Genomic DNA, 121,896 nt, shown 5'->3' with positions numbered 1-121,896 from the left:
AGGCGCGCGGGTCAACTACGCCCTTTTGCTTTGTTACGTATTCCAAATGTACCCGCCTGCCCGGTTTTTTGGCTTAACTATTATATCGCAGCTTGTGGGTCGTTGGGTGTCCCTCTTCTCGGTGAGTATTTCTTTAGATCTTCGGAACATAAGAAATTTATATCACATCGCCCGTTTGGAGGGTCAGCGGTATCTGCACGACTTCACAAGTATCTTAAGGCCGCGGGCATCGATGACGGTGAGACCCCTCTCAGCTTCCGGGTAGGGATTTCTTACACCCTCAAAGGCTTGGGTTGTACTCCAGAGCAGATTGCCCAGTACGTGGGTTGGCGAAGCACAGAAATGGCCCTGTATTACACGCGCCATTCTAATGTTTCCACTTCGTTGCAGTTGCTAGAACGGGTAACATTTAACCTTACTTCAAAGGGCTCTCAGCCTGCTCCGGACCTCTCTGACCAGGGAAATTTGCAAAGAATTTTGTAAGGTTAAACTGTAGCATTCCTTGACTTAGAGTTTTTCTCGCCAGTGCGCTTTATTTTGTTATTTTCTGTTTTGTTCATTCATTGTTAGTTAATAAATCTTTAAGTTTTGGAGTGTTGGGTGTTGAGTATTGAGTATTGGGTGTTTTTAGTATTTGGGTATTGAAGGTTATGAAGTCGATGTACGTTTCAGGGAAGCCGGAGGCCTGGGTTATAGCAGACTGCCTCAGGGAATTACAAGGAGCGGATCTCTCTCCCATAACTTAGTTTCTTGATGTGTTAAGTAGTAGACAGTGAGGATATAATACTATTCTCACTGAATAATTAATTAACGCATCATGAAACAACTATTTAAATACTCCGCGGTCCCTAGGGATGCATTGCTGCATTGCGGGCTCCCCGTATAAGTAGAATAGACCGCGTGGCTTTGATTTCACTGTGTCACAGCGACCGCCGAGCTAGACGACGGATCAAGGTTCGCCCCACCCTCCTCCCCTGGTGTTGGTTGACAACTCCTCACGTCCCTATGGCCATCCTCGCTGTCTACCTCTTTACACAACAATCCGCGGATCTCTCTCCCATAACTTAGTTTCTTGATGTGTTAAGTAGTAGACAGTGAGGATATAATACTAAAGGCGTCTGAAACGGTGGTAATTTGATTCACTCTCTCAGCTTTTCTGCGATGGCGCTTCTCTTTCCTCTCTGATCTTAGCTTCTTCAGATATGTACAATCAACCCCGCCTTGCGGACACCTCGCTATTACGGACACCCCGTTATTACGGACAGGAGTTGAAGTCCCGGCGAACAAGAATTGCTGAAAATAACTCCCGGTACTACGGACTATCACTATTACGAACAGCAAATTGTGGTCCCGAAAGTGTCCGTTATAGTGAGAGTTGACTGTAAACACATCCTTTAATTTTGCGCTTTTCAACATTTACTGTTTATAGTGTATGCTTCCTTAAGGGTGCCAGAAATTTATTTTCCATACCCAGGAGCTGTTCTCTAGTGAGATGTCAGTTATCTGCTCACTCAACCCAAATTCTTCACGAAAGAGGTGCAATAATTCTGTCCCATGGTTAAGCACATTTTTTTCTGAAGTCATAAACGCTTAAATATTGGCGCAATCTATGTTGGCGGAAATTTACTAGCAATTATGACGTCATTTCTCGTCAGATGACGTCATATTGATAACTGCTTTTAAGATGGTTTCCGCCCAACATTCGAGCAATACAGGCAAAAATAAAGTTACCAAAGAGATCTCATAGCATTGCATGGTAACAGTTTAAGTACAGCTAACAAAAACCTGCCAAAACTTTAGCACTCAAGCTGACCCCGCGAGAGAAAAATGGATTTGAAATTATCTATATTTCAGTTCAAACGGACGTTTCACGCCAGTTCAAAACAAAATGGCGCGCGTTTTAAACATTTTTACGAGGTTTGACTTTGATTTCTCGAGAATGCTTTAGAATTTTATTACGGGCTCACTAAGGCAAATAAATTTTAGAAAGATCTTTTAAATAGTATACAAAATGTTGCCGTGCCATGAGCAGATTTTTTGTACTTAATTTTTGCACTCATTGCTCGAACTTCAAGCGGAATCCGTCTTTATATAAACACTTATGTTGGAATGCTCAACACAACAAACCCGTTGAACAAGGTTAAACGTAAGTTTTTTGTGCGTGTGGTATGTCCTCCTGGATCTCAATCAGCGGTAACTCCCCATGAAGCAATTCTTGAGGCACAGCTTTCTGTTCTTCCGTCACAGTCAACCTAATCTCGTCCAGGCCTTGCCAATCTATGTCGGTCTCAGGATCAATCTTTTTGGCCAATCCCTTCAACAGTGTAAGCTGAGCCTCATTGGCTCTTACCAGCGTTTTGAGGCGCTTTTTGGTTTTGTCGAGCTGCTTTCTAACCTCAGTGTACTCAGATAAATGAAATTGTTCTTCCTCAGCAGGAAGTCCAAAGTCCAGGCTAAACATGTTCCTCATTCCCAGAAGAGCAATCAACCTGGTGAAGGTAATACGTAAATCGGGTTAAGCTGTTAAAGGGACCTGTGTCATGGATTTTAGCCAACCTTAGTCATAGGAAATATAATATTTAAACAACACACCAAATGCAAAAGAAGATACGGATGGCCAACAGTGTCGAAGACTGAAACGGATTGCGATATGGGTTTTTGACTGAATATGGTCCGGCGGAACAGTTTTCAAAGTTAATTTTGTCTGCTTGAAACGTAAAATTATGACGCCCGGGAGACACATTAGGCTTCAATGAAGCTATATTTTTGTCATTGAGAATCATAGAATTAATTTCTTTGCAAACATTTAGTTTCATAGCGAATATTTGACACAATTTATTAACATAAAACTAACTTGGCCGTGACACAGTCCCCTTAATTACAGCTATTTTCAGGTTTTTCCGTTAGAAATTAAACGATGCACGCAAAATCGAAGAAAAGTAAAGCATATATATGACGAATGAGCCTTTCCATCGTAGCTACGAAGTATTTTTATGATTTATGCAACTTTGAAAAAACTAGCTAATTCGAAGTTAAGAGAAAACGTAGAATAACTAGAACTGTGCACTTTTGCTGTAGCATGTGTACATACTTTCTCCAGCGTGTGGGACAGTTAGGTCTGAAAACATGTGTTGGTTGGTAAACTCCCCGCGTGATGAATCTTGGGTATCTGTCCTCTACCTCCGCTACAAACTCGACTTGCATGGCCAGTCTCTTGAGCGTAGCATTCTGACGTATCGCATCAATGTCTCCAACAGCAAGACCAACCTATACGTCAGTAGAATTTTAAATCGTGATCAATTCATGTCACAATAAAATACCTTGATCAAAATAAGGAAATACCTCAACATTTTCTTTATTATTCAAAACGCTAAACGCTCATCCATATCGAACTACAAAACCAAAAACTCGCAGTTTTTAAACATTCCTCTTTTTAGAACTGCAGCTGGACAAAGAACCTTTTATTATAGAATAGTATCGATCTGGAACGCCCTGCCACAAAATCTAAAGTTATGCCAATCATTAGCGCAACTCAGGAACAAGTTGAGGAAGACACTTTTAATGAACTGTAATAAGCTTAATTTAGTTTAACTTTAGGAATTTAACTTTTGTAATTAATTTTGAATATTTATTATTTACCTATTTATTTATTTATTTATTTATTTATTTATTCATTCACTCACTTATTTTAATTTTTTCATTAATTTTATTTTGTTTTATGTAAATATTTCACTGTAAAGCCCCATGGGGACGTGGAATTTATGTATGTATGTATTGGATAAAGCCTTTCAAGATTTTGATTGGCTTAGCTATCAGCCATTAGGGACAGACCACTTTTTTGGAGGGGAGGTGTGAAAAAAATTTTTCTGCAAACTTTTCTTTTAGTTTTTGCACCTCTGCAAACATTTTCTTTCAAAATGCTGACTACTTTTTGTCATACACATCGTGTTTGCAAACAATTTATTTTGTCTTTCTAGGCCCTGCAATCAATTTTGTTCAATATTTTTTATACCCCCCTCCCTCCATAAAAATAATGGTTCGTCCCTTAATCCATGCCATACAACTTAACAAGAATAAAAAAAGCAAGATTTATCGATATCTCTTGTGGTTTTAATTAGAAACCAAATTTTGTGCTTATTGGGCATGAGATGATCACAAAACGATGTATTATCTTATATCCAATGCACAATCGCACAATAATTTATGTGATACATAAATACACCAATTGAAAGCGATAATAATATGCCAAAACAAAACAAAGGTTGTTAAGAAAACAAATTGCGAATGCGCTATACTAAATTAAGGCGAGTGTAGCCATTGATTTAATTAGAATGGACAGATCAGGTCTTCTGGCTACATGAGAACAGAACCGTGTCTTGCTACTTACCAGTAGGTTCATCAGTATTATGGACATGAACAACAGAAAGAAGCCAACGAAGATAAACGACGCTTCTGGAAACGGGTTGAGTGGATTGCCAGTTGATGTGTTATTCTTGCCAATCGTGTCTATAAAGACGTTGTTAAAGTCAACCTCTCCAACAGTCATCACCATCACCTTGATCAAGGACCGTCCAAGACTCTTAAATGCAAGCTGTGGGAAAACCAGGGAAAGTCGTTAGGACACTGGAACAGTTTAACCAGCCTATGCGAGGTGCGGCGGCCTATGTAGTGAGCGTGCTGGATCCCGGATTGAGCAGATCGTGGATTTGTAAAAGTCTGCTCGACTCAGTTTTTTCAGCTTGTACCTCAGTTATGAATCTCATGTTATAACGAAGCGATTGATTTCTGCGCGCTATAATTGGACAAAACACATCACGTGGCACAAAATCAAGCAAACGGAAGTGGAACTGACTGCTACCAAAGACGAATGCTTCTAAACTTATTTGTAACAGCTGTTTGGAGAAAGGTTGTCGGAAAAAAGCACAAAAGTGCACGCGAGTATCGGTAGTATTGGTTGAAACACATGACAAACGCGAATTTGATTCTTTTCTTTCTCTTCGGACATGTGGAAACAAGGCACTTTTAGGCACGCTGAATTTAAGAAAAAGGAAAGTTTTCAAAACCAAAGACATGCGACAGCCAGAGTAAAGCTACAGAACAAGGCCTCCTGAGAGAAAAAACAAATTCTACACGAGCAAATATACAAACTTAAACATTTCTTCCAGGCCAATATGCAAAATTCCAGTGAATACCCAGACCACCTGTCGGTCTTATTTTGTGCACCTTTGTGCTTTTTTCCAACAACATTTCTCGAGACAGCTGTACACGCAAACCTTGGTTCAATTCATAGGTAGTCCACTTTGTGTAAAAATCACCTTGGCTCATTGACGCACGACTTTAAGACTTATTTGACTCGTAAAACAGGGAACCACACACACGCACGGACACTTATTCGTTTATAACTTACCTGCTCTTTAAAAAGGACAAAGAAAACAATAGAAAAGCCAACGATGAAGACAAGGAAGACCAACAAAACCCTCAAAACCGTCTGAGTGACCTCTAGAAACATGGTGACATAAATACCAAACAGACGAAATCGGCGGAGAAACAAAACCAAGTTTACGTAACACAGGGATATTGATGTCACACCCAACATCCAGAGGGGGTTAAGATTTTTATTTATTTCCTTGACTTGGTGGTCGGTGGAGACAAATGGTATCATGAAAGCAAACGCAGTACCATAAAGCGCCCATTCCAGTAAATTGCTGATTTTCGTGAAGTACTTAAACCGCTCGATCGATATTTGTAAAATTTCCTTGGATAGATGAAAAACTGTAAAGATAAATACTACGTATGTCAATCCTTTGCGGGGATATGTTTGGCTCTCGCTTGAAGGCATATACCTCCCGGAAACAAACGCTTTGCTCAAACTGATGATAAAAGCTGAATAGAGACTAACAAAAACCAAGTACCACAGGAAGTTGAAGTAGTGAACGAACCGCCCAAAGGTCGACCACTTTAGATTCAACAACACCTGAGTCAGTGGGTGAAGTAGCAGTTCTTTTCGCTTGTATTTCACCATGGTGCTGGGTCCGAAGAAACGCTGTCCGAGTAGAAAGGCTGGGTCGTCAGGACCTGGATCGAGAAGGTGGAAGTCGTACGTAATGGTGAACTGTGGATCGTTCGGGTTTGTCATATCTGATCGCTTAACACAACGGTCCATCAACAGCTCGGCGCTTTCAGGAAAGTGTTTTATTAGCAGCTTCATGGGTGTGTGCCCCTGCATGTCCTTCTGTTCCATTATTTCGGGCCATCTGTTGAGTCAAAAAGATCAGTGGAATACAAATGTTACTTTACCTATTCTGTTCAGGTGTATAGCGTCTATGAAGTTGTTGAATGTCTATTTTAATTATTTTTATTATCTATTCTAATTACCCTACAACTACGTCCACAATGAGCACCAGTTTTTCAAAATAAAGAAGTAAAACAAGGAAGTCTTACATAGTTTCTCTTCAGGCTTCCTCAGGACATCCTACACTGTAAACGTCCCCTTTAAATATTTTTGTTTTGAACTTCATGTCCTCTTGGCACAAGTCTCCTGTGGCTCAGTTGTAAAGCATCTGACCGATGTGCAGAAGGTTATAGGCTCGACTTATGTTGCCTAGGATTTCTTGATTTTTCTGAGTAGCTTGTGCCGACCCTGCTGACTACATCCTTCTCATCGATAATTCCACCACCTTTACAGACATCATCATTGTTTTCACAACTGTTTGTTGTGTTCCGAAGTAGAACATTGTACCTACTGTCCCAAATTTAACAAACTAAGGCTAACAAAAGTACTCAAGTACTAATACAACTGACTTTACCTTGGATGTTTAACCATAGCCAGAGCTACTTCGCCGTTCCCTGCCTGAGCTGCTGTCTCCAAACACGTGAGACTCTGCACGTTACGAAAATTCAAACTTGCCCCATTTGTCAACAGCAAGTTCACAATGCCCACGTGACCCTGCCGACATGCAACATGCAACGCGGTATCCCCGTCCATATTGACGTCATCCGCCGATGCATGGACATTCAGTAATTCTTGACACGCCTTCTCTCGACCCAGTTTTGACGCCCACATTAGCGCTGTCCAGTGGTTGTTATCCTTGCTGCTTGAGTCAGCACCGAGTTTCAGTAAAATGTAGCAAGCTTTCCTAAGTGTAGAAGTATGTTTCAGTAAGTGTTGATATACATTTTTATTAACTTTAAACGCAGATACTTTGTCAAGGGTTGAAAATACATGGCCGACGGTTCTTGAAGGTTTTTCCGATTTTGGTAATGCACATGTGTCTTTTCTTATTCCGAACCTTCCTGATCATTCCTGGCTGTTAAACTAGGTTTCAAACACGTACCCGCCTTTACACACATCCGGGTGCCCAATTTTTTGGAGACTACCATTACATCATCATCATCATCGTTGTTGCAGCACCTCCTGTAATTTGCTATTATCTGTTCAAAGTTTTAAAGTAAGCTTTTAACCAGTTATATTCCGGTGTTAAGTCTTCTGCTTATTCCTCGTGAGGACAGCACAAGAAGAATATGTGTGCTCGTGCTCGTGCTCGTGCTCGTGCTCGTGCTCGTGCTCGTGCTCGTGCTCGTGCTCGTGCTCGTGCTCGTGCTCGTGCTCGTGCTCGTGCTCGTGCTCGTGCTCGTGCTCGTGCTCGTGCTCGTGCTCGTGCTCGTGCTCGTGCTCGTGCTCGTGCTCGTGCTCGTGCTCGTGCTCGTGCTCGTGCTCGTGCTCGTGCTCGTGCTCGTGCTCGTGCTCGTGCTCGTGCTCGTGCACATGCACATGCCCATACTCATGCTCATGCCCATACCTATGCTCATACTCAAGTATATGAACATGCACATGCACATGCTCAACACTCTCCAACTTGTGTGCTTGTGCTGATGGCCAGTGAAAAACGGTTAGTTTTGGAGGATACACGCTTACCTGTTTCCATTCATGACTGCATTGTGAAGTGGGGTTTGTCCTTGCTCATCTCGTTCATTCAGTCCACAGGCCACTCGTCGCGCCAGTGCCTCCACCTGTTCGTACATTCCATGCTGGGCAGCAAGATGCAGAGGAGTTTGTTGTGTCTCATCATGGAATGTGGATCGTGTATGTTTCTCCAACAATGCTTTCATTATCTGGATGAAGTAAAATATGAAAAGTAAGAAGGGCTCACAAATAGGTCTGTTCTTCCATTTCGCATGGTCTGGGAAAATCAGACTTAATGAAACTATTTTCAAGCTTCCGTCCACCTTCTTCAGTTCTTTATTAAAGATGTTACACTTTTCGCTTGAATCTCAATATGTCGAAGGTTTCGTATTTCCTTTGGTTTCGCATTACGAAGCTAAGTGATTGTTTAAAAAAACTCGCGCCATTCAGACGACTTAAATCAGACGTTAACCCAAAACCAATCGTGACTCTCTCGCACCGTTTTCCAGCGCTTCACCTCTGTAAAATGTATTTGTTCCGTGTTTTGACTGGATCACTAGATTATTTGTGTCTTTGTGATTGGCCAGAGTGTTTACCTTTTTACTTTGGTTTTGATTTTAAGATAATAATTTGAAAACCACTCTATATAAATTTTGCAACAATACGAGTTTAATTGGTGCAATTTGATTTGAAGAAATCGCAAGATATTTTTAAACACAACATCTGTTTTTGAACTCTTCTGGTTTCAAATATCAGCACGCAATAAGACCCCAGTAAGAAGATGACCGGCTTGTGTATCAGAATGTGGCTTGAACTGGAAACAGAAACGTACCCTAACATCTTTAGCCATGGCGGCATAATGTAAAGGGACCCTCTCTTTGACATCAGGTCTATACAGGTTCCTCAAAACAGGCTTCAGTTTCAGAAGCATACACAGTGTCTCCAGATGCTCGTTTTCAACTGCGATGTGAATGCAGTTCTTCATGTGAATATCACTCGCTTTGATATCAGCTCCTTTCTGGAGGAGAACTCGAGCAGATTTAGTCTGGCCAGCGGCTACAGCTTCTAAGAAAGGTGTGCGTCTCTGTGCATCACGTGTGTCAATATGTACGCCGTGATCAAGGAGAAACGAGATGATGTCATCCCGGTTAAACAGAGCTGCCCTGGAACAGAAGCATACGAGGGATACTGTCTTAACTATTGTTCTTTTGTACTGCAAAAGAGGGTTTGTCCTTGGCCCCCAACCCCACCGTGCAAGGGAAAACCAAAAGTACTGTCTCATTTCAAATCTTTAGACCGGTAAGGACATTTTTTGAGGTTCATGAGATCGCCGGGATTTGTGTTGTATACTCTCTCTCCTCCCCCCCAAAAAAAAAAATCTAGGTGAGACTCAACCCCACCCCAATTGGGTGAGACTCTTCGCTGCACGTGCTATTCCAAACGAAATCAACAATATCATTTCGAAACGCAATTTTCTTTTTGATATTCGGTAAATTTAAGTGAACAAAAGATTAAATACTACCTATGAAGGACAGATTTAGAGTCTGCGTTCTTCACATTCACGGCAGCTCCTTTCTGGACCAAGAACTTAACCATCTGCATGTTTCCTTTCATTATTGCCACGTACAGTGGCGTATTTTTGTCAGCATTAAGCGCGTTTACGTCCGCACCGTACTGAAGACACACTTTTGCCGTGTCCAGATCGTTTGTTTGTGCTGCCAGATGAAGAACTGTGTTGTTATCCGCGTCTCGGTCGACAAAGAGCTCTGTTATATCCTTCCTTGCCTCAGCGGCTAAAAGCACGAAGTAAAAAATGGTGGGTGAGTGGTTGCTGCTTGATGCGTCTTGTGTGAGATTTTGGCCCCGGATAAGACCATTTTAGCTTGCTATAGTGCGTTGGACTCCGGATCGAGCGGTCCGGGTTCGAACCCTGGCCGGGGTCACTGCATTGTGTTCCTGTGCAAGACACTTTACTTTCATAGTTTCTCTCCCCACCAAGGTGTACTAGTAAAAAATGGGTACCGACGAATTTAATGCTGTGGGTAACCCTGCGATGGACAAGCCTCCCATCCAGAGGGGAATAGAAATAATCCTTGTCGCTTTGTGCTACGGAAACTGAGATAAGCTCCGGCCTATAGCTAATGGACAACTAGACTCAAACGCGGACTTTACGTTCCTACTATGTCACGTCTATAAATTTTCTATTTGCTAGTGTGGTGTTCAGAACATGCCACCTACCCGCTCGCAGAATCAATGCAGCGACTTCGATGTTCCCATTATATACAGCAATATGAAGGGGAGTCATGAGCTCTTTGGATTTAGCGTTTATGTCAGCTCCTTGTTCAAGGAGCATCTTTGTAATCGCTGCATTTCCACTGACACAGGCCAGATGTAGTGCAGTCATGTGGGCAGAGTCCTTCGAGTTGACGTCAACTTTGGCATGGTGCACAAGAAGTTCCGCCACTTGGTCATTCCCTCGGCGGACCGCAAAGTGCAATGCCGTGCTGCCATTGGTTGATTCCAAGGCAGGGTCTGCACCCGTCTGGATAAGCAACTTGGCGGTTTCCACGCAGTTGAATCTAAAAGAAAACCCAACGTTTAGATGTTTTACGAAAAGAACATATAATCTTCAAGGTTTTCATTGTTTTTGATAAAAAAAAATATCTGTCGGCTTAGCATATTTATAACTTTGAAAGTAAAATGGGCCGTTTGCAGCTAACTGTCACATAGCATGGCGATGTCTGTTAGAAAATTGCACAAAATATATCATGGTAATGTTTAAAAGCATCAAGCGGCCAAATAAGTTTGAAGTAATCGTCAAAAACTGAGGAAATTCGGATATCAAAGAATACACTCAATTAATTCAATGAACATCAAGCAACCTAAAGCCCTGAGTCACCTGCTAATTTGAAGTTGTCCACCTGCTAATTTGGCAAGTTGAAAAGATAGTCGTTCAATATTGTTCTGAAACTTGGCTGTCAGCCCAGTAAAATGAGGGTAAGTTAACCATAACTTCGCAAAAAAAAAAAAAACAGCCAACAGAGAACAGTGAAGAGATAAGCATTCCATCCCATTTTTTTGCCCCTTTTTCTTTTTAAACCACCTTAGCTTTTTATTTTTTTTTTCCTCTTTTCTGTATAGTACATGAGAATTTCCTTCAGTGATATCATTTCTTCAAACAAACAGATTAAGCAAACAAATTTCAAAGCGAACTTAGGCATATATACTAACACAATGATCTCAAATGCTACTCTATAACGATTAATTTTAATAAAAGAGAAAACTATTTTTATTTTCTAATTTTTACAGGTTTTCGCTCAGGGCTTTTGCTGCGACATCCTCTTCACAATTTTAAATGCTTTAAATCTGGATTGGCCTGTTTTAGAAATCTTGATACTTGGATAGTTTGTTTATCGTTTATACTTTGTTTTGTTAAACAACTCTGTATTCATCGATGATTCGGGATAGTTTTATTTCCCTTCTTCGCTTAATCGCAACTGAGCATCCCAAAAAACGACGTATGACTAACTTAGCATACGATGCAAAAGCGTAAAGAGGTCACTATCACAATCTCGCGTGACAAATTAACTAACCTTGCAGCGATGTGTAGCGGTGTGAGGTTATCTTCTCTCGTTCGCGCGTCAATTTCTGCACCTTGATCTAACAGAGCTCTAACAGCGTCAGTTCGGTCATACTGCGCCGCCTGATGAAGCAATGCGAGCCCAGACTCATCTAGCGTGTCCACACTTTTCGTGCTATTCTTTACCCCAAGTGTTTCGTTCACAAGGTTCACTATGCCGTCTCGCACAACTGAGAACACGCCAGTGGGGCGACGAAGTTTCTGTTTTTCAACTTCGCTCATTTTCAAGTCTAGTATTTCTTCCTTTGCGTTGTCACTGAATTCGTCCTCCATCATTGTAATGTTGGAGAAGTTTTCGCTCAACGGCGATGCTTCGATTTTGTCACCGGGCCCAAGGATAAATGAAGTATCAACTTGTGAAAAGCGCAATACAGTATTCTTTCATCTTGCGGATTAAACTGGTCAACTTTGCACGTTATGCGTTCAACCCTTCTATTAAAAATGCCCCGCCTATAGACCTCAAACTTCCCGTTAAATCGGGACTTCCTGTAGTCGATGACGTTTTCCAACTCCGCACGTAAAAAAATTGAAATAATAATGAGCAGGTTATGCAGCAAGAATGACAGCTAACAGGTGGGTGATAAAATTTTGACAAACTGAACGATGCTTTTAAAATACATATTTCAGATTACACAGCATGCTCATTGTTTTCTCACATTAACTAACAGTAGACGAAGCATCCTAGGCCTGTCATAGTTGCCTGTTATTATTCGAATGAGCGTGAACTAGTTGAATTTCATTTTATACTTCGCATAAGCGCGTGCTACTTTGCAGGAAATTAAGCTTCCTAATTATCTTGAATTGAGTTAAAGGGGCGGGCCCTTAACCTACTGTTCCGCCTTTTGTATTATCAATTAGTACCCGCAGTTGCGAGTACTCCAGCGTGCTTACTGCTCAAACAGCGCTTTTAGTTCGGAAAACTACAATGTGCGTAAGGCTGTCCCAAAAATACTCGAAATTTCCCAAAAAGTTGCTCGAAAGTTGCTCCAAAAACTCCAAAACGTTGCTTTTTATCAATGAAAAGTTCTCCAAATATCTGTTAATTTCCCTTTAAGGAAAGAGTTCTATAAGTTCTATGCAATTTCACTGCAACAGAAGTATCTAAATACCATTTTAAGGCTAAAATTTGCTGAATTACGATTCCTTTCACTGCAAAAAATCGTAAAAATAGCAATGACGTCATGTTTGCTAACAAGTTTCTAATGTTTTAATGCTGAATGCGCCGACAGTTGAAACATCTTCGAATCTACCTCGGAATCTTCGGCAAACTTCGTTAATCTTCTGAGAAGTTCAAAATTGTGCGAAAACGCTCGTATGGCCTTCGGAACCTTCGGTCTAGAAATTGCTCAGAATGCAAAAAGTTGCTCGAAAGGAAAAAAGTTGATCAAGGTGGTAAAAGTTGCTCGGAATATGAAAAGTTGTCATGTTCGGAATTATTTGCGTCCCTCCTTTTTGCTCTCCCATCTCATCATCGTTGTCGAACTCCTCACTCTCTCTTCGGGCGACCTCTGTGAAAAGTCGCCGTCCATGTAAGTGTGCGAAGTGCAGCTAGAATAGGGCAACAGTGTACAGCCGAGGTGGAAGGCGGAAAGAATAAAAGGTTGCAAAACTGTTGCCAGGCAACTTGTGGACAGCCCTAGACTTACGGTCTACTTGACTTTACAATGATAACATACAAAATACGGTACCGCAAGGGTCACATAATGTTGACCAAAAAATCATTATCATGTTATGGCGTTACATTTTCCACTGAAGACGGGGCAGAGCCTCGAAACGTCTGGAAAAACTTCAATCATCGGCGCATTAACATTACATTAACATTTCTATGAACTATGTTGATGATCCTCGTTATAAAGACATTCCAGTGTTGGTTTTTGTGGGGAGCGGGAAAACTGGAGGACCCGGAGGAAAAAAAACCGTCCGAGCAAGGAAGAGAACCAACAACAAACTAAATGTAGACCCACGTATAATAATGGCGCCGGGTGCAGGGTTTGAACGCAGGCCGCATTGGTAGAAGGCGAGCGCTCTCATCACTGCACCAGCCTTGGTCCCCTCTCTTGCTTCAGCCAATAGTGTAGACTTATATCGTGAATAATGCAAAGAAAAGTGCACGACGTGTAAAAAAAATAATCCCATCACCTTTATTTATTCAAAACCAAAAACACCACCAGTCCAATAAACATTACATTTTAAAGGGGCCACGATTACTAATTATATCGAGTGGATTTCGGTTTCCACAAAGGTGAGCGTTAACTATCCGAAAATAGGATCACTCTCAGAGATTAACTGAGGTATCACAATTAACGGCATTATAGCTGTAGAAGATTTACTCACTATAAAGAAACACAGAAACGGCCAAAAAGTTGGGTATGGATGGGCAATAATTAGATCGCTAAAACGGAATTGAACGTACTCGGGTAAACTTGAAAAACGTTGGCCTGACTAAAAGAACATAGTTACTCACGTTTATCTTCAAAAGTGTCATTTACAATGCTCAAAACTTCATCCCTGTTAATGTTATGTGGCTGTGATTTTGCCAATAAATGACTTTTCACTCTGCTACTATTGAAGTTTACAAAAATAAAAAGAATTTCAACAAATACCGTGAATGTAGCCCTTTTAAACCACGATTACTTGTATATTGAGTTGAAATAGTTCAGCTTCCAGCAAAGGTGCGCTAAAGTTAACTATCCGAAAATAGCGATCGGGTCGTTCACTTCGAAACACTGAGGTTGCTGGACGCAGAACTGATCATATAAGCCCTTGGTAGCAGTGCTTGCAATCGATACCCGCTCTTAGCCTCTCTTACTTGATGATACATGTACGTAGAGATTCCCGGAGAAAGAAACTAACTACCTGTAATGCTTATACGTCTCGTACGCTGATGAATTGTTACGTGCGTCATCTGTAATGACAAGAATCGCATCGCATAACTTGGTGATAATCACTCAACTGGTTGTACACGTGTGCTGAGATTCTAGTGTGCAGTTTCCCCTGTATTAACTTGACAGGGACCTCAATACTGTACTCGTAGTGCAGCTTCGCTTGTACCATTTCCGCGTGAGCTTTAACAGCTTCCTCCTTTCCGCCCTGCGTGACGCAGTCCAGCAGCACTTCAGGCAGACGAATCAACACCATCGGCCCAAACATGTCGGCATGAGACAGAAGGCCCGTGTTCCATCTTTCTGCCAACATGGTCGCTGCCTTGTTGGCTAGGGTGTTGTTGTATTTGCGAATTCGTTCAGGGTCCATGGCCTCCCAGAAATCTAAAACTGAGGACAAAAGGCTGAATAAGCAAACTGCGAGCTTAAACCACTCCTTCAAATTTTCTCTCTTTTTTAACCAAAAATGTATTCCCAGGCTACGTTATCAGTGACTCGCTCTTAAATTATCAGAGAACACGCTCCATTCGGACACCGAATTAAAATACATGTGCTATCTGTGTCGGCCCACGATGTCCGTATTAAGGGTATTTTGTATTGATTGGTGTGCGAAAACTCAATACGAGGAACAACCAATGTGAGGTGCTAAACGGATGTCTGTAGGCTTAAGAGAAAAAAAATTTCCTTTGTTTCAGATTATGATCATCAATATGAGACAAAAGACATTAAACCACCCTGGTATGAAAAATTGCAAACCAAAACAAAATTAAGTCACAGTATACATGTATCACTGACATAACTGTAGTCTCACCAGTGTTCAAAGCCAAGTATGGACTGTAGTCTCTCAGGCCTGTAGGAAATGTAATAAAAGAAACTGATTAAATTGCAATTAAAGTGAAACTAATATGTGGCAGGTCTGATGCACCCTAGATGATGAAGCTGTTTGGGTTTCAGTGCTGGCTGGGGTTGTTGAATTGTATAATGGGTAAGACACTTTGCTATTAAACAGGGGTTCTTCTCTCTGCTAAGGGCGAAATGACAAAATACCGGGGTGAGGAGGTGGGTGGGGTTAACCCGCAAGGGACTATCATGCGATCCTGTGAGGCAGTGAGAGAAGCAATACCGTAAAATTCCGGTTATAGCCCCCCGCTTATAGCCCCCCGATATAGGCCCATCAACCTGGAAACAAAGAAATACTTTCGGTGCCCCCCCCCAGATTGCCCCTCTCTGCCGGATCACTGTACTGAACAGGGCTAATGTTGCTTTATTATGCGTTTTTACCTTAAAACGTATTTCGTCAACACTCCGTGGCTCGTTTCGAAACGTTTTTTTTCCCTTTTCCCCCCGTGCCCCCCCTACCGGATCACAGTACTGACAGGGCTAAATGTTGCTTTTTTGTGCGTTTTTCTTAAACGTATTTCGATCCACTCCCGAGGCTCGTTTCGAAATGTTTTTTTCCTTCCCTTAGCCCTCCCAATTGCCCCTCCGCTTATAAGCCCACCCAAAACCTACGAGTTGTATAAGCCCAGGGCCTATAACCGGAATTCTACGGTATGCCTAGTGGCTTTATGCTACAGCCAGCTTGACCCTAAGAAGTGTATTTCATTAGTATAGTAAAATGACCATAAACCAAGAGATGGCCTATTTCTGCTGGCTCGCACCTTGCACTCTTTTTACTGATTGAAAGGTGGGGCCTGACTGTTTGCAGCCTATATTAAAGACGTTGAGGGAGGTTAAGGTCTTGCACTAAATCCAACATTACTGAAAAGGATTTCAGGTCAATGAGAGCCAGATAAACACACACACCCATGAAAAATGTTTTACAACCACTAACTTACTGAACACTGAATCAAATGTTACATGCTAAACCATCAGACTACAGTCTGCACCTCTAACAGAACCCAGGCTTAATTTTATTCTATCAGTAATATATGACCAGCACGAATATCACAGGGCACTTACCTGTCCATATAAACTGTGAGTTAAATCCTGCGCCAAAACCACTTGACACAACAAGGGGCTTAATCATTGACTGGTGCTCTTTGGAGACATGCAGGAAGGCGCAGCCCTGTAGATACATCAAACAGTAGCATATAATTGAATGACTTAGTCATAAACTATGCTAAGTGTGACATGTATGCTGTTGTGGCAAGTTGACATTGAGGTGTTTGAAATAATGCCTAAATTACGATATTTTTACTGGACAAGGGAGAAAAAGCATTTAATTATAACCATAATTAATAGAAAAGATTAGACTGAAAAGATTATCACTTTTAAATTTTTTAAATCTCTTAATTTCTCATGTGGCACCATTTTGGAATTTAATAATGTTCAATGCCTTGCTCAATTGTTTTACACAAAAAACCTCTGCTTCCTAACAATAGCAGCAATTTATTGACATCATAAAATCCAGATGGTGATGTAATCTTTTCCATTTATTATTATAATTAAATGTTATTTCTCGCTTGTCTGGCAAAAGGTTTAATTTAGGCATTATTTTAAACAACTCAATGTCAACTTGCTTGAGCAGAGGTTCCCTTTAAGTGACACATCTTTTGCCATGATTTGTTCCAGGCATTCAAATTCCAATTACTATAAAGTTTTGAAACACTTCATTCTGCAGCTGTATTTTTTTAGAAAGGGCAATTATGAAACACCATTGCATACCATACCTTGGGGCATGCAAGCCATTTGTGTGCATTGGCTACATAATAATCAGCCTTGAGAGATCCCAAATTTAATGGCAAGCTCCCTAACGCATGAGCTCCATCAATCAAAACTGGCACACCTTTGCTGTGGCAAAGTTCCACCATCTCTTCTACTGGCATGATAACAGGATAGTTACTAGGAATGTGGCCAAACAATGCCAGTCTTGTGCCTTCCTCCAAGGTGTTCTTTATTCTTTCAAGAATTTCTTCCTTATTTGCAGGAAAAGTTATTGTTGTTTCCCTCAGAATTACACCTAAAAGAAAATCAATGCTTTAAGTTGGCATGGTCATAGGTAAGCAATGCATACAGAGAGCCATGTTGGTTTGCGCAAAGTGGGGATACTTTTCTAGTTCATGATATGTGACCCTCCATATGAAAAGGGGGCTTAACGTAATTTCTCTCAAACGCGTTTAAACGCAGCGTTTGAAACGCATTTGAAACGGGTTTCAAACAGTTTCAAACAGATTTCAAACGCGTTTCAAACACCTTTTGAATTTAGAGCGTTTCAAACGCAGAAAACGCATTTTATAGGGTTTGAAACGCCAAATTATTTGAGCATAATTATTACTGAACGTAGGAGGTAGACAGCATTGTTTATGATAGTTTCCCAATAGTAATTTTTGGAACGGTTTCACAGAACATCCCGGTAACAAATCGAAACAAAATATGACGTCTACCAGTGGTAGGTCGTGTTGGAAGCTCGGCGGAAAGGTTGTTTTTGACTGGACTGGAAGCCTTTCTGCGGCCCCTTTTGCTTTCAAATGGCAGACATTCTGCAGAATTTAGCGAAAACTGTAGACTAGCACCAATTTAACTGCACAAAATAATTTTCCGCGGCAGCCATTTGGCAGCCATTTTACTGTTGAATTACTGCAGTTGGGCTGCATGTGCAGTCAACTCAAACATAGTGCAGAAGTTTTGATAAGCTGTCTTAATTTTCGAACTGTTAATCTGTTGAACTGTTAAAGCCAGCTGGTTGATATTATTTCTCACTAACAGGAGTATAAAATTAAATCAATTGCGGCTCGCGTACTCAGTGGCGACTGTATTTTCATTTGACAGAATGCGACTCACCGAAAACGTGTCATCTGGCATCCCAAAGTGAATTTTTCATCGATCAATCGATACAATTTCTAATATTTATATTGCAGTGTGTTTACAGGGAACATAAATTTGCAGTTTTCTTTTCTCCTGTGTGCGTTGCCATTCTCCATTCATGAAACCTCGGAAACTTCAAATGATCGCTGTTGAACGTACAAAGCGCCCCGCTTGTGGTTTGAAGCATCAGGTTTCACGAGTTCGCACGTGATTAAATCGTGGAATTTATTCATTCCAACTTCTTGACTTTACACGCAACAGTTTCAAATGTAACTAAACTGTTCATACATTAGTTTTTCGTTTTACAATCTATAGTTTCGTGAAATATATCGCTTATTTGCCGAAATTATCTCGATAAAATGTGATTTATTTCAAGACTTCAGAAAACAACCTGATGTGTGAGACGTGACAATGCACACGATCTGTATAAAACCTGATACTTTGTTTACTTTATTTGGCGGTCAAGATTTGAAAGTTAAAACGATCGGTTAACCGAACGGACAGTTTAAATGTGTTGTTCAGTTTGGTTTTTCAAGTTACAAGGGAATTAACAAGCGACAAGATGGTCCAAAAGCAAGAAACATGCTTCAGGATGTGTGGTGATATAGTTTTCGTGTAGCGAATGTGTTTGTTTACCGTACGCGTTGCATATTTTCAACACGCCTCAGACACAAAGCGATGTGTGGATTAAATATACGATGTAAGTATATTTTATACACTGTACAACTGTATACAATGCAATATTCACAGACAAGCTCTTGCAATTAACACAAGTTTGCATCACGCTGATTTATTGATGAGGAGAAAATGTTACTCAAATCAAAAAGCTTTCCTGCTGCAACATCATCATTCTCTGATTTCCTCAGCTACTGTAGACACTGTATAATTTGAACTGAAATCGTTGTCACATTTTGAATAAATTATGCTTCAACAGTAATAATAATCTAAGCATGGCGTTTCAAACACATACAAACGCGTTTCACCATGTTTCAAACGCCAACTGTTTGAAACGCGTTTCAAACAGTTTGAAACGAATTTCAAATGCATTTGAAACGGGTTTCAAACGCGTTTCAAACAAAAACGCTCTTGAAACGCTGTTATGATAAGCCCCCTTTTCATATGGAGGGTCACATATAGAAACCAGAGTTAAAGGCTGCTTCAATCTCAGTGGGAAGCTGGTGAAACATGCAATAGAACATACTGTTTTTCTAGACTATATGATACAAGTACCTTATTTACCCTTGAATCTAAAGAGTAACTTCATCATAGCTAATATCTCTGGCCATTACCCACCCCAACCTTGACAGAACAACAGGCAAGGGCTAGATCACAACACCTGGAACACATTGGTGCCCTACACTTTGCAATAAGTGTGTGGGTTCTTTAACAGTGAAGATTTCGTTCTTATCTGAGAAGACAAGAACATCTTACCATTTGCAGATGTCATTGCAAAGGTAGCACATTCTCCTTAAGAGGCCAAGTGTTCCTCCGGTCTGGGCTCAAACCGGAGACCTCCCGCACAGTAGTCAGGCACTCTACCAAATGACCTAACCAGTCTGCATTAGCCTGGGAACAGAATCCCAAGTCAGGTCTTCCTGCCCAGACTATGCTCGGTGCTGTTCACTGGGGAGCCTGTTTTGCGGGCTAATCTGGTGTGGGATGTGCATGCAGAGCACCCTGTGTGGAGCGATTGCAGAATACCCTGCCACTTCATTTACATGTGTCGGAATGCTTTGAGAACGAGGTATAACACAATAGGCACTTTTGTTATTCAATGACATGCAAAAAGTGGCGGGGTGTTCTGCAATCTAGGCCCCTGTGTGAAAGCTATACAATAGGGTTAAGTGCACTAGGTGCTTACCATGTTCACTGCTGATATGTCTGAATAATTTCTTTACAGTATAATAACAAGTGTTCAAAAAATAGACGATATCTCCTGGACGCCAGTCTATCGACTTAATCACGGTATTGATGGCAGCAGTAGCATTCGGCAGAAGAACCATGTCACTGGATTCGGCACCAACAAACTTTGCCAGTCGCCGGTTCACATGAGCCAGAAGCGGCAACATTTCTCTGTCCACGAAGCGCACTGGCTGTCGCTCCACGTAACACTGCCATTTGTACGCTGTTTCCAGTGCATCTTTGAGCACGCAACCGAAAGCACCGTGATTTAAAAACGTCCAATTCTCGAGATCAAGAAAAAAGTGCTTTCTCATTTCTACTCCAAACGTAGTCGATGAGCCATCAAATTTGGGAAGTTCAAAAGGAAACTTCGGTGGCACATATTTCTCATCAGACAAACTCACAAAATTTTCAACCGTTTTAAACGCCATAATTCCCTGGTACTTGGGCTTTTCGAGCGATGTTTGCTCGAGAGTTTCGCGCACATTTTCTGTCAATTTGTCCGCCATATTGGAAATTCAAGCACTTTCCCTGCGGTCAAAGCAAAAGTACGTATGCGTACGCGCATAAGTCGGGAATCGCCGCTGTGTGCAGGCTCAAGTCAAGATTGATCGCTGTCACGTTTGTGAAAGTTGATGTCGTTACGTTTTTGGTAGATAAAATTAGATAAATCATTTAATTACTGTACAGAATCAAGGATGAAAAAGTCAGAAACCTTTAGCTTTGGACCTTGGAAAATAACAACTACTAAAGGGGCCATTCTTAAAGCTAATGATGTGGAGAGGTAAGGATGATACTGTAAAGTGCAAATCTTATCTTGTGAATATAATAAGCTGGCATAACTACAGAATACAGGGCCACTATTGAAGACGGATAAATCTGGTGGCTCGTTTGGCTCAGTAGTCACTGCCGAGCCAAACGAGCCACTAAATCTTTACACCGAATACTTCCACTGCTGAGCCAAACGAGACAGTAACTTTAAAATTATAGTATAAGTAAAGTTTTGATTCAACTTTATTGTTTATTGTACTGAAAGAAATTTAATGCACCTATCAATGTTAAGCCCAAAGGGGGGGGGGGGGGTCAGGCATGGGGTGGGGATTTTGACATTTTCTTTAAAAAAATGGTCAAAATCCCCACCTGGTAGGAAGAGAAGGTGGTCAGATGTCCTTCAAACCTTGTTGCAGGGGATCCCGGGGGGGCACTCAAAAAAGTTTTATACGGGGAGGCTCCGCCCCAAGCTCTTACCCCTTACCCTTTTATATACCACTTTCACAGAAATTGTACCCCTTTCGTATACCCTTTACTGAAAAAAGGTACCCCTTTCATATACCTAAAAGACTTGGCATAGACTTAGAACAGAACGTTTTCTTGTCATTTTCATGTTGCGCTTTATAAATTAAAATAATACAGCCATAAAGTGCGTCTGTTCGAAATATTTTAATTCAAGGCCCTTAAAAAACCTAAATGACGGATTTACATACCCTTTCATATACCTAAACTTGTGAAATCCCTACCCTTTTATATACCTGAAGCCTGAAAAAGGTACCCCTTTCGGGTGGAGCCTCCCCGTATAGGCCACTATATGGAGTACCCCCCCCCCCCTGGGCAGGGGATCACATACGACCAAAATCCCTTACCTGGGGACATCACATATGATCAAAATACCTACCCTGAGGGCCGACCTTACGATCAAATTCCCGTGGTTAGCAAGACCCCCCCCCCTCGGGCTTAACATTGATAGGTGCATAAGCATTTCTAGTGATTTGAATAAAATTCCAGTTTGAGGGAATACCCCACCTAGCCCTCCCCCAAACATGTTATGGTTGATAGTTTCAATCACTGTAATCAATCCTTGATTGACAATCAATTAATCCATGACAATACGTTTGAGCAGACAGAACAGCCAGGGTGCATTCCATGTACACACCATGCCAAAGATACGCCAAGGCTTTTTATAAAAGTCTACATACAACACTTTATACGGACAACCAAGTCCTCAGCAGGGCAACCAAACTCAGGGGTTAGGTTGTCCGGCATTTACCATAAAGACAACCTGGATTTTTTTCTAATTTCAAGCACTGTCCACGCCAAAGATCTTTGGCATGACCTACATAGGATGCAGCATGGTAGAACAGACAGCACACAAACCATTACACTACAACACTGCTCTTGCTCTTTAATTTGATTGGTGTTGTAAGATAGCTCTAGAAGGTTCAATTAAACTCAACTCAGAGATATTCATAAATACTGTAAACACAATGTCCAACATAAGTCAACTTACATGTCCACAAGTTGTGGGGCAGCCCACAAAAAGTCAGGGACTCTGCAGAGGGGTCCCCACAAATTACCATTAAACACGTAGAGGGGTCCTCGCAAGTTCATATTAAAACAATATCTGAAAGCTTAACTGCAGAATACCCTGCCACTCTGAAGCTATACTTCTAAAACAGTGACTATGTGACTACTAACCTCATTCCCAGGGTCTACTGTATGAGAAGAGAGACCCTGGCAATGTTGCTGTGTGGTTATGTGGCTAGGCGGTACACAGTGAGAAAAACATTAATTGGCATGTGAATACAACATGTGTACCTTGTTCTTTAATCTGTGAGCCATATAACCACGTAGCCGCTGTTTCTGAGGTATTCCTTTTAAGATGCACTCTGGGTATGGCTCAAGCTTTTCTTGACCCCTAGAAGATACAAAAAAAACTAAAAGTTGAATTTATATTTGTCTATTTCTTCGTGTGTAATGAGCTCCTGTTCATGTGTAACCCTAAATGAGACCATTAAAAATATTGGCGTTTTGCTCGGAACACCCTAAGCGAGACCAAAATCCGAAATTTACACCCCTAAGCGAGACGACGAGCATCCCCGTCACTTTCATATACGAGTTCTCCCCCCGGGGATGCAGAGTAGTCTGCAGTTATTTCAATCTGAAACTGAATTGTTCTTGTGGTTCCTCAGAATCTCTTCTGAACTGAAGCTTCCATCTCTTCCTGAAATGGTTTTTGGCGAGAATATTTTACAGATCGATCATGCTGCAGGGTTTGGGATTCAATTTAATGCACTGGATGCACTCAAACGTGTTGATAACAAGCATGACCTTATGAAAGTAGCAGTGGCAGAAGAATGGCAAAGCAAGAGGTAAAATATTACCCCTAGTTTTATTTTATTGTCATATCAGATATCACCTACATGTTGCTGTTTTAATCCACACGAACCTGGGACTAAATGTGGCTAAATGGAATTTTGGCTAAGTTAAATGCAAGCAGTCTTCCTCAGGATCAGTGTGCTGGGTGGCTAGGGGTTTTGTGCAGGGGCCCATTTGTGTTTACAGCTCGACTTCAGATGTCAAGTCATTCTGCAATGGTGTGTTTTCGTTTCCAGACAGTTTTCTCCCATTTAGACTTTTCCTCCCTCCCCCACTTACTGCCCCTGGGTCTCCGAGGACTGAGTGCAGGGCTGCAAATAACAGTCGGTCATCGGACATTGGCCAACCAGAATTTGCTCATGTCTGACAAAACCCCAAGTGTGGTCAGACATGATGTCCGGATAATTTTTTTATCATAAATCATTTTATGGCAACAATGAATAAAATTCAACCTTTTGTTTTTGGTGATGTCCAACTACAATTTTGTTTTGTCCGACCAAGATGGTGTCTTAGTAGGACATATGTCCTTTCAAGTGAAAAAAATTATTTGCAGCCCTGGAGTGTTTCCAAAAATTAATACTTATTACATGTACATGTAATTAGGACCTAATCTACATTGTGTGCCATCACATCAACTGCATGTAAATTGATATCCCACTTTGGTGAAAGTAATTCTTGACTACATAGTTTGATAATTATAATAGTTATTATTTATTTATTTAAAATGACTACTAAACTGTGATACCAAAGCCGTTTGTACCATTATTTATCTGGTATAAAAACCATTTTGCAGGCAAGATTCAGAATATATTAAAGAAGTGATTAAACCTTTTGACTGGACATTCACAACAGATTACAAGGGTACACTAACAGGAAAAGATGAAATTGTTATGAAGGTAAAACTTTATCTATTTGAATCTGGGCTACACAAGCAGGTTCTTTGCTTGCTAAGGCAACCCAACTTTTGGAGGGAAAATGTGTTGAACAGTTTGTTACCAATATTATTAAAAATCACTTTTTACCGTTTAATACTGGGCACTTACATGTATTAAATTTTCGGACCTTGAGAGTGGTGCTAATTCGAGGTGGGCGCTTAATTAATTTTCACTGTTTTCACTCAACGTAAAAGGCATCACCATCTCTCTCTACTCTCCCATTCTTTCTCAACTGGTCCTTCATTTCTCCATGTGCTATAATAATTCAATTTACCTCTGTAAATTGGAACACTATTCTTGCCATTTTCAGGTTGAATCCACTAAAGAGCGAATAGATCTAGAGCAGCTGAAAGTTAAAGAGAAGATTTTTTTCTACGAGGATGTTATATTATATGAGGATGAACTGGCAGATAATGGAATAGCAAAATTAAATGTCAAAATGGTAATTACTGAAAGTTTCTTGTTTTCAAATACTGTACATGTATACAGTAAAAACACGCAAGTGAGAACCTAATATTTAAGAACCAGTTAGGCTAAAATCTACCATTTTTATAAGAACCTATTTAACCTCAAATTTGGAAACAGGTTCTTCTTTTCTAAAAGTTTGATTAAAAATGTTTACTTTTGGGAAATAAGTTTCGACAAAGCATTACTGTGCATGAATATCATGTCATATAATTATTTTTAAATGATTGGTGCTTCATTTCTACATAAGGTCAGTGTAAGGTCCATAAGCACTTATGTATGTACTGTGGTATGCAAATTTTATACAAGGAATAGGCTGAATACCAAACAATATTGAATTTTTTCCTCCAGAAATTAAGAACCTATTAAGAACCAAATTAGCCTAAATTTGTGTTAATAACCCTTTATGTAACAACCTGTTTAGGCTAACCTGAAAAATTACAGGTTCTTACTCGCAGGTGTTTACTGTATATACTGGTTTTACAATGAACTTGTAACAATTCAGTCCTGCCAAGACTTTCCTGGTTCAATTGGTGGACTTCTGGTTTTGACCAACAGTCCCCAGTAGTATGGAGCCTAAATTTCAGCTGTCTTCTCTGGTCGCTTACTCCTGAGAAAGACATTCAGGAGTAAGCAACCAGAGAAGACAGGTAAAATTCAGGCTACAATAGCATGTGGCATTCTTACAACAAATAATTTGTGATGTGCAATTATTGCACATCACATATTTAGTGGCAAATTTTCTATGATTTGTTGCAATATCTGGTGAATCTCCAAACAGAGATCTTTATGTATAATTTGATGTTTTTTTTTATTTCCAGTCGTCTAGTTCCTACAGGTTGGCAGATCTGGATGCTTTGAGTCAATATTATTAATTATGTACATGTAGTCAGTGATAAGCCAGAAGGCCCTCACAACTCTAAAGGTTACATTTTCATTTTGATTTCAGCGTGTCATGCAAGGCGGCTTCTTTTTACTTTTGAGATTTTTCCTCAGAGTCGATGGAGTCCTTGTTAGGATCAATGACACAAGAATATATCACAAGGTAAAGATTTATTGCATTAACTGACCATTACTAATATTTAGCTTCTTGGGGGTGATAAGAGTGATGGATGTGGGGTCTGAAACTGGGTCATAGACTTGATGTTTTAGTTTGAAATGTAGGGCAACTATATAACAAGTGTCATAACAGAAGTTATTTATCTCTTTTAACGGTCTTTCAAAGTTTGAATGCAAAAGAGAGAAAGAGATTCAATTCAGAACGTATCATTTGACAGTGAGGCGTTGTTTACTGTTCTGGATACTCCACCAGACAGTCTGAAAATGGTTTTGAAGAAAAAAGTTGTATATTTTGTATTGTATTTTGGTCGGAAAAAGGGTTGGAATTTGAAGAATTTAATTATCATTTTAATACTCTGGCAGCTATGTCGAAGCTATGCATGCTCACTAGATTGTCAGCTAGTTCCATTGCTTTTTATCGTTTAAATGTCTGTCTCCTTTTAATTATTTTCCCTCCGGCTGAGTGTATATTGTCTCTTAACTAGGCTGGTACTTCATATATGTTACGGGAGTATTCCTCGAAAGAAAGAAAAGTAGAAGAACTCTTGGAGTTAAAGGTTCGTCTATTTTATAGTACCGTTTTTTTTTTTGTTTTTTTTTTTATTGATTGCACAATTATAAATTACAAACAACATAAAAAATCAGTTATACAATACAAAAATAAATGAATAGATAAATAAATAAATGAATAAATCACATTCAACTGAATTACATAATATTACATTCGATTACAATTACGATAACTAAAATCAAATTAACCTAATCTACATAAACTTCATTACAAGTTGTGCCATACAAAACAAACAACAAAGAGTGGTCTCTACGCTACTTATACAGGAAGCTTTTTCTGTTGATGTTCCTTTGTAAAAAAAAGGAGGACCTGGGAAAACTCCTTCCATATGATATTGAGGGGGATATTCGTCCGAAATTTCTGTAAAGGCCGGTTTACATGTTACGATTTGTCGGCCCCATTTGGCCCAGACTTGGTAAGAAAATGATTGCGCATTTAAAAATCTGCCCGATTTCTTAAAAATCTGTTGCAGTGTCACAGTTTTTAGAAATTGGGCCGATTTTCATCCTTTCAATTTAGAAAAGCTGGCCGACGAATCGCAGCGTGGAAATTTGCTTGGAACAAATCTGGCCGACAAATCGTAACGCGTAAACCGGCTCTTGGCCTTTTCAGCCTTTTGTACGCTATTCACCTGCCGATGTTTTTTAGGAGAATCCCTGCTTCCCCAATATCTCAATATGCAGATTATGGTGACTGATTTTAATAGAGATTCTGTTCGATTTGATCTCCAGGTTCCTATCACCGATCCCCCGCAGTTAGCTGAACACTTGTTTCTACAGCACGAAACATTTGAGAAGCTTTCATTTCCTGATGGCATTGATGAAAAACTTGGCGTGGAACCTTCCGTCAGCTGAGAGTGAATTCTGACACTCCACTCAACAACAACAACAACAATACGTGCGAAACAAACAACGAGCTGGCTTGGGTTTGATATCGCGGAATGAGGAAGCGTCTTGCTTTTATCACCAAGCTAAGCACTTCCTTGAGAAAAACTGAAAGATTTTCGACATTCCAGAAAGACAAGATTGCCCTTTCGAGTGGTGCATTACGGTTTAGCCTATGTGCAATGCATAATGGCTATACTGACAATTCAAAAACAAACACCTTTGCGTTTAGTCGCGGCCCTGAATAAAAAAAACAACTCCAATAACACCAATATAAACGTAGCAACTATGCAAAGAGCTGTAATCTTAGGAGTTGATAATACTGTAGCTACAGGTATAGCCTTTTACTTCGTCGTGATACCTTGATATTTCTGACTGAACTAGCATTTCTGAAAAAAAAAATGTAAGATTGGTGTTGTACAGCTCGACATTGGCGACGGTAGGTTTTACGACGTAGGGGAGCAGTGGACTCTTGCTTAGCTTCCTACTATACCCCTTCTATGCCAGAGAGTAGCAAGAAAGTACCCTGCAAAATGGAGCACTTTTGCTTGTTATGAACAGCAGAATTTCCAGGCGCCAAAGAATACGTTCAGTCACGTCGGGGAGCCGGAAAAGAAGATTTAGTTTTTAATAAAACCCATGCAAAAAGTATTCCAAAGGGGTTGGCGTTGTGCTGCATTGTATTCTTGTCATTAGAGCCCATCGTGTCTCTAAGCCCCCCGGGGGGGGGGGGTACTCCCATAAATTTCGGATAGGGGTGTGCCGCCAAGGTTCTTAAACCCTGACCCTATTTAAGGATAAAGAAAGCGAAAATTGATACCCTTTTTAAGGTCCAAAACCGAAAAATGACACCCTATTTAAGGGGAGGAGAAACGTTCCGTGACGACCCAAATAACGGCAAACCGCGCACGACAAGACACAAATCTTTATAAAATCGCTTTTCTAATACCTGAACTGAAAATTCAGTTTTCAGATATCTTTTTCTCGTTTAGCTGGGCGTTTATTTTAGCTAATAGAATTTAGGTACCCTATCTAAGGATCACAGCGGGAACACATTGCCAAAAGTAGCAAAAATGATACCCTATTTAGGGACTGAGAACCTCAAAAACCATACCCTATCGGGCGGCACATACCTATATAGGCCACATATGGGAGTACCCCCCCCCCCCCCCGGGCTCTAAGCCAGCGCAGCGTAAACACGCAAAACAAAATGCCAGACTTAAGCTTTATTAATAGTCTCTTGATAAAATTCCTGGTCCATAAAGCAAAACCGTGTCCCTGAACACCGTGTTTTATTGTAGCGTAATGGAAACTTGTTTCAGAGTCATTCGCTTCAATGTTTCTCCTTGAAATGTTTAAACTGCAACTCGATTCAGATCAAAATGCAGTGGCTTCACGCGTCAGACACGTGCCCCAAATTTTACAATTGCTGAATCGATACGTGAAACATGCATCCAGATTATATCTGGATTGGGGCACGTGTCTGTCGCGTGAAGCCACTGCGTTTTGAAATCTGGATGCATGTTCCACGTGACTGACTTGCGGGTTGAATACAGGTAGAATGGAACTAAAGCGAAACCTAGCCTGCGTCGCAGACGAACTAAATCCCGACTCTATCGGAATTTAGTTCGTCTGCAACGCAGGCTAAGCGAAACCTCCATTATTATGTTTTAGTTAAATGTTTTAATTAAAATTACCCTTCAGACTTTATTTGGGAGTTCAAATACTTTTTTGTACATGCTGACGAGGCTTTGAGAGCAGATTAGCATGAACATGACTTGCGATAAGGCGTTCTTTTTTTTCGCAGCGGGAGGAAAGAGAAAAAAACGCTGATCGCAGGTAAGCATGAACACAAAAGAACTGAGGCAAATTAGCACATGGCTGACCAAACCTTTTATCTGTCAAGCTTTAGCTGTCTGTAAAGAAGTCCCCGGAAAAATGTTTTCTGTTGCCCATGTCGCTGAATACTGTAACAAGGGGCTGGTGGAGAGACAAGGGGGTGGGGGGAAGGGGGGTGGAATGTACTACCCGCTTGATCCCGTACCTTTTACTTCACGCCCCTACATTAGTGGCTCTTAAATTGTTGTGTTAGTTATGTTGCAATTAGCCTGCGTGGCCGGCGTTCAAAGGGGAAGGAGAAGGGGAGTTCGAGCGCGAAACGCGAGGTTCGCGCTCTCTCCTCGCACCTCGCGCTCGAACTCCCCTTCTCCTTCCCCTTTGAACGCCGGCCACGCAGGCTATGTTGCAATATTGTTCGAAATGTTGCGAAGTTTATCTCAATTTCTCCTGGTTCCCGTCACTTTGAGAATCTTGCTCCCCTCCCTCTCTTCTCTCGCCTCCCCTATCCACCACCTCCTATTCTTCCATGCCCCACCCGCCCCCCCCCCCCCCCCTTCTCTCTTCACGTAACTGTTCGTCCAGGCATCACGGCAGGAGATAACAACATATAAAATTGGGTATTGTTAGTTGTTTGACATGTCGCGTCGAGACAAAGACTTTTTAATTAAGCCCGGGTCGTACTTGAGACAAAATCGGGACACAATGGGGAACGATTTTGTCTAAACGTTTAGTTGGCACGGAAGGCTAAATAAACTTACTTAACTTCTGTCAGTTATAGTTTATGTCTGTCTATTCATCTACATTCATCTAAATAGTCACTATTTTTTCGCAAGAGTTGTTAAAATTTAAAGATTTCACAAGTACAAACGATTACTGTATATCACGTGTGTTTCCTGTCAAACTTCTGACTGACATTTTTGACAGAAATGATCGTATATAAGAGCCTTGAAATCTATTTCTTTCTCTCCAGCTAGCTCGGACCAAGGCAACACCATCTTTTAGCCTATATTAACCTTTACCATCCCTAACCTAGTCTTTGGTCTCTGACAAATACAACGCAATTTACAATGGACAGCAAGAGTGTTATACAATCACTTTCCCAGGTAAGGTGATTACCTTTTAGTTCTAAAATCGAAGTTAATAAAGCATCGAAGGCCGTTTGTGCAGAGTTCATTATCCGGTGCGGTTGAAATACATGGTACTGAAACAGATGTTCTATCTTGTGTCAGATTTGTTTGATGGCTATGGATTGGAAACGAAAAAAACACTGAATCTACTTTAGTTCACATTAATTGGCATCCACTTTTAGGTCTTTTAGCAGAGACGGTCAAAGCAAATTTTCTTTCCTTACGAAATAGTCAGTCTTATTAATCTTTAACCATGTTGACGTGGCGGTGCAAAGTCGGTTTGCTTCAGCACCTTCACTGTTCTGGATCACATGACTGAAATTGCTCGTCGATTCACCCACGTAGCGATACTCCTCGTGCGATTAAGCAGCAAGACCGAAAATGGTGAAAAAGACGTTAGATCTGAGCCTGTTTCAGGGGAACAAGCACAGAGCTTCGAATATTTTTAGTTTGCTTTTATCGGCAGTCTAGTTGTGCAGGCTTCTCGCAGAGGCCTCTTTCGTGGGGGAAGGCGAAAACACGAAAAATGACACATAGGGGAAGCGCGGGGGACCCTATTTCCCAGCTACTATGACCAAAATTTTTGTTTTTCTTTTCGTCTTTTTCTAAAGTCAATTTGTTCAATAAGTCTATATTTAACTAGCGCGCTAGAATTTAGAACGTTGCGAGCAATATAAGCCTTGAAATAGCTTGCCAAAAATCGTGGAAAACCCGTCCGCCATTACTCGGACGTCTAAAGTGAGCCAGCGACTGTACTGAAAAGCGGATTTACGCATGAGTTGGTCCGTGACGTCATATGCGCATCGTCGCTTCGAGCTTCGAGTGTTCCAAAAGAGAATATACGTACTGAGAATTAACAGGGTTATAAAAGATATTTCTTCGACAAATTCTTCGTCTACTTTGCCCGGTGGCGAAACCCAAGAGAGCCGCAACGAAGAGACATTGCAATTTAGCGGTATCGTTTCTTATAATGTGAATTTAAAGCCGTTTGACGTCGGTCTAAAGGGCAATGTTTGTATGCAAATACTCCAATATTTATTTCATTCGATGCTGCCGTCTTCTTGTCCAATCGAAGCACCGATCGAAGAAGCCTCGAAGAACGATGAGGAACGGCGATTCATGGACTACATACGTTTGAATACATGGTATGATGTGAACGACATTGAATAGTGTCTGCAATGTTTGAATTAATAGAGAGCTCTGCATATATATAGTTACATGTTGGTTGCTATTTTCCGTTTGCGAAGGATTGAAATGATCTTTACTGTTGTTTTCATTCTTGTATTCTATCATACACGCCATGGGCATAAAATCTATCTCAGCTGTTTATTCCGAAAAAAGCTTTATAAACATGAAATAATGTAAAATTTATACAGAAAAATTAAAGTCAACAAGATGGTGCAGGTGATCAATGGATTTAGCTCCTTGAGTTTTATACAGTTTTACCTTCCTTGACTACAATACAGGTAATAAACCTTTTTAAAACTAAGTGTTTTAATAGGTAATAACACTTCAGACATCTAGCTTCAGCCAGCATTCAGTATTCCTGTTTCTTAAAATAAGAAAACCATTTGAATGCTGTATAGAGTCCTTCACTCTATTTACTGATAATGTTATGAAACTGTCTTACAAGTAGCAGCAAAACTGGGTAGGAGTAGTTTTTCTTATTCATTTCACCCATTTTTTTTTCCTCTTGGCCCCGTGATTTTTTGATGATAAAAATAACTGAAAAAATATATGCACAACATGGGAACAAGTAAAATAATATTAAGGGTATAAAGTTTTAAGTTCATAAACGGGAACACCTGGACCTCAAACAAACACTGGGACCTTGATCAAACGTTTCCAGTTTTGAACCGGCATTTAAATTAAGCCTGCGGTGAGTCGGGGTCTGGCATCTACTCAAGAAAATATTTTTTTATGGTATCATATGCAATATGACAGTGGCTCTTTCTAGAGAATACCACTGGCAGTACATTGTGCATCTGCAGTATGTGTATGTAATTGAGAGTTCAATTTTGGGACTAATCTTGTGTCAACTTAACGTGACTGTAAACAAGCCAGCTCCGTGTACCACCCTAAATAAATTGCTCCCTTGATGCAAAAAGGCAAAGTCTGCATGCAAGCCTGCTTGCCCATCAGGCCAAAGCATATCTTGGTTTAAGTAGGATTAAGCAACCTGGATGAGATGGAAGTACAATTTCATCACAGGTTTAACCTCTCCACTCCCCCCACATACATGTACCGCTAATGACACTGGTCTGGGCTCACACCTGAACAGCTTGATTCAGAGTCTTGCGCTCTGACCATTAGGTCACCGCACCTAAATCAAAACAACTACCCCATTGCTATGCAACATTTTTATTTATGGTACAGGTTTGACTCTATTTGTTGTCGGCTTCGCAGTTCGTGTATACTCAATAAATACATATATAATGGTTGCAAGGGTCCTGTGTGACCTCAAAATTGCCCCCTTTTTACAAAAAGGCAAGGTCTGCATGCAAGTCTAGTTGCCCACCAAGCAACTAGACTTGCATGCCCTCGTCACCCCATCAATTTGCCAGTTCCCATTCTACACTTGGAGAGGAGGCACCATGAGAGTAGTCTTGCCCAAGAACACAGCACAATGACACCAGTAAGAGTCCACACCTGAACCGCTTGATCCGGAGTCCGACAACTTACACTTAGGCCACCTCACCTCAATCAATACAACATTATTTATGGTACAGATTTGACTGTACTTGTGTTAGAAATTATGATGGATCAGCAGCTCAGGAGTTCTCTGGCACATTCACATGATTTATTGTTGGCTACTTAACATTCTCAACTTATGAACAAAAAGAGCATGCCAAAAATAAATATATTGCAAACTTAAAATAAAGAGTAGCTAGGATTTCAACGGTGCTCTTTTGCACACAGCATGAGTGATTGGCACAGGTCATAATTATAGCTCATGGCCCCTAGCTGTTGTACTTAAATATAATAAAGATATACTGAGTAAAATCCGGATAGCATGTATGTCTCTGAGACAGGCTAACACTGTTCTATCCTGAGATTACTTCTCAAAAAATGTTTATGAATACTAAAAGTGCACAATGAAGTACAGTCCTACTGTAGTGTTTTATATTGCATGGCAGAAATAAACAAGTGACCAACACTGAAGACGTGCTGGTGAGTTTATTAAGACTACAGTGTATACAGAGGACTACAATGAAAACATTTTCAGTACATAATCAGTAAAAAGATATTGCTAAGCTCAAAGCATTGCATCCTCTGTATGTACTTTCACATAATGTACCGCCTCGTGCGAATTTATTTAAGTTTATTTGTACAATAGAGGATATAATTCAGGAACATACAGGCCGATTTGCCCAAAAATTACCTTTTTGACATGAAGTATTTACAATAAATTTAAAAATGACTATTCTAGAACACGAGAGCTTGAGCAACAGAAGTAAATTACGCCACTCACCCAATGTTTTGCTTCTAAAAAGGAGCGAATACAGTAAACTCACTGTAGATAATTCGAAGCGTTCTATTCTATTCACTTCCCTTGAACAGTTGAAGAAGTTAACCTCACAAAGGTTGCAGGGAGAAATATCTATAAAGCATTTCCAAGAGTACAAGTCTCCCTCAAAGTTATCAGACGATCTATTATTCATCTTGCGTGGTTCGGGCGAGTTAAAAATTCCGCCTCTTGAAATGTTTTCTGCCACTATGTTGTGTAAAAGTGACCTGGAGATGCCCTGAAGTATGTTTAAAAAACATTTGCGCAGTAGATACGGCTTCTACATCACTGCAGATTAAAAAGAAAACCAATGTTTTTCCAGATCGGTCACTCCAGCCTTCGAAGAAGCCATTTTGTTGATGCGCATATGACGTCAGCAAGCTCTCGCCCCAACTAGTTCCAGATCTCTATTTGGTCCTCGGACATTTTTGAATCGAGTAATGGCGGCAAGCCAAAGCCGAAGTTTACGCCTGAAATAAGTGGTCTTCCAATTCGAATTTGAACTTAAAATTTGGCAAGGTTACTATTTAATGTAAGTACTTTCAAAAACCGAAGAGAAAAGGGAAGGTAAAATTTTGATCATAGTACCACTTTATAAACGAGAATTGAGTCAAGCGATATTAAACCGATATTGAGTCAAACGTCATATCGAATCTGACTTATAATTGTCTAATATAATGTTCTGTTCGTAAAAAATACATTTTGAATTTAAAAAGTTCTAGAAATATTCATGTTTTTGCGTTCGGTTTTGGCTGTCTGGTTTTCTATCGAACTTGAGGCTTCAAAACGCACCAAATGCTGTCTCCCGTACCTGCATGTTCACGCCTCAGGTGCCCGCTAAAAAGAGCGCCTGCAGGGTTGTAATACAACCCCTTCCCCTCCACACAAAAACATTGGCTACGGGCCAAAACTCACTTTTATTAATTTATCAATTATTTTAAATTTAAACATGCAAGCCTAGGTACATGTTTTCCTTTGGTGTTGTCTTTTAATGTTTTCTCCTTTTTTATACGACACGTACTTACTGTTCTTGTTGGTATTTTCAGTTTGTAAATGCTGTAGAAGAAATGGAGCAGGCCATTTTAGTCCCACATAGCTTACAGGACATGTCGCTATCTAATAACGGTTCCGCTGTCCCCTCAGGCAATGGTGTCGTTTTGGAGAAAAGTCTTTTTGAAGCATTTACAGTTCTAAGGAACATTAAAAATGTCGTTCTTACAGGTGAGAATACAATTTGTGCCGTTTTAAGATGGTTTTCGCCGAACATTCGAGCAATACAGGCAAAAATAAAGTTACCACAGAGATCTCATAGCATGGCAACAGTTTGAGTATAGCTAACAAAAACCTGCCAAAACTATAGCTCTCAAGCTGACCCTGCCAGAAAAAAAGATTAAAATTAACTACATTTCAGTTAAAACGGACTTTTCACGCCAGTTTAAAACAAAATGGCGCGCGTTTTAAACAGTTTTACGAGGTTTGACTTTAATTTTCTCGAGAATTCCAATGCTTTATAATTTAATCACGGGGTGACTAAGACAAATCGAATTTCAGTGAAATGTTTAAAATAATATATTAAATGTTACCGTACGATGAGTAGGTTTTTGGTACTTAATTTTGCACTCACTGCTCGAACCTTCAGCAGAACCCGTCTCAATACCTAGTTTTAATATCTGGCCCTGCAGACTCCACGATTCTTCGCCTAAACTAGAACAGAGAGGGCCGGCCGGGGTGTCTAAACTTCCACCTTGGTACCTTTACTTCCGGTCCATAACCTATACCCCGTCCATCGATGCTTAGTGGTCCATTCTCGTTGCCATTTTTCTCTTGAGGAATATTGCGCGATGCTGTGAATGTTCCTTTTTTCCCGGCTCCTTACACTAAGGAATCCTCGATTTCTACGGGTACAACGAAACACGGGTACAAAAGCTTTGTTTCTGATATTTTAGGGAACAAGGATCTCATGTATCACAATAATTTGGCAAAATACTTTTAAGGAACAAGGGAACATAAGATAAATTCTGTTGGGAACAAGGTGACATGGACACCCTCTGGGAGGGGCTCCTCCCACTACGCTTCTCCCTCCCCAGGACCATATGTGCGACGTTTCTAATGATTTCTTTGTTGTGTTTCTTCTCCATATTTAAAAGGTCACGCTTTAGATGACAAAAGCGAGGGTAACCCAATCAGTGATGAATTGCTGTCTCTGATGAAAACCTTAGGAAACATGACCGGACTGGCGAAAAATCTCACAGATGAATACAAGACAAAATTCAATCTGCTTTTTTAAAAGTTCACACGGAAAGTCGAGGTGTTTGTTATATTAACAAGTTAAAATGTTAGGCGTCGACTTAAACGCTATACCGACGAAATGGACAGAGTCAAAAAGAAAGAAAACCCTTAGACGCAAAAAAATGTATAAAATTAAGAAAAACTATAAAAGAAAATAAAGGATCTATTTAAAATCAGTTTAGGCACAGCCAAAAGAGCTCAGGTTCAAATTTACATGAGTGCACAGGTATAGACATTGACAGATTTTGGTATATTTAGGAAAAGGGCCAATAGGGCTGAAACTGCACGGGCCAAACGCCATAGAACATTTCTTCTCCTACTCCAAGCGTAGTCCCATCTTAACTTTATTCTGGGCCCTTCACTATTTTAGCACATCTAGACCTGTTACCACACACTGCTAACTCATTTTACATATACCTTGGTTCAAGATCGATTGAGTCGAAATAACCTGCGCACTGGTCTTCTACCTGGAGATTGTATGTCGTGTACGGCCATCGCTCTCTTTCTCTTCGCCCTCACGAGACTGTTCACAGCCCTTTATTTTTTCGATCGATGAGCGCGAGAAAATAACGGAGAGAAAACTGGACGCCAGCGCAAAATGGTAGGCTATGGCTGTGTCTACTCCCTCACCCCTATTATTTTCTTCCTCGAGCTGCAGGAACTGCTAACAAGCTAAGTTGAGGTGCCTCATCCCTGCAATATCACTCGCTAATCGCTCAAACTCGATTGAGATGGAAAGAAAAAAAAAAAGAAAAAACGTCTGTAGTACGTGAATCTTCAAATATAAAGGCGGCTTTTCCAGAATAAAGAGACAACAAGAGTTTCACATATTGTTCCAATCAATAAATTTATTTATATTAAAATTGTGACAACTAGGTAAGGGTTTGAAAATCGTGGTAAAAAAGTTATTATTGATGCTTCACATTTATAGCTATTAAGTCTGTTTGCAGACAATTGTAGATGAAAATTCACCGTTAGCTTTCAATAATGGCACACGCGACATATAGCAGAGAAAATTATGATGTCCCGTTGTCTAAAATTGCAACCAAATTTACATGGTTCGATAGGGGAGTGAAACTATGATTTTTAACAATAATTCAAGCTAGTCTATCCGGTATAGGATTTGTGGGTTTTAATACTTGATCCTTTATCGTGGTATTAGCGTACACTCCAGTCTCATCATGCCACGTGTTCAAGCCGTGTCGCCTGTAGTCATCCACATCCGTAAACTGGGAGTGGCACTTCCGCCATAGAGCGGACTGGTCAGGTTCTGGGGGAGGGGTCTGTGGGGAAAACAAAATACCAAACATCAGCCAACGTGTTTTCCCGCGAATGGCAAAAATCATTCCGAGTAAGGAGTTTGCGGAAAATCGAGAATGACACTGGGTAGTTTCACGTTTGTTGCGAAGGTGGATGATTAATGTGTTAGAAATGAGAAGATATTTGAATTACGAGACCCGTTTGAAATCTAAATTTGCTCTTTATGAAAGATTACCGTACCCAAATTCGCAAGTAGCCAATCAGAAGCGCGATCTACTGTCCTGATATCCTACGATATCAAGTCACTGGCCGTTTTTATACTAGAGACGAGTTACCCGTCTAGACGAGCTTCGGCAAAATTTTGTGGCTCGTCTGGTTATGGGTCTCTAGTAGAGAGGGGGGCACAAGACGCGTTACGCGTCTAGACGAGCATCCTTTCGTTATCCGTCTTTCAAGACGCATTTCGAAAAGTAGCTCGTCTAGACGGGTAACTCGTCTTGTGCCCGTCTTTATACTAGAGACGCATAACCAGACGAGCAACAAGGTTTTTGCCGAAGCTCGTCTAGACGGGTAGCTCGTCTCTAGTACTAAAAACGGCCAATTCACACTGAAACAATGGAGTCGGAGTTTCCAAATTTTTCGCTAAATTTGGATTTTGAAAATTTAGGGAATGAAACTCCAAACAAACGAGTAAAAAAATGTGAGAAGAGGACTTAATAAAAGTGTTGCAGGACTAAAAAAGTATCCATACAAGCAGGTCAACACATTTCGCACTACGTGTCTGGTCAAGCATGGCTTCAACAGAGCAAATAATATCACCGGATTTTTGGCTAAATTTCATTTTGGGTACGGTAAATGCCTAATAGTACCATTTTGGTACGCTTCGCGGACATATCAGGCTCGTTTGGTCTCGCCACGGGTATTTTGGCTCGACTGCGTCTCGCCAAAATACGAACCATGGCTCGACGAAACTCGCCTGATATGCCGCCGAAGCGTACCAAAAGTACGATTAGGTATAAGTATCGCTTTGCATTTCCTTACACAGCCTTTGTACCACAGCACCCCTTGTGAAGTGCGTGTGAATGTAAGTAAACTATAGTCTATACATCCAAACAATCTACACTGGCACGCTGTGCTAATAAATACTGTTGATCTGTATGTCTCCTGAAGCCTGAAGGTGACCCAAAAACGAGGAACGGCGACAAAATCACCTAAAATCCTTAAAGACGGAACGGCGGAAAATCAACCTAAACCGTTTCTCCGTTGCTCATTTCGTTTGCGCGGTCGTTCGCTGACCAGGTATTTCTTTTATTTCCTCTCTCTAACTATAAGCCAGTGGAAAGGACACTTCGCTTGCTATACAACTTATACAACCGCACCCCTGGAAAAGGCTAACAAAACTGATTTTATCAGGAGCCAATGCGCTGCGATTGATCAGGTGCCAAACAGCGGCGCGCGCGTTACATTTTCTTTTGCGCGCGCAGTTATACGTTTGGCGGGAAGATGATACAATCATTCAATGTTCATTGACTTTATTCAAACCGCAGCAAGCAAGAAACATACCTTTTGTTGTTCATATGGATACGGAGGATCATAATCCACTCTGTAAGTTGTGTCAAGGTACCTATGGAGTATTTAAAAATTATTATTTGGTGTTTTTAACATATAAAAAAAAAACAAGAGACATGTCCCGCAAATACATTAAGAACCGATTCTCGACGCATACACCGTTTTTTGAAGCCATTCAAAAGGCTCTTGAGTCTTGACCAAAAGATCAGAGTGAGATGTATTTGCCCATATAAAATTGTTTGGGCGTTTTGATAATAAGAGATACAGTTTCAAGTCACAGTTTTGAGCACCGCAACCAGACTGTATTAAACCTGAGACCACCCTCCCTCCCTTCTACATATGCTTGCGGGGGATTGGGGAATTTCCAAATTCTTATTTTCTCAACATTGCTATTGGTTTTAATTTGACAATTTGTGCATGCTGTGGTTGGTCACTTCAAATTCATTACAGCTACATATACATGTATATAAAGCATGTGGCCTACTACATGGCCAGCAGTTATAATCTACATGGCTACATGTACTGGTGATGTAGATTATCTAAATTTCCTGAACATGAGGAAAATAGCAAACTTCCTTGTCATGATTGTTGAGTTGTAGAAGCAATTGAGTTATTAAAACACTTGAGAAGTGAGAGAAGCACTCTGCAGTTGTGCCTTATTATTGTGCTTCCTAATGTACTTTTCTTGTGTTCATGCAAAAAAAATCTCTTGCATGCTGACTGTTCTCATAACAAATAGCCTGCGTAGTGTACATTTTTTTAACGCGTTTAAGAGTGCGCGATCGCAAGAAGGCAGCATGAGGAAACGTCGATTTTTTCTTTGCGTGGCCCCCTCGCGCCTTTCGTGTTTCCCATACGCACGCTCGAGACTACGGTGCCTGCTACGCAGGCTACCTAACAAATGATAACTTATTCCTTTATAGTGGTGTATAAGGTGTGGTGTATAATTTATTGGGCTGAAAAAAATAGTTTGCAATCCCAGGACAGAAATTTTCAAATATGGAGACAACAAATATATAAAATGTACACTGTAAACAGTACCTCTTTCCGTGATCTTGTGGATGCCTGGGTAGAACACTACCAAAACCTCTGTCTGGCGCTCCAGTATCTCTATTAAAACACAATATTACATGTATATCATATTAACAAATTATTTTTTACCTCTATTACAAAATAGACAAAAAAAGGAATTGAGGCCTGTCTTATATAGCCTGGGGCGCGGTGGCCTTGTGCGCGCTCCTCCGTCGCGGCCCGGGTTCGGCCTGGCCGGCTGCGTGTGTTCTGGCGCCTTTCTCTCCGTGCCTCTCTCCCCCGGTGTTTGGTCCCCTCTGGGTCCCTCTCTGGCTCCCATCCGGCCTGGGGGTGTTCTCCTGTCCTCTCGCGGTGCTCCGCTCCCCTGCCCCCTCCATAGCCTTGCTGCTTGAAAACTCAGAGCATTGCTTTTACATGTAAACAAGACAACATTTCCACATCTACAACATACAACAAGAAATTATAGAGGCAGGCTTTTAGCCAGGTGGGAGTCCAGGAGTCCTATGGACGGCCACTTTTCAGAGAAAATTAATTATGAATAATTATATTTTTTTTTTTTTAATTTGTAATTTTAATATTTTTTTTTTTTTAAAAAAAAAAAAAATTTGTATTTTCCTGGGCCCTTTAGGGGAAAAAAGAGCTAAAAAATTTTTAAATCCCACTTTTTAAATCCTGAATAAAACCGAAAAGAGGGATAATATATATTCTTCTTTTTGGTTAATATGCATTGTACCCACATAAAAGAATGCCTGAAGTATAGTTTGAATGCCCATAACAGAACTTTGTTACATGTAAATACCGGTACTTTACCTTTGGAAGTTAACGCTATTAAATGTGGTCATGTCCACCATCTGTCGTCTAGTGTCTCTTGTTTCAAAATCACTTTTGAGTTTCACTGCTTGTTCCATTTGGTCATGACTGGTTGTATCTGGTAAAGACTGAGGAGGAAGAAATTAGGAACACTTAGAAAACTTGCATACTGCTGCTTCTCTTCTTAAAAGTTTTACAGCTATCAAGTTGATAAAAAGCTTTACATGTAAGTTAAGCGCCTTCCAACATTCTGTGCACCACCAGTGCCATTCTTAGGAGACATGTGTAGCCTAACTGGTTTGTGCACTCAACTCCAACAGTATTTTAGGCTATTCGTAGCCCTGACGGGTCGTCACTGTGTTGTATTCTTGAGCAAGACTCTTTATTTCCAGGGGGGTGAGGGGGTGCACTGCCATATATGAGCTATATAGGTATGTGTCGCTGTGAAGGGTATAGTTTTCAAGCAGTTTAGTCTGGGATAGAGGTATAGAAATCAGAGAGTTTTTGTGTCTAGCAATAGGGTGTCATTTGCCGGGAAACTGATCGGTGTATGATGACATTATATCCAGAATATAGGGTGAGGGTTTCAAATTCCTAGTGGCACACCCCCACCCAAAAATATGTAGGGTGCCCCGACCCCCCCCCCCCCCGGCTCTTTACTCTCGCAGTGCCTCTCTCCACCCAGGAGTATAAATGGGTACTGAGTGGAATAATCTGCATTGTTGGACGACTGGCATCCCATCCAGGGGGAGTAACAATACTGCTAGCCACTTTAAGTGCCAAGAGCTAAGATCCAGTTGAGCTTAAAGGCCTTTTCTTTTTAGTTCCTGAACTTCTAGCTTACCGTAAGAAGACCAGTGACAGACAGGAACAGAGGCCCTTTGACCCTGCCATTGTCACCACTCAGTATATTGGGCAGTACGGGTAAGTTAAAGGTTTTAGTACAAATTTTGGTTGGATTACTTTGAACTCACCCCGTCTGTAACATTTCCAATGCGATGGTATGTAGAATTGTGGAGATTTCTCTTTTGTGGTTGATAATCTTTGATGTCATAATTCTTGGGTTCTGCTTCCCTAGCTTGATGCCTACAAAAAAAATTGTTAAGAGGTTGATTTTTTAACCAGTTGTAGTATTTGTAGGTTGTAAGTCAGGGCAGCAGCTCGCTTTGCTTGCCCTTCACAGATCCTTTCGCTCGCCAATTTCTTTTTCACCCTGCTCCACTTGGGAGCCCGTTTACAGGCTACTAGGTAGGTTCCAGTGATAGCTAGTGATGGTAATATGTTCCTACAGTTTAGATTTTGGAATTTATTCTCAACTATGAGCATGCTTCATGTGTTACTCAAACATCTAACATGTGTAACCTATAAGTGTACATGTATGTAGTGCAAATGAATATTAAGACAACAGAGTGTATAAACTGCCTAGTTTCTTAGTTCCACAATTAAATGACTTGCACGAGAGAATGCCGGGTTTATTTCCTGCGAATAATGAGCGTATGTTTGAGTTCACTGAAGTACCGCGTCAAAAACAACAAGATCTCAAGATATCGTAGTTTTTCAACGAAATTAAATCAAGAAAATGAAACACTGTATAATTTTAACCTCTTTCTCAATGATAAGAATAATGTTTATTACCAAAAGACAATAGTATATAAAATGGCAACAGCGTGTCGCCGGAGTCGATCGAACGAGACCACATTTTCTGTACTTACCAATTCGACACAAGAGTCGGTCTGGCATAATCCATGTGATCGGATCGTAAGAAAAGAGAGCCTTTTCTTTCCACATAATCGGGAATAAAAGCAAGAGGATTCGGATGGGACGCCGCCATGACCGCACACTGTAAATGCTTCCTTTGTTTACACGAGTTTGAAACAATGTGGAATCATTTCAGAGTTTATACAATATCCATGGAAACCGCAGCAGTGCCATTTAGCCTCGCTTTCATGAGCTGAGCCCGCAGTACATTGTCCTTCGGAAAAAGAAAATGGCGGCAATTTCGTGCTTCTTTTCTTGTCATTTTTTTAGGAAAAAAACTTTCGTTTGTGGCCAGTTGACATAGGAGCAGGGTATTTTTAAAGCACAAAGAAGTTTCTTAGCGTTGAAATGCAAGCGAACTCGCGTTATTTTCAGCATTTTCAGGCTGCCAAAAACTGTCTAAGACGCGAACAGTACGGAGATGCGTTAGCGCATTTTGTTTTCCTCGCTAATGTGGAACCTTCCTCAAAGGAGGTATTTGAAGAAGACTTCATCATTGCTTTGCGCCACTGGACCGATGTACTTGAACGTCATGGCGAGCTGGATAAACTAGTGGTTTGCTTTCAAGAAGCTTTGAAGCTCTATCCAAAAAGCGAGGTCATCCTTGTCAACACAGGAGCAAATCTTCTTAAGTTAGGATTCACTGACGAGGCTGCTTCATGCTTTAGACGGGCGTTGCAAGTCAATCCTGGGAGTATCAGAGCGAAAGAAAATCTTGAAAATGTTTCCAATCTGTTGGTGGAGAGATGGCATTTTAGGATGTTAAATGACAAGAAACGGAACTTAGCTTACAAGCAGGCCATCTCTAAGGCAATAGGTCAAGGGCATGATGTCGTTCTAGACATTGGAAGCGGCACTGGTATTCTAAGCATGTTTGCTGTTCAAAGTGGGGCAAGAAAGGTCTACGCTTGTGAAATGTCTAAGACCATGTTTGAAATGGGTCAGGATGCTTTGAAAGCTAATAAAATGGAAAAGTTAGTTCACACTATACACAAGAAATCAACTGAGATCAAGGTAGGTGAGGATATTCCAGAGCGGGTTTCTCTTGTTGTTACTGAGACATTAGACTGTGGGCTCCTCGGCGAAGGGATTCTTACCACCATGGAACATGCCTGGGCTGACCTGCTTATACCGTCTACTGATGACATACAACACTCAAACACAAAGTCTAGGTCAAAGGTCATCCCTGCTGGTGCTGTTGTTTACGCTATGGCCATCATGTGCAATGACATCAGAAATCAAACCAGAAGCAAACCCACAATTAGCGGAATTAACATGTTTCCTGAGTGTAGCATAGGAGGGGAACTAATGGAACAAAAGTCAGAAGCATCGTCCTCTGGAGGTACATGTATATACGATCGGCTGGAACCATATAGTACAGAATGCTTGAACAGGCTTAGAGGCGGATTCACACCTCTTTCACATTCATTCAAAGTTACTGAGTTTGACTTTAATGATCCAAGCAGTTTGACTAAGGACAGAAACTTAAGTTTTGAAGTCTCAGCAATGTGTGATGGTCGAGTAGATGCCATTGCGGCTTGGTTTGATTTGCAGCTGGACGAAGAAATAACTCTTTGCACCGGTCCCAATGATGATTCTCTGTGTTGGGAGCAGGCAGTTTTCTCTGTTTATTCATGTGATGAATTGCCTGAGAAACAGGAAGTTTCAAAGGGTGACTTGCTGTCTATTCATGGAGAGCTCTCCCAAGAATGTTTGAGGTTACATTTTTGTGGAGTGAAAACAAAAGAGACTGTACAAGACTGTGTTAAATTGCCATCCAAGGAAAGAATTGTTTCCACAAGAAACACCTCTTTGACTGAGAAGAATGAATATAATGGTGTAACGATCATCCCACCGTCATACATGCGACGACTGAATGACAGTACCTTTAACAAACTGTATGATGAAGTCATCTCAGAAGCTGTAAAGTCCACCAAACCTAATGTACATGCATGTCTTTATAATGATGATCCCAGCAGGAAAATTGCATGTAATGTTCTTGATATCACCTATGGTCCTGCACTGTTTTCTCTTTTTGCTTCTAAAGGAAATGCAGATCATGTGCTGGTATTAAATCCTTACAATGCTGCATGGATAGAACACATTTTACATGGAAACAATCTACCACCTGTTGTTGAAAATAGTTCAAGAAAACTTGAAGAAATTGCCAAGGAAGGCCGGAAATGGAATGTTCTTGTCAGTGACATCGTGGAACCATCAGGAATCATTCGCCAACAAGTTGTTGAAGATATCGTGTTTGCTCGAGGATGTTTACTGAAACCTCAGAGTTTTCAAATTGTTCCAATGGGATTCACTTTGTACTGCATGTGTATTGAATCACCCTTCTTGTTTGCTAATTGTCGCATCGTAAGCCAAGACAATACGCTTGGACTTGACATTGGGCAGTTTGTCAATGAGTTTCAAGTGACAACCCAGATAGATGTAGACCTTACAACCCTTCCTTTCTCAGCAGTTACTGACCATGTTGAACTTTTCAGTTTGAATTTCATGGAACAGTTTGATGATGAAACCAAGGTGCTTTCATTGCTCGAAACTCACTCTGAGCAAAGGATTAAAGTAACAAAATCTGGAAAGATACAAGCTATTCCATACTGGTTTATGTTACATGTTGACAGTCATCACTCACTGTCGACACATAGTGGTGCTTATGCTGAATCACATTGGAGACAAGCTGCCATTGTGTTGAAAGAGGAAGTAACAGTAGAAGCTGGGCAAGAACTTCTCATTTCAGCATCGTGTGTCAATAGTAGTGTTTCCATAAACGTGAATGCAATCAAGAATTGACTAATATATGGAACAGATCAAACTATAGGGCACATGTACACTGTATGTAAGATTTTAACATAAAGACTACTCACTACTGTTGTAATCAGTTAATAACTCATCCACGGTTACGGTTACATGTACGTCCAAAACGATAAGGATCAACACGGCGATAAACTCAGTTACACGTTCCAAACTTTAATCTCACGATTCGACTTCTACGGTAATACAAGCGATCTCGACACAATACGATGTTCTAATCCTAATGTTCGAAGTACATTACATCTTAAATGACAGGTTATTACTATTTAGTTAATAGCGAGTAACGCAAACATGTCACGCTACGTACGGTCACTAAAACTCTCTTCAACACTACCATTATTTTTATAATCTGTGTACATGTAGTTTTAAAATAATGGGTTTTTTTTGTTTTGTTGATGTCAAGACATTTTTTAGTCATTTTTCTGATGTACAAATTAAACAATTTGTTAACTTTCAAGTTGAAGGTGGCCTTGGTTTTCTAATTTTTTCTAAGAATTATTTATTAATAAACCAAAAATAAACAAAGATGGTCATAACTGAAGAAAATTAATATGGTTCATGAATTACAAACTTGAAAAAAATGCCCAATTTTGTTAGCGTGCCACATGCAGCTGGCAACCGGCTATTGTACCTTTTTCTCTAAACAAGGTTTATTGGATCAGTATGCATTGATGTACTACATGTGCATGCATGGAAAGCTAGTTTAACTTGTGTTAGGAAAATGTACATTGTGGCAGTGATGCTATAGTGACTGTGTACAGTTTAAATTTTAAGGACAACATATAAGTTCTTTAAATGATGCCATCCACCCTTGAACTGTATTAAGAAAGTAATAAGGGATGGATGATTATTTTTTGGAGGGGTCGGGGGGGGGGGGGGGACTAAAAATCCTGAAAAGAAAAGCAAAAAGCCCAAATAAATTGTTTATAGACATCAAAAAACATTGTACAGCCGGAAAAAATTGTTTGCACAGACAAGGTCAGTGAAAAAATTGTTTGTCTTGAAAAAATGTTGGTTCCCCCCTCCAAAAAAATAATGGTCCATCCCTAATACACTGAGAAGAAGGAAAGTTGGGCAGAATCCAGCCCTCTCCCCACCTCCCCCCAGTCCAGTTGACATTAGGCACATGTTAGGTAGATGATCAATGTCCATAAAAACTTCTCAATATACATTCATGGAGAAAACTCCTGGTACATTGAAACTGCTTAATTTACACTTTGGTCTTGAGAAGATGAATGAGCCATGAAATTCCTAAAACTAATGTTAAAAAAATATGTGAGAGAATATTTTTAAAACAAAAAATTTCAACTTAAAGATAAGGATTTATTTTGCTGTGAAATTCAAAGGCAGAGTTCCATAAAAGGAAACATTGTCTCAAGTGCATTCAAGCAAGTGACCTATTCAACCTGATTAACTTGAAAATAAAAAAAAAACTTTATCAGGACAATTTTGCAATAATTTTATAGTATTGAACCAGTTTTGTCATGTATTGTAGCCAAGTGTGGACCACAAAAATGCTAAAAAACATTCATGCTCACCACTGTTAAATGTAAATGAATGTTATAGCTTGAGTTGTAAAAAAAAAAAATTGTAAAAAAAGGTTGTTGTCTCACATCCAGTGGTTGTGCATTTAAGTTATGTTTAGTTTTCCTGTACTCTTTGGGAGTGAGACCAATGTCCATGAAATCAAATCACTGTGTTTCCTGTCAGGAGTCAGTTAATACATACGTGCGATCACAAATATATGCCACTTATAAATGCGTAAATCACTGCAGCTTAATGACCTGGCTTGTTTTAATTCCTGTCTTATCTTTTGATTAGTGCCTCCTAATACAGCTGACTCAAGGAAACACGTCACGCGAGGATGCAGAAACTGCACGGTCATTCACAGGAAAGACGTAATGACTCAAATCTGCTAAAATTCTCCAAACCAGATTTAAAAGAAACGTGTGAAAAAGAAGTGAGGAGAATTTGGTGGTGATCGTGGATTGATTTGACGTGCGTAATGGCTCAAGAGGCGGAACCACATGATGCAGTGAAATGCGTGAGAGAATTTAATACGGAAAGATAAGTCAAGTTTCATTTCCTCTTTTGCATTCACTGCTTTCAAATCCATTGACTCTATTAGCCCAATATTGGTCAATGTTCCATTTATGTCGTAAGCGCTGTTTCGCTTCACCGATCTCGTCGCTCGATCGCTGTCTACGAATTGTTAAATTCAATTTGTATTTTTACATTGAAAAACTTTGCTTTAAGTCTCAATATTTAGTCTGAAATTCACAGTGAATTGTTTGCTGGTTTTTCTGCTAGAAGCAACACGACTCGGGAACGTCGAAAGCAGGAAATAAATTATTCGTGCGTTGAAACACACCTCCATACACGCCCACGACCGCTATTATGATGTAATCAATGTCAAAGTCCACGCGTTTGTTCGCGGCGAAAGTTTCGTTCACAATCGCGCCACAAACTTTCTCGCCACACTTTAAAAAGCCCTCGATTTTCTATTATTAACTGCTTTGGATATTAAACAACGCTTGTTTGAAGCGAAGATGAAAAATATCCTCGAAGCTTGTACGTGACAACTCCCCATTTTAAAACTCGCTCGTCAGGTTTGTTATGATGCAAAGTGGCCTTTGTTGCCCTTTTGATCACGTGTCATTCTGTTTATAAACAGTCCAACCGGTATTTTCGCTATTTGAATACTACTATTTGCAGTTGTACACGTAGAGCGAAGTACAGTATAAGATTTACGGGAAAAAAAATGAGCGTTTCGAAATTTTCTCGACTTCTCGGAGTTGCTGCCCGTGCGCCTCTCCGATTCGAAGTGAGGGCGCTTTCCACAACCACAGCCAAGTTAGCTGAATGGAAGGTAAAAGTTCCCCCGCCAGAACAGTTGCTTGTGCCTCTGACAGTACCCACGAAACTTCTTTTTGGGCCTGGCCCGTCGAATCCGTCGATGAGGATCTATAATGCTTCTGCCATGTCGCTTCTGGGCCATCTGCAGAGCGATTTTCATCACATAATGGACGAGACAAAGGCAGGTCTGAAGTACGTGTTTCAGACCAATAACGATTACACCCTAGCTATCACTGGAGCGGGGCATGCGGCGATGGAAGCTTCGATCATGAACCTTGTCGAGCGAGGAGAACGCATTTTAGTGTGTGTAAATGGAATGTGGGGTTCCAGAGCACGCGAAATTGCCGAACGGCAAGGTGAGGGTCAGAAATGATTATTAACAAAAGTTTTCATTTTATCGTGAATTCATCCATGTCATCCTGAAGTCCTTGCATATTTCTTCTTCTTAATTTTAAAGACTGTACATTAATGTCTGTCAACATGCAAAATTACGTAGTGTCTACTTTTTTCCAAATCCGCGTTCTCAGATTTTCCAAGTTTTATAACCCGCACGCGATCACCCGTGGCTCGCATATTTTTGTGCACGATTAGGTGCAAATTATTATTTTTCCCTCTTGTACATAACCGCTCATTTTCAGGGTCTTTTGTTGCAGGTTTCGTAGACTGAAAACTCTAAAATTGTTTCCAATAACATTTTCTACTGTTTCTAATGTTCCTACTTGTCGCTCGACGCTCGCGTGCGATTTCGCCACACGTGCCAAGGGCGCATCCACCACCCATGAGAGTCATGATTTATAAACAGTTTCAGTTCATTTAATAACCCTGTGGAAGTACAGCACTAAAAAATCGATTACGCTTCTCCGCACCCCTCTATACTGGCAGGGGGGATGGGGGATTTTCTCTGAGTTTCTATGGCAACATTGACGATTTCTCAAAAGCACTTTCGAGAATGTTTCTATCACTCCATGGAGTGCATGGAAACATTATTATCAAAAAATAGCAAACAAGTAATTTTTTAAAAAAATATTTAAACTACCTGTTTGCCAGAACCATTATACGTAAGTGATTCCTTTTAGAGTTGTTTTCAATTAAGGGTGGACTGACCATACATCATGATAATAAGAAGAGGTCATTACTGTCTGACTGAGAGCAAAATTGAGATACTAATCATATACAGTGAGCGGCCAAAATATAAACACCATGTTTCTGTTTGTTTGGGATCTTTTGACTTTGCAAATATATTATAACAAAATTTAATTGAAAAGTGGCACATTAAAAAAAATGAAGAGAGAATCTGTCAGAAATTATGTCAAAACCTCTTTTTAATTTATTCTTTTAGTACAAGTTTCCCAGGTCTTGGTATATTTACTTGTAATGTAAATTAATAGTAGATGTGTTTGATTTTCTATGTACGTGTGTTTACTTCAAAAGGATGTGATGTGCGAGTTCTTGAAAAGTCACCAGGAGAATACTACACTCCTGAAGATATTGAACAGGTAAAATTAATTTTCATTATTATTTTTATTCTTCACACTTGGTCTAGAGAAACTACAACCACACATATCTGGTTAGATAAACATGCAGTCTGCATTTTTTTTCTCACTAGAACAAACTTGTGACATGAGGCTTGTTTATGTCATTGTAACTTGTTGGGGGGGGGGGGTATGGAAAAGACATGAAAGGGACAGAATTTTATTATTGCTGGTTAATCACGGGGGGAGTTGCAAAAAAAAAAATTTTTTTATTTTTTTTCTTTTTTACCCCCACACCACAAAAAAATAAATTCCCCCCACAAAAACAAAAAAAACCCAACAACGACGAGATCCCAGTCACTTACAATTGACATTCATGATTCTGGGCAGCTGGTGCATTTTTCGTCTGGATGGTTCCAGACATTGGTCATTTTTAATAGCAGCCTTTTTTCCATCACAGAAAAATAATTAACTTCTATTGGTTGTATAAGGATGTTCAGTTCAGACTTAAAGATATTTATGCCTTACGTCTAACTGATGAACACAAAAGAAAGAACTTGGTTCCGGGGGCTTCTCCCCCGCCCCCAAGACCCTGGGAACGAGGTTGAGAACTTGGTCAATATTTCTACATATAATTGACCTCCTGCTCAGTCAATAACAGCTATATATTATAATATAAAATTTTCATTATAAAATTCTGTATGACATTGTTTCATTTTTGCTGTTTCTTCTTTTATTGAAAACTGAAGCTGGCCTGTTCTAGCATATTTTTTATTTAATGGTTTTCTTGAGTTTTAATTTTTTTAATTTTATTGATTGAATATATTTTTACTGTATTTAATTTATTTTTTGAAATTTTAAGGGTCTCAAAGAACACAAGCCTTCAGTGCTGTTCATTGTCCACAGCGAGTCTTCTTCAGGAATATGTCAGCCAATGGATGGCATTGGGGCTTTATGCCACAAGTGAGTAAAGACAAGAGAAAGGCAAATAAAAAGGGGACTTTAATTTGTGGGCTTTGAAATAATTCAGAAATCAGGGAGAGAAGTGCAGGCTGCTGCTTAGGAAATCCTTTAAAATATATGTTATTGAGTTCTTACCTAGCCTGCGTAGCAGGCGCCGTATAGTTTCTAGCGCGCACATGGGAGAAACGCGAAAGGCGCGAGGGGGCATGCGCGATTGCGCACTCTTATAAACGCACTAAAAACTACACAGACGACTGCAAGGCAGGCTAGCTCTAACCAAGTTAAGATGAAAGCCTATTGAAGTTAGAAATGAGAAGTCATACATGTATGTCGGTTAGTCATATTATTTTGTGTTTTTAAAAGTCTAATTTTTCACTGACTTGACATTGTAATTATGTTTTCAGGCATAATTGCTTTAGTAATTGTGGACACAGTGGCTTCTCTTGGTGGAACACCTTTCTTAACTGATGACTGGGACCTAGACTGTGTTTATTCAGGTTCTCAGAAGTGTCTTGGTGTACCTCCTGGAATCGCACCAATTACATTCAGCCCCAGAGCCATGTAAGTGATCGTCAAAATGTTCAAGCAGAAATCAAGACTTTTATTCTTATAGGAGGGTTGCGTAAGGGTTTGCAGCGTGTTTGCAGGTTGGATATTATTCAAGTAAAGTGTGTCTTAAACTTTTGTTTGGTGCTTCAATACTTATCAGGGCAAAGATAAACAGCAGAAAAACCAAAGTGCCATCATTTTACTTTGACATTAAAGAACTGGGGAACTACTGGGGTTGTGATGAAGACACAAGAAGGTAACTGACATTTGCACAGTTTTGTATTCATGTTATGTTCATTTTCTTGTTTCCTCATTTTTCTTTGGGATTTTGCAGTCGTGGCATATCCACAGAGTGGCTACTCATCTACTGTTCCCGATCAAAATAGAATTTTAAAGTGATGGTTTTCGTGAAGGGAGGAAAACCAGAGGACCTAGAGAAAAACCCTTGGAGCAAGAATGAGAACCAACAAAAAACTCAACCCACACATGTACATGCAGAGATGCCAACCTAAAAAATCGAGATCCGGAGACCACCAATTTTCAGAGAACCTCTTCTCTGTCAAACGGCACAAAAAAGGCTTCGCCAAGTGATCCACAAAAATGCATCAAAAATTTTAAAATTTTTCCCAGATTTGGCAAAATAGCGTGACGCATTTTTAGAACTTTCCTTCGTTCCGGGAGATTTGACGACCCGTACGGGAGCGGGAGATTCGGCCTGTATTCGGGAGACTCCCAGATAATCCGGGAGAGTTGGCATAGATGCACATGATGCTGGGTCCAGGAATTGAACCCACTGGGCACATTGATGGGAGGCGATCAAGCACTCTCGCCACTGTGCCAGCCCTGCTCCCCATGTTCATGATTTTGACTTCCCATTTCCTTGAGAAAAAGGCATTATACTTATACATTCTTTCTGTCTTTGTTTAGGTACCACCACACAGCAGCAATAAATCTGGTTTACGCACTAAGAGAAAGCCTGGCTATGCTTGCAGAAGAGGTACATGTTGATTCTACTCACAGTTACACCCTGTGGCTAGAGAATACTGTGCATTTCAGTTACATGCGAACTCTGTTCAGTACAAAGCCCAACTAGGTTGCGTTTTTTCGCTGCCTTCGATCATAATTATGGCGACAGCCAATGAACCTTGAAAAACACTGAAACATAAACAGAATGAATCAAAATCTGCTACTGGTAATAACAACCAAGAGTTGTGACCTTTTGAACCAGTTTAAGTGAACTTCTGTTTGCTGATGCCAGTGCAAAGTGTAACTGTTGACTTAGACAGAGTTCACTGTATTAATTTGAAAATATCATGCACAGAAATACAAATGATAAGTTATAAGTACAGTAGATATTCTAAGGATTTAGATTGGACAATTGCAGTCTGTGAAATAACCATTGATTTCAAACAAGTCATTAAGACGTTCAATGTTTATGCACATATGATCATGATAAGTTCTTTATCTTCTCATCAGGGACTTGAGAATTCATGGAAAAGACATCATGACACCATTGAACATTTTTGGGCTGGACTTGAGAAAATGGGCCTGGAAATGTTTGTTAAAGATAAGGTAAAGTTTTCATTATTTTATTTCTTTTCATAGCTGCAACTTGTAATCGTATTTCAATTTTCTTTTTTAAATTTTGATTAATTGATTAATACATTGATTGATTGATTGATTGATTGATTGATTGATTGATTGATTGATTAAATTGTTATCAAATCCTTATTTTATAGGCTCATCGACTCCCGACAGTTACAAGTATTAAAATCCCTGAAGGATTCCCAGATTGGAAAGCTGTCCCAGATTATCTTATGAAAAAGTGAGTGAGAGAAAAAAGGAAATGCGTATACGTCCCTCGAGCCGCATGTTCCTCTCACTGCCGGCAAGGCCTGTGCACAAGAAACAAGTGGGTCTGGGGACACATGACTTGATTGGCTAGATTTTAACAAAGGGAATTTCAAATCTAGCCAATCAAATCAACCGTTTTAAAGTCTTGTATAACAAAAATAGTTCATTTGATTGGCTGTTTCTTTTGTTAAAATCTAGTCAATTGGTCCCAGAGCCACTTGTTTCTCATGCATAGGCTTTGCCAGCTAGCAGCTCTGGGGACGAGAATGGAGATGATAGAGACAATGCAATGTATTTTAATGTATTTATTTTACACAGAGCAAATTTGCAAAACTCTTATATTAGTATAAAGTACATTTTACTTTGATTGTTTAATGGGGGGGGGGGGGGGGGGGGGCGGGGTTTTTTAGCCCCCCCCCCCCCCCAAATCTATTTATACCACACAAAATAACCTCCCCGGGGGGCTACCCCCTCCCCCCCCCCCCCATCCTGGGGCAAACCATTGATAGGTGCACAGTTTTAATCTTAAACTCTAAGTAGAAGTGTTTCTTTTGGTTCTGAAATTTCTGCATTTTGACTATCAAAGTATCCAATATGTGAAGCAGTGGTGAAACATGCAGTTCTTAGACAGGGCTGTCTAACTGGATTTTCAACAGTTTTATAACTATTTCAGATTGCAGAATCACTATTTCACAAAAAAGCAAATACAACTCACCAAGAATATTGATCTGTTCTTCACACCTCGCTTGCCACTGCAATCGATCCAGAGCCCACGTTTCTTTCGGTCAGCACCAAGAACACCGACTCTGCCGAGGCCCAGTCCGTTGTTTTAGCATGAACAGAGTGTTCATTTTTGATTGTCAGCCAATTAAATTCAAGCAGAAACGACCGGTAGTCCGTACATCGCGGACATTCTAATAGGAGTTGGCCAGAGTCCGCATTCTTGTTGCTAACCAAGTCTAGAGAACTCCATTATATTTTTTAAAACCTACCGTACTATTACTATTTTTGGATTGAACTTAGTCCTTGTTAAAAAGTCTTTTTTTCCCTTTTTTCCATTTACTTTTTAGGTACAAGTTAGAAATTGTTGGTGGTATGGGCCCTACAGTTGGAAAAGTAAGTAACTTTCGTATAGTTCTTTACTTTTTCTAGGCACGCTTTCACCACACATTCTCTTAACGGCTGTCCACACTACTACTTTTTCGCGGATGCATTTTCGCCCCTTGTCCACACTAATTCAACTGGGCCCCGTTTTAAATGTCTCTACTCTGGGCAGCGTTCTTGATAAAAAAAAAAAGACGAGCTTATTCGTTCGTTTTAGTGTGGACGACAGGCAAAAACGCATCAACGAAAACGTATTGAGTATGGATATGGGGCTTAGTTTTTCTAAAAATTCCGAGGCTCTGACGCTCTCACAAAGTGCTCAAATCGCCAACCAATTTACTCACGGCATTTTTTCCTAATTTTGTCAATTTTTCAATCACGCAAGTCGTCGATCGTTTACATGCGACTTCCAGTGTTGGGTAAAATTTGGCTTTACTTGGAGGCCATGAAGATAATAGTTCTAGGACCGGTTGTTCAAAGTATGGATAATGCTATCCACTGGATAAATTAATATCCTGACCCAATCGTTCGCAAAACAAACTGACACTAGGTTTTGCACTGGATAACGATTTATTTGGTAGATAGCGTTGTCTAGCCTTCGAGCAACCGGAACCTGGTCACACACACACAAAAAAAAAACATCTCTCTAAACGTCCACCAAGCACAAGCTCACAATAATGGCCCTATCTGGCTTTCTAATATGATTTTGGTAGAAAGTTGACTATTTCCCAAAAGTTCCCGGATTTTTGTCTGCACCATCATGGCAACTATCGTAGATAAGGGATTATTTAAAGCAACTTAAACACCTCCTAGCTTTGTACTTTTGTCTACCACTTGATTTGGGCAGGGGTTTTTTTTTTTTCAAGTGGGAAAAGCCGGACTTTAATCAACAGGTCAAACACATCAATTTGACGCTTTCCCTATAGCTGCACGCGCGCGCGCTTCTTTTTAATTCCGTTAACTTCGAAAATTATCTAGCGTATTGGTTTTTTAACGCAATGTAACATATTTGTAACAGGCACGTGTTAAATCACTGCAAACTTTCATAACCGTCACACTGACGATGACGGATGTACCGTCGAAACATGTTTGTGAAAATTGAAAAGGTCGTATTATTTTTCAAAACTTTCTCTTTAAATTATACTAGAGGTATTTAATTTTTACTAACGCACTTCGTGGTATTCTTTAGGTATGGCGTGTGGGATTCATGGGACATAACTCCTACATAGAAAATGTGGACCAGTTCTTGCGACTTTTCAAAGAAGCAATAGAACATGTGAAAAGCCGCTCTTAAAGACCTGGCTCTGAAAATGTAACTGAATCTACAGTGATGTAAAATAGAACCTGTAAGGAATATATATAGCGATAGATTGGGTAATTTTTAATAAGTAGCGTAGAAATTTTTACTTCAACTAATTGATTGACTGTAGGGAACATAATAATATTGAATAAAGGTAACGTGAAACGTAGATAGGTGATTTTTCAATTAAATTTCAACGTTTTTGAAAATACGGATAGATTTAGAAAATTTTAACGTTTTTTCCTTGTAGTGTTTCTTGTAATTCCTTGGAACAAAGTATTTAAAATAGCCAAGGGTTAAGGTATATTAAGTTAAGTTTTGTATAATATTACAGCTATAGCACAACAAGAGGGGGATTCTACTTATACAAAAGACCAAGCGACTTGCCAAGGGTGAAAAATTTGTTCTTAGCCGTTTTCGAAGTGGTACTGGTATTAAGGCCGATTCTTCAAAAGCACTTGGTTTGTTGAAGGTTAAAATTGAATTTCTATCGTTCCTCGTAGGGTCTTTAAAATGAAGTCATGTTTTAAACAATTGTAAACTAGTACTAAGTGTTTTTAATACCGTACAAGACGGTTTTAGCTTTAATTTGTGGATGAAATCTTTAATCCTGTTACCGTTCAAGTTTAAACTATTGAGGTGTTCATTTAGTACTTTTTTGTGATATTGTACAGGGTGGTCTGGTACTGTTTGTTAAGCAGAGTAAGGTGGTTCTATGCTAGCATGCGCTGTTGAGCAGCACAGCCACTTTCAATATTGTTTGTTGTTCAATATTTTAAAATGTTTTCAATTTTGAATATGCTATCCTAGGCGTAACCTCTCCTATTTATAAGTTATTTCGTGTAGCTCATTGCCTCGCCAGATAATCTTTTGGTAACAAGGTGTAGTTTACTGTATTATCTTGGAAAACATTACACTTTTTTAGGAAATATTATTCATATTTAAATATAAACTCGGCATGTTCACTTTGGAAATGTTCTAAGAGTGTTTTTAAGTTGCAAATAAAGTTTGAACGGTTGCTGTAATGTCTCTTTTACTTTTCACTTTATATTTCAGCTTTAATTTTATTTTTGATCTTTTCCCGGTAATGGAGGGTTTATTCTGTCAGTACAAAACTACACTTCGAATTAGTAATTAATTCGTCAGGAAAAGAGTAAAAGTCCGTTGTTCGTTGTGGTACTTAAACCCTCTGCTGTTTGTGTTACGGTATTTTACTGGACTTTGGTTTGTTTTACTTTGAAAATTTAATATGTACCACACTCCTGGTTCGTTCTTTTACGTTCGCATGTGTTACATCCCAAGTAGGGTTGTAGCAAAGATGCTCTGCAACTTTTGCCTTTTTAGGGCCTCTTTACATAGAAGCCGAGTTGAGTTCATCCCTGGATGAATTTCGTCCCGGGATGAAAAAAATTTCATTTAACATGAGCATGCTCATCCCGGGATGCTGGGACGTAAGTTGTCCCGCCCGAGTTGAATTCATCTCGCCCGTGCTTTCATTACTTTATATTTCATCCCGGGATGACATTTCAACTCGGTGTTTCATCCCGGGATGAAATCGTCCCGGGATGAGTTCATCCCGGGACAAAATCATGTATAATCATGTAAACAGCAACAAGAAAATGACCCGACACCGAGATGAATTCATCCCGGGACGAAAACTCTCATGTAAAGAGGCCCTTACGGCCTCTTCATATGATCCCGGTTGACCGGGCTGGCCCAGTTACCGAGATCTCGGCTCACTCATATTTTCTTGTAAAATTTTGGATGTGTTCATATGAGAAGGTGGGCTAGCCCGGTTACCGATATCTCGGTTTCTGCAACCGAGATCTCGACAACCGGGAAGAATATTTTCCCATATGAACGCTCCAGCCCGGTCGCCGGGACGCAACTTTTTTTGAGAAAATAGCTTCCCTTTCGTAATTGGGCGGTCCAAATGGTTTAATTTTGCCTTGAATCTATTTCCACTTCAGAAATATGCGAATTAGCTTTATTAATAAAGTTACATGGGTCAATAAAGCTACGATAGTCGCGAAAATGCAACTTTATGTGTCGCCATTTTGCCTTCGTTTCTAGAATTTTATCCCCGTCAACCGGGCTAAAATTTTCCATATGAACAGACGTCAAAATTCGTCCTGGTAACTGAGACAGCCCGTAAACCGGGCTTATGTGAAGAGGCCCTTAGTGTCGTCCGCTAAACTTCTAAAGCGCTAAAGCACTATGTAAACTTTAATAGCCAATTAATATTCAATTAATTATTCCTGTGGAGGGTTGGGGGTGAGGAGCACCTGACCGTACGTCCCAAGTAAAACGTGGAGCATATCTACTTTACTTTCATAATATTTATGAAGATTTTAAAGGTATATATTTGTTTCAGAAAACCCTTTGCTCTCCTTTTGGTACTACTCTTTCTAAAGCAAAGTACTTTGCGTCAAACGCATGCGCAAATTAGTCTACGTTATGTTCTCAGAAACATTGCATGTATCACGTGTTTGCAGTAGGATTCCTGCAGACTCCATGGCGCCAAGTAAAAACCGCAAAATTAATTAAATTCCATTTTGAGACTTTCACAGTGCTTTCGTCATTAAGCATGCAAAAACTTAGACCGAGGGTTTCGGCGCGAAACTCCTAATAACCAGAAAACAAATATCCTAGCTGAACCGCGTTTTTTTCATTTACGAGCAACCTTTTGTAATTACTAGACCGAGTTTTATTCGAAAGCCATACGAACGTTTCCGAGCATTTTTGAAGTTTTCCGAAGATTTCCGAGGAAGTTCAGAATTCAAGACGTAACGTCATCAGTATCTTCACGATTGATCTTTATTTAGACATTTCTATTGCAGTAAAATTGCTTGAAAATGCTTAGAAATCTTACCTTTAAGGCAAAATAGTATATATATTTTGATAGTTTTCATGCATGACTATAATAAGTACATACAGTATTGCAAAAGAATAAAACTTTACTAAAGCGAAAGTTAAAACAATCATAATCATGCTAAATAAGAAATAAATGGCACGCGATGCATGTAGAAGCGATGACGTTTCACAAGGGGTCTTACATAATTTTGAGGAAAAAACTTAAAGTAAATAAAAGTAGCTAACACTTTGTGTGTGAAAAAACTGTTATCCAACTGCAGCTTACATTTTTTAAACATAAGAAGCTTGTTAGTGATAATATGTATTTCTGGTAATATTTGGAAGTAAATGATGTAGGGTTCTGGGAAAGGGTTATTTGATAAGTAAGATGACTTGCGCATCGAGTGCACGCGATGGATTGGATTCAGGCGTTTTCATCCCAGAGGCGGCTCGAATTCCATCCATGGATGATCCAGACCGATGCAGACAGTTCCAAAGGTCCCGCCAGCAAAGCTGGAGAACGCGGAAGAATGGGGAGGAGGAGAGTCCCATTCCTCCTCGTTTTACGCCGGTCTTACGCAATCGTCGTCCCCAGGGCCTTCTCGCGCGAAATTTAGCCAAGATGGCGGAGTTGAAGACAAAAGTACCGGTACCACAACAGTTGCTTGTACCCCTAACTGTACCAAATGTGCATCTTTTTGGGCCTGGCCCAGCAAATCCATCGATGAGAACTTATAACGCTTCTGCAATGCCACTGCTGGGGCATCTGCACCCAGAATTTTGTAAGATAATGGACGAGACTAGAGCCGGTCTGAAGTATGTGTTTCAGACCAATAACGATTACACTCTGGCTATCACTGGTGCCGGACATGCGGCGATGGAAGCTTCGATCATGAACCTTGTCGAACGAGGAGAACGCATTTTAGTGTGTGTAAATGGTTTGTGGGGTTCCAGAGCACGCGAAATTGCCGGACGGCAAGGTGAGAATTGATAATTAATAAATAACCCGGGGAATAAAAAAAATCGATCGTAACGAATTGAATTATGACACGTGCTCGAAAAGACCTAAAGTAAGGGTGAATAGTCATAATTATGGTCATTATAATTTTTGTTCGATGTCAAAAGAATTCTTATTTTCATAACAAACAGTAATTTCATCGATCAATGTTATTTTGTAATAGCATTATTACGATTATAAATTTATTTTTTGTTCCCTATAAAGTAATAAGACTGTCAAGAGGGACCTGAAGGGGTAAAATGGGGACTGGGATTTGGGCAAACTTTTACTTGGAAAATGGAATTTGGGTCACTGGGACTGGGAATTATAAACAAATGAAACAAAAGAACTGGGACTGGGATTTGAAAAATCATCAGAACAATAGGTTGGTTGGGCCAAATTTGGATTGGGAGATGGGATTTTATCCATCCCCCCCCCCCTCCCCCCTCCTTCAAGACCCTCTAATAATAATATGTTATTATAGCAAAATGAAAAGGCCTTGTGGTGATACCAGTGAAAAGGTGTTTGATAAAAAGGGTGTATGAATGGTTTTGCAATGAGCTTATTACTTAATATTAAACTTATCATGGTTAATAGACCCTTCCACGGTTTCTGCTGCCATCTTGGTTGGGGGGCAAACATGGCAAAAATTACAGTAAATTTATGGGAAAAGCAAGGAGTTCGATGCCCAATAACATAAAGAAAATTAACATTCTGCAATTCCAATGAATTACAAGGTAAAGATACCTAGCAAAAGATTTTATTGATGAAATTTGAAGGGCACAGCTACACTGGGAAGGGAGAAATCGCATTTTTAGTTTATTCATACAAATGCTTATATTTTTCCGCGCAAATGGCGGCTCGGATTTCAGACAAATGTGTGTAAAAATGAAAAAATATTTGCGGCTTTCATTGCTAGACTACATTCCCCAAATTTGATCAATAAACTCGTTTACCCGGTATCTTGAGTTTGTAACTCAAAAATATTTCGGAATTAGAATTTTCCATTAATTACTCGACATTAGATTTTTCATTTTTCCCATACATTTACTGTAATTTTTCCGTGTTTGCTCCCCAACCAAGATGGCGGCAGAAACCATGGAAGGGTCTATTACATCACTGACTTGTTATATTTTTCTGTAAAAGGTTGTGATGTAAGAGTTATTGAAAAGTCACCTGGTGGATATCATACCTATGCAGAAATTGAAAAGGTTAGAGAGTGCATAACTATGAATTTTTGTCCATTTTTTATTATTATTCTGTTGATTCATTTAACTTAATTATTTAATTTTTATGTGACAATTCACAGGGTCTTAGCTAGTAACAGGCAAACCAGTCTTGGTAAAAATCTTGACTTAATCCTAGTTCACCTTCCTACTTCAATAAACATTATTTTGTGAGTTCTGAAACTGCTTTAATAATTCATTTTATTTACTTTTTTATAGGGACTCAAATTGCACAAGCCTTCAGTTCTGTTTATTGCACACAGTGAATCTTCCTCTGGAATATGTCAACCGCTAGATGGCATTGGAGCTTTATGCCACCGGTGAGTTTAAAGAAGAAAATTTCTATGATACTAACTACCCAATATGTTTACTGGTCTGTTCTGTGAAATCAATACTATTTGAACAGTAGAGTGTGTTTGTTGAGGGACTATCGGCTGACAGAAATTTGATGTTCTTGAAACAAATATAATTCTGAGAAGCAAACCTTCAAGGGCTAATATGCTAATCTTAAGAATCGTCAGACCGATAGTTCCAAGAAAAAAAACACTGTCGTTACATGCTCACCACTAAATTTTCTTCCTCTCACCAATTCAAAAATGAACATGTGAATTACTCTTTTTATTTTTAGGACAAAAGACTTAATTGAAAGCCTAAATCATAAAAGAAAGGAAACCAGATCTAGACAAGAAACCCACTAAATATATGTAGTGAATTATTTTAGTGGCTTTTTCTGTCTGTATGCCTGTTTCTTTACAAAAAAAAATTCACAGAAGAGAACTATCTGTCTGGGTATTTTTCTCAGGCAGGCACTACATGGCTGATAGTGCCCTCCGCGAATGAACACTGATGCGTCATGTGATCAATTAAAACCAATCAGAACCAGACAAAATTTAGTAGTGAACTATAAAGCTTGATGTACACAGTACATGTACATGTTTCTTGATTTCAGGCATAATTGCTTAATAATTGTGGACACAGTGGCTTCCCTTGGTGGAACACCTTTCTTAACTGATGACTGGGACCTGGACTGTGTTTATTCAGGTTCTCAGAAGTGCCTTGGCGCACCTCCTGGAATTGCACCAATTACATTTAGCCCCAGAGCCATGTAAGTGTTCATCTACTGTTAAATGGAAATTTAATTAAGGCCTCAGGGTCATGGGTCTGGTGTTCCTTATCTTGACCCCCACCCCCACCCCATCCCCCCTCATCAATTTATCCAAATCAGAACAAGAATTTTAGTGAATTTATTAACTTTTCTTAAATTCTGAACTCTGGTTGGGAATGTCCATCACCTGCAAGATGTAAACAGAAAATACAACAATAAGCTAACGAATACGCTTTTGCGGCATAAAACAGAAGAAATTGCATTAATATAATAACCTTCTCTCCAGACAAGCATCCATGATTCTGCAATCACTTTAGCGGGAAAATCTCACATTGCTGTGAGGAACTAGGAACTACATCTCTCTAATTCATCACTATTTGTCACTATTCTTCACTACTTGTACTATTTGCTATTCGTGACAACTCGCTATTCACTGTTTAGGTTTTCTAGACACCCAATAATAGCGATTTGGCATTGCACAGTTGTTTCAAGACATATTGTACTCTACATCTTTTAAAGATTGGTACACAAAATGTACTTGATCTAAGTTATATTTTGCTGCATTCAGGGCAAAGATATTTGGCCGGAAAACCAAAGTGCCATCATTTTACTTGGACATTAAAGAACTGGGAAACTACTGGGGTTGTGATAGTGGTCCACGAAGGTAAATATTCTTTTTTCTGGTTTTTCAACTTTATTTATTGATGATGTTTATGATAAACGTTTTGTTTAAAAAAATAAGAGTCTTACAAATGTGCAAGGCAGCAAGGTGTGTGAGGCATGCAAAGTGCCTGTGCGAGGCAAGGCAGCGAGGCATGCAAAGGAGGCAAGCTATCTAAGCTAACTGTAGGATAGCTAATCGGAGTGATATTTACATAAGGCTAACTTCAGTGCCATTTAGGTTAACAGAAGTGCTATGTAGGCCACCCAGAGTGGATCGCTTGCCTTGCTGCCTCGCACTTTGTGATGACCCTTGAATAAACTCTTTTAGAATTCAACTCAAATTTGCTTTTAGTTTTACGACAATGCTGTTGTTATTAATACCGGTAGAACTAGTCTGAGGAACTAAATTTATTAAAATGTTTTTATTGTTTGGTGAATCAATATGCATGATTTCTTAATTCAAAGAATTAAATATTAATGATGTGTTTTTAATTTTGTATACAGGTTACATGCGTTAGGTTTAATTGCTTTTTGTGTTTAGGTATCACCACACAGGAGCAGTAAGTCTGGTTTATGCTTTGAGAGAAAGTCTGGCACAGATAGCAGAAGAGGTAATTAAAAGTATTATATGTGCATAAGACATGCAAAGGGCTTTAGTTGCCTTTCTTTATGCACGCATTGCTTGCCTATGTTGGTGATAAACACAGCATTATAGGTATGAAATGTGTGCAAAAAAAGACCAACCCCTTACATTCTTATTAATTTATTTTGTGAAGAGATCCACTTTATCAGTATTATATTTACTTAATAGTCAGAAGAGTTCATCAATTCTTTGATAGTTTCTGTTGTGGATGTATGCCAAATATTAGGCAAGTGTAGGTCAATTTGATTAAAGAAGGTTTCGCTTTTCTACACTGATAGAGAAAATGAATTTCTTATTCAATATTGAGCTGGTCATAATACCAGATCAAGTCATGAGGTTGAATGCAATTAATTTACATGGTGCCTTGTTTCCTAGAAAGATCAAGAGGCTAATGTCATGCAGAAACTAACAATCCCTTTATGGCTGAGTACAAACTAATAACAAAACTTGTTGTGTAGTTCCATAAATTATCCATACCTCCCCCATGGAAGGGATTTTTCTGTATGACCCCCCACCCCTCTGGAAATTCGAAATTAAGCTTAATACATTTCCTTAAAGTTTTTTACCTTTGAGACCCCTCCCATGCCACCCCCAGGAACTTCCAACCCCTTCTGTAGGAGTATGGACATGTGAAACCACACGTTATATAATAACCTTTAAGTCCTGGCTAAACTAGGAAACATTGTTGCAGAAACATTGTTCCTTGTCACGTTTCCTAGGTGGCTAAATTAGCTGTAAGCAAGGAAAATGTTTTGCTTCCCGGTAGGCTAAACTAAGAAAAATGGTGCGGAACAAACTGTCACGCATGGGCATAAACTATTCAACATTGTTTCCAGGGTGGCTAAACTGGGCAACATATGTTTCGGAAGCAAAATTTGTGTCCGGGAAGCAAAAATGTTTTTGACTTGAGGCTAAAACATTTTTTGTTTCCGTGAAGCAAAATTTGTTTCTGCAACATATATTTCCTGCGTGGCTAAACCGGGAAACATTTGCGTCCACAACAATGTTTCCCGCTTAAGCCAGGCCTTAAGTGTGTACAACTGTTTTAATAAATTTCTGTTCACCAGGGACTTGAGAATTCATGGAGAAGGCATCGTAATACCATTGAACATCTCTGGACTGGACTTGAAAGGATGGGGCTACGAATGTTTGTTAAAGATAAGGTGAGGTTATTGTATTATTTTTTTTTAAATATGTACATATTAACTTCCCCCCCCCCGCTGCGCCCGCGGGGCCCGGCGAACGAGAAAATATACTACTGTTACCATTTGGTCCATAAAGAACTAAAAACACCATTGCCTCTCAAACTATAACACCTTTGTATTTTCTCTTTTGGTGTGATATAGGCCCTACGTCTTCCGACAGTCACAAGTATTCTCATTCCTGAAGGATTTCCAGATTGGAAAGCTGTGACAGAATACCTTATGAAAAGGTGAGCAATATTAATAACAAGTACGCACACAGCAAATGCATGCATAAACTGGCATATAAGGCTGTGAGTTTTCCCTTTTGCAAGCAGTGCTCTATTTAGGGTATTTGAGGGGTAGAAGCTTCCCCCCCCCCCCAAAAAAAAAAAAAAAAAAAAATAGTGCCCAGCAAAATATTGTTATCATTACAATATATAAGTAACTATATAGGAAAATTCATCCAGATGCGACAAGGTCAGTACACATAAAGCAAGTATTCCCTGTCTAAGGACACTATATTACAAGGAACATGGTAACATTTCTCAAAATTGTGTCTCAGAATGCACCAGATTGCATCTAAGTGCATATTCATTTCAAAACTTTCCGAGGCCGGGTCATGCCACTGGACCAACCCCCAGGAAGCTCGCGGCCCTCGCCCACTCGGGACCTCTCCCCCAAACGATAAATCCTAGATAGAACCCTGGTAAGCATATGATTTTGCAACAGATAGAACTAGCAAATTATTTATCTGGCTTTCAAAATAACAAACAACTTGTCAGGCGAAAACATGTTTCATGCTTGTTTTCTTGAAAGCGATGCTTTGAAGAGAATAACGTAGACATTTAAAACTACAGTTGAGCTGAGAACTTCTTTTAAAAAGCGGGATTGGAGACCGATTATTTTTACAGGGAACTAAAAGCTACTTCAAAGACTTTTTACTGTAGATCTATGCAGTAGAAAGTGATTATCGGGTAAAAAGTGTTATCACGCCCAATTAACTGTAGACTGTCCACAGCCTCTCGATTTTTCAACGCAAAAAAGCAGACGAAGTTAGCGCGAAGCGCGAGCGCGCGGGGGAGGGGAGCGGGAAGCAAGCGAAGGAAAAATAGAGAGGCCCTCTATTTTTTTCGCTCCCCCCCCCCCCCCAACCCTCTTGCTTCTTCCGTTTTGCGCTGGCGTCCAGTTCTCTCGCCGTTCTCACCGCGCGCTCATCGATCGAAAAACACGAAAAAATAGAGGGCTGTGGACAGTCTAAATTAACTGCTGCGAAGGAATCTAACCATGTACCAGTCTTCAAATTTTCCAAATTACGCTGACACGCGTATTAACTTATTCGGTTTGTTACGCGTTACGCGTTTGTTTGTTATTGCTTTTAATTTTTGCTCAAGGCAGGACGGTTTTTCTCAGATTATTTCATTGCTTCAGCCTTTGTAAAAAGAGTCGTGTTTTCGTTCTCTTTCTAGGCACAAGGTTGAACTTGTAGCTGGTATTGGCCCAACAGTTGGAAAGGTTAGTTCTCGATGAATGTATGGTGGAGTTCTAAAAACAGTCCGAGGGACCATACCGTATTTATTCGATTAAGCGCCTTGGAAGGTTATTAAATTTTTGGACCTTGAGAGTGGGCGCTTATTTGTGGTCGGCGCTTATTAGAGGCTTGGCGCTTATTAAATTTTCACTATTTTTAGCGAGTAATGCGCTTATTTTGCAAGAAAACAGTAAATAACAACAAAACGTGAAGATGAACCATAGCTGAATTTTGACTGTTCATTGAAAGTTTCTGTTAATTACTAAGAAAGCTCGGTCTTCGGGATAGTTGCTCGTTAGTACTTAGTCAATTTCACTCCTCTCATTTTATTCCTCTCGTGCACTTTACGGGGTAGTGGTGGGCGCTTATTCGTGGTTGGGCGCTTGTTAACTTTTCCGGGTTTACCTCGGTGTAAAAACCTGTGATATTTTTCTTTGTTTTGGAGCTTTTGTTTTCCTGCTGCTCTGTATTGTTTTTGACGCTCTTTGTTGCTTTGTTCGTTCTTTGTTTTACGTCACCGGTGAGTTTCACAGGTTCTTACACCGAGGATGAGCCACTTTTCCTACCTACAGGGTGGGCGCTTATTCGAGGTTTGGCGCTTTATCGAATAAATACGGTATTTAAATATCATGAAAAATGCTGTGGTAAATTATTACGCGCGATACCTTGGTATCACACATATCTTTTTTAATCATCAAGTAAACGCACTTTGTCATATTCTTTAGGTGTGGCGTGTAGGATTCATGGGTCATAACTCGAACACAGAAAATGTGGACATGTTCTTGCGACTTTTCAAAGAAGCTTTAGAAGTCGTGAAAGGCCGTCACAAGTCGCATCTTTGACCATGATAACTATGGAAGACTGAATTTCCATTGGTGTAAAGGAGAATGCGAGAAAATATTTTAGATGGAAATAAAATTAGGAATTTTGAATTATTTAATATACACCTCGCTGAAAAATGTTCACCTAATTAAGAGATGAAATATATTCGTTAAAACCTGGACTTCTTTTGCATTTATTGGTTTGCACAGTCATATAATATAGTGTGATTTAGTTGGGAAAGCAGATCGTTGAGTGTGGCTGAAAAGGGCTAAAATTTAAGAAAAAAACTTTCCAGATCCTGAAAAGGTTCGATAACAAAAGAAAAAAATCACCTTTCTCCTGAAAAAAGTCCTCAAATTTTTACCAGCAGTCTTGGAATTTTATTGAGAAGTCATTGACTCCTTGAGACTGCACAAAAAGTTGTTTTAATAACTTCTATAACGTAATACCGTAAAATTCCCCTAAGAAGGCCTGGGCTTGTACAACTTCGATGAGGGCTTATATCGGGGGGGGGGGGGGGTGGGCTTATAAGCGGAATTAAAAAAAAATCGTAATGAGCTACAGCAGCTTTGATCCAAATACATTTGTCATTAACTGGTTTTAAATTAAGCTATAAAAACTCACAATAATCTGGGGGTATTATAATCGAATGTTTTTTTTGTGTGTTCAGGTAGATGGGCCTATAACCAGGGGGTCTTAACAGCGTAATTTTGCGTATATACCGTATTTACTCGAATAAGCGCCGCGGCGCTTATTAAATTTTTCCCCCCCGCGCCTCAAGTGCGGCGCTTATTCGAGGGCGGCGCCCCCCATTATTTGAGGGCGGCGCTTATTTAAACATTGGACGCCACAAACAATCTTATATAGACGAAACGTTAACAGCGTACTACGTATTGTAAGAATTTTGGATAGAAAAAATAATGGGAGAGCGGTAAAATATAATAACTTTGAGCTGCGGGCCCCACCAACAAAAGAGTACAACATTGCTTTTGACGAAAAGGCATTTCCAAGGCTGTTTTAGAGTTGCTTTGTAGTGCTATTTTCAGTTACACGGAATTCCCCGAATAAGCGCCTCGTCGTGACTGCGGCGCTTATTCGGGGGCGGCGCTTATTCCAACTTCTTGGTCCCAAATGCGGCGCTTATTCGATGGGGGCGGCGCTTATTCGAGTAAATACGGTAGTTGTTATTCTAACCTCATGTATGCTGTCTTTACACAGCTCACCATATCCAAACATGATTTCCAGAGCAGAAAAAGGAAAATCAGTTTGTTTGTTTTTTAACTGCTCAAACATTGCTTTTGACATTGCTTTTGTCAGCTGAGTTCAAAAGAAGCCCGATCTTTAAGAAGACCTGGGAGAATTAGGAATTGATGACGTAGAGGGGATGTTTGCCTTGTTACGTCAAAATTTTCTTGCAGGAAATGTTAACCTCGTTCCCAGGCCCTTAAAGGAGAGTGGCTCTGGGAACGAGGTTGAGCAACCTTGTTTCCAGGGCTTTTCCCTTGGCGATTTGGCAAAGGGAAAAGCCCTGGGAACGAGGTTGGAGGTTGAGGAAAATTTTCGTTGTGTGGCCATTAAAGCTATCGTTTCTTGTCTTACAAATCTCGAGCAACAAAGAGAATGTTTCTTCCTCGGCCTCTGGAGATAGCGAGGATGCTTCGGACCAATCTAACCAGCATTTTGTAAACCTTTTTTAGATATGATCGCTTTGCATGGCCTCGCGTCAAATTTGATCAGTTTTTCGCGAGACGAACAAAACGTTGAGCTAAGAAAAACAGTTTTTCGCATCTTTTGACACTTAAAACCTGTTCGCTTACATCACACATGATGGAGCCTACAATATATATATCCCAAATAAAATATATAAATACCATATATCGAAAAAAATCGTTTTATTGTTGAGTTATAAATACTCAATATTTATCTTCGCTTACGTTACTGCAGTGATTTCTCCCAATTAACGTATTTTCTTGATGACGGATGAGATTTTAAATGATTTTTTCAAGATTTCGCGAAAACAACAGTGCTCGGAGTCACGTAGTACGCTTTTATGACTAGTGTTCTATTGTTTCTCGTCGCCTAATCATTACAAATTCTAATAGTTGACGTCCACAACAAAATTGAATAATTAAATCATTTTGCGTTCAACGCAGTTACGACAAATTATTTTTTCGTCCTTACTAACTTCACAGAAAATAAAATGTGAAAAAATTTGCAGATTTACTTCGAAATTAATATGAACCGAATTTCATTTCATTTTTGTAATTTCAAAACGTATTTTTTTTCAGGTGGAAGTTGGATGTTTTATACAACGTGTTTGGTTCATTTGTTTCTAAATGCGTGATATATATAATGGCGGCAGGTGCGTTGTGATTGAAAAACGTGCCGCTGAGATAAAGTTCATTAATTCTAAAGGAGTTGCCTCCTCTTCTACAAATCTTTTCTTACGACTCTTTCATCTTTATCAGAACATTGCAAATACAGATAACCCTGTCAAAGATATTGACTGACATCTGCTGACATTTATGTAAGCAGACAATGATATCTCAGTTTAGAATTTTCACTTTTTTCTGTAAATGTTTTAAACGAAGTAAACAAGTTTATCGCGGTTGCTTCTTTGACATGTTTGGTTATGATAAGTTTTTTCAAGCAGTATCTACTATTCCTCTTTATCAACAATGCCGCGCCAAACACATATTGTTTCCAACATAATAAGTATTTTCATTTTTTGAAAATCACATCAGAAATCTATCCTTTAGAGTTTGCTGTATCACCATTGCCTTTCGCATCTTGTGCAAGCTAATTCCTCCGTCAAAAATCTCCTTTTCCATCTCTTCACAAATACTTCCTCTTCTAAGCGTATCATTGAACGACTCCAGAGAAAACTCTTCGGGCAAAGTATCCAGATTTAATCCTTGATCCAGTTCTACGCTTTCTTTTGCTATAGAAGAGCTTTCGCGATGAAAGGGACTTCCTCTTTGCTTTTCCTTTAAAAACTGCGCGTCATCCATCGACTTTTCCGACTTTAAAACTCTGTTTTTTCTCGTTGGTTTTTCGTGGCCCATACTTACCCACTTATTTCGTGACAATTTAAGGCCTCCGTTAAATAGCTTTCTTCTTTGGCGTCCAGGTATTAAGGAGGACGACGTTACGCCGTTAGTCAGGTCGTTGGTCAATTTTTCACTGTTGACGTAATGCGAAAACTCCGATTTTTCGTCTTTGTCTTCCTTAATTGTAGTGAAGCTGCGAGCTGTGACATCGTGGTGATTTTTTCGTCGGGTCTGACTACTTTTATCCATTGTTTAAAAAACAATTCAAGTATTTTTGAAAGTTTTTTTTCGATCGTTCGCCTTCTTGACTTCCATTCGACTTAACAGTGTTCACTGAATATACAAGTTGCTCACATTCGTTCACGGATGTTCCTTGTTTCAGAGTGATCGTTAAAGCTAATTGTAAGAAAAACAATGGCCTGTGTAAATTACTTCGGTATTTCCCTCTCGCCACGCTGCGACAACAAGACGCTACTTTTTCTAATTTATAGGCCACTTTGTGGTCAGTTTATTGAAATTTTGCGAACAATTTGTAATGAGTAAAGCGAGCAAAATTAATAAAAATGCCATTTGAAAAGCTTTGATAGCATCTCATGCATTAATTCAAATAAGATGTTGATTGCTTAAAAGCATTTCAATCACCGCAAGACTGAGTTTTCGCCATTAGTTTTGATCACATCTCAGCACGCTGGGTTATTTGTTTGCTGGAATAAGAGTGGATCACCACAAGTACCCAAAGCATACTGGCAGTTTTTTATGGATTTGAAAGTCGTTCCTTCGAAAAACAACAATTAAGTTTGATACCTAGCCTGGTGTCCATTCCCCAGCTCTGTCTTTTAACTCACTTGCGGAATAGGCCAATTTTGATGTGTTTAAAAAAATTAAAAGCTGTTAGGTTGAACGAAATTTTTCTCCCCAGTTGGGTTTTGTTGATACATGACAAATAAAATGAGCATTTACATTTCGAAAAAATGAATATTAAAATAACTGAAAAAAGGAAAAAAATGAAGAAAAGTGTCATTTTCTGTGCTCTTGAACTTCAGAACAATTATTACCTTTCTTCCCATAAGACACGCGGTTATGTGTTCATTTCTCAAACAATTCCATGAAGCTTCCCGTGATGCCACTTGCTGCGAAGCCAACAAATACAGCTCGCGGTGAGCACCATTCCGGTGCAAAACAAGAGCGAAACATTAACAAGTAAAAGGGTTTAAAAGTAATATTCACCATTTACACTATTTGCAATAGTTACAGAATTAAAGCACTTTAGAAATGAGATTATTTTAAAGATAAAAGCCACACTACGTGCAAACCAAGATAGCGGCCAAGCCGTGCAAATTTCGGTCTTTTTCGGAAATCCGACTTCTGCACATAATTTTCCGAAACTTTGCCGAAAGGTAGTACAATAGGAGACCTGCCATAAAAGAAATGAACTTCGACGAAAATCGGGTTTTATTGGAAAAAAATCGGACAAATAAAGTCTTTGTGGAAATCAATTAATTCAATTACGGGAAAATATAAATGTGCAAGCCCTGCGTTTACGCCCATTTCCTTCTCACGCGAGGCTTTACTTCATTTTTCAGTAATTTTCGAAAATAGAAAGTAACTCGATTTTCTATTGATCACGAAACCTACAGCTAGCGCGGATGCAAGTACTTCTGAACTACTCGTCAAGGACAACGTTTTCCTCTGAAAGAAACGTTCGCTGTTTAATGCGACATTAGCATATACCGCGGCTTTTTATTTTATCTCATTACGTTGGTGAGGCTGGTTAGACCTCTATCGATACAATCATGATGCTAATTTGCGAGAAAAATAATACAAAGCAACAACAACTACAATAACAATAACAATGATGATGATGATGATGATGATGATGATGATGAGGAGGATGATGAGGAGGAGGAGGAGGAGGAGGAGGATGATGATGATGATGATGATGATGATGATGATGATGATGATGATGATGATGCGATACACAAAATAATAGCTAATTGTGAAACCTAATTGCATTCACTTTTTTACAATGAAATGTCTAACAGAGTGCTTAAAGTTTTCAATATGATGCCATTGAGCAGAAATCCCGGGGGGAGTACTCCATATAATGGCTTATACGGGGAGGCTCCGCCCGAAAGGAGTACCTTTTTCAGGCTTCAGGTATATAAAAGGGTAGGGATTTCACAAGTTTAGGTATATGAAAGGGTAGAGAAATCTGTCATTAAGATATTTAAAAAGTCCTTTAAATTAATTATTTTGAACAGACGCAACTTTTGGCTGTATCGTCTTAATTTATTAAGCGCTACATAAAAAAAATGTCAAGAGAACTTCCTGTTTTAAGTATATTTTGTGTCGTTTAGGTATATGAAAAGGGTACTTTTTTCTATAAAAGGCCAGTATACGAAAGGGGTGCTTTCTCTGTCAAAATGGTATATAAAAAGGTAAGGGGTTGGACTTCAGGGCGGAGCCTCCCCGTATAAAACTTTTTTGAGTGCCCCCCCCCCCCTCCGGGGCAGAAATCATCCTGAAGGGAGTTTCAAGCTTCATTACCAGTAAATGCTTTTTATTTATTCCCTAATATATGGGTTCTATTTTGGCATAAAGTCGACAGCATTTTTGAGAGAAGAGAAATAACTCTTAGTCGATCGGAGGCTTTCGGCTTGTGTCGTGTGTATCCATCCACATAACATGTATTTGGATTGCCTTCGTCATCAAACGCTTAAATATATATATATATATATAATCATAACGCCATAACGTTTTTTTTTTCATTTGCATCGTTTCCACATAGAGCATGCACGCCTCCTGCCCTTTCCTTCTCAGAGAAGATGCCAGTTGGACAAATTGACGGCAACTATGAGGTCCCTTCTTAGAGATCTTAATGAACCTCCCTTTTGCACGATGCCCTTCTCGATCTCATCGCAAATTGCTTTTCTTTGTGTATTCGGTGCGTATGGTCTGTAGATGTACTCATCGGCGTTCAAATACACCACTGCGAGACGTTCGTCTTCGATGATTTCCTCGCTTATTGAATCGTTCGAGTTACAGCCTGACTTTACTACAGTTCTGTGCTTGAAGTTCTCCGAGAGAGAGCGTCGGATTCCTTTCGTTTTGGACGTTATTAACTTTTTCACGGAGTCATTTCTTTGCAATTTTGACTTCATCTGCTTACCATCTTTGTTGTAATCGGTTTTCAAGGAAGCGTTGTTTGTTTGTGTTGCTTGGTAGGGTAGCCAAGAGATTGATACATCAAGCCAAGCAAATTTGAAATCATGCTTTTTGAAAGTATCTCTTACCAACTCAGGTAAATGGTTTTCTTTGTATTCTGAAATCGCTTTTTGAAAAATCCGCTCTCCCCTCATCTTGTGCGTTCAACTACACTGAAGTCGCTCTGAATGATCATACAACTGATTGAATCTTTCCCCTTTTTAAAGAGTATTTTTATTGAGTACATTTGTCTATGTAACACTAATGACATCTTTTGATTCCAAATTAAAACTTCCTCTTCAATTAACATCACTTTGTAGATGAAAAAATTCATTCAATATGATATTTTTTATTATCAGTATAGCTTTTAAATTGAGGCTCTATTCTTCAAATCATTGTGCATGTCCGAAATGTATTTGTTACTGAAGACGAATTTTTATAGAAAAAAGTATGATATTAATTGTTGTGTGAAGTGCTAGTCTCAAAATCATTTTCTAATTCTTCTTTTGACATATGTTGTGTGGTTTTCTGATAAATAAGACAGGTTTCCGTACACATCTACCGAGGTTTGTTGCTTCTAGTCAAGTGAAACCTTTTTGAATGTTTATATATTATCGATTTTATTAATTATTGTATTGCTAAAGGCGACAATTAGCTTTGTGTGTCAAATTGCAACCTGTGAGATTTGGCACGTTTTTAAAGGTGCAGTTGGAGCCTCCTTAGTTTTTGTGTAATCTATGATAACTATAAATTGTGAAGGTGCACTCAGTGGTCAACAACATAACCTTTGAACAACAAAAGAAAGTCATACCTTATTGTTACTTATTTTCGCGGGCACTTAATTTCGCGAAAATGGAACAGGAATATTTAGCGAGACTTAATTTTCGCGATTTGGCCAAAAATACGTAATTAGCATAAAAAATACAATAGAAATCGTTTAGAATTAATTTTCGCGGGTCTTTAATTTCGCGATTTTCAAAAAATCGCGAAAATCGCGAAAATTAAGTCTTGCGAAAATAAGTAACAATAAGGTAAATTCATTCTCGAAGGTGTGACTAACGTAATCAATGGTTTTTAAGTGATTTTTTTTATCAAAGTAACACTGTCAAACTTGAAAACATCGGCCCGACCTTTTCAAGTGTTGGCCCACTACTGTCCTATCCGTCCGTAGCCAAACCACGTTATAACATGGCCATGCCACTAAAACCTTCACTGCATTTTCAAGTAGCACATACATAGTGACACTGCCAAATATCACGTACGTTTTTTAAGTGAATATAAAATACAGTCTATTTTTGGATATAATCTTTGTTGTAATCTAGCCGTAAGGGATGTTGTGGCTGGACACAGCAAAGAACAAAAAAAACGGCTCTTTCAGTCGTCTCACGCGGACATTTCCTTTTAGTTGTTTAGCGAATTAGAAGTGCGCAGCGATTAATGGTAATGTACTTCTCAAGCCAAATGAAGCGTTTTGCAAACAAAACAAAAAAACGGAAAATATAGACGGCAAACTGATCCTGCCGGCTAAAGCGGTCAAAAATAAACACAGTGGATAAACCTAAAATATATTGAAAAAAACTTTGCCCTTTATTTCGGTTTGCAATATAAACCTTCCTCAGGGGCTAGGCGGAAAAAATGTCGGGATCAGTTTGCCGTCTATATTTTCCTAACTAAGTTACTGGTCCAGGTCTTTAAGAGATCCGGCACCACTCATCGGTTTGTCGCTGTGATATTGCAGATTTTTATTGCATTTCTGTAAACAACATAAAAACGTTTTTTTAAGATAAAAAGCTATTTAGACAAAACGCACTTCCTAGCTATCTACTATGGAAGCACCTCAAGCAATGTCTGTTTTGGCAGGTGACATATTTTCTGTGATTCGAGCGGTGATTCTAAACTCGATATCAAACCGTGGTGGTTTCAATTCATGGCCGTGGGCGGGATTTAGAGGGGTGGGTTGATGGATTTGGTGGCTAGCCACCTTTTTAAATTCGCCTAAAAATAAAAAATAAGATAAAAATAAATACAGAAAGTAGTTGTAAACAGTTGTTGCTAGTAGTAAAAAACTCCCTCCTTCAAAACTGCAGAAAGACATCATGCTTGACAATGGTTGTAAAGGGGAACCTAGTGAGGAGAAGGTGTCGTGATCCCGTGCGCATATGTTTTCCACACACATGGTTCTGCCATCCTCGTCCCTAGGGCCACGCGTTTTTGTCTCGTGTCGTCATGACGACGTTGTCATGACGACACGAGATAATTGTACAGGGGGATATTTTCCCGCCATGTCAATATTTTTCCCGCCATGTCAATATTTTTCCCGCCATGTCAACATTTGCTTTGTGAGGCCGCGGAATTTTCCCGCCATGTTAACATTTGTTTTGTGATCGGATGCCGCCGGAATTTTATATCAAAGAATAATTGTTTCTTTACAAAGGTCGCAACTAAAGCGCTGGTTTATCAAACAGTAAGTTAGGAGTATTTATTGTAAAGGACTTATTATGTAAAAATACAGGCACGCTAAAAAGAGATGACGTTTTTTTCTGAACTTGCAGCAAACGAGCAAATTTTAAGTGGTCTAACAGGCAATAAAAATGGAACAGAAATAAGGCCTCTTTTAGCTGGCAACAGTGCCTATCCGCTAACGAACTGGCTAGTGAAACCCTACCCGGACAGAGGACGCCTGACTCAGGAGCAGCGAAAGTTTAAAACCTAAAGTTCGGTGCGCTACGATCTGTAGTGGAACGAGCATTTGGCATGTTGAAAGTTCGTTGGAGAATTGCGTTGAAAAAGGTTGAACAAAAAACGAGCATCATTAAAAAGACTATGATTGCTACGTGACTTTTGTACAACTTTGTATTGAAAGGGGTGACCTTTGTGGCATGAATAACAACAATTTAATAACAGAAGATAAACGATTAGATAAAGACAATTATTTTGATGCCAAATCTTTAAAAATGTCAACTGTGGCGTTTGTTTGTTCAAATCTAGCGTTGTGCTGTTCCATACTTTTTCCCACATTTCAATAAAAGAACTCTGCCAGTCTGGAGTCGTACTTTTTTGCCTTTCTTTTTTCAGGCGGTTCTGATTCATCGAGAGAAACATTTACACTTTCGATTTGCAGAGCCTCGTTTACACTCGGCTCTGAGGTAAAGGTAGAACTCAATGTATGACCGAAAGAGGGAAATTATATTTGATGAGTTTTCTTAGGATTGAAGAGCAGAAATGTCAATCTAAAGCGCAAAACATACATTGCTTTTTTATTTTCTTGACCCGAAGATTGACCTGAGTCAAGAGGCACTACATGTAGCTTCATATATCCTGCTGTGAATTCCACGCTACAATGGACACAACTTCTTATATACGACAACAACAGCCTTTTCAGTGCATGAATGAAGCTCTTAAGAGGAATACACGTAGATGTGACGCATTTTTTCTTTAAATTAGCTGTACGCTTTTCAATTTTGGATAAACTGATTTGAGCTGCAGCCAGCAGTTATCAAGAAAAATACAGACAAGTTTTACGTTCTTAAAATAACATTCTAACCTTTGCCGACAAGATTGTACTGAAAATCAATGAAATTAATTGTAACTCAAGCAGAAAACGCGTAGAAGAAGAATGAAATACACCAGGTTATTACAAACGCATAATACAATGTACTAACCGAAAGAGAGAAATTATATTGATGAGTTTTAGAACGGATCTGAAAAGCAGAAGTGTCTAATAATCAACAAGATGTCATTAGATGGACCTGCCTGTAAATTTTTCGTTGTCGTTGTTGTGCATATAACGCTAGTATACCGCAACTTAAATTGAGCGAGAAAAGCCGTTTTTAACATGAAGCTCTAAAATCTCTTTGGAGTGTCTTGTCTTGTGGTCGCTTGTAAAGTTTTAATTTGTGCAATTGTGAGATGTATCAGAATAACAGCTTCACGTTGCCAATTTAAAGAATAGCGTGCTTTCATTTGATATCTATTATTTTATCTTGAGAGTTTTGGAAAGTAGTTGAAAATCATTTCTGTTTACCAAGCGTAGGAAAATGGTGGATGTTTCAACAGGATATTTACTGTAACAACTGTATTTATAGAGATTACAGTCGTGGAATATAGCAGATATAGCTTTTATATCAACGTAACTAGTATCTAATGGTAAAAATGTTGCTGAAAGAGAGGACGATGTAAATATCAGTTGTTCGATCGGTAAGCATTGTTCTTATCTTTGTGCAGACAACTTTTTTTAAATTTAGCCGCGGCAACAGATTGTATCGGGGTTAAAGAGGGATTGCAATCTAAGCAATTAGTTGGTCGGGATTGAATGTCAAAGTTAATCTTGCACACAAAACACATGTCGTTTGAACAAAAGGTTTGAATCGTTTGAATCGTTAGTCGATTGAATACCCAACCATTTTAAAGTTATGACCAGTTATGGTACAGCATAGTAAGCTCTGTGTAGAAGTTAAAGTCTCTCTTTAAAAGTGAGATTCGTGCGAGTTAAACACTACTACATAGTTTATTGCGTACGTTCGCGCGGAATCACGTGTCAAGCAAGATCGAATGTTTTCTATTAAGCAGAACCTAGCAGAATATTTCATTCAGTAGATTTAAATAGCGAAGAAAATGACTGTAATTTACACGTTCTTCAGCCGCTGCGTTGTAGCTTTGGCGTTACAAAAACATTAAGACCGGCTCAAGAGTGACCAAAACCAAATTCCTCACAATATCAATACTAAATCAGGAGAAGAGGTTATAAGAATTAACAAAATCATAAACACCCAAAGCGATATCTCATATAGCGTGAAGAAAGCACATGGAAGTCATAGTATAAGTATACAGTAGAATGTATGCTTAGTGAACCAAAGTGCAATACAGTGCAATGTCTGTCATCTTTTTCTGCTGTTATTGGAGTTATATAACTGATCAACTTAGTCTTTACAAGCAATAAATAGACGTGAAAAGCGATCTCTTTTTTAAATAAACTCTAAAAAGTGACACGAGACACTAAGCCCAGAGGGCTTTTGATTTAAATTACATTGGTACAACCTCATTGGTACTGCATAAATTTCAAGTGTCACGCGCTCAGTGTTGCAAAACATCACGCGTCACGTAGAACACCGATCTTACCACCCTAACCACGTGTATTTTTAAAAACCCTTCAATCTGTCAAAAGGCAAATTACTTGAAGCGAAAGCTCTCGTAAAAGACCATCAAAATTGGAGGGCACCTGCGGGAAGTGTCGCGTAATATTTACTGTTGATGATCGAGTTCGATTAGTACTCAAGAACTCCTTCATTTCACATCAACCCCAAATAAAAGATTTCAGTTGTAAGTGCTTCCAACGCAGACTCTCTGGCTCGCCGCGAAACCTTTCCTCTCCTAGAAGCACGTAACGAGCCTGGGGTGGGGGTAGGAAGTGAAATCCCCGATAAAATTGACGAGGTTGCTCGTCGGAAAATTTTGAAAACAACTTTAAACGGTACCAGAATCACTTTTTGTGGACTTGGCCCAATTCATTTTCACATCTGAGAGGTTTTATAATATCGTCACTCGACCCTTACCGTATATAACTCCTTAATGTTGTTGTTAAGTGTGTGAAAGAAATTTCGCTCTAAGTAAGAGACTTGTCCTTCGATAGGTAACAATTGGAGGTTTTATGTTTGAGCTTTTTTATTTCTCGTGAATGCGAGATGGCGACGATTTTATCGTCGTAAATGGTGGCCATAGAGTTCTAAAAAGAACTGTTTTTCTATTAGCAAGACCGGTTTCGGAAACGAAAAGAGTCGTTCCCTTCGTCAGTTGCTTTTAGTTCGGTGCTCATGTTGTTGAGAGCGGGTTATGACCTGAAGCTCGTTACGTGCTTTAATATAATCAGCAGAAATTGTAGCGTTCTATAAGAGGTGGGAGGAAAGTTTTTTCATCTGAGATTTTGGGGGGCTAATACTTCAGAAATGTAATTTTTGGAAGTTTACGGGTCTATAGTCGAGTTAAACAGAAGAAGGGTCAATCACTAACAGCTGAAGCAGGAACCCATGATAGGGTGACTTTGTATTAACGATATGTATTTTGTTACAAGAAAAAGAATGCGCCATTAAAAGGTAATTTCTACATGACTGCTGGCGAAGAAACGTGGCGTAATTCAAATACCCACCGACTTGGCCTATTTGTGTTGTGAAGTGTAATATTATTTTTAGAGCTCAATTATTTTGGTTCATGATCAATTGTTTTTAATTTTGTAGCTTTCGTGAGAATCTCCTGATTTAAGAGCCCGACAGCCCGCACAGAGATTTAAAGTTGTTTATCTTTAGTTTATAAAGAGCTCTTGGCTCTGATCAATATCCTTCTTCAGTGGATATGTTTGGGTTAGTGATCGAGTTTAGAGTCCATGGTTATAGTTTAGCTCACACAAGAAGTTTCTAAGTTTAGGTTGTGTTGGTTATTTAGTCAGGTGTTTGTATTTGAATGATTCGTTCCCACGGTAAATGAACTTGAAAATTTTAGCTGACCTTGATGTGGACCTCCATAAAGGTTCCTGTTATAGTTTCGTGTCCTATTAGTTTTAATTCTTCCGATTTTGTCATTGGTCGTTTACTCTTTATTCTGGTTTTGCATGTAGGTCTGTTTGTATTTGCTCTTTCAAGGCGGGGCTTAACACAAAGTTCTTTTATAAAAGGAATAAAAGAAAGAAAATTATTTTTGGAACACCAACAGACAGTTGACCCCCACGCAAGAGCACTCCAGGTTGTAAGGGGGACTAACTGGTGTCCGTCTACCAATTTTAAACCCTAAAATTTACACAACACCCCTAAACATAGATTTATGGGACGAGCTTAGGGTTTTTGCATTGCTTAAAAAGCGAACGAGATATTTCCAAAATAACCATGTAAAGCGGAGGAAAATTACTATAAATTTCACTCAAATTTACGTTAAATTTGGTCACGGTCGCCCACTAGAGGTGTTCGCTTACAAGGGGTTCTGACTATAGGGATTTGACAAGCAAAAATGTAGTAGTTTGTAAGAAGTGGTTGTAACTATTTTTTTTTCACACTGTCTTAGCTGTACTGTAAAGTAGCTCCTTTTTGTAAAGTTAGTTATCTATATTCTGTAATCATCGTAATGTTGTATGTTTAATGTTGTAAGTACTTGAAAATAAAAAAAATAAAAAATAAAATAAAATAAAATAAAAAAAAGAAGTGGTCGCGTACGAGAGGTGGTCGCATAGCTAGGTAGAGACGACTGTAATATAAAGAGATTTAATGCACGCACGGAAAGTTCAATGACCAAGATAAAGCAAATCATCTCAAGAACGCCGCAGCCCGTGTGGAAACCAGCTGTGGAAACCAGCCTTTACCCAACATCTTACTATTTCCTTGACTTGATTATTTTAATGCCCAGAATTTCACAAAATTAAACATGTAGACTGTAAGTTAACACTAATGTAAGGAACACGGCTTCCTGGTTTACGTTTAGCTTTTTTCCTCCGATTTTTTTGTTTTGCAATCTCTCACACAACTCTGAAATTTTCTCTTACATACTCTTAATGCATGCCACAAATTACGGCACGAGAAAATTCAACTTAAAACTGATAAACCTATCTTAACATAACGCAAAGACTGGAATAAGGATCGCGAGGAAAAACCGCTCAACTCGTAGAAAAACATGTTTCCTTAAAAATGTCACTGCAGTATAATTACTTACGCTTGGTCGAGCTGCCACGTACTGCACGAAACTAACATACTGGAAGACTAATGTTAAGGCCTTAGTAGACGTAATTACAGCGGACAATAAAGATACATATATTTTTAGTTTTCAATTTTCGTTCTAATTGATTTTTATTATATCACTTTCTAGCACTGTTCTGTGGATAATTCAGATCCACAGTGTCAGCTGTAAAATACGAAAGCAATAATATCGTGATTTGTCAGCTTAAAAAAATTATGCTTATAACTTACTACTACTACTACTACTTCTACTACTACTACTACTACTACTACTACTACTACTACTACTACTACTACTACTACTACTACTACTACTACTACTACTACTACTACTACTACTACTACTACTACTACTACTACTACTACTACTACTACTACTACTACTACTACTACTACTACTACTACTACTACTACTACTACTACATACTACTACTACTACTACTACTACTACTACTACTACTACTACTACTACTACTACTACTATTACTACTTTTTTTACACAAGTACTGTTGCTTGTTGTTACACTAAAAAACTACATTATACAAAATCTCAAAATGTTCGATTCTTTCGTGATCTTAGACGCACTCCACGCCTGCATCCTCGCTGTGCCCACAGTTTTCCCGTCCCCACCCATTATGAGTACAGTCAAGTAGCGATGCCTCTGATCCTTGACAGTTGACCTCGTCCATCCAGATGGTACCAGACCCCTGACCGTACTTTGCACCACGAGGAGCGGCGGTTGCACGAGAGAAGCCGAGCTGACGACACACCACATTAGCATCATTGATACCCCATCCATCATCGCACACTGTGCCCCATGTGCCATTGTAATAAACTTCAACACGGCCATAGGATGCTCCACCATTGACAAGGCGAACAACTACATAGAAAAATTGAATTAATGATTGGCTTTTTAGGCGTATTGTGTAATTTCAGCTTTCGTAAATGTAGTTCCCCTATGAAATAAAAGGACAAGTGTAGTGTATGGGTTATTGCGCAGTTTATTTACGTCGGCTTCCGAGCTAACGTCAATTAGATTTGCTACACCGTGCTGATGAGCCCCAATAAGAGCGAAACAGCTGTCCGCGGTTGCAATCCTGCTCTATCAGTTCAGGTCGTCTTGGTGTCTCGCAAAGTCTACTTTTCACGTAGTATGATCAGCCTTGCGTATTGTTTGTTATTATTTCATATTTTTGCTGATCATATCTCTAAGTAGATCCTACGTTAGCAATATTATCGTTTCCGGCCCTTTGCTGTTTCAGCTAATTACGTAAATTAGTTCGGACAGCGTGTTGGCCGCAAGCGTTCTCTGTAGCGTTTAATTTTCGTTTTCGAACGGCGAGTTGTTGTTGTTGTTAAGTAAAGAAATTTGCAGTATTCTTAAAGAAATCAATCTCGAGCCCAGAGTCCGTCTAGTCTAGTCGGTCAGCGGTACGGGACGGACTCTGGGAAACTGGAATTGATCAGATCAATTTCAGGTCGATTTCAGGTAGAACCTTGGTCTTCCAGTTTTTATTGCGCATGCTCTCAGGTCTAAGCGGAAGTAAATTTCCCAGAACGGAAGTAAATCGAGAAAGTTGAACTATTTCTAACACAGTGTCGACAGAACTGGTGTTTATCGAAGCAACAAAAGTAACAAAAACGTTCTGCAGTTAACAAAAAAGAGAGTTAACAAAAGAGGGTCTGGTGTTTTGATTTCCGTTAGTCTCTTTCTTGAGCATACTGCTATATTGGTTTTAAATCAAAGATCTTGTTTGCCTTCCAGGATTCCGCCTGTGAAGACTGCGTGCGTGTGTCAGATGTTGTTTTGCAGAAGACGGCGAAGACATTTACATAATGCACAACGCACGGACAAGCTATTGTTCTGTTGATAAAAAGTTTTGTTTGGCGACTTTCGTATATTTCAGAGGCTCTCGCTGACAGCGCATCTCTTCATGATAGATTACATGTTTTCGAGCAAATATTTTTTCCTCGTCGAATGGCGATAATATTAATAAAGACGTGAAAGGCCACACCAGTCAACGCTATTCAAAAGGTGTAATTAGCATTTCGGCGACTCAGCGCGTGCACGTAATTTACGCAATTCACGTGCTTTTTTTCAGCAAAACAACAACGCGTAATGTTCAAATTCTGCGTTATTAGTTATTATTTTAAATAAAGCACTGTCTGCGATATTCAGTTTTTCAAACATAACGGAGATTTGAATGAAAACAGTAGTTCTAGCGAGATTTGTAAGTCAACTATAAATTGAGTTTTTAATCGACCTTGTCCTTGGTGACGCCGTCGTTGTTGTTTTAAAACTCCGTTCAGAATTATTCCGAATTTTTTGATTTCAAAAATGGTAGAATTAGAAAATACTTCATTTATGTAGCGCCATATCACGAGTTCTTAGTTGTTTTACAAAATTAAGGTGATACATCTCAACATTTGGCCATGGAAAACAAAAAGTGTTTTTCCAGGGTTTCCGGTTGGGTTTACTTCCGGGGAGGATTTTCAGACTTCCGTGTTAATTTCTATTGTTCTGTGAGGACCATTAGGCAACTGAATTAAAATTCAGTTTCCCAGAGTGAGTCCCGGCGACCCTACCGCTGACCAACCGCTGACGGACCGAGGAGCCGGGGGTCACTCTGGGCTCGAGATTGTAAAGAAATCTGTTAAGTGCCAGGCACTCACGCGAAAAAGGACTGGACGCTATATGACGTCTCGTGACGTAAGCAGAAAACCATGTGCTCGAGCGAGCAAGCGAACGAGTTGAAAATGTAGTCAAGGAGCTTAGTTTATGCTGATAAATACACGGGAAAAACTTCAACAGTGTGTGGATTTTCTGTGTAACATTGTTGGTGTTTGTTTTAGGCTTGCTCTCGAAAACTGAGATCTCAAAAACAGAGACCTCAGTATTATTGATATACAAAGATATACAAAGAAGTGTTGGAACATTTGTTTTGACTTGAAAGCTACTTGTGAATTAATTGATTCCGGTTAACTCCTGGGTGTTTATAAAACGAAGAGCAAGTCCGAAGTCCCCCTGAGTTTTAACTGAAGACCTTGTGATCTAAAACGAAGATCCACTGAAAACTAATAGCAGTGGTTGTTCTTTCAGTTACTATGCAGTCATTGACGCATGCGAGCTGACCTCTACTTAAAAGAGACTCAGTGAGAACGGAAAATTCAGGCATGGACAAACAAACCAAGCGAACGGTTGCGGAAAGCGCTTTCAAATTCACTTCAAAACGGTATGTTTAGTTGGGATTAGCAGGATTAAGGTCGCGGGGGATACCAACAACATGAATAAATTCATGAAGGGAAATTTTGCTTGACCTGCATCTTTTAAAACGCTTATTTCTCGGCTGTTATGGGTGCGATTAAGCTCAAAATTTACAGAGACATAACGAAATGATGAAAGATTGTGAATGTCATCTTTTATTTGGTAGATTGCATTTTACGGCGATGTTATAGCCTCGTTAGTGCCAAATTGGGAAAAACATGATTTTGTGGCAGAGTTTGCGCAACGAGTAGAAGACAGCACACTGCGATTTTGTCAAAAACTAATCAGTCAATACCTCTAGAGTGTCATAACAGAAGCAGATTTTTTAATTTAAAGTTTGCCAGCAAGTTATGGCGGTTTAAGTGCGCAAATTTGAATTTAATGTCTTCTACCTCTTTCTAAAAGCGCTCTTTTAAAATTCCGCTTCTGTTATGACACACTACAGTATTCATAGTTTACCTATCTGCAGTGGCAAGTCATGAAGTTCTGTATCCGCGCTGTATTCTCTGCCACAAAATTGTCGGAAAAGTCCAAACTTTGAGATTTCCGAAGGTGTCCCGACCTAAATACGATCATTTTGCCAAGGAGAGATGTAATTATGGTAATTATATTCCACGCTTTTATGGTGAGAACAATGCGTTTTCAGAAAGGACACGATTGTTTATGCCGAATATTTTTGTGATTACTCTGAGTACACTAGTTGCAGAAATAGTCAAATTTAAATAAAAATAAGCTCAAAGACTTCCTACAATCTATATGAACGTATATCGCTAAGTGTTGTTTTAAATTGGTTAAAATATCAAAGAAACAGGGATTTTTTACAAATCACGCGCACGCGCCCATATTTTTCTCCAGTCATAAATATCTCGTAAAGTTGTCGATGTGAGTCGTTGTACTTCGTGCATACGCTTTAAATAAATGCATAATGATGAGCCTAAGGTGTCCCCCGCGACCTTAAATGTTCACTCCTAATGAGTATTAATTTTATTTTAGACCACGTGATGTTACCCTTGAGAATTATCTCTTTCAAGTTTAAACAAATTCTCTTGGAAATAAATGAATAATTACCAGGTAGGCAAAAGAACAATTCTCTGGAGAACATCGCATGATCTGAAATGGGCAATTTATACCTGTGAATACGTAGCTAAAGAGGTCCATTTCAAAATTTGTATTTTTGTTATTAGGAGTAAAAAAAGTATTACAAAACTTATTTAAATATAATTGTAATTATTTCTAAACTAACCCGGTTTCTGTATCACATAAATGCTACTTCGGGACTCAACACTAAACACTCCGACACTTGTAGCCAGGCACATGTAGGTCCCATTATCTTCCAACTTTAAAGGTCTAATGATAAGGCCCGCTTTTGACACCTGACTCCGTCCAACTGGCAATGCTGCTCCTTGTCTTTTCCAGCTGATGACTGGTGTTAGATCACCAGTGGCGCTGCAGTTTAACGTCAACGTTTCGCCGACATATGCAACAACTTTCACAGGTGGCTTAACTGTGAACTGCGGCAGCGAGACGACAACAAAGTGTGTTTTTCGCACAACACTTCCTAACATGTTAGTCGCAGTGCACAGGTAGTTGTCAAAATCAGCTTTGCGGACGTCAAGAAGTTTGATGACACTGTTGTTGTACTGCACCCTCCCATGTGGTAACTGACCAAATGACTTGCTCCACGTAATCACAGGTGGTGGATGGCCAGTCACGTGACAACTTGGGAGAGTGACGTTACTCCCTTCAGCGGCATACAGAGGTCCCGGATCAAGAGAAATTCGAGGACGAACTGTAAGAAAGTAAATCATTTTTCATTATATTGTTTTTATCCTTCTCTAGCCAAGGCATTTTTTTTCACATCCTGACATCGCAAGTGAGAGAAAAGAGTTCTCAAATGACTCAAATGGTGTATATTAAACGACAACACTTACTTTCTTAAGACTGTCTAAAGCAAACAACACAATTAATATTTAACAGGTTTTTTAAAAGTGTATAATTCCACTAAAGTCTTGTTTTCGCACATAGAAAAAGGTTTTCGAGTTATATTTGAATTTATGTTACAGCCTGGAAAATGCGAATGCTACTGTACTGAGGAGTGTAACGCTCAGGACGAAAACAGAGTCAAATTTGATTCAAGATGACAAAATAAACTTACCGTTGACTACTAACTGCGCTACGGTCCGAGCCCTCCCAAGGATGTTTGTTGCTGAACACTGATACAAGCCCGAGTCATTTCCGGTCACGTTCTTTAACTGCAACTTTCCTTCTGAAACTGCTGACTGAATTATTTCAGACCGATTGTCTAGTTTACTCCACACTACTGCAGGCTCAGGAGTACCGCTAGCTGAACACTGAAACGAGGCTGATCCACTTTCGTTTACTGTCAACGTCACAGGAGAAACAACAACAGCAGGAGATGATATCATTTCACAACGCTCTCCTTTACTACCCGGCATGCCTGCGGGTCCTCTGTCTCTTTTTGCACCTTTGGTTCCAGTCTCTCCCTTTAATCCCGCAGGTCCCATGATGCCTTGCTTGCCGCTCTGGCCTGGCGATCCCATAATGCCTTTATCTCCTTTGTTTCCAGTCCTTCCTTTCTGTCCTCTTCGTCCTCGGGCCCCTTTGTGTCCTCTTGGTCCAGGTGGGCCGGGAGGGCCTGGGGGACCTGACGAGCACGTGACACCCTTTGTCGGACAGAGATGTGCTCTCCACTCTGACAAAAGACGTTTATTTATTTTGATCGTCGTTTCCGCTGAACTTTTAACTTCCGTCGCGGTCTTATTTGAGTCAGCATGACGCTTGATTCTACGGAGTTTATGGAATTGCATTTCTACGAACAATAGGAATTGAAGCAGTATTTTAAAGAACAGGTTTTTACTTTACTCACATAAATATATTTACTTTTTTACCCGTTTTTATTATGTAAATAGCTCTTTTTTTAACTTTTCTTAACTTTAAATTATTAATTGTAATAGTTGTATAATGATAGGTTTAAGTTTTTTTTACGTTTTTTCTTAGTCAGGTGTCCACAATTAGTAGAGGGGACTTTTCCCCTCAGCTAAACATTTTTAGACACGGAAATAAAGTTTATTATTATTATTATTATTATTATTATTATTATTATTATTATTATTATTATTATTATTATTATTATTATTATTATTAAAGCATGGAAACAAACTATTCCTTTCACAGATTAACGTATTTATTCGAATAAACGCCTCCCTCAAATTAACGCCGCCCTCAAAAAGCAAATGCAGTATTAATCAAGTTTGAGCAAGCCTCAAAAAACATATTTCCCTTGATTGTAACAATGTTTTAAGATATTGAAAATGACTTTTAAGACAAGCATTAAAACATTTTTCTGTTTTTAAAATTCAAATGTTCATTTACCATACTATTGTTAGCAAATAATAAATTGAATTTTAAATAAACGCCTCCCTCGTATTAATGCCGCCCTCGAGAAAACGCCGCACTCGAATCACGAAAAATTTAATAAACGCCGCGGCGTTTAATCGAAAAAAACGGTAGTGTCTTTAAAGCTTTGCTCGTCATCAATGTAAATTTTGTCCTCTTTTTGAACAAATAGAATAAACTGGAATAACCTCTGGAGAACGCTTTTGTCGATTTTACAAGCCTCAGCATCTTTCACCTCTTCAGTTTTAAACCTCACGACGACTGAGACATAGGGAATTGTTGCGCATGCAAATGTTTCGTTCCATGACAGACTAAAAATAGAAAAGGCTGTACATTGTAATGAAATTCTTATGTAGAACATGTTATAACTCAATGAAAATTTTGTCAGACTGATTTTTTCGTTACTTTTTCAAAATACTATTTTCTCTTTACACTAGTGTTATGAAGTGAAATATTATTTTTAGTGCTCAGTAATTCTAGTTCATGATTGTTTATAATTTTGTAGATCGTGAGAATCTTGAGATTTAAGGTTCCGGTAACCTGCACAGAGATTCATAGTTGTTTATCATTAAAGAGTTTTTTGGCTCTGATCGATAGCCTTTTTCGGTGGATATGTTTGGGTTAGTGATCGAGTGTTCGAGAGTTTATCTCACACAAGAAGTTTCTAAGTTTAGGTTGTGTTGGTTATTAAGTCAAGTGTTTGTATTTGAATGATTCGTTCTCACGGTAAATGAACTTGGAAATTTTAGCTGACCTTGGTTTGGACCTCCATAAAGGTTCCTGTTATAGTTCGTGTTCTATTAGTTTTAATTCTTCCGATTTTGTCATTGGTCGTTTACTCTTTATTCTGTTTTTTTTCATGTAGGTCTGTTTGTGTTTGGAGTGCTATCTTAAGTAAGTCTCGGGAATGTCTAAAGTTTTCCGAGGTCACAGAGATTCGAACCCAAACATGTCTACAATTTTACTATATAGAGTGTAGAAGCGTTGTAGTAGTGAGAAGCCAGACGCAAGAAGAAAGAAAATAAAGAAGAAACTCAGAAGATCTGCTTACAGACCTGGTTACCTCTAGCCGAGCTTTTCCCCCCTAAAAACACTATAACACTAGTGTCTGTACTTGAAAGGGAGATAACTTGACCTGGTACTTCGGCACGTTTATTCGGTATTTGTTTTCAGCCTAGCCAAATTCTTTACTACATTTTTCCAGGAGCCATAATCAATTATGGCTCCTGGTTTTTCATCATAACCAAATAAACTCAAGTAGTAGAAAACTGGCTGTTCATATATAATTTCTAGCTTGTAATACAAACTTACCAGAAGCATCCTCGAAAATCTTTATGTCTGCGTCGTCTGACAGTGGCTTGGCCTCCGCAACGCTTTCAAGAGCGTTTATTCTGTTCTTCTGCTCGTTTAACTCCAGTTCCACTCTTATAAACCCGACGCAGTAAAACACCATAGACAACACAGAAATGATGGAAGCAAAGGAGGGCAAGTTTTGCTTTTGAACTGCCATTTTAGTGATTTCAACAATCGTACACGCGGTTCTGCTAGCTTTGTTAAATGAAGGCTTCACCTCGATATGTGATACCAAGATCACGAGTGTGGCATGGGCTGATAACTTGTCAACTGAAATCTTCTGCTATTTATAAAAAACAAGAGCTCAAATTCGTTTTGGATTGGAAATCTTGTTTGTTTTAATTTTGAAATGAGAGTACATGTTGAAAGACTTTATCTTTTCTAGAAAAGATAACCTGATTGTCGGCATTTCCGGAGTACAACACAGCAGCATCTATAACCATAATATAGGAAATCACTACCATTAACATTAACGTACAAATCCGATCAGACAATCACATGCATTATCAGATCTGTACTGTTGCAGGCAGTCAGCAAGAAGTTTTGCCTGATTGTAGACATATTTCTTGTTTATCAACAATCACTTGTGTTTATTTTTGGGGGATAGATGAAGAAGTGCAAGACACTTTTCAAACTTTGAACAAAAACTGACGTCTGCCGTGCGTATAATGTGTTCCAAAATTCACTCAACTAGGGCAACACAGTTCAAATCAATTTTGAAACATTGTGAAATTCTGCGGCTTCTTAATTTGGACTGGGAGCATGAACGTGGAAGTAATAACGCTACCCAAGAATTAAGTCTTTGCGTCCCGGCCAGGGCTTAGGAGACTTAAGATTTTCTTTGTGAAAAAGTCTTGTTGATCATTGTAACTCTACTTTTAATACATTAAATTTGCATAAATACAGAATGCTAGTCGTTAATTGGTTGTTAAAGTGAGATGAAGGGTCGGAAGGTGTATCTTGATCTCATACAGCAGCAACACAGCAGCATCTATAAACAACACAGCAGAAAATGTTTAGCTTAGCATTATTAATAGCATTTTAGGTACTTTAATTGTGTCCCCAATTAGCTATAGTCCATAAGGGCTAAACACATAGACACAGAAAAAAAGATCTATTCAGGTTAAAAGGGGGCATGCTACTTCAAGTAAGAAACTGTTATTTCCTGATAAAAAATTCGACTTTTTGGTAACCGTTAACTCCGTAGAGAGGTGCACAAGGCAGCATGTCCAATGCTGTGTGCAGACTCTCAAAGAAGATGTCAAAGATCCTGTAAGGTGAACTTACCAATGGGAGACGTAACCAGGGGTACAACGAAAACGCTTTCAGTAAGGATAACCTTAAACACAACCTGAAGCAGTGTGGTATCAACCCCAAGAACGGGGAACAATTAGCAAATGACCGGCCTAGCTGGAGAAGTGCTATCAATACTGGTGTGGCGCACAGTGAGCAACAGAGGGAGGAACACAGGGAGAAACTCCGCTTGGCAAGAAAAAGAGACAACAAAATGCCAGATTAGTTCCAACCTCTACTGAATTCAGATGTCCAGTCTGTCAGAGAATTTGCTCTTGGCAAATCGGATTGCATAGTCACCAACGAAGCTCGTATAAACCAATTTAATTTAATTTAATTTATTCACTGCCGAGTGAACATCATACTCGTTATGAGGGATTGCCAACAACAAACTCAGGTGAGGCAACTGGTCCTGTGTAAAGACTGAGAAGTGCCGCCTTCCTACTCCCCAAAACAGATATGTCCAGCATTTAACGCTTATGAGATGCATGCTCTATATAATAAGCCGCAAAATGTCCTCGCTGATAAAAGTTCATCAAAATGACATAATTCTCTCAAATATAAAGTAGTTGGAAAATGGTCAGCAGGACTCCTTCATTTACCTAGATAAACTCACTACGGACAAGTTTCAAGCAGACTTTTCATGTCTGCGGTAATAGGATGTTGCTAAGAAGAGGAATTGGGAATGGAAAACGGGGAATGGGAAATGGCGAAAGAGAAGAAGAGGAATGGGAATTGAAAAGTGAGAAATTGAAGATTGGTAATGGGAAAAAATTGAATAAGAATTTCTTCAGCTGTAATCAACCAAACTTATATATGCTATTTACAAGGCTAAAAGGTTAAAACGTTCGGTTTCAACATTTTAATATTTAACCTTTTAGCCTTGTAAATAACATACATGCAATTTTCTGTTGTTTTAAAAACAACGCTAAATTCCTCTCAGACGTTTTCGGAATTGTAATAAATGTTAATTTTTACCTGCAGCATTGCGTTGCAGATCATTGCGTTTGATTCGTATACAGTACATGTAGCTGAGATGTAGAATATAGTACTGTCCTGATAGACAGTGTGACTCAATGCTGCATATTAATAAGACGAGTGCTGGGCCTTATTTTAAAGTTTCTCAACACTTTTAGCTGCCAGTGAAGTCAAAAGTGACGTCATCGTGGTGACCTCTATAATACGGACACCTCTCTAATACGGACCCTTTGCTTTGTCCCTTCCATGTCCGTACTAGAGAGGTTCAACTGTATTTTGTGGATAAGTCAGATCCACACTGTCAGTTGTAAAATACAAAATTAATAATAATTATTAATTTTAATTAATTAACATGTAAATATAATCCAATGGGCAATAAGAATTTAAAACAAAATAAAAACGGTAAAATAAAATACAGTGGCCTTTCTCGAGCTTAAAAAAATTATGCTTATAAGTTAAAAGCTTCGGTAAAAAAAGGACGTCTTAAGAATACTGCAGAGATGAATACAGAATACAGCTACTGTTTTTATACAGAATGCAAAACCTCAGAATGTTCGATTCTGTCCTGATTTTAGGCGCACTCCACACCTGCATCCTCGCTGTGACTACAGCCACCATTCCAATCGCGCCACCCTGCATGTTTACAGTGAAGTAGCGATGCCTCTCCTCCTTGGCAGTAGACATCATCCATCCAGATGGTACCAGACCCCTGACCGTACTTTGCACCAGAATGAGCGGCGGTTGCACGAGAGAAGCCGAGCTGACGACATACCACATTAGCATCATTGATATCCCAGTAATCATCGCACACTGTTCCCCATTTTCCATTGTAATAAACTTCAACACGGCCATGGGATGCTCCACCATTTGCTAAACGAACTATAACAAAAATGAAATATGAATTTATTATTGACGTTTTCGGCGTATTATGCACGTTCAGCGTTCTTGGATGTTGTTCCCCTACTAAATAAATGAATAGAAACAACCTACAGCAAAAACAAAAAGTTCTAATAATCTCAAACAATTAGAGAAGAAAGAAAGCAATTAATCACAGCCTGAAATGGCTTGTAAAAAACCACTGTCCCCGGCCCTAACTCTTAGAAATAATTGAATACCAGACGCTTTCTTTAGACTCTCTAGCATGCTTCATGACTTTTATCCTAAATGTCCAAATGTCAATCAAGTGTAAAATGCCAAGCTCTCAAAAATTTAGGAAACTTATATTGCATTACCACAACCTCAGACAAAAGAGATAGGAAGCTTTGCACTTTTGTTTCCCCCCCCCCCCCCTTATTCAATGTTGAGCTCTAGTAAAAAGGGGGGTGGGGTGGGTGGGGAGATCTTAAGGCAGTACAGGAATGGGGATTGCTGAATTGAATTGGAAATTCTCTGTAATCGGGTATCTTTTTACAACCTTCCCAACTATATTTGTCTGGGGTTGTAGGTCGATTCCGGTTCCTTTCCACCTGCCCAAACCGATTTGCTAAATAGCTTCGAACTTGAAGAAGAATGCAAACACGCATTCCCTCCGCAGAAATATCTTGTACAAACCCAGTGTCAATTTTTCCCATCTTTATACACCCATACCATCTTTGTAAACTCAATAAAAGTTAGACATATATAAAACTAAAAGAATGCAAAGAACAAATAAAGGAATGTACAGTATTTCAAAAAGTATTTGCGTATACGCAAAACTAACCTGTCTGTATAACTTCAGTGTAACTTCCATACTCAACACTAAACACTTCTGCGCTTGTGGCCACACAGATGTAGTTCCCAGCATCTTTCATTTGTAAATTTTTAATAATGAGCGCCTCTTTTAAAACTTGACTCCGACCAACTGGGAGTGCTGCTCCTTGTCTTTTCCAGCTAATGACTGGTATTGGATCACCGGTAGCGCTGCACTTTAACGTCAAAGTGCCACCGAGATACGCAACAACTTTCACAGGCGGCTTAACTGTGAACTGCGGCAGGGAGACCACAACTAAGACAGTTCTCTTCACAACGCGTCCTAAAATGTTACTCGCAGTGCAGAGGTAGTTGTCAGAATCAGCTTTGCGGGCGTTAAGAAGTTTGATGACACTGTTGTTGTAGTGCACCCTCCCTTGAGGTAACTGACCAAATGACTTGCTCCACGTGATCACAGGTTGTGGATGGCCAGTCACGTTGCAACTGGGTAGAGTGACGTCACTTCCTTCGACGGCATGATGAGGTCCCGTATCAAGAGAAACACGAGGATAAACTATAACAAAGTAAAAAAACTTTTTAGTATCATAAAATCGTTTCTAGCCCGTGCACTTTTTTTATTTACATCCTTAGACAAGAAGAAAGAAAAGGAAAGACGGCGCAAATTGTTGCGGGCCCAAGAGGGGCCCGCTACCCTAATCTTGACAGTGACCGGCGGATTGCGTATCACGCGTGCGCGCCACGTTTATAACAGGGCAGTTCAAAACCCGAGGTTGAAAATTTCTGCTTTCACCAAGAACGATCAGAATGCGAAAAATGTGTCAATCGCTAAGCAGTTTACCTCTGTCAGGATGCAGCTTCCGCGGGTTTTCCTTCTGAGAAGATTGCTTCAATGTTTACGAAAGCAAAGCGTTGAAATGGGGGAGTTTTGCTTCGAATTGAAGCCAAATTTTCCTCTCGGATTTTGAAGAACGATCGTAACTTGTTGTTTATTTATGTAACACAATGGAGGATCATTCGCTTGTGTTTGGGGTTCGAACAAAATTAAAATGCAGTGTTGTCTGCTCCAGGCAAAGAAATCGTTGTTGTAGATTGTAAAGCCGCACTTGAAGGATTCTGCGTGCACAGTTTCAAATCTGGAGAACTTTTCGCCTCTCCGGAGAGAATGAAAACAACTGAATAATAAATGTTCATTTTTGGGTAACAAAGTGTTCCCATGCTATCTCGCGAGCTGCAACTGCGTATGCTGAGTGTGTTAACTGTCTATGACGAAACTGTTCGGTGTTTTTACAAGAAGGAAAAGATGTTTATTTCAAAAGATTTTAGCGTATTAATGACCATTAATGAGTGAGTATTTGTAACTGTAACACTTAACTGCGCTTAAACATTTTCTTGCCAAGACGCTGCCTACAGGCTACAGTGCAATACTCTTATTTTAGCTAAGTTTGGAACGCGCGACGTATTTTTGTTACGCGTTTATACCAGTTGAACATACATTGAAATTGCACGTTTTTGATACTTCTGATACTTTAGAAACAATCCGCTGTAAAGGATATTTATTTTGCAAAAATAAATGGTTTTATATAGCTTGTCTCGTAAGTCTTTCGCAGCTTCCGGTGTAATTCCCTTCAACGATTACTTCCGGTCACATTTTTGCGGGATCTCAGGTCATGCAAGCGCCGTTACATCGCCCCTTCCAGCATTGCTTCAAACTAGTCAAGAAAATTTTCCCCTCCCTCCACTCCCTCCGTTCTGTCGTTGTTGATTTGGGTTGGTGGGTTCTCCCTCACCTTTACTAGCTTTCTATCCTTGATATAAAAAATAAACAGCCACATCCGTGGCCAAAATCTGCCAAATAGTAGTCGTGTCTTTTATTATCCCAGCAAACAGAGCTTTAATGCAACACATACACACTTGTTTATATGCATAGCATTTAATCTAGGAGGAACAGGATACATAAATGTCCGTTATTTACCCGGTAATGTTCTTGAAAATTTCAGCCATTTGTAACTCCACCTTTTTGAGATATCGACAATATTGAGTGTTTCCTTTAGAAATGTAAGCTTTCGGTCCTGCTCCTTGTCCTATCCAGTTCAAAGGCATGCAAACTCGCTTGAGTACCTCCTCTCCTTCCATGACCCCTCACAATACAACTCTTCAGTCTATCAAGGCCCGCACTTCCTAGCCCGTACGTTGTTACCCCTAGTATATATATACTAATAAGAGAAGCATTTTCAAGACCTAAGCCAAACAATACAATTATTTAGCCAGCACTTTCTAATTCCACTTCGGTCTTGCTTGTGGTGTATTCGAATTTTTGTCGCTAATATGCGAATAGGGATTTTTTTATGAAAGATCTTGGAATAATGCTCAGGATGTAAACAAAATTAGGTTCTGTTCAAGACGACAAAACATACTTACGGTTAACGACTAACTGCGCTACTTTCCGAGCCCTCCCAAGGATGTTTGTTGCTGAACACTGATACAAGCCTGAGTCATTTCCGGTGACGTTCTTTAACTGCAACTTTCCCCCTGAAACCGCTGACTGAATGATTTCGGACTGATTGTCCAGTTTACTCCACACCACTGCAGGCTCAGGATTACCGCTAGCAGAACACTGAAACGAGGCTGATGCACCTTCATTCACTGTCAACGTCACAGGAGAAACAACAACAGCAGGAGATGAAATCGATTCACCAGGTTCTCCTTTATTTCCCGGCATGCCTGCGGGGCCTATGTCTCCTTTCTCACCTTTGGTTCCAGTCTCTCCCTTTAATCCCGCAGGTCCCATAATACCTTGCTTGCCGCTTTTTCCAGGCGATCCCATAATACCTTTATCTCCTTTATTCCCAGTCCTTCCTTTCTGGCCCCTTCGTCCCCGGGCTCCTTTGTGTCCTCTTGGTCCAGGTGGGCCGGGAGGGCCTTCGGGACCTGACGAGCACGTGACACCCCTTGACTGGCAGAGATACGCTCTCAACTCTGATAAAAGATGTTCACTTATTTTGATCGTCGTTTCCGCTGTACTTTTAACTTTCGTCGCGTTCTGATTTGAGTCAGCTTGACGCTTGATTCTATGGTCTTTATAAGATTGAATTTCTGCAAAAAAAGAAAGCATTACTTTAAATATGGAAACAGACTATTTCTTTCACAGATTAATGCCTTTTTAAGCTTTTTTGTAGTCGATTCAACAAAACCTCGGCATTTTTCCTCTTCGCTATTAACCGCGACTAAAGGTGGATTTCCACTGACGCGTAAATATTTACGTACGTAAAACGTGCGTAAAAAAAGATACGTAGGCAAATTTCCACTGTCGCGTAAAAAGTAATAAAAAGCGTTTCCTTTTTACGCGCGTTGAACGTGCGTAAATGCCCGCCATACTAAATTATCAAGTTGGTGAATAGAGTGCGTGATTGTCGGCCATATTGGAGAAGTGAAACAATAAGTTGTTTTTCCTTTGGGAAAAAATCATTAACATTTTTATGCAAATATCTTGTTGTTTGACTCTTCCAACATGACTGCCATGAAAACACTTTGTACCAAACGCTAGAAAAAGAAATGCGTGAATATGACCAAGAGGCATTTTATAAATACTTCCGAAAGGCAGCATCAAGTAAAAGAGGATTTGAGGCGACCTTCCCGGATTCCCGGTTCAAAGTCTACGTGACCTAACGCCAGGCGTTTTCTTTCACTACTGCGTTCGTGTAATTTGGTTCTGTAGCCAGTTCTATAGATTATTTCTTGAAATGTTAAGACTTTCTCGATGAGAAGTGTTTTTACATCTGAATGTTTTCCCAAGTAAATCGATGGGCGATTTAAAACAAAATGGTTTTCCACATGGTAAGTGGTGTCATGTGACGAAATCCAAAAGTATGATTGGGTAAATCGTTGCGTAACCGCAGACAGCCGCGAAAAAAGTTGAACTCGGTTCAACTTTTTTTTAAAAAAAAACAAAATCGCTACGTGCGTAAACGTGCGCGTCACAGGCGTAAATACCTGAAAAAAAAACGTGGCATTGGAAATTGGACAGCGTAAATTCGACGCACGTGATCTCGCGCGTAAAATTTCATTTTACGTACGTTTATAATTTTTACGCGCGTTAACGTGCGTAAACAAAAACGCGACAGTGGAAATCCACCTTAAGACAGACAATCGATGTTATGTTACGTATAAACACTTTCATTCCAGATTAAAAATGGAAATGGAAAAATAGATCATCATTATACTTTGTGTAACGAAATGAACATGTTACAACCTATCGAGGGTTTTATCGAACCGATTTTTCTTTTACTTGTTCGAATCCCTTTTTTCGCTTGAAACGAGTGCCTGCATTTGAAGGGAAAGAACTTGACCTGGTAACCTTCGGTTTTGTTTGCTGCCGACAAATCACGTTCATTCGGTATTGTTTTCAGCCTAGCCAAATTCTTTACTACTTATTTCATCAGGACCACCTAAACTGAAGCCGGACTGTACATGTTATGATTTTAATACAAATTGTAATTTCTAGCTTGTAATACAAACTTACCAGAAGCATTCTCGATTATCTTTATGTCTGGGTCGTTTGACGGCGGCTTGGCCTCCGCAACGCTTTCAAGAGCGTTTATTCTGTTCTTCTGCTCGTTTAACTCCAGTTCCACTCTTATAAACCCGACGCAGTAAAACACCATAGACAACACAGAAATGATGGAAGCAAAGGAGGGCAAGTTTTGCTTTTGAACTGCCATTTTAGTGATTTCAACAATCGTACACGCGGTTCTGCTAGCTTTGTTAAATGAAGGCTTCACCTCGATATGTGATACCAAGATCACGAGTGTGGCATGGGCTGATAACTTGCCAACTGAAATCTTCTGCTATTTATAAAACAAGAGCTCAAATTCGTTTTGGATTGGAAATCTTGTTTGTTTTTTAAAATTTTGAAATGAGAGTACATGTTAAAAGACTTTATCTTTTCTAGAAAAGATAACCTGATTGTCGGCATTTCCGGAGTACAACACAGTACCATTCTGTTGTCTGTCTGTTGTAGCCATAGAGCGGTTTTCACTTGAGTGTCGAAAGTTAATTGCGTTTGCTTTGGTTTTGCATTGCTACGCTTAGTGATTGGCTCAAAAATCTCGCGCCACTTTCTCAGCCAATCAGAAGTAAAACCAAAACCAATCATGACTCGTTCGCGGACGTTTTCCCGCGCTTCGTGCCAGCTACATGTATTTGCTTCGAGTTTTGATTGGTTCACTGGATTGTCTGTGTTCTTTGTGATTGGCCAGAGTAATTACTTTGGTTTTGGTTTTACGACACTCAATTGAAAACTGCTCTATGTAATATAGGAAGTCACTCTCAATAACACCGGATCGAGTACAGTTGCAGGCAGTCAACAAAAATATTTGCCTGATTGTAGAACTATTTCTTAACAACAATCACTTTTTGGGGGGGGGGGGGTGGATGGCTGAAGTAGTACAAGACTGTTACGAATGGATTCGGTTTGGTGAAGTAAACGTTTACCAGACTGAACGCAGGATTCTCGGTAACACAACAATTTTACTCAATTTCAGCTTTAACATGTCGCACCCTTCGACAATCCACTCAAAACGCTTCTCGTATAAAGTTCTTCTCGGAAAGTCTCTGTCACGTGACCTAAACGAAAGTCTTATTACATTTTGAGTTATTACATTATGCGTTAGAAAATTTATTACATTTTGCGTTAAAAAGTTATTACATTAGGCGTTAACAACTTTATTACATTTTGCTTCAATGCTATTACATTTTGCGTTATTATTACATTTTGCGGCGATTGTGATTACATTTTGCGTTAGTATTACATTTTGCGGCGATTATTACATTTTGCAGCGTAACAAGCGCTCGTCTGCGCTTTACTTTTTCCTGGCCAAGAGAGGTCAATGGCTTTTTTTTCTTTCTGTAAGCTGTGAATTTCCGTTTAGTTAATAAAACGAAGCTTGTTACATTCAGATTCGAGTTCTGTACACTTAGCTGTTAATCAATCATCACGAAAATGAATAAATGATATTGAATCAAACTAAATTAAAAACGATCGATAAAAATCGATGATAATCGATGACAGTCGATGAAAATCGATGATGTTAAAAGTCACAAAATTTTCCGTCATCGATTTCCAATATCAAACGATTAATTGGCATCGATTATTATCGATTGATATCGATTATCGGTTCAATCGATTGGTCAGGCCGGGAAACTGTTTGTTTTGATCTGTGGATCAAAAAACATTTCTTCTGACTGGTACAGTACAGTGGCCTATCTCGAGCTTAAAAAAGTTATGCTTGAAAAAGTATGAAACCAAATTGTTTGCAAGGCTGGTACAACGGCAGGAGGGCAAGATTTATTGGCCAATATTTCAACTAGCAGAGCTAGTCTTCTTCAGGGCCAGTACTTTAATATAAGCAAGATAACGGCTCTAAAATTTGAATTTGGATAATACAGTGTGGGTTTATGTTTAACTAATACAAGCTATATAAAGATATACGGTGACAAGATATATAAACATGTACAACGCGGAAAATAATAATAATAATAATAATAATAATAATAATAATAAAATTGAAAAAAACAAAAATAATGAAATTGTCAATGTTCATTTCTACGGTTAATACCATTAGGCGCAAGTGTTTGGCCTCTGTGTATCAGGTAGGCCTATCTAGCCTTTCTGCGGGATGCATTATTTGTCGGTTGGAGTTCCAGAGGAATGAGTGTCATGTCTTGGATAGAGTGATCAGGTAGATTAAAATGCGTAGGTACTGCTGCTGAAACGTTAGCGTGTCTGGGATTGTTCGTGGCTTGTCTATGTTCAGCGAATCTTTCACGGATACTACGTTTAGTTTCCCCTATGTATTGTTTCTTACATTTGTTACATTCTATCATATAAGTTAAGTTCGAAGATTTACAAGTTATGCGATGCTTGATTTCCCGCACTTCTCCTGTGTTGTTGAAAGTGTATGTTCTTCTGAAAAAAAATATGCTTATAGGTTAAAAGCGTCGGTAAAAAGTAAGTCTAAAGAATACTACTACAAAAAATCTACATTACGCAAAACCTCAAAGTGTTTGATTCTGTCGTGATTTTAGACGCACTCCACTCCTGCATCCTCGCTGTGACTACAGTAATGAGCACTATAATCCTGGCCCCACCCTTGATGAGTACAGTCAAATAGCGATGCCTCTCCTCCTTGACACTGGACATCACGCATCAACATGGGACCACCCTTGACCGTGCTTTGCCTTATGAGGAGCGGCGGTTGCACGAGAGAAGCCGAGCTGACGACACACCACATTAGCATCATTGATATCCCATCCATCATCGCACACTGTGCCCCATCGTTCATTGTAATAAACTTCAACACGGCCATAGGATGCTCCACCATTGACTAAACGAACTGTTACATAAATGAAAATTAAATTAAATGATTAGCTTAGTGTAATTTCAGCTTTCGTGAATATTATTTTCTATTGAAAAAAATGTATAGAAACAACCAACCAAATAACCAATCAGGGTCGGCCATTTTGATCAAGGAAGACTGAAAATAAGTCCCAGGTTTATAATACGGCTTACATTAGTTGCGTCAAGACAAATTGACGACGTGCATAATTTTACTCTGGACATTCAAAATCATCAAAAGAGAGTTTCTTAATCTTTTCTTTTCTTTTCTCTGATGATTTGTTGCCATCTTTACTAAAGGGACAGTGAACTTATTTTTCTGAAAAACATTTTGAACTAATGTTTTGTGCTTTCAGCCTGACATATACTTATGTACATTGCGACCTACAGTTATAAGTAGTAAATGAAAAAAATTAAAGTCTCTTCGAGATACCGACTTTTTTGCATGAAGTATGAGTCGAAGGTTTATCCTGTGCATTGTTCTTCGAACTTGTCATTACAGTTTCTATGTAGTTTAGTTTAACAATTTCCTATCTTCGTGGAGGAAATGCAGCCATCTTATTTTGTCAAAAATGGCTCGTCCGCGCCGGGTATTTATACATATTAACATTACACAAATAAACAGTGCAAATTTCACCGAGATCTGACAATTTTATACTTTAAAATTGCAAGGACCTTTTGAGGCAGTCGATTACGGCAGCGAAATTAGCAAACGAAACAGCAAAATATGCGTTCGACGCTTTGTTTTTGCGACGCCATATTTGAATTGTTATAGGTAGACCGCTGTTCAATGTGTTCAAGGCCGTATCGTTACGATTGCTCCACGAAAAAGCTCCTAAGCTAAAAGAAGCCCCCATCTCTTGCATTTGTTTTAACTTCAATAATATCTTTGAAAAGAGCGAGTTTTTTGGTATGGTTTATTTTTGACGTTTTTAATTTTTAAACGATGTAAATGCTAGTGATTATTTGTTCGTGTTTTAGTTACGCAATCCATTGTTTGTGCGACACTTTTTATAGATCGCCTTTCAGACACACGTGCGTTGAGATAAGAAAGCTGACATGTCACTTTTAAAATTGTTAAATAACGTTTGTAAATGTGACAAGTCACGTTTTTTCCACGAGATCGCAAGTGATCACCCACAGCGGAAAGTAATCCCTTGAGAAATTAAAACAGTCCCTTGAGAAATTAATAAAGTCCCTTGAGAGTTAACAAGAATGTCCAAATTTTGCCCACATAACCGCTATTCTCCTACTTTCGCTTGTAAACAAGCCAAAAAAGTCGAAAAAATACGCACAGTCTATCTGAATACTCGCCCTTGCATACCTTTTCGAACCTCGATGTTAGTCACAGTTTCGACGCGAGACACCTCTGCACTTGTGGCAACACAAATGTAATTCTCCTCGTCGTTGGTTTTTACGTCTCTGATAACTAACGCGCCATTGATCTGTTGGCTCTTTCCAACTGGCAATGCTGCTCCTTGTCTTTTCCAGCTGATGACTGGTTCTGGGTCACCAGTAGCCCTGCAGTTTACCGTCAAAGTCTCGCCAGAGTCTACAGCAATTTTCGCGGGTGGTTTAACAGTGAACTGTGGCAGGGAGACCACAACTAAGAGAGTTCTCTTCGCAACGCTTCCTAAAATGTTTCTGGCAGTACACACGTAGCTGTCAGAATCAGCTTTACGAACGTTTAGAAGTTTGATGACACTGTTGTTGTGCTGCACCCTCCCATGTCGTAACTGACCAAATGACGTGCTCCACGTGATCCCAGGTTGTGGATGGCCAGTCACGTGACAACTGGGTAGAGTGACGTCACTTCCTTCAACGGCGTACAGAGGTCCCGGATCAAGAGCAACACGAGGACGAACTGTAACAAAAAAAATGAAAATAAGCTTATCAATGCAATATTTTCCTCTTTTAGCCTGGCCACTTTTTTATTCACATCCTGAGACAAAAAGAACTAAAAAGAAAGATGTCGCAAATTTTATGTATACTTATAAAATAAACGCCACACAATGCATGCAGAGGCGATGACATTTCCAAGGGGGTCTTAAATAGTTTTCAGGAGATTTGTCAAAAAATTAACGTATACTGTTCGAATATACAATTTGCTGATCAGATCCATCAGGATCCGGTTCTTTGTATTGTCCTTTGGCCATTTCTCAAGTTAAAAGTGTTCTCTGAATGACTGTTTAACAAAAGTTGCTTTATCTTTTAGCGTGACATCTGGTATAAGCCTAATATACGACATACCATATTTCTCTTCGTGCGACTGATGTCAAACGCACACAGGCCCACTGTAGAAGATGTCTGTTTCCCTTATCTAATAGAACTCGTCAAATATAATTTGTATCCTTCGTTTATATTTTGTATTAGTCCTTTTTAACTTCCCGGGAGTATTTTGCTTTGTGTTCTTCGCGGCGATTTATTCCTGTAGTTAGTTCCCAGTTCCATTCAGTCGGTCGGTCGCCGTCAAAAGAGAATTTCCAAGACCTTAGCCAAACAATACAATTACTTAGTATACTTAGAGTATTATAGTTTCCACGCGGATATTGAATTAAGCTTCCAAGATATATATATTCGGGTTTTTGTCGTTAATATGCGAATAGGTATTTATCATGAAATATCTTGAAATATTAAACGCTCAGGACGTTAATAAAATTGGATTCTTTTCGAGATGACAAAATATACTTACGGTTAACGACTAACTGCGCTACTGCCCGAGCCTTTCCCAGGATGTTTGTTGCTGAGCACTGATACACGCCTGAGTCATTTCCAGTCACGTTCTTTAACTCCACCTTTCCTTCTGAAACTGCTGACTGAATGATTTCAGACTGATTGTCCAATTTACTCCACATTACTGTAGGCTCAGGATTACCGCTAGCAGAACACTGAAACGAGGTTGATCCACCTTCATTCACTGTCAACGTCACAGGAGAAACAACAACAGCAGGAGATGATATCGATTCACCAGGTTCTCCTTTATTTCCCGGCATGCCTGCGGGCCCTGTATCTCCTTTCTCACCTTTGGTTCCAGACTCTCCCTTTACTCCTGCTGGTCCCATGATGCCTTGCTTGCCACTCTTTCCTGGCGATCCCATGATACCTTTATCTCCCTTGTTTCCAGTCCTTCCTTTCTGTCCTCTTCGTCCCCGGGCTCCTTTGTTTCCTCTTTGTCCAGGGCGGCCGGGAGGGCCTGGGGGACCTGACGAGCACGTGACACCATTTGTCTGACAGAGATGCGCTCTCCACTCTGATAAAAGACGTTTATTTATTTTGATGGTTGTTTCCGCTATACTTTTAACTTCCGTCTTGGTCTTATTTGAGTCAGCTTGACGCTTGATTCTATGGAGTTTATAGGATTGAATTTCTACGAACAAAAAGAAAGCAGTACTTAAAATTCGGAAACAAACTATTTCTTTTACAGATGAGTGACCCTAAAGCTTTTTTGTAGTAGATTCTCTTGTCGATTCAACAAAGCCTCGGCATGCTATTACCCGCTACTAAGACAGACAATTGATGTTATGTTACATGTAAACACTTTCGTTCGAGATTATAAATAGAAATGGGAAAGTAGATCATCGTCATACTTTGTGTAACGAAATTCCTATGTAGAACATGTTACAACCAGTCGAGAGTTTTATCGAACCGATTTTTTCTTTTACTTGTTCGAATCCCTATTTTCGTTTGAAACTAGTGTCTGCATTTGAAGGGAAAGAGCTTGAACTGGTAACCTTCGATTTTGTTTGCTACCGACAAATCACGTTCATTCGGTATTGTTTTTAGCCAAGCCAAATTGTTTACTGCGTATTTCATCAGGACCACCTAAACTGATGCCGGACTGTCCATGTTATGATTTTAATGCAAATTTCTAGCTTGTAATACCAACTTACCAGAAGCATCCTCGAAAATCTTTATGTCTGCGTCGGCTGACGGCGGCTTGGCCTCCGCAACGCTTTCAAGAGCGTTTATTCTGTTCTTCTGCTCGTTTAACTCCAGTTCCACTCTTAAAAACCCAACGCCGTAAAACACGATAGACAAAACAGAAATAATGGAAGCAAGGGAAGACGAACTTGACTTTTGAACTGCCATTTTGGTAATCACAATAATTTGCTGTTCTACCTGACTTGTACTGGCTTCAACTCGTTATATGATACAAAGATCGCGAGCGTGGCTTTAATTGCCAAATCTTCTGCTATTTATAAACCAAAAGATTAAATTCGTTTTGGATTGGAAATCTCATTGGTTTCAATTTTTGAGATAAGAGGATGTGTTGAAAGGGTTGGAATTTTCTAGACAAGACAGAATTGTCGGTATTTCCGGAGAACAGAAGCATCAGCTATATAGGAAGTCACACTCACATGCACTAACATCGACATAACCTGCGATCAGACGTTCTTTTTTTTAAAAAAAGGGAGAGGAGTGAATTGGGGCGGAGGGGGGGGGGGGGTGCATGATCTAAGGTTAACATAAACATAAACACTAACAGTAACGTACAAATCATATTACCAGTCAACAAGAATGCTTTCCTATTCGCAGACGATTTCATACCAAAAATCAAGTTTGAACAAAAATGAACATTTGCGTAGAATTAGGCCCGGGCCGAAGGTCGAACTTCACATGAGTCGAACCTAATACAAATGACCAAATTAAAAACAATAGCTTTAACTAATTTGCATTAAGTTCGTCTCATGTGAAGTTCGACGTTTGGCCTGGGCCTAAGTTCCTTCTGTTAAGCGAGTAAAGTTTAAATCAATTATGGCATTAACGGTTATGGGATGTCACTGAAAAGAAAAGAAATTAAATGGGGAATGGAGAATTATTATTACTATTATTCAAGAGGTATTTTAGGGGTCCAGGACACAAATGATAATAGCCACATTTATCTTCTTGGTCTTATTTACAACATATTAGTCTCCTTTTACAGAGATGCAAATTTGCTTGTTGCGTAAATTGTTATTTGAAGAACACCAAAATGCAATAAATTATTCATTCATGTTATACAACGCAAATTTTAACGTATTATTTTGTTTCGTATCAAACCCAACATTTGTAATAGGGGAAGGGAGGGGTGTGGAGTAGTTATCCCGTTGGCACATTCACGCGCCACACATTACCCGTATTCATCGCGCGCTTATTTTTGCCCGAATCACGCAACACGCAAAGCTCTTTACTGCAAATAACAACTCTTGCAAGTGGCCATCATGGCTTGTCATAATTTGACTATGTAAATTCATTTGAAATTTATATTATTTGTGTGTGTAGGTAGGGGAGGGGGGGAACGGCGGTTACAGTCGAGTCCAATAGGAGCTGCTAATTGATGAGCGGGCAGCATTATATGTAAGTGACACAGTCATGCTATAAACATTATAGACTGTGAAAAGTCTGATGATCGATGAGTACGAGAAAACAATCTGAGAAAATGTAAAAGGCTCTGAACAATCTAGCATTATAAAAGACAAATTAAGCAAAAGCAGCCTTAAAGGAAAAGCATTGACGCAATGAGGGAAGCCTTATTGAAATCAGAGGTGTTATAGTTTCATTTTTCCCTGACTTTCCTTAAAAATATCAATTTTCCCTGACTCAAAAAAAATTTCCTTGACTTTTCCCCGACCTTGAAGAAATTTATTTTCCCTGAACATTTTCTGACCTGTGCATGTGGCAACCCTGAAATTGTCATTCAAGGAACGCCAAAATACAACTTACAAATTATTAATTCAAACATGAAACAATGCAAAGTTTTTAATATACTATTATTTTGTTGCCTATTTAACCTAACATTTGTAATAGGGGAGGATAGGGGATGGGAGGGAAGGGAAGGGGAGGGGAGGGGAGGGAAGGGAAGGGGAGGGGAGGGGTGTAGTAGTCCCGTTAGCACATTCACGTGCCACACATTACCTCTGTCTTCATTTCACGTACTTTACAGGAAAAAAATTGACACAACGAAACGAACCTTATTGAAAACAAAACGCAGAAGATTTTTTGAACTATGAGCGATATGCACGGACATCTCACAGTCCTGACAGTTCAATGCAACTAGACCTTTTTACTGATACGGCGGCCATTTTGAATGCTATTGTTTCAAATAGAAATTATGGGAAGCCCAGAGGGTAAAATCCTGAACATCCTACATCTTTCAAATCAGTAGAAATCAAAATGGCCGCCGTATCGGTAAAAATGTTAAATTATTAATGCTTTGCCCATATGCTTGATCACTGACGGCTTTCTCAGTAAATGCATTTTTGGAACATTATTTTAATGAATTGTGTTCGTTATTTCGCTCGCTGATTAAAATTTAATTTTTGTTCAAATTACGAAACTATCACAGAATAAACATTAAAGGAGCTAGGTGAGCAGCTTGAAAAAATAAAGGCCAATGTAATCAATTTTATTCTACCTTAGTCAAAAACCTTTTAACGTGCTTTAAGAGGTGGGAGGAAGGATTGTACACCTGGATTTTGGGGAGAGATAACACACTGAATTTGTTTTTCGGATGTTTACGGGTCTATAGTCGAGTTCAAACACAAAGAATCACTAACAGCTGAAGCAGGAACCCATGATGGGTTGACTGAAGATAATTATAATAACAATGTGGACATGTATTCTGTAACAAGCTTGGGAAAGAGAATGCGCCATAAAAGGCTGATTTCTGCATGGCTTCTGGCTATTGCGAAAAAAAACTTGGGGTAATTCAAAATCCCACCGCTGTGAATTGGCCAATTTGTATTGGCTTTCAAAAGAATAGGAAAACATCGGATAAGACAATTTTAATTGACATTTTAAAAATGTGCTAACCTAAGAACAATTTTTAGAAATATTATATACAATTATGATATACTTAGATTAATGCAATCTCGAGTTTATGACACGATATTCATCAGAAATTAATAACAATTTTAATTTAGTCTAATTGACATTTAAAAAAAATGTGCTAACCTAAGAACAGTTTTTATAATTTAGGTTCTACTTAAATGACCAAAACAAAGGAACTCATCTCAAGAACGTCGCAGATCATATTTACCTCGCCAGCCCCAAAATCACCAATGGCCATGGTTGATAAGGGTTTACGGCTGATTAGACTAGAAAAGGGAATGTTTATGCCTTACTATTTCTTTGACTCGCTTATTTTAAAGCGAGAATTTCAAAAAATTCAAGCATGTAGATTGTACGTAACTTAACATTAAAACAAGCAACAGCTGCCCATACTTTAATTTTAGTTTTTTTCTTGAAGTTTTTTGTTATGTAATCACTCACACAGTCTGAAATTTTCACCTACATACTGCTATGCGCGCCTCAAATAAACCTACCCGAACATAAAACAAAGAATGGAATAAGGATTGTTCGTTAGTAGCTTTATCATGTTTAATATCCGTAGAGCCAGGAACCGCAAGGAAGCAAGGAAAACTCGCTGTTGTATTACTGAACTCATAGAAAAATATTCTTTCTGAAATGAGAGTAATGATTTTGGACACCGCATTATAATAACTTAGGGCGTTTTCCATTTGTCAGAACTGGCCGGCAAGACTGGTATATAATATTTGAGAACAGAATTTCGTTGTTAATCAGATTTATAAGTTAAAAGCTTCTAAGACGCATTATTCTATTTTTAAACAAATAGATAGTGTCGCTTTTTATTGCACTAAAAAGCTACATTATACAAAACCTCAAAATGTTCGATTCTGTCGTGATTTTAGACACACTCCACACCTGCATCCTCGCTGTGACTACATCCACCCGGTCCCCACCCTGCATGAGTACAGTCAAGTAGCGATGCCTCTCCTCCTTGACACCTGACATCATCCATCCAGATGGTACCAGACCCCTGACCGTACTTTGCACCAGAATGAGCGGCGGATGCACGAGAGAAGCCAAGCTGACGACACACCACATTAGCATCATTGATATCCCAGTAATCATCGCACACTGTTCCCCATCGATCATTGTAATAAACTTCAACACGGCCATAGGATGCTCCACCATTGACTAAACGAACTGTTACATAAATGAAAATTAAATTAAATGATTAGCTTAGTGTAATTTCAGCTTTCGTGAATATTATTTTCTATTGAAAAAAATGTATAGAAACAACCAACCAGATAACCAATCAGGGTCGGCTATTTTGATCAAGGAAGACTGAAAATAAGTCCCAGGTTTATAATAAGTTACATTAGTTGCGTCAAGACAAATTGACGACGTACATAATGTTACTATGGACATCCAAAATCATCATAAGGGATTTCTTAATCTTTTCTTTTCTTTTCTCTGATGATTTGTTGCCATCTTTACTAAAGGGACAGTGAACTATTTTTTCTGAAAAACATTTTGAACTAATGTTTTGTGCTTTCAGCCTGACATATACTTTTGTACATTGCGACCTACAGTTATAAGTCGTACATGAAAATAAAAATACGCACAGTCTGACTGAATACTCGCCCTTGCATACCTTTTCGAACCTCGATGTTAGTCACAGTTTCGACGTGAAACACCTTTGCACTTGTGGCAACACAAATGTAATTCCCCTCGTCGCTGGTTTTTAGGTCTCTGATAACTAACGCCCCATTGATCTGCTGGCTCTTTCCAACTGGCAGTGCTGCTCCTTGTCTTTTCCAGCTGATGACTGGTTCTGGGTCACCAGTAGCCCTGCAGTTTACCGTCAAAGTCTCGCCAGGGTCTACAGCAATTTCCGCGGGTGGTTTAACAGTGAACTGCGGCAGGGAGACCACAACTAAGAGAGTTCTCTTCGCAACGCTTCCTAAAATGTTTCTGGCAGTACACACGTAGCTGTCAGAATCAGCTTTACGGACGTTTAGAAGTTTGATGACACTGTTGTTGTATTGCACCCTCCCATGTGGTAACTGACCAAATGGCTTGCTCCACGTGATCCCAGGTTGTGGATGGCCAGTCACGTGACAACTGGGTAGAGTGACGTCACTTCCTTCAACGACGTACACAGGTCCCGGATCAAGAGCAACACGAGGACGAACTGTAAAAAAAAAAAAAATGAAAATAAGCTTATCAATGCAATATTATCCTCTTTTAGCCTGGCCACTTTTTTTATTCACATCCTGAGACAAAAAGAACGAAAAAGAAAGATGTCGCAAATTGTATGTATACTAATAAAATAAATGCCACGCAATGCATGCAGAGGCGATGACATTTCCAAGGGGGTCTTAAATAGTTTTCAGGAGATTTGTCAAAAAATAAAGTATACTAAATAAAAGTATTTATTGAATGACTGTTCAACAAAAGTTGCGTTATCTTTTAGCGTGACATCTGGTATAAGCCTAATATACGACATACGATACTTCTCTTCGTGCGACTAACGTCAAACGCACACAGGCCCATTGTAGAAGATGTCTGTTTACTTAATCTAATAGAACTCGTCAAATATAATTTGTCTCTTTCGTTTATATTTTGTATTAGTCCTTTCTAACTTCCCGGGAGTATTTTGCTTTGTGTTCTTCGCGGCGATTTCTTGTTGTGCTAAACTTGATCTCTGTTCTAAACTCATTTATTCCTGTAGATAGTTCCCAGTCCCATTCAGTCGGTCGGTCGCCGTCAAAAGAGAATTTTCAAGACCTAAGCTAAACAATACAATTACTTAGTATACTAAGAGTATGAATCGGCTAACACTTGCCAATTCTACCTCGGTCTTGTTTCCACGCGCATATTGAATTAAGCTTTCGAGATATATTCGAATTTTTGTCGCTAATATACGAATAGGTATTTATTATGAAAGATCTTAATATGAAAGATATGAAAGATATTAAACGCTCAGGACGTGAATAAAATTATATAGGTTCTTTTCGAGATGACAAAACATACTTACGGTTAACAACTAACTGCGCTACTGTCCGAGCCCTCCCAAGGATGTTTGTTGCTGAACACTGATACAAGCCTGAGTCATTTCCAGTCACGTTCTTTAACTCCACCTTTCCTTCTGAAACTGCTGACTGAATGATTTCAGACCGATTGTCCAATTTACTCCACATTACTGCAGGCTCAGGATTACCACTGGCTGAACACTGGAACGAGGCTGATCCACCTTCATTCACTGTCAAAGTCACAGGAGAAACAACAACAGAAGGAGATGATATCGATTCACCAGGTTCTCCTTTACTTCCCGGCATCCCTTCGGGTCCCATGTCTCCTTTCTCACCATTGGTTCCAGTCTCTCCCTTTACTCCTGCTGGTCCCATGATGCCTTGCTTGCCGCTCTTTCCTGGCGATCCCATGATACCTTTATCTCCCTTGTTTCCAGTCCTTCCTTTCTGTCCTCTTCGTCCCCGGGCTCCTTTGTTTCCTCTTTGTCCAGGTAGGCCGGGAGGGCCTGGGTGACCTGACGTGCACGTGACACCTTTTGTCGGACAGAGATGCGCTCTCCACTCTGATAAAAGACGTTTATCTATTTTGATCGTCGTTTCCGCTGTACTTTTAACTTCCGTCGCAGTCTTATTTGAGTCAGCTTGACGCTTGATTCTACGGAGTTTATAGGATTGAAATTCTATGAACAAAAAGAAAGCAGTACTTAAAATTCGGAAACAAACTATTTCTTTCACGTACAGATGAATGTCTCTAAAGCTTATTTTGTAGTCGATTCTCTTGTCGATTCAACAAAGCCTCGGCAATTTTCCTCTTCGCTTTTTACCGTGACTAAGACAGACAATCAGCTACAATCGATGTTCACGTTACATGTAAACACTTTCATTCCAGATTAAACTGAAATGGAAATGGAAAACTAGATCATCATTATACTTTGTGTAACGAAATGAACATGTTGCAACCTATCTAGGGTTTTATCGAACCGACTTTTCTTTTACTTGTTCGAATCCCTTTTTCGCTTAAAACTGGGAAACAGCTTGACCTGGTATCCTTCGGTTTTGTTTGCTACCGACAAATCACGTTCATTCGGTATTGTTTTCATTCCAGCCAAATTCTTTACTACGTTTTTTCATCAGGACCAACTAAACTGATTGCTAACTGTCCATGTTATGATTTTAATACAAATTGTATTTTCTTGCTTGTAATACAAACTTACCAGGAGCATTCTTGATTATCTTTATGTCTGCGTCGTCTGACAGCGGCTTGGTCTCCGCAGCGTTTTCAAGAGCGTTTATTCTGTTCTTCTGCTCGTTCAACTCTAGTTCCACTCTTATAAACCCAACGCAGTAAAACACGATAGACAAAACAGAAATAATGGAAGCAAGGGAAGGCGAACTTGACTTTTGAACTGCCATTTTAGTGGTGACAATAATTTGCTGTTCTATCAGATTTGTTGATGTTGTTGATGACTGGCTTCAGTTCGTTATGTGATACAAAGATTACGAGTGTGGTTTTACTTGCCAAATCTCCTGCTATTTATAAACGAAAAGATCAAATTCGTTTTGGATTGAAAATCTCATTGGTTTCAATTTTTGAAATAAGAGGATGTGTTGAAAGGGTTGGAATTTTCTAGACAAGACAGAATTGTCGGTATTTCCGGAGTACTATACAAATCTTACAACCTTAACCTGACTGATACAAATCGAATGTATTTCTAATAGTTTTTACTAAAGGGGGACTACTTTGTTAAAGCCCGTGAGGGTTTCTATGGTCTTCCTCCCAAATTATTGTAGAGCGGTTTTCACTTGAGTGTCAAAAGTAGTTTGCGTTTGCTTTGGTTTTGCGTTCACTACGCTTAGTGATTGGTTTAAAAATTTCGCGCCACTTTCTCGGCCAATCAGGAGTAAAACCAAAACCAATCGTGACTCGCTCGCGCACGTTTTCCCGCGCTTCGTGCCAACTACATGTATTTGCTTCGAGTTTTCATTGGTTCACTGGATTGTCTGTGTTCTTTGTGATTGGCTAGAGTAATTACTTTGGTTTTGGTTTTACGACACTCAATTGAAAACTGCTCTATTGATATACATTCTATAATGTACTTGTATCACTTCATGGGAAATAAACATTTATTCATTTCATAAGCCAATCCCATACAAGAAGTCACACTCACTAAAATCGGACGATTTCTAAACAACAATAACCTTTTTTTGTTGTTTTAATTTTTGCCGGGGGTGACGCCGGGTCCGGGAATCGAACCCGGGCCACATTGGTGGGAGGCGAGCGCTCTCACCACTGCGCCATCCCTGCTTCCCTAAACGGTTATAGGATGCCACTGAAAAGAAAGATAGGAAACGGGGAAAAGAATTAGGAAATGGGAAATGGAGACTGGGAATGGGGGATTATTATTACTATTATTAAGAGGTGCTTTGGGGGTCCCAGGACTCAATAACATAAGCCATATTTATCTTCTTGATTTTATTTACAACAGTTTAGTCTCCTTTTACAGAGATGCAAATTTGTTTGCTGGGTAAATTGTTATTTGAAGAACACCAAAATACAATAAATTATTTATTCATGAATAAAACAATGCAAATTTTAACGTATTATTTTGTTTCATATAAAACCCAAAAATTTGTAATAGGGGAAGGGAGGGTACGGGAGTAGTAACCTCGTTAGCACATTCACGCGCCAAACATTTCTCCTGTACTTCACTTCACGTATCACGAGCATATTTTTGCCCGAATCACGCATCACGCAAAGCCTTTTACCGCCCTACTTCTCGCACCGCATGTGTAACTCCTGCAACTCACAAACAGGAAAATTACTGCAAGTACGAACTCTTGCAAGTGGCCAACATGGCTTGTCAAAATTGGAATATTGAAATTCATTTGATATTTACATTATTTGTGGGGGTGGGGGGCGGGGGTAGTTCAATCTAATTGCCGGCTGCAGTCTGTTGATCGATGAATACGAGGCGAATTCGAGAAAACACAAAAGGCGTGGAACAATCTAGCATTATAAACGACAAATTAAGCAAAAGCAACCTTAAAACCATTAACTCAGTGAAATGGGCTTCACTGAAAACAAAACGCAGAAAATTGTTTGAATTACGAGCGACATGCAGTGTGGACGATGAAATATGTTGTTCAGCCCATATGTTTGATTACCGACGTCTTTTTCAAACTCACTTTCGGAACATTAAAGAGGTTCATAGGTCGGTTTTCTATATAAACCAATGATAGACACATTTCCTTTCGCTTGCGCATCCAACTGTCAATACACCTACTCGACATCTGTGCTAGCAGTTATGTCGACGTTGCTAGAAAACTGCTGTGCTTTGGGCTCCGCTGGTTTCTCTCGACCAACTGATAGAGTTTAATCGTGTTTAAAAACCGTTATTATCATTGCATCCTGCAGTTATTCCCAATGTCCTCGGCGTACTGATCAGAGATAAACTTTCTAAGATCTTCCACGTCTAACCGCAGCTGCTGAACTCCATTGATCTTGGATTTTATAGCATCAACATCATTCGATGCATCTTTACTTTCGGCGTCTTCATCGTCGATAGAGGTTGCTGGAGAACAACAACAGAAATAGTGAGAAATTACTGCAAGTGACAATTCTTTAAAGTTTCTCTGCCTTATGCCCTCGAGCGTTCTGTGTTCTTATTTGAATGGTCATACACTAGGGTTTTATCCACTGACAGACCTAAACGCTGGGAACACCTTGTTCTTGTGTCGCACAATATACAGTGCTACATGAAAGTACTGCTCAATAGCTTTTATTTTATTAGTCACACTCAAGGTTTTCGTTCACAGACTTAAAAATAGAACCACTTTCCTTAGCATAATAAACAGTACCCACATGAAAGAAAGTAGTATAGCATTCAGGTCACACACTAGAGGGTCATACATACAAATACGTAAACCACATGATTAGGGTACTATTCTCACTGCATACATAATTAGCCCGTAACGCGGGAATGGCTTAAGTTCGTTAAATTCCGGTGTGTTGTACCTGCGCGCTAGTAGCATGATGCATTGCGACCTCCGCTTCAAATATCACAGTTTCAGTCACCTCGTGGCCAGTTCAACGGAGTTCGGTGAAGTGACTGTAAAAGTTTCGCCCCTCCCACCTCCCCTGGTGGCGGTCTATCACTGCTGTATCCTACATTTCTACACGCCAATTGCCCTGGCAGTCGCGGGTATCCTCCCATAACTTAGCTTCCCGTGTCAGGGCAATTGTATTCAGTGAGAATGTTTTACTAATGCGTCCCCTCACACGATAGGGTGGTTTTCAATTCAGTGTCGAAAGTTATCCGAAATTGCTTTGGTTTTGCGCAAAGACACTCTGTGATTGGTTTAAAACTCCCGCCAGATATTCAACTAATCAGATGCAAAACAAAAAAAAAATCGCGACTTAGGGCAGGGAGATCAAGCCCGTTTTCCCGCGCTCAGCACTTGCTGTGTATTCATTGGTTCATTGTGTTGCTTTGTGCTGTTCTGATTGGTTATTGTTAGTTATCGACCCTCAAATGAAAACCGCACTAAAAACAAACAGCAACAAAAACAAATAATAATTATGTGAACTTACATCTGAGACCAAGTAGTATAGACATGTCAGGATCTTTTCCTTCCTTCCTTTCTCGACAGACTTGTACAACTGATTTGAGTTCCGCCGTGCAGTCAGATAACTATAATGATCGTAACAAAGACAAGTGTTAAGTTTTACAAGTAAAATAGACGTAAAATTTACAATGAACAAACCGGTAACTGTTGACTGTTTGATCAATCAATCAATCAATCAATCAATCAATCAATCAATCAATTCTTTACTTAGCGTGGCCATTTCGCTAATAAAGTTTAAAATACACAAACTGTAAGCTAGTTTCCGTGTACGCCTCGAAATCATTAAGATAAAACTTAAAAGAATTTAAAATTACGACATCCGACTAAGCACCCTGCTGGCGGAGCCTTTCTTTTTCTTACTTCCTTTGTCGGGGGAGTTAGAAGAGACTCTGCTCGAAGGTGCCGACTTAGGAAACACGGAAATCGTACGAGGGCAGGATTCGTTGAAATAATCTTTCTTTCCTGTGTCGATGCACAGCAAATACCAAAACCAATAGCGTTGTTTACTCTGAGATTTTCTCACCTCCTTCCACAACTTTCTCTGAGATTCTAACTTCTCCTTTGAACTGAGCTTTTGTAGCTGTTAGAAAAGAAAAAGACAAAATTTAAAAATATTATTCTAAAAAAACAAGCACATTTTATGCTTTCTAAGCCACTTTGTTTGGGTCTAAGATCTCAGGAGTTTTAAAGTCGGAAAAAAGTCGGTGGTATACTGAATTTAACGCGTGATTATTGGGCAAAAAAAAAAGAGGCTGTTTTGCAGTTTAGATCTTTCAGATTTAAATCTCTCATTTTTCGAGACATAATGCTTGATTTTGTGTAGAGAGAACCAAGAAGCATTTTCGGTTGACACTAGCTAGGAGAGGGGTCCGATGAGTCACCGAATACATTCGTCCAATAAGGGATTAGTACGAACATCTTCCTAAAACAGTCGAGACTAAACAAGACATAGGAGGGCGGGGAACTTTACGGGAATGAAACTCCTCACCTGTTCACAACGGCATTGAAGATTCAAGTTCTCTTCTAGTAAATCCTGATTGTGGGAAGCGATCTGAATGTAAAATATTGAAAACATTTTGAATAAAATACATTACATGTAAAAGATTCGGTCACTTCGCCAAGACAAATACAGTCGTCTACAAATTCTCTTCACTGGTAATCATACTTGCTAGAAGGACTTGTTGGGAGAGTTAACATGGCGATCAATTATGGTGGTTTGACAGTATAAGGGGAAATACATCAATAGAGGGCCCTGAAGGGGGTATAAAATCTCACTTTCATACTTTTCGTTATAAAATCTCATCTCTAAGCCCAAATTTTGCCCAAATCCCATTTCCCAATCTATTAAAAATATAACACAAACAGCGGTGATAAACATTATGAAAAATCGCATTTTTATAAACTTGACGTTTCGTAAGTTGACGTTTTTGACGTTTCGTTTTGAAAATGTATGTAGCTTAGCATACGAAACGTCAAGTTTATAAAAATGCGATTTTTCATAATGTTTATCACCGCTGTTTGTGTTATATTTTTAATCAAGTTCCGATGGCCTAAAACCAAGAGTTTATATGATACAGTTTTTGAGCGGTATGTCCCAATCTATTGTTTTCCCATTTTTTTTTAAAATCCAATTCCCAGTTCTGTTGTTTATTTGTGTGTGATTCATAGTCCCAGTGTAGATCTGCCCAAATCCCATTTTACCCTTTCAGGCCCTATCATTCGGCTATCAATAGTCTTTGGGCTTGAATTTGGCGAAGGTGATAGGAGGGAGTTTTACACAATAGTTAAAGACGGAATATTTCAAGCAAACCTTCCATTTCCATGGGTGGGAAAAGTCGAATCACTTATTCAAATCTTCTTCCTTTAACAAACTACACTGGATTATGCGATACCCGGATGGGAAATCAAGTCGATTTCCTGCATGCCTGAAAATCAAATTGTGGAAAATGCACTCACTTCTTTTACTGCTTTCTTCACTTCTTCAAGTGAGTTCCCTTTAGTAACGAGTTCTTCTCGTAAAGCATTTACCATTTCCTGTAATACAAGTAATAGAACGATAAAACGTTAGATACGCACGCCACAAAATAGTCTCTTTCTGGCGTCCACTAATCTTGAATTGATTGTCAAAAGGAATTCGCGTTTGCTTTGGTTTTGCATTACTACGCTTAGTCATTGGTTCAAAAAAACTCGCGCCAATTTCTCAGTCAATCAGAAATAAAACCAACCAATCGTGACTCGCTCATACTACACGTTTTCCCGCGCTTCGCACCGGCAACACGCATTTGCTTCGAGTTTTGATTGGTTCACTGGATTGTCTGTGTTCTTTGTGATTGGTCAGTGTGATTACTTTGGTTTTACAACGCTCAATGGAGAATGGCTCTAAATTGGCAACAGTTTACACTTAGTTTTAGTCCTACCTCTTCCTGCGAAAGACGCTCTTCTAAGTTCTTTTGTTCTTTTTGTGTTTGGTAGTGGAGAGTTTTCATTTTCTTGTGCTTGGTCTCTAACGCCTAAACATAACAACCCCTTTAGAATCATTTTCTTGAAGTAAATGTTAAGATGTTGAGAAACGAGCAAACACGCAACTGTCTTCATGCTACTTTTATTGGTTGCGTTACTTGTCACGCAATGACTGTCTGTGATGAGCGTCTTTAAAAGTCATTTTCAGGTTGCTGTAACGCAACATTTTCTGCAAATTCTTTCTTTGACATTTTCTGTCTAAATCTCCCAGGTCTCGGCTGTCCAAAGGACAGATAACACTATCCAAAGGATAAATCACTATCTAGCCTGCACAGCAAGCATTCATGCATTTGGGGCGCGCGAAAATCGAGGGAGGGCATTAAAACAAAGGACCAAAATGTGCCTTCCAGTGGTGATGCACGGTTGGTTTTTGTTAGCAGTTATTCATTGAAAGATTGCATGGCGTGCCCAAAGAGTGTCGTCGTACGTTAAAAATTCATGAAGTATTTTCAATATTAAAAAAAAGTTTTTCATTTTACCTTCTTAGTGCGGTCAAGTTCTCCCTGAAGCCGTTCGTTTTTCATCTTGAGATCTTCAAAACTAATCAGTGATACTGGACCATCATTGCTGATTTTATCGAGTGAAACTTGAAGTCTGTAAACAACAACAAACGCTCACTGAACTCATGATTTATCACGAATTCACGCACACATAAAAAGAGTTGTGATTTAACATGAATTCTCCACCTAGACTTGTCTGTAACTCCAAGTTTTTTTCTTTCTCGCTCCCAGAGGCGGGCTGAAGAATGACTCCTGCTGCGCTATGCTTTTTGCCAAGCCAAAGGAAATTTACCTATTGCAGCAGGCAAAGGGGTAAAATGGGCAGGGGGCAGGGGGGGGGGGGGGAGAAGCAGGAGCGCTCTAGGAGGGGAAGACATAGGAGCAGGCATCCCTGAACAAATTGGCCTACATTCACGCTTAAACCTGCAAAGCTCGCTGATGGACTTTAAACAAAGGGTAAAACGAGTTCTCGTCAGACACTGTACGTACCTTTGCACGTTTTCTTTTAACGAACTATTTTCCGCTGTTAACTTCTTTGCTTCGTCATCCTATAGAACAGATAAGCAAATTTAAGTTAAAAGTACAAGCTTTTGCGACCAATGATTGGGCAGAAGAAGTAAAGAAAACCGTTTAATTTTGTCAGTATTTCGTTATTTAAGTATAGAAGCTCTACGACATTTCTATAAAGAGAAGATAAATAAAACCAAACGAGACTCTTTTTCCAGATGGAAAACAGATTTTCGCTATCAGCACTTTACCTTATTTCCAAAAGCTTTATTCATGCGGGCTAGCTTCCTGTTTTTTGATGAAATGGTCTCTCTTAGCTTCTCACTTTCATCACGGACATCTTTAAGGTACAAAATGTTAAAGACAACCAACCACTGAGGATAATGACGCCCCTTTCGCCAGACGCAATTCGACATAATTTACTTTACAGAATTCCGATGATCATGAACATGTGCCTTTACTTTGCAGATCATGACAATCCAACTCTTGATTCCAAAATTACTTAAGAGCGGCGTCTAGATTTTTTAATTATTTCTGAAAAGGTTTGTGACAAGTGCGGAATGAATATTTAAATATTTGACTTAAAACGGTTCAAGGATATTGTTTTCTTTAACTTCTGATGTTCCTCAACAGTTGGTACCTCCTTCAGATATCGCTCCAAACTCTGCTTTTCTCGCCTGTGAAAACAAAAAAGTATTCATCAGCTATCAGTAGGAAAGGTATAGCTTCCGACTTATCTTTACTTCTCCAAACAGAATCTATTTTGACATTCTCTACTATAAGTATAGAACCCTCAATGGGCTCAGCGTGGGCTTTGTTCCTCCTTAGGAGTTCAGTGGTTTGAGCGCTGGTTCATTAATAGGTTTAGTCATATTTGAGACATAAATATACCGCCGTAGCGAATTATGATAAGCTAACGTTCAAAACGTTAGCTACCTTATTACATGAAATTTTCGCGACACGTTAATTTCGCGATTTTGAGGTGCACATATTTCGCGACATTTAAATTTCGCGATTTTGCGAAAATTTTGTATTTTGAATTAATCACTTTAATTTCGCGTTTTTGAGTGAGCCACAATTTACGTTTTCTTGGCAATATATTTTGACATGCCTTTGAAGTATATAAAACGACTTCGTCGAAGGAACAATAACGTCAAAATTAACTAAAACGCAGGGGGGACTTTATCTCGGCAATACCTACAACAGAGCAGTTCTCACAATGTCTACAAGTGAGTCAATTGACGACAACATCCATTTACATTGATTGCTGACATATGCGAGTTACTTAATATTCGCGTTATGTTATGTTCGCGACACTTATTGTTCGCATCACTTTAATTTCGCGATTTTTTTAGAATCGCGAAATTCGCGAAATTTAAGTGTCGCGAAAATTTCATGTAATAAGGTATTTCATAATTAGCTGCGGCTTAGGCTTCAGCCTAGAAATGACAGGAAATTGAGCTTGTAATGGTAGACATCTATTCAATGATCTTCCAACATTCAAAAGGTTGTCATTAAATGTTGCTCAAGTTTTGTTATAATATCAATCGATTATTAAATATCGGTCACGTTTTGTGAAAGTATTAACGCTCACAGCCGTTACATGGATCGTCAAGCAACACTCGTCTCCTCTAGTAAAAAGCAGTGTCGCGTGACGACCAAAATAACGTGCGCACGCTAAAGAGACTAACATAAAGAGTGATTGAATTACCGGTTATTAATGCTCGGACTCCGAGATTGTGGAGAACGATGGAAATGTAAGGCGCTATGATAGATACTTGCGAATAGAACGAAAAAAAGAAGGAGACAGGGCCCTCGCTAACACTCTTTGTTACTTGTTTGTATTTCTCAGTCACGTTTCGCGCACGTTTATTTCACTACTTAATCCACCACCCTAAGTACAATGTGGGCTATGGATAACGTTAGAGTTGTTTTGTACGAACTAATTTCTGAAAAATGGGAATTCACAAAAACCGAACATAGAAACTTATTGGTTTAATTTATCCTGTTCACTTTCACATTTTACAAACACTCGATGTACGAACACAATATTCCACATCAGGCGCGCTTTTTGTAAGCTTTACATTATGTATGTACAAGTCATACCGTAACTTACTTCAACTTTAACTTTCCTTCTTCTACCTGCTCCAGCTTACTGGTCAGCTCTGCTTGAGATTTCTCCTGTTTTGCAAGCTAATGGCAAAAGTAGCAAAAAAATAACATCACTTTATCATCACATAACAACTGGAACTATTCGCACGAACGTTATAACCGCGGTAAAATCAAATTTCAGTTACAAAAAGTACACAGTAGTTTTCAAATGCTTTGTATTTGGCTTATGTCTTTGCAGTACACATAATTTACCATGCATTTAATTAAGTTATTTTACCTTTTGTTGCAGTTGTTCAAGTTCTTGTCTGCTTGAAGCGGCAGAATCTTTCACACCGGCCTCCATATTTTCTAACAGATACTCCGTCTCTCTGCAGTGTAAGACGCAATATCATGTGGTCAGCAGTTTACTAACTAAGGGAAAGGTCACATTGTGTAACATGTTTATATATATCCTACGAAATTTGATACTTAAAACAGGCCAACTGCAACTGCCCAATCTACATGTTTATAAGCCCCTGGTTCTCTTCAACTGCAGCGTTTTGAAGCTTTCAAAACCAATCTACAAATTTAATGGTAAGCTCTGATCAACTTAACACCTTTTTAACTTAACAAAAAATAATTAAGTAAAAGGTTTGTCTATTAATGCTTCAATGTAAACAACTTTGGACTGTTGAGAATAAGTTAAAATGCAATTTATAAATTCCAGTGTGTGATACTGAAAAGAACAAAAAAGGAAAATTCATCAACATAGAAATGTCTTCATTAAAACAACACAAGGGTCAAACTTCAAGAGATTGACAGTATTTTTTTTGTGAAACATCAGAAAACCTGGCCTGAAGTTAAAAACAGATTTTTGCCTCTTGTTTCACACCACTGCCAGAATGAAACAACAAGCCGTAATCTGTATCTGCATGTTTTATAGAGTTACCAAAAAAGAAACACTTAACACTCATTAATCTCTCACCCAAGTTTCTTTTGAAGTTTATCAAGCGACGAGTCTTTCTCTGAAATATGTGCTCTTAATTGAGCATTCTCATACTGACATTCTTGTAGCTTTAGAGACAGGGAGCTGTTTTCCCCTGCTGTACTGGGTGACCGGCTAACATGGTAATGTGTCGGCATGGCTTGCGACAGAGCTGTGTTTGTTTGAAGCAGCAACTGCCGTTGAAGTTGAAATATGCTCTGCTTTTGTCTGAAAAATAAGATGGAATAAATAACATTTGGCAAATTTGTAACTAGAACATAATGGTGCCACTGGTTCTCAGTGGAAAACAGATGAGCAAAAGGCTAACACTTTCACCAGTGTGACCCGTGTTGAATCCCAGACCCAGCATCATATGTGGGTTGAGTTGTTGTTCCTTCTTGTATTCAGGGTTGCCAGAAAGTTTTAAAGTAGGTGGCTGATTTTACCATCTATTGCTTAGGAATCAAAATATATCCAAGCAGAGTTAAGCCAGCTAAAACCACAAAGTAGGTGGAGATTTTTGCTAGCTGCCAGCAACTTTTGACAACCCTGTATATTTTGATGTTGCATGATTCTCGATCTCTTCACAAAAACCAACACTTCTAAATTTTAATTCAGTCTGAAAACATTGGACAGATAGACACTCCATGGATGTGCCACTATTAATTTCCATTTATTGAATTATTATTTTTGATGTTGCATAGCATTTCATATGTGCCATAAGGAAATAGCATTTCATTCCACAGAAACCAAACCTATGTGCCATATTTAGGATTCAGTTGTTAAAATGATGGATGGCACTTATAATATCCACTGGTCAACAGATCAATAAACCACCCAGTGACCACTTTCTAGTGGATAGGTAAACTACAAGCAGTTGTGAAAGCAAGCAAGCATGAAATAAAAGCAGCAGTGCTGCAATCTGGCAAGAAGCACAGGCGCCAGAAGGAAAGTGCTTTTCTTCTGGCACCCGCGCTACTCGCTGGTTGCATTTTCGCTCACTCACTTTTTTATTCCTCCCCACAGACTATAAAGCAAAAGAGGGACTGCTTGCAGTCTTGTGGATAGGATAGTTTGTTAGTCTTATCCCCTGGATAGCGATTTGTGCTAGATAGCATCATCTTATCCTCTAAACAGTCACACCTAGGCATAAA

At 39.4% G+C, this 121,896-nt stretch overlaps 11 protein-coding genes across 16 annotated transcripts in view; 5 read left to right on the top strand and 6 right to left on the bottom strand.

Annotated features, from left to right (window-relative positions):
- Positions 1 to 1,115: 1,115 nt before the first annotated feature.
- On the bottom strand, positions 1,116 to 12,664 carry LOC144658666 (transient receptor potential cation channel subfamily A member 1-like). Its single transcript, XM_078519129.1, has 10 exons — positions 11,497 to 12,664; positions 10,142 to 10,482; positions 9,426 to 9,696; positions 8,736 to 9,066; positions 7,916 to 8,112; positions 6,807 to 7,136; positions 5,408 to 6,254; positions 4,388 to 4,591; positions 3,092 to 3,267; positions 1,116 to 2,489 (listed from the first exon to the last, which is right to left on the bottom strand). The coding sequence occupies exons 1-10, from the start codon at positions 11,817 to 11,819 to the stop codon at positions 2,141 to 2,143; spliced, it is 3,369 nt and encodes a 1,122-aa protein (XP_078375255.1). The 5' UTR covers positions 11,820 to 12,664; the 3' UTR covers positions 1,116 to 2,140.
- Positions 2,184 to 27,859, top strand: LOC144658691 (TIP41-like protein). Of its 3 annotated transcripts, none has more exons than XM_078519162.1 (8): positions 2,184 to 2,324; positions 2,437 to 2,498; positions 23,101 to 23,280; positions 24,081 to 24,183; positions 24,533 to 24,664; positions 25,637 to 25,732; positions 26,232 to 26,303; positions 27,049 to 27,859. In XM_078519162.1, exons 3-8 carry the CDS (start codon positions 23,138 to 23,140, stop codon positions 27,169 to 27,171), a joined length of 669 nt encoding a protein of 222 aa, XP_078375288.1. In that variant the 5' UTR covers positions 2,184 to 2,324; positions 2,437 to 2,498; positions 23,101 to 23,137; the 3' UTR covers positions 27,172 to 27,859. The 3 variants fall into 3 exon arrangements, with proteins under 3 accessions (XP_078375288.1, XP_078375289.1, XP_078375287.1); XM_078519163.1 differs by having other exon boundaries at positions 2,197 to 2,324; positions 2,434 to 2,498; XM_078519161.1 differs by lacking the exons at positions 2,184 to 2,324; positions 2,437 to 2,498 and adding an exon at positions 20,728 to 20,918.
- Positions 14,232 to 20,753, bottom strand: LOC144658684 (uncharacterized). Its single transcript, XM_078519152.1, is given in 6 exon segments — positions 14,232 to 14,482; positions 14,484 to 14,815; positions 15,237 to 15,275; positions 16,388 to 16,493; positions 17,098 to 17,387; positions 20,094 to 20,753. Coding segments are annotated over 6 exon segments (1,404 nt in total). The 5' UTR covers positions 20,644 to 20,753; the 3' UTR covers positions 14,232 to 14,395.
- A 2,022-nt stretch (positions 27,860 to 29,881) lies between the features above and the next one.
- LOC144658706 (uncharacterized) lies at positions 29,882 to 36,114 on the top strand. The gene is made up of 3 exons (XM_078519182.1): positions 29,882 to 30,143; positions 34,722 to 34,896; positions 35,823 to 36,114. Exons 1-3 carry the CDS (start codon positions 30,108 to 30,110, stop codon positions 35,960 to 35,962), a joined length of 351 nt encoding a protein of 116 aa, XP_078375308.1. The 5' UTR covers positions 29,882 to 30,107; the 3' UTR covers positions 35,963 to 36,114.
- Positions 36,115 to 36,792: 678 nt separating this feature from the next.
- Positions 36,793 to 42,541, bottom strand: LOC144658698 (cilia- and flagella-associated protein 95-like). Its single transcript, XM_078519174.1, has 6 exons — positions 42,348 to 42,541; positions 41,610 to 41,721; positions 40,636 to 40,763; positions 39,835 to 39,903; positions 38,788 to 38,848; positions 36,793 to 37,247 (listed from the first exon to the last, which is right to left on the bottom strand). Exons 1-6 carry the CDS (start codon positions 42,464 to 42,466, stop codon positions 37,062 to 37,064), a joined length of 675 nt encoding a protein of 224 aa, XP_078375300.1. The 5' UTR covers positions 42,467 to 42,541; the 3' UTR covers positions 36,793 to 37,061.
- An 89-nt stretch (positions 42,542 to 42,630) lies between these two features.
- LOC144658674 (protein arginine N-methyltransferase 9-like) lies at positions 42,631 to 45,679 on the top strand. Its single transcript, XM_078519137.1, has one exon. The coding sequence runs from the start codon at positions 42,742 to 42,744 to the stop codon at positions 45,196 to 45,198; it is 2,457 nt and encodes an 818-aa protein (XP_078375263.1). The 5' UTR covers positions 42,631 to 42,741; the 3' UTR covers positions 45,199 to 45,679.
- A 1,230-nt stretch (positions 45,680 to 46,909) lies between these two features.
- On the top strand, positions 46,910 to 56,342 carry LOC144658708 (alanine--glyoxylate aminotransferase-like). Its single transcript, XM_078519183.1, is given in 11 exon segments — positions 46,910 to 48,431; positions 49,507 to 49,571; positions 50,410 to 50,510; positions 50,915 to 50,924; positions 50,926 to 51,071; positions 51,220 to 51,315; positions 51,987 to 52,056; positions 52,536 to 52,631; positions 52,799 to 52,884; positions 53,984 to 54,029; positions 55,207 to 56,342. Coding segments are annotated over 11 exon segments (1,272 nt in total). The 5' UTR covers positions 46,910 to 47,980; the 3' UTR covers positions 55,312 to 56,342.
- A 2,440-nt stretch (positions 56,343 to 58,782) lies between these two features.
- Positions 58,783 to 66,519, top strand: LOC144658689 (alanine--glyoxylate aminotransferase-like). The gene is made up of 10 exons (XM_078519159.1): positions 58,783 to 59,150; positions 60,314 to 60,378; positions 60,613 to 60,713; positions 61,343 to 61,498; positions 62,067 to 62,162; positions 62,703 to 62,772; positions 63,872 to 63,967; positions 64,151 to 64,236; positions 65,455 to 65,500; positions 66,242 to 66,519. The coding sequence occupies exons 1-10, from the start codon at positions 58,793 to 58,795 to the stop codon at positions 66,356 to 66,358; spliced, it is 1,191 nt and encodes a 396-aa protein (XP_078375285.1). The 5' UTR covers positions 58,783 to 58,792; the 3' UTR covers positions 66,359 to 66,519.
- Positions 66,520 to 68,268: 1,749 nt separating this feature from the next.
- LOC144658701 (uncharacterized) lies at positions 68,269 to 69,801 on the bottom strand. The gene has a single exon (XM_078519177.1). It carries the CDS (start codon positions 69,635 to 69,637, stop codon positions 69,074 to 69,076), a length of 564 nt encoding a protein of 187 aa, XP_078375303.1. The 5' UTR covers positions 69,638 to 69,801; the 3' UTR covers positions 68,269 to 69,073.
- A 10,147-nt stretch (positions 69,802 to 79,948) lies between these two features.
- Positions 79,949 to 110,962, bottom strand: LOC144657846 (scavenger receptor cysteine-rich domain-containing protein DMBT1-like). The gene is given in 19 exon segments (XM_078518207.1): positions 79,949 to 80,567; positions 80,728 to 81,184; positions 84,813 to 85,358; positions 85,725 to 86,399; positions 88,298 to 88,622; positions 88,735 to 88,772; positions 91,199 to 91,570; positions 92,310 to 92,852; positions 94,718 to 95,392; positions 96,819 to 96,931; positions 99,389 to 99,517; positions 99,519 to 99,690; positions 101,017 to 101,556; positions 102,385 to 103,059; positions 103,583 to 103,831; positions 107,382 to 107,681; positions 108,133 to 108,672; positions 109,519 to 110,193; positions 110,728 to 110,962. Coding segments are annotated over 18 exon segments (7,071 nt in total). The 5' UTR covers positions 110,927 to 110,962; the 3' UTR covers positions 79,949 to 80,567; positions 80,728 to 80,879.
- LOC144658679 (centrosomal protein of 85 kDa-like) overlaps positions 105,076 to 121,896 on the bottom strand; it is a 22,450-nt gene continuing 5,629 nt past the window's right edge. For 3 of the 4 annotated variants that reach the window (XM_078519142.1, XM_078519140.1, XM_078519143.1), the window contains 13 exons: positions 120,743 to 120,970; positions 120,056 to 120,146; positions 119,783 to 119,859; positions 118,268 to 118,343; positions 117,918 to 118,013; positions 117,649 to 117,707; positions 117,139 to 117,253; positions 116,557 to 116,649; positions 116,096 to 116,173; positions 115,128 to 115,190; positions 114,663 to 114,719; positions 114,105 to 114,204; positions 111,985 to 113,085 (listed from right to left, as the gene is read on the bottom strand). In XM_078519142.1, the coding sequence (XP_078375268.1) occupies positions 112,913 to 113,085; positions 114,105 to 114,204; positions 114,663 to 114,719; positions 115,128 to 115,190; positions 116,096 to 116,173; positions 116,557 to 116,649; positions 117,139 to 117,253; positions 117,649 to 117,707; positions 117,918 to 118,013; positions 118,268 to 118,343; positions 119,783 to 119,859; positions 120,056 to 120,146; positions 120,743 to 120,970 (1,306 nt within the window). In that variant the 3' untranslated portion in view covers positions 111,985 to 112,912. Of the gene's footprint in view, positions 105,168 to 111,984; positions 113,086 to 114,104; positions 114,205 to 114,662; positions 114,720 to 115,127; positions 115,191 to 116,095; positions 116,174 to 116,556; positions 116,650 to 117,138; positions 117,254 to 117,648; positions 117,708 to 117,917; positions 118,014 to 118,267; positions 118,344 to 119,782; positions 119,860 to 120,055; positions 120,147 to 120,742; positions 120,971 to 121,896 lie in introns of those variants that run through there. The other variant, XR_013571761.1, reaches the window with a different exon arrangement.

The sequence above is a fragment of the Oculina patagonica genome, chromosome 6, assembly GCF_052425735.1.
Source record: "Oculina patagonica isolate OP01 chromosome 6, crgOcupat, whole genome shotgun sequence".
NCBI lineage: Eukaryota > Metazoa > Cnidaria > Anthozoa > Scleractinia > Oculinidae > Oculina > Oculina patagonica.
This window is presented reverse-complemented; position numbering and strand designations above follow the sequence as displayed.

Excerpts from the sequence above, each read along its gene's own strand:
- LOC144658666 (XM_078519129.1), bottom strand. The coding sequence starts at position 11,819 with ATGATGGAGGACGAATTCAGTGACAACGCAAAGGAAGAAATACTAGAC. Across the intron at positions 8,113-8,735 it reads CCATGGCTAAAGATGTTAGG|ATAATGAAAGCATTGTTGGA; the intron begins GTACGTTTCTGT and ends TACTTCATCCAG. Across the intron at positions 6,255-6,806 it reads GCTATGGTTAAACATCCAAG|ATGGCCCGAAATAATGGAAC; the intron begins GTAAAGTCAGTT and ends TTGACTCAACAG.
- LOC144658691 (XM_078519161.1), top strand. The coding sequence starts at position 20,833 with ATGAAAAAGTCAGAAACCTTTAGCTTTGGACCTTGGAAAATAACAACT. Across the intron at positions 24,184-24,532 it reads AAGATGAAATTGTTATGAAG|GTTGAATCCACTAAAGAGCG; the intron begins GTAAAACTTTAT and ends TGCCATTTTCAG. Across the intron at positions 25,733-26,231 it reads ACACAAGAATATATCACAAG|GCTGGTACTTCATATATGTT; the intron begins GTAAAGATTTAT and ends TCTCTTAACTAG.
- LOC144658706 (XM_078519182.1), top strand. The coding sequence starts at position 30,108 with ATGGACAGCAAGAGTGTTATACAATCACTTTCCCAG. Across the intron at positions 30,144-34,721 it reads TTATACAATCACTTTCCCAG|TTTGTAAATGCTGTAGAAGA; the intron begins GTAAGGTGATTA and ends TGGTATTTTCAG. Across the intron at positions 34,897-35,822 it reads TAAAAATGTCGTTCTTACAG|GTCACGCTTTAGATGACAAA; the intron begins GTGAGAATACAA and ends CATATTTAAAAG.
- LOC144658698 (XM_078519174.1), bottom strand. The coding sequence starts at position 42,466 with ATGGCGGCGTCCCATCCGAATCCTCTTGCTTTTATTCCCGATTATGTG. Across the intron at positions 39,904-40,635 it reads AATAGCGTTAACTTCCAAAG|AGATACTGGAGCGCCAGACA; the intron begins GTAAAGTACCGG and ends GTGTTTTAATAG. Across the intron at positions 37,248-38,787 it reads ATCCATATGAACAACAAAAG|ACCCCTCCCCCAGAACCTGA; the intron begins GTATGTTTCTTG and ends TTTTCCCCACAG.
- LOC144658674 (XM_078519137.1), top strand. The coding sequence starts at position 42,742 with ATGCAAGCGAACTCGCGTTATTTTCAGCATTTTCAGGCTGCCAAAAAC.
- LOC144658689 (XM_078519159.1), top strand. The coding sequence starts at position 58,793 with ATGGCGGAGTTGAAGACAAAAGTACCGGTACCACAACAGTTGCTTGTA. Across the intron at positions 59,151-60,313 it reads CGAAATTGCCGGACGGCAAG|GTTGTGATGTAAGAGTTATT; the intron begins GTGAGAATTGAT and ends TTTCTGTAAAAG. Across the intron at positions 65,501-66,241 it reads TTGGCCCAACAGTTGGAAAG|GTGTGGCGTGTAGGATTCAT; the intron begins GTTAGTTCTCGA and ends CATATTCTTTAG.
- LOC144658701 (XM_078519177.1), bottom strand. The coding sequence starts at position 69,637 with ATGGATAAAAGTAGTCAGACCCGACGAAAAAATCACCACGATGTCACA.